The sequence below is a fragment of the Vitis vinifera genome, chromosome 11 (genome assembly GCF_030704535.1).
Source record: "Vitis vinifera cultivar Pinot Noir 40024 chromosome 11, ASM3070453v1".
NCBI lineage: Eukaryota > Viridiplantae > Streptophyta > Magnoliopsida > Vitales > Vitaceae > Vitis > Vitis vinifera.
The window spans coordinates 26200-155012 of record NC_081815.1 but is presented as its reverse complement, the minus strand read 5'-3'; the positions used below and the strand labels follow the sequence as shown (position 1 = coordinate 155012).

The 128813-nt window shown below is 36.4% G+C and overlaps 3 protein-coding genes across 21 annotated transcripts in view; 1 reads left to right on the top strand and 2 right to left on the bottom strand.

The window, feature by feature from the left end:
- Nucleotides 1–7378: 7378 nt before the first annotated feature.
- On the bottom strand, nucleotides 7379–91809 carry LOC100259293 (guanine nucleotide exchange factor SPIKE 1). Of its 5 annotated transcripts, XM_010657757.3 has the most exons (32): nucleotides 91673–91809; nucleotides 91408–91578; nucleotides 90937–91022; nucleotides 84401–84563; nucleotides 83851–83978; nucleotides 83558–83670; nucleotides 83415–83470; nucleotides 83187–83284; nucleotides 82863–83000; nucleotides 81393–81704; nucleotides 77833–78120; nucleotides 77042–77209; nucleotides 76763–76954; nucleotides 76560–76603; nucleotides 70635–70704; nucleotides 69821–69982; nucleotides 66798–66905; nucleotides 66573–66610; nucleotides 65522–65666; nucleotides 57423–57549; nucleotides 44919–45112; nucleotides 42459–42589; nucleotides 26315–26390; nucleotides 26024–26134; nucleotides 18810–18992; nucleotides 18074–18217; nucleotides 17674–17847; nucleotides 17134–17481; nucleotides 16711–17043; nucleotides 16424–16609; nucleotides 8067–9041; nucleotides 7379–7785 (listed from the first exon to the last, which is right to left on the bottom strand). In XM_010657757.3, exons 3-32 carry the CDS (start codon nucleotides 91018–91020, stop codon nucleotides 7531–7533), a joined length of 5544 nt encoding a protein of 1847 aa, XP_010656059.1. In that variant the 5' UTR covers nucleotides 91021–91022; nucleotides 91408–91578; nucleotides 91673–91809; the 3' UTR covers nucleotides 7379–7530. The 5 variants fall into 5 exon arrangements, with proteins under 5 accessions (XP_010656059.1, XP_010656060.1, XP_059596523.1 ...); XM_010657758.3 differs by having other exon boundaries at nucleotides 91366–91809; XM_059740540.1 differs by having other exon boundaries at nucleotides 91408–91809.
- Nucleotides 91810–107825: 16016 nt separating this feature from the next.
- Nucleotides 107826–119166, bottom strand: LOC100242180 (uncharacterized). Of its 4 annotated transcripts, none has more exons than XM_059740703.1 (12): nucleotides 119010–119166; nucleotides 118841–118942; nucleotides 118646–118769; nucleotides 118262–118395; nucleotides 118025–118169; nucleotides 117652–117830; nucleotides 116521–116761; nucleotides 114705–114803; nucleotides 114365–114510; nucleotides 113986–114093; nucleotides 112985–113073; nucleotides 107826–108458 (listed from the first exon to the last, which is right to left on the bottom strand). In XM_059740703.1, the coding sequence occupies exons 1-12, from the start codon at nucleotides 119076–119078 to the stop codon at nucleotides 108338–108340; spliced, it is 1557 nt and encodes a 518-aa protein (XP_059596686.1). In that variant the 5' UTR covers nucleotides 119079–119166; the 3' UTR covers nucleotides 107826–108337. The 4 variants fall into 4 exon arrangements, with proteins under 4 accessions (XP_059596686.1, XP_003633085.1, XP_010656055.1 ...); XM_003633037.4 differs by having other exon boundaries at nucleotides 107826–108535; nucleotides 119010–119165; XM_010657753.3 differs by lacking the exon at nucleotides 114705–114803 and having other exon boundaries at nucleotides 107826–108535; nucleotides 119010–119165.
- Nucleotides 119167–123492: 4326 nt separating this feature from the next.
- LOC100247315 (digalactosyldiacylglycerol synthase 2, chloroplastic) overlaps nucleotides 123493–128813 on the top strand; it is a 7055-nt gene continuing 1734 nt past the window's right edge. For 2 of the 12 annotated variants that reach the window (XM_059740601.1, XM_010657745.3), the window contains exons 1-4: nucleotides 124270–124486; nucleotides 125050–125249; nucleotides 127458–127788; nucleotides 128362–128628. In XM_059740601.1, coding sequence (XP_059596584.1) covers nucleotides 127507–127788; nucleotides 128362–128628 — 549 coding nt within the window. In that variant the 5' untranslated portion in view covers nucleotides 124270–124486; nucleotides 125050–125249; nucleotides 127458–127506. Of the gene's footprint in view, nucleotides 123600–124269; nucleotides 124487–125049; nucleotides 125250–126521; nucleotides 126767–126913; nucleotides 127352–127457; nucleotides 127789–128361; nucleotides 128629–128813 lie in introns of those variants that run through there. The other 10 variants (XM_059740603.1, XM_002277034.5, XM_010657749.3 and 7 more) reach the window with 9 other exon arrangements.

The following is a 128813-nucleotide window of genomic DNA, read 5'->3' as shown; positions in this document are numbered from 1 at the left end:
CTTTTTTAAAAGTAAGTCATTTTCCACCATCTACACAGAGGGAGAAAGAGAAAAAAAAGCTATAATCTCTATTTTCCTTTATTTCTCATCGGTTGTGTGCCAATATCAAAGAAAAGCCATCGGATTGAAGATTTTGGGTATTCAAGATCTTTAATGACTTTGTTCTTCCTCTTCACCACATGGATTGGATTTAAAAATGTCCAAATCCTAGGTGATGTTTTTTAATGCACATTCTGACACGAAATATGGGATGAAAAATAATAAGTTCTGCATTTTAGATTGACTACACATAGTTTATATAGAAGATTACAAGATAGGAAATATGAAACAAAAGACATAATAGAAAACTAACTTATTCCTAAACTAACTTATTCCTAAATCATAAAACTATTTATTTACAGAAATAAGAAACTAACATAATAGGAAAATAATTCTCTCATTCTATTTACAGTTCAACACTCCCCTTAAAGCTGAGGAATAGATGTCTTCCATTCCAGCTTGAATACAAAATTGTGAAACATTGAATTGTTCAGCACTTTTGTTAGGATATCAGCTAATTGATGTTCTGATGGAACATAGGACATGCACACTACTCATTCCTCCAATTTTTCTTTGATGAAATGCCTATCAATCTCAATATGTTTTGTCCTATTGTGTTGTATAGGGTTATGAGCAATATTGATAGCTGACTTGTTGTCACAATAGAGCTTCATAGGACCATCCCACTTGATTCTCAAATCACCTAGAATAATCTTCAGCCAAAGTAGTTCACACAATCTTATAGCAATGACCCTAAACTCTGATTATGCAAATGACCTTGCTACCACATTTTACTTATTACTTCTCCATGTTACCAGATTACCTCCAATAAAAGTACAATACCTTGTAGTTGATCTTCGATCCACTAGGGAACCTGCATAGTTAGCGTCAATGTATGCTTCTAGAGCAAGAGTATTGTTCTTCTTAAACAAAATTCATTTCTTGGGGTTGCCTTTCAAGTAATGCAGCACCCTGTAAGCAACTTGAAGATAAGATTATCTTGGATCATGCATGAATTGACTAATCATGTTCACCGAGTAGGCGATGTCTGGCTGAGTGTGAGCAAGGTATATGAGCCTACCAACTAGCCTCTAGTACATTTTTTTTATCCACCACCGGTTCTTCTTTAGCTTCTCCCAACTTTTGGTTTGGAACCATTGGGGTAGAGAATGGTTTACACCCAATCTTCCTTGTTTTTGCCAATAAATTAGTCACATACTTTTATTGAGAGATGAAGATCCCTTGTGTGAAATATGTCACCTCAATACCGAGGAAGTACTTCAGTTTCCCTAATTACTTTATCCCAAACTCTATTGCTAATCTCTGCTTCACTTCATATTTTTCTCTCTCATCATTTCCAATCACTATGATGTCGTCAACATATACTAGAAGAGCAGTTATTCCCCCTGCAGCCGAGTGCTTAATGAAGAGAGTGTAGTCACCTTGGCTTTGTTTGTACCCATACTCTTTCATGACTTTTGCAAATCTCCCAAGCCAAGCCCTAAGAGATTGTTTTAGCCCATAAAGGGCTTTTTTCAGCTTGCACATCTTGTTACCTGTGTTTCCCTCAAATCCCGGTGGGATGTTCATGTAAATCTCTTCATTTAAATCACCATGAAGAAATACATTCTTAACATCATATTGTAGGAGTTGCCAATTGTAGTGGGCAACCAATGACAACAGGATTCTTACAATATTCATTTTTGCAACTCCATAAGTTTGAGTGTACCCTTTGGCTAACAATCTTGTTTTATGTCTCTCAAGAGATCCATCGACCTTATATTTCAATGTGAAAATCCACTTGCAATCAATAATGTTTTTCTTTTTCAGTCTTTCAATAATCTCCCGTGTTTTATTCTTTTCTAATGCACCCATCTCCTCTCTCACAACATCCTTTCATTCCATTTTTTTCAATGTCTCAGAAATAATGTTAGAGATGATAGTGGTATTTAGACTCACAATAAAATTCTTATGGGCTGGTGATAGGTGTTTAAGAGACACATAGTGTGATAGTGGATAGAGTGGTCGGTTAGTGCATTTTATGATGCCTTTTCTGACAGCAATGGGAAGGTCTAGATCTAGATTGTCTGTTGAGTCAGTGGAAGTTTCACCAGGTTGTGTATGTAAAGGTGGGTCTGATCTTACCGTGATTTCATTCTCAGGGTCTGAGTTGGATTCTTGGACCTGCTTTTGTTCTGGAATGGCCTTTTCCCTTGAATACAACTTAGGAAACTGTGGAAAATTGCGAGTGACATTGGTTGGAATAGGGGATGACACGGGTTCTTCATCACCATGGGTTGAGACATGATGAAGGTCAAGAGGTTCAAATGATTCACAAGGACTATATTCCATCATTGAAATCTCCCCCTGAAGAGATGACTTGGGGAAAAAATGTTTATTTTCTGTGAAGGTGACATCTGTTGAGATGTAAAATTTTCTAGCTGAGGGATTGTAACACTTGTATCCTTTTTGAGTGGATGAGTAACCAAGGAAGACACATTTTATGGCTCAGGGGTTTAGCTTGTCTCTATGTTGGTTGTGGACATGAACAAACGTAGTGCACCCAAATACCTTAGGAGTGAGCCCATTTGAGATTCTGAAGTGTGGATAGAAACTCTTAAGTATCTCGACGGGGCTTTTGTTGTCTAACACTCGTGAGAGAATTTTATTTATCATGTATATGGCAGTAAGAACATTTCCCCCTCAATAGGACTTAAGAACATTCCCTTGAATGAGTAAGGCTCGGGTTGTGTTGAGTAAATGCCTACTTTTTTGTCTCGGCTACCCCATTTTGTTGGGGTGTGTTAACACATGATGAGTCATGGAGAATGCCTTGTGATTGAAAATAAGGTGACAAAATCTAGTTGAAGTAATCTCTAGCATTGTTTGTCCTAAAGCTTTTTATTTTAACCTCAAATTGGTTTTGAACCATTGAGTGGAAATTAGGTATAACAATGCTAACATCAGATTTTTGTTTAAGAAGAAAGATCCATGTAACCCGAGTGTAGTCATCACTTAAAGATACAAACCAACGAGCCCCAAAAACATTATGAATCAAATGAAAATGATGAGAACTTCTTTTATTGCAAATAGGAAAAAATACACGAGTATGTTTTGCCAATTCAAAGGTTTCGCAATGAAACTCAAAAATATCTAATCCTTGGAACAAATGAGGAAACATGATCTTTAAAACCCTAAAAGATATATGACCTATACATAGGTGATACAACCAAATGGAATCTTTATTTGAGGAACCGAGAAAAGACAACGATAAATTATTACTATTTTTCTAAGACGATTCAAGGTGGTAAAGACCGTTCATTTTCTTAGCAAGTCCAATCCTCCTTCCTGAGCCTTGTTCCTGAAAAACACAATAAGAAGGGAAAAAAGTAGCATAACATTTAAGATCATGGGTAAGCTTTTGAATGGAAATAAGGTTGGCCGACAATTTTGGTACATGAAGGACATTTTTAAGAATAAGAGTAGGTGTGATGTATATATCTCTGAAACCTGCAACGGTAGCTAAAGAGCCATTGGCCACTGCAATTTTCTTGTTACTTGGGCTTGGGGTATAGGTATGGAAAAGTTGAGATTTGGAGGTTATATGGTTAGTGGAACCGGAGTCTATTATCCAAAAGTCATCATAAACCCTGTGTGAGACATTTATGCAAAAAAAGAGTGAAGGTGTACTTGAAAGAGCCAAAGAACAAGTCCCATTAGGTTTATCAAGGGATCCCAACAAGCTTTTCAGCTTCTCCATTTCTTCACTATTGAACCCGCCTATTGCTGAATTTTCCTTAGTTTTGGGCTGCTCTGCCATGTGTGCTTGAGGTCTTTGTTGCCATCCACGGTTTCCCCATTCACAACTTGATGGCTTACTATTCAACTTCCAACACTTCTCTTTTGTGTGCCTTGGTTTCTTGCAATAGGTGCACCGGAGATTGTTTTTGTTCTCCTTCCACTGATTGTCTCTACCTAAGTGTTTAGGCAGATCATTCTTTCATCGCTCTAAATATTTTGTTTTTGCAACTAGGGCTGACTGATCCATCCAAGGTTTGTGGTTCAAGTATAACACTCCTTCGACTTTCCTCGCCTCGAATCAGTGCCACCACCTCATTAAAGCATGGAACCTCCTGCTTGCCAAGAATCTGGAATCTTACTTGATCAAATTATGGGTTAAGCCTAACAAGAAAATCATAGACTCTATCTTGTTAAATGAAATCCTTTAGAACATCGGCATCCTCAGGACATTTGTTTTTTATCAACCTATAATGATCAAGTTCTTGCCATAAAGATTTCAATTGATTGGCATATTCCGTAACTGTTTTACTTCCCTGTTTTGCAGCAATTGTCTTCACCTTAACCTCATATACTTGAGCCGCATCTCTAGTTTTTTAATACGTCTGTTGGATTGCGTCCCAAATATTCTTAGCCATAGCCAATAATATACATGTGTCGCTAATCTCAAGAGTCATAGAATTCCACAATCATGCCATAATCATAGAATCTTCTTTATCCCAATCTTCAAAACGGGGATCTCCTGGTTTCGGCCCTATACCCATAAGATGGTTGATTTTCCATTTTCCTTTTAGCATAGTGTGAACAAGTTAAGACCATTTAAGGTAATTTTTTCCATTCAGCCTATACGCAGCCTGAATGTTTTGCAATTCCCCGAGTTGTTGAGATCGAACAATCTCCTCCGATTGTGTTGTAGTAGTCATCTCTGCAACCTCCGACATTTTCCACAAAAAAACCTAATATCTTGGGAATTAAGGTAGATTGCGAAACAAAAAAAATAAAATAAAATAAAAACCAGCAGCAATGAAGGCTGGTAAAAGAACACGTGAAGAAAAAAAATCTAACTATGAAGGCCAAAAAAATAGCGATGAAGGCCAGAATGATGCCCAGGTCTTAAAAACCTACAACTCTAATACCATGACACGAAATATGGGATGAAAAATAATAAGTTCTGTATTTTAGATTGACCATACACACAGTTTATATAGGAGATTACAAGAGAATAAATAGGAAACAAGAGACATAATAGGAAACTAATTTATTCCTAAACTAACTTATTCCTAAATCATAAAACTATCTATTTACAAAAATAGGAAACTCACATAATAGGAAAATAATTCTCCTATTCTATTTACAGCTCGACACATTCTGAATGTTATTATTGTTTTTAAAAAAATGCAAATTTTCTATTGTGAATAGGTTTTAGAAAAGCCTAGAAAGTTCTTGCATGCACCTACCCTGATTTTAGGATAAGAAACGGAGAGATATAGGTTTCCATATGATTGGTATTAGAGTCAGGTTAGTAAAAATATGTTCGAATTTTTTTAGAGCGTGCTAACAATGGTTTTGCAAGGTATTTATTCATCTCACGGTTATAGAGATGAATGTATGTGCATTCTACATTGTGATATTTTAATATAATGATCATAATTGTGATTGATATTTGTTGGGTTTGCTTTTGTTATTTTCTAGAAGGGTTGTAAGTTCGATAAGGGGCATAGGATTTTGTTTTTGATATAAAAATATGTTTTTTCATAGATTGATATGTAAACTCCAAATCTTTGGAGTTGGGTTTTTGATGCAAACACCAAGTTTTTATAGTTTTATGTAACCCCTAGAAAGTTTGGAAGCAATCCAAATCATCACGAGATGTTTTTGTACATTACCCTATTGAAAAGTTGAGATATTTGGAGAAGAATGACCATCAAAGGTGTAGAAACTTGCTCTCGATTTTTGGAATTTTACAAGAGCACTTGAGCACTTTGATCGATCAAGTAGTGCTTCTAGCAATGGTAAGTTGTATCTAGCGTTCAAAGCCTTTCACGTATGCTAGAAGCTATTTCTAGCGTTTATGGCAACTCCTTTGATGGCTTAAGGGTTCCTAAGGGTATTTTAGTCATTTGTAAATATCACTAACCCTAATTTTTGTTGCAAATATAATTTGGTATTTTTTGGATTTTGAAAATCGAATCATTTGAGTTACCAAATTAGAAACATGATCCCTCAGGCTATGAGATTCAATTTTATTTTCTTATATTATTTCCTTTGTGCTTATATTTTATATGGCATGTGTTAGGAATTTTTTTAGAAAATATCTAAATTTGTTTTCTAAAGTTGGTAATTTTGAATTTTCTTAAAAGAATAAAATTTCTTCTATTCTAACTTAGAATAAAGTATTTGAATTAGAATTAAATCCATCTTTAAGCTGCAAGAGGATAAAACATAAATGTTTGAAACCAAAAAAAAGAAAATGGAAAATATTTCGATTGAAAGAGAATACGACAATATTTGAGTTAATTTTTCTAGTTCACTTTCTAAAATGGAATATACTTTGATTCCAAAACCTCATGGTGAGTAAATACTTTCAACAACTTTGGAAGTGGTTTTCAAATTGTACATTCTAATTAAAATATTGTTATTAATAATAATTGTTTATAAACACTTTTTAAAAAATCAATTTTATAATTGATTATAAACACAAATAAAATATTAAAATTATGTTTGATTTGAAAAAATTTTAAGAAAAAAAACAAAGATGAAAAAAAAAGACTTAATACAAATTATTTTTTATATGCTATTTTAAATTTCATTTTAATTGTTATAACTCTTCTATATAAAGATTAAATAATTTTAAAATTTATAAATTTCTAATTAATTTCAATTATATTTAATTTTCATTCTTATTCTCCATAATATTTTAACATAAAAGATCTCTTCATTAGAACACTTAAAATGCGTTTGATAATGATTCTATAAAGTATTTTTAACCTTTGTAACACTTAAAAATTCTTTTCTTTCAAATATAAAAAAAGACTTATAAAACACTTTCTAAAATAACTAACAAATATGTTTTGTATTTGATAATGATTCTAGAAAATGTTTTTAACCTTTGTAAAAGCATCCCTATAACCCTTTCCATGCATGCTTGTTGCACCTTTGTTTGTATTACCCCACTTACTCTATTCCTTAAAGGCATACAAACCTTTTACATAAAAATAAAAATAATAATTATGGGAATTGATACAAATTTGTTATAAGCAATTTTTTTTCCTTGGTATTTTCTTGAGCTAAACATAATGTGAATGATTATTAGAAATCACTTCAAATCATCATATAGATTTTTAAAAATAATTCTTATCATCCTATCAAATTTTAAAAACAATTCTATAATATTTGTAAAACACTTAATTTTTTTAAGAAAACAATTCTAACGCTCTGGAAAGTCACTGGCAAGCGGCCTCTCTAAAAATATGGATAAGAGTTACCGTGCATAACTTACAACTTACAAAAGCAGGCGAAGGTTGCATTATAGGCAACAATATAACATGAAAAACACTAGTCAAATAAATGGCCAAATGTGCACATTCCAAAAACAAAAGGAAAAAGAGAAAAAAGGAAGCCTAACAGACAAAGCACAAATGATATGAACACATTGCAGCAGCAATACAGGAACAAGCAAATGCTACAACATAATCAGAGTTCTGAGAGGATGGCAGGAATGTAGTGGGATAGCTCCGCAGTGAGAGACTGAAACCCATTCACAAGTTGTGTGTGGAAATCCTGGTCTTCCTCTCCAATCAACCTGAAGTGTACCCGGATGGCACGTTTGCATACAGCCATGAATTCAAGGAGGGCAGCAATGAGTTGCTGAAGCTCCTGGGAACGCAGCCTTGTTGCAGGCTCACCCGAAAGAAAGGCCGTGCACACACTCAGCACTCCACTGTTCACCTGCAAAAGTGCAGTTTGTCCTGATATTAATGCCATAGGAAGGAGGGATCAATTCAGATAGTCTTGCTAAACTAGATGAAGACAAATGAAAATATGGTCTAGTGACAGGAGAAAGAAAAACGAAAGCCCTGTAGAGGAAATTTAGGAAATTTGTGACCGAGGAAAACCAATTGAGTTAAAATCTTATGACATAAGCAAAATATTGGTTTGGATTGACAACAGTGGTTACAAGGAAAAAGGAAAAACAAAACGGGAAACAAAAAGGGGTCCATGCAACTCACTTGAACTGCAACACTGCCTTGGAGTATTCTCTGTAGGCTTTGGAGGCGTGGGAGTTGATCCCCTTCAGAGCTGCGAGGCTCTTCAAGCTCATTGCGTAATGCAGCTGTCCGAGTTTCAATCATTCCAATTGCATTCTCAACAGGGGAGAATTCTAGAGATTCAGATTTAATCACCAAGAGCCTATTCACTAGGGCTGGGAATGAGCCCTCAGTCTGAAGAACTGTTCGCCGTTTCCATTGGTCTTCCAAACCCCCTTGGGTCTTGCCATTTTTCGTAAATGGGGTATCAAACAAGAAACGATCAAATACACGTGCACGAATGGTTCCAGTGGAAAGAGAAAAAATTCTCTCCCTTCTGCTTCCCAGATCCTCATCTTCCATGACTGGATCAACAGCAGTTATTTGCAGATAGCAGACTCCAGCCTGCAAGTCATCTGCTTTGACTTGTCTAGAGTCAGGAATGATGTGGAGAGTGTGATTACCATCCATCCTAGACTCGTATATATGACTAAGTTTCTCCATAATGTCACCCAGCCGTACATCACGAGGCTCTCGGTATACATATTCCTTTTTATCCAGCTTCCCAAATTTTTCACCATAGAATCCCACCCTATAGTAGGTGGCATCAGTGAATGGTATTGGGCTTGATTCCTGCTCAAGGATTGATTCATAAATGTTAGTTAGCAAAGTGTGGCATTTGGCCAGCTGTCCATATGCCCTCCTGCTTTTATAAACTGGAATTACAAGTTCCAGAATGCTGGCACAGAAATGATGAAGCTCAGCTTGAGAGAAAAGCTTATTTGCAAGCTGTAGGTATTTCACGGCAGAGTCCACAGTGAGTTTTGAAGCACCATATCCCTCTACTTCTGCTGCAGATGCCTCAGAAGTAATCTCCCTGCTGACCATGGGGCAAATTTTACGTAAAGCAGTCACGTGATCTCTGCTCCAGACACCATCATTTCTACCCACAAGAGCCTACAATAGATCCAGCATACAATTGGGTAAATAACAGACTATCTAAGCATCAATATGCAGGTTACTGAGTTATCTTTCTAGGTGGCCACTTCAAGATGACCATTTTCCCATTAGTTTCTAAAGGACCTAAACCACATCAATTGGTAATAATTTTAGGTAATTCAGGCAGTCAGCCTTGCATTTTCCATAAATGATTTAAGAAATTTTTGGGGGAACTCACTACTTCCAAACCACAGAAACCCACTTCAGAATAAAACATTAGTTAACCACAATACATATAGAAGTAGAAGACCGAAAACATTGTGATTGAGGATAATCATTTTTTTACTTGTGCTGTGCCGTTTCATACTATTCAGGCTGTTACCAGCCTGGAAATCATTTTTGCTTTAAGAAACCAGAACAGAGACATGAAATTCTTTTCAGTGAGAAGTATGCTAATACTAAAAGTCATTGTTCAACAAACAACATGCAAATATAAGCTACCAATTTGTTAATGCAAGTACTTTATCAGTAAAAGCATTTGTCAAGCTACCAATTTGACCCAAAAACTTAAACTGTTCAGTAATGGCCAAAAAGGTATATTACACAACCTTGGGTTAAAGCCTACACAACTTGCCTCACAGGTAGCCTTAGGCTTGCACGTGGGTTCAATAAATAAGGAAAATAAACATCAATAAGGTTCAAACTCATGACCTGCCATAAACCAAAGCCCTGGTATGATGTTAAGATAACAATTTGATCCATAACCTAACAACATTAATTAAAATATAGTTTTATAGTTTATTAAAATCTTCAAGCACTTGAGCACCAGAATTGGCAGAAAGAAGGCCAATCATTTTGTATTCTAGTCAATAATTCACGTTCTCACTCAAATATAAGACCAATGAACCTAACAAATTTCCACATGCATCAAGTAGGCATATTTATAGCTAAAAGTACCTAGGTCATAAGGCTTGAGAAACCGAGAAATGAGTACCAAAAATGATGCATGTTTCAGCTAAATTTTAGCCAAGTAACAAACATGTACAAAAAACCATGTAATATTATGTATCACTATTGCACTTACTTGCTTAGGGAAAATTAAATGTGCATTTTAGAGGGATCTGTATGCAAGCAAATGATGAGGTTTAGTAGGAATAAAACAAGGGCGACAATGACATTGTCCTTGTAATACCCAGTAGTAATGAATTAAATAAGCAATAATAATTATCCTAGTACTTAACCTTAAACGTGTTTAATTAAAGGCTAAAACTAGTTTAATGCTAATATTGTTTAATTATGAATTAAACTTTGATTAAGGTTAAGTGTGATTAGTTAACCGCTTAAGCATGTGTATTAGCTTCTTGGGGGCTAATCAGAATTGAGAAAACTTAAGGGACTAATGGGCAGCTGCAAAACATAAAATATCACAAGTATAAGGACTAAGTTGCAATATGGGAAATTGGTGGTTAGTGGCAGCCTTAGACCCTGCCACCTCATGCATGCCTACTTAAGACTTGTTGAATATAATGTATTTATAGTGTACAATCTTTCTTTCCTTTCTTAATATAGGTCACATATATGGTAGTTAGTTCAACCTAACTTTGTATATATATTTAGTCTTGTATATATATTTCTCTATAGTAAGAAGTTAATTATATGAATGAGAATTAAGGTTTTCTCTCTCTCTCTTTCAACATGGTATCAGAGCCAAGCGAGAAAACTTTATTCTTTCTGGTTTACCCGTGTAATTAATTCCGAGAATCCGTCCAGTGACCATGTTTTATTCTGGTCACCTTTTCCATCTCCCAAAGCTTTCCGATCAGTCATATTGTGGTCAGAAAACCCTCATCACCGTCAACATTTTTCCGGCGATATTTTCCGAAGACTTTTCCTTCAATTTTTTTTTTTCCGATGATATTTTCTGACACCGACCACATGATCAGGAGAGCAAAGAGAAGATCTGCAACTTTTCTCAAAGCACCGGAGCCAAAAAGCCGATCCACGCGCCTCCCACGTGTTGTTTTTCTCTGGCAGCCTGAATCCCACACGCCGGCGCGCGAGGGCGCGTGGCCCACTTTCTGGTGCAGAGCTTCTACCAGCAGGCTCGTCCAGTACCATCATTGGATGATGTGTTCGCTCATCTCTTATGCCTCTCCTCTACTCAGACCTTGTCGACTGATGGTCCTTCAGATTCATCTGTGTTAGCCTCTCAGGTTAACTCTCGAGGAGGACGTAGTGGTAATCGAGGTCGAGGACAACGTCCTCAATGCACCTATTGTAATAAGCTTGGTCACACTCGAGATCGTTGCTATCAGTGACATGGACGGCCTCCTCACACTGCCTACATTGCTCAACCATCTAATCCTCTGCTATCTCCACCTGACTCCGCTGCGAGCTCCACATCTCAGAGTATCACCCTTACTGGTAGTGATTATGATGCCTATCTCCGATATCAGGCAGCTACATCAACTTTTGTTTCTTCTGTTGCTCAGACCGGTAATGTCTATGTTTGCTTTACTCAGTCTCCTTCTCTTAGCCCATGGATTCTAGATTCTGGAGCATCTGATTATATCTTTTGTAATAAGCACCTTTTCTCCTCTATTATTACTACCTCTGCCTTGCCTACTGTTACTTTAGCTAATGGTTCCCAAACTATGGCTAAAGGTATTGGTTGGCTCATCCTCTCCCTTCCCTTCCTCTCCATTCTGTCATTTATGCCCCTGAGTGTCCTTTTGATCTTATTTCCATCAGCAAAAGAACTCGCACTCTTAACTGTTCTATCACTTTTTCTGATAAATATGTGATCTTGCAGGACCGGAGTATGGGGAAGACGATTGGCATAGGGCGTGAGTCTCAAGGCCTCTATCACCTCACATCACCTTCATCTCCTGCAGCTTGCATTTCCACCGATGCTCCTCTTCTCATTCACAGTCGTCTGGGTCATCCTAGTCTATCCAAGTTCCAGGAGATGGTCCCTCGTTTTTCCACTTTGTCGTCGCTTGCGTGTGAGTCGTGTCAGCTTAGGAAACATACTCGTGTCTCGTTCCCAAAGCGTTTGAATAATCGGGCAAAGTCTCCTTTTGAACTTGTCTACACTGATGTTTGGGGTCCGTGTCGGACCGCATCTACTTTAGGATTTCAGTATTTTGTCACTTTCATTGATGACTATTCAAGATGTACTTGGCTATTTTTAATGAAAAATCGAGTTGAGTTATTCTCTATTTTCCAGAAATTTTATGCTGAAATCCAAACACAATTCAATGTTTCTATTCGAGTGTTACGCAGTGACAATGCTCGGGAATATTTTTCTACACCCTTTACTTCTTTTATGTCCCAACATGGGATCCTCCATCAGTCATCTTGTGCTCATACTCCTCAACAAAATGAGGTTACTAAAAGTAAAAACCGACATCTTGTTGAGACAGCTCGTACCCTCCTTCTCCATAGTCATGTTCCTTTTCGTTTTCGGGGGGATGCTGTTCTTACAGCCTGTTACTTGATTAATCGTATGCCCTCATCTATATTACATGACCAAATCCATCATTCCCTCATTTTTCCTACCCAATCTCTTTATTTCCTTCCTCCTTGTGTCTTTGGCTGTACTTGTTTTGTTCATACTCTCACACTTAGACAGGACAAGCTCTCCGCCAAGGCTACGAAATGCATCTTCTTGGGATACTCTCGACTTCAGAAGGGCTATCGTTGTTATTCCCTTGACACTCATCGTTATTTTCTCTCCGCTGATGTCACCTTCTTTGAGGACTCTCCATTCTTCTAATCCTCTGAATCTCTTCCCATTTCTGAAGTATTGCCACTTCCCTATATATCCCTCCCTTCACATGCGCTCTCTCGTCCTCTTCAGGTTTATCATCGTCGACATCGTGTTGTTGCTCCTCCTCTCTCTTCAGCTGAGGTACCTGATGACTCACCTCCTGTCCCACCAATTTCTCCTACCCCTGCCCTGTCATCTACTGACCATTTGCCTATTGCTCTTCGGAAAGGTAATCGATCTACTCGTAATCCTCATCCTATTTATAATTTTTTGAGCTACCATCGATTATCTTCATCCTATTCTGCCTTTGTCTCTACTTTATCCTCTGTTTCTCTTCCTAAGAGCACTAGTGAGACACTTTCTCATCCTGGGTGGCGACAGACAATGGTTGATGAAATGGCTGCTCTGCACTACAATGGCACATGGGATCTTGTTTCTTTACCTCTTGGTAAATCTACAGTTGGATGTCGTTGGGTCTACACTGTTAAAGTTGGTCCTGATGGTCAGGTTGATCGCCTTAAGGCCCGCTTGGTTGCTAAAGGTTATACTCAGATTTATGGTTGTGATTATGGTGACACCTTCTCTCCTGTTGCCAAGATTGCTTCTATTCGCTTATTTCTCTCCATGGCAGTTATGTGTCATTGGCCTTTTTATTAGTTGGATATTAAGAATGTTTTCCTTCATGGTGAACTTCTCGAGGAAGTGTATATGGAGCAACCACCTGGTTTTATTGCTTGGGGGAAGTCTGGTTTAGTGTGCAAGTTACGCCGCTCTCTATATGGCTTGAAACAGTCTCCTCGGGCATGGTTTGGGCGTTTTAGTTCAGTTGTTCAAGAGTTTGGAATGCTTCGGAGTGAAGCAGATCATTCAGTTTTCTATCATCATAACTCTTCGAGCCAGTGCATCTATTTGGTAGTTTATGTGGATGACATTGTCATTACAGGCAGTGATCAAGAGGGTATCCAAAGACTAAAGCAACACCTTTTCAACCACTTTCAAACCAAAGACTTGGGCAAACTCAAGTACTTTCTGGGACTTGAAATAGCTCAATCCAGTTCAGGTGTGGTTATGTCACAAAGGAAGTATGTCTTAAACATCTTGGAAGAAACAAATATGTTAGAATGTAAACCTGTTGACACTCCTATGGATCCAAATGTCAAACTTGTACCAGGACAGGGAGAGCCTCCAAGAGATCCTGGGAGATATCAATGACTTGTAGGCAAACTGAACTACCTCACCATCACTCGGCCAAACATCTCTTTTCCTGTGAGTGTGGTTAGTCAATTTCTACAGTCACCATGTGACAACCATTAGGATGCTGTGATCCGCATTCTTCAATATATAAAAGGAACACCAGGCCAAGATATGTTGTATGAAGACAGGGGGGGTCATACCCAAATTGTTGGTTACATAAATGCAGACTGGGTTGGTTCACCCTCAGATAGGCATTCCACCTCAAGGTATTGTGTTTTTATTGGAGGTAACTTCATATCCTGGAAGAGTAAGAAACAAAATGTAGTGGTCATATCAAGCGCCGAAGTTGAGTATCGAGCTATGGCTATGGCAACATGTGAACTCATATGATTGAGGCAACTCCTTCATGAATTGAGATTTGAAAAAGATGAATAGATAAAGCTAGTCTGTGACAATCAGGCCGCATTACATATTGCATCCAATCCAATCTTTCATGAAAGGACCAAGCATATTGAAGTTGATTGTCACTTCATTAGAGAGAAGATCGCATCAGGGTGTGTTGCTACAAGTTTTGTTAATTCAAATGATCAACTAGCAAACATCTTCACTAAATCTCTCAGAGGTCCTAGGATTAAATACATTTGTAACAAGCTTGGTGCATATGACATATATGCTCCAGCTTGAGGGGGAGTGTTGAATATAATGTATTTATAGTGTACAATCTTTCTTTCCTTTCTTAATATAGGTCACATATATGGTAGTTAGTTCAACCTAGCCTTGTATATATATTTAGTCTTGTATATATATATCTCTATTGTAAGAAGTTAATCATATGAATGAGAATTAAGGTTTTCTCTCTCTCTCTCTCTCTTTCAACAAGACTCTTTATAAGGGCTGCCAGCCCTCATTTTCTGCCATTCTCTGCAACAATCTGGTGGGTTTAGAGAGAGTAGAGAGAGAGTGAAGAAATCAAGGTGAGGAAGAAGATAAAGTTAGTGATTTTGGTAGATTTGGGTTCCAAATGATAATTTTGCAGCAAGCTAGAGGTAAAGTTTGTTTAAAAACTGAGTTTAATTAGTTATAAGCATGTTTTAATCATAAATCAAAGTTAATTAACGTTTTAATTTTTTTAATTTAAGTATCTTTTGATGGAAGAATCAGCATGCTTGTTTGTTTAGTTTACTTTAATTGAAAAATAGATTGATGAATCATGTGATTAATCAGGTTTATCTATACACCTGAAGCTTGCTAATGGATTAAGTTTAAGGAGAATCAGAATAATTAGTGTATGCTAATTAATCAAGGAATATCAGTATGCTTAGGAAAGATTAATCCACCTTAAAATTGATTTGAAAACTTCCAGGTATGTAGATTAGAGAATATGAAAATTAAAATTAGCAATAGTAAATTGTTAAAATTAGCAATAAGGGAAATGTCATAAGCCTTAATTATGTAACTTTTATGGTTGGGAAACCTAGATTATGTTGTTTCATTTCTAGTTGCTTTTATCCCTCCTTCGGCACTACCATTTACTAACATCACAAATGTTGCTAAAGACGAGCATCCCATCATCCTAAATCTCCAGCTAGTACCTAACTCCTTCCTTTTTAGTGCTTGATCTGAAAAGCCCCAGTCCACATGATCATGCCTCTTCAAAATCGATCTTAAAAACAACCCCTCTCCTAATCATCCCTTTTCATCCATTGTTTTGTTGGCTATCAATAATGCATCTAGAATTTGCCTCCTTAACAAAAACTCCTTAGGAGAAATGAATTGTATTGTGAAGGACTCCACAAATATGACTTGATAAGACATTGGCTACAATCTTGTACAAACTTGTGAGCAGGCTGATGGGTCTGAGTTTTGAAATTTTGTTAGTCTGTCTCCTTTTCTGCACAAGAGCTATGAAGGTAGCATTGGTACTTTAATTTATTACCCCACTATTGTAAAACTCCATGAACACTCTTAATAAATCTTCCTAGTTTTTATCATTCAGAAGGGTGATACTAGATCATACATATCATTGGAGTCAAACAGAAGAACAAAAATGCTGCCCTAGCATTACATCTAGCTAATCATAGTTTTCTGGATGCCAACAAATTCACAGCAAATGTTCCTACATATGTTTTGTAGAAAGGCTAATCACAGTCATCTAATGAGGGAAATAACCTGTTGCAATATTCTTGGTAGGCGGCCAGGTGTTTGTTCTAACTACATTGTTGAATACATACAGCAGAAGAAGAGAATAATTTATCGATCATTCCACCATTCTCAAGTATTATCAATAAAACTATAATATTTACTCCTTAATATCAACCCATGGGGATCTATTGGCATGGTCAGACCTTCAAGTCCTCAAGCATTGCATTCATTTTTAAACACCATATATGTCAGTCACATCAATTGCATTGCAAGCACCATAACAGTAGTTTACCTGCATCACAACACCAGCAACAGCAACTGCACACTGTGCAGCCTCAGCCCAAGATTGCATCTCTTGATGTGCATCACATAAATGCAGTAACCACATTATGTGAAGATCTGGGACAGGGGCAAATGCCAATGCAAGTTTGTGGAAGCTCTCTGCTGCTGAATATCTATCCATAGTCATGACAGAAGCCTGTGAGGAAAAAGAAAATGTAGGTGGAGGTATAAAGTTAGTTTAACAGCATGTGTCTATTCCTCGGATGCTAAAGCTGCCAATAGGATGTAAGAGTTTACCAACAGTGCATGTTCAAGGCTAGCATCAAGGGCCAAAAGAAGACTGTCAGAGAGGTATTTCACCTCAGACAAGGACCACTGGTTCTCTGACAATTTTTCTGGAATTACAACAAGAGCATTCTCAGGTAGCCCACACTCCCTTAATAGGTTGGGACTCCTAGCTTCATCTGCCATTTCTTCCAATGATTTTCGCAGACGCCGTGCTTCACCACTCTCTTCCAGTGTCCCATCAGATTTCATCTGAGTCACTTGCACATCAGACATCAACTCCGACAACGTAATTGTCAACATGACTCTTAACCTCGCTGTCTGCATAAAGTAATAGAAGGAGCTCTGCAAAAAGAGGGAAAAAAAGAAAAGGTAATTTAAGTCATAAAATAAGATCAACAAGAATGAAACTCCTATAACTATAAATAAATATACCCTGACGAGTATCAGGAGCCCAATAACAGCTCTTTTCCTGATGTTATCATTTCGAAAAACTGCAAGGCGAAGAAGATGGAAGGCGACTTGTTTTAAGAAACGATCATTCTCCCTTGACATCAGTGTTGCTCCATGAAGATTGAAGACACTGTTGAACACAGGAAATAAAGCTTTCCAAAAAACGAGAGGTTGATTACGCAAGAAGAAGCTCATAAATACGGATGTGATGCAATCAAGTTTTCCAAAGTCAGTCGCAATGCTGTGGGATGCTGCAGTTGTGGAAAATTTCTCAGTTATTTCCAAAACCTGAAGACTGACAGCAGCACTCAAGTTCTCTTCCCAAAGTTCCTGAAGGAATATGGCAGTTATCAGCTGACTAAAATAACCAAAAATCATCAACTGAACAAATCTAGAAAAAATGACAATTGGTTTTTGGAGAGAGTATGGATGCTTTAGAGATTAACAAAGAATAATGATAAACCACATATATGCAATTATTATCTTCTCCATTATACTAGTAATTTCCACAGAAAGTTATACCAGTTTTTGCCTTAACATTGGGTGCAAGGATTCTCTTAGCGCTTGGGTTGAAGCACCAATTCTAGAAGATTGTGCCTGTGCAAGAGCTTCTCTCAAAGAATATGGCTGGCTGGGAGAGCTTAAATGAGAATTGACTCTCTGCCACAAATAACCATTCTCAGGTGTTCCCTGAGGCTGCAATAGAGAAACTCAAGACATGAGTATATATTAAGAGGTGAAATTTCCTTTCTCTGGAATAGAAAATTCTTCCACAAGCTCAAGTTAAGAAGCTACTGAATGATGAAAGTAAAATTTAAGGAACAGAAAGATGACCTTAAGTATAACAAGAACTAATCATAGAGAGAACATATCAAAGCACTAAATTTTTGGAGTAACAAAAGCAAATGCAAAATGTAATTACTCTGACTTCTTGTCGTGATGCCTCAGATAGATAGTTGTTAATAGCAGGCGAGAGTCTATCTGAGTACTTTGGGGACACAGGTCCATCCCCAGAAGGGCTGCGAGAACTACAGCCAATAAGCATGCTATCTGCAGGTTTTCTGTGCTGTAAAATATATAATACAAAATTAGCACCTAGGAAATAAAGAGCTGAAGCAGCGATCTAGAAATACATTTGTATGAAATAAAAACATAATGTATATATATATATCTTTTTATTAGACACCAGTACCAAAGGAGGGGGAAAATCCTAGCTCTGAAGGAAAACCCTACATGGCCAAATCTCTCTTAAATGATGTAAAAAACCTTATAAAGGAAACGCACCCTTTAATCCTTCATGGAAGAATATTGTCATCAGAAAAACCTATTTCAATGCCCAAGTTTGACAGCTGCTTGGTTGTTCTTGAGTAGCTATACTACTTGACAGATCCACCTAAGTAATATTATCTTTCACATTCTTTCATGTACAATATTTTGTCAAACGCAACGCCACAGACAACATCTATTTTGCTGTATTCTCTATTAGAAACCTAGGATACAGGAAAAGGCCTAATTGTGGCAGGACCACACTACTAAATTAGAGAATACAACAACAATTCATGGTTAATCAATCTTAATGCCATAACGAGACAATTAGCATCCAGTAAACTCAAGTAACATGATAAAAATGGAAATCAAATTTTCAAATAAATAGGAACCTCAAAAAGAATTAGGCATTCCTCCAAGAGTTTGAAAAATAATCTTGTTCGAGCAATGCTTTGCTGCCAAGCCTTGACAAGTGATGCATCATCCAGATTGCGCACAATTTGCAGAATAACTATTACTACTTCACGCTTTTCAACAGCATTTAGGTTGTAAAAGACAGGCATCTCATCTAGAATCTGCAGATGCCATAAGTTAATAATCAGTTACAAAGGAGAAAAAAAGTACTTTCATTGTGCACTTTTCAACAGCATTTACGTTGTAAAAAACAGGCATTTCATTGTGGAGAGACAAACAGGCAGTCGATAAATAGATGGGTAAGGGACCCACACTTTGAGACATCTAGCTAACCATAGCTCTAACACTATGTTAAGCTACCAACTTTTCCTAAATATAAGTTAATATTTGAGCTCATAATGTATGTCATGCTCCAACAACAAGTAAATCATTTTTTTTTTCTTTCTTTTTAATAGGCAAAGGAACAATAATTAAAAATGTCAATCAAAAAGAAGGCAGACCCCAAGAACACACAAGGCCAAAGGGCAAAAGAGGAACGGTAAACATACTAGTGTAACCCCACCCAATCCACAAATTCTAGCATGGAAAAGCAACTCATTTTCATACAAAATTTGGACCAAAGAAAGGAGTTTGGATAAAAGAATCCATTGATGATTGAATCTAATGTTCCAAAAATTCTTCAATTTCTTTTCTTGATAAGCACACAGTAACAAAACTTATAAATAAGAAAAGACAAAATACAAAAAGGCTGAAACTAAGGCACGACAAAGTACACAGGGGGTATACTAGCGGCACTAAGCAAACAAAACAACAAAAGAAGGGCACAACACCTTCTCACACCTACTTAGCTCCTAAACAATGAATAAAATCCATCATATTCACAGAAGACCCTTCTATATGATGATTAACACAATTCGAAAAACCATGCATAAAAAGGGATTTGAGAGATTATTTTGAAGCTTCAACATTGTCAAAAGCTATTTGCTTTCTCTCTCACAAATGGTCCCTAAAACAAGGGGCAACTAACCAAGCTCTCTTCCGCCTGTTTCCTACATAGAACCTGTTCCAACTTAGCAACATCATTTCAAAAGAAGAATGCATCACCCACTTAACCCAAACATAGAATTCAGTTGCCACATGCTTCTTGCTATAACACAATGAAAAAGCAAGTGATCAATTGATTCTTCTTCCCTTTTACATAGATAACATCTATTCCCTAAAGACACTCTTCTTTTCAACCGATCCAATATCTATATTTTCCTCAAGTTGCTTTTCATACCAAAAAAAAAGGAAGAAAAAAACTCTAACTGAGAACTTTCCACTTCTTGAATATGACCAAATCATCCAGTCCTCAATATCTCATCTTGCTACTTGCTTTTGAAGATTTCGCAAGAATGCATCCACCACCTCGAACTCCCAATCATGGAACTATCCTTTGAGATGCAAGGGCTCTAATGTCCTCCCTCCCCATTTTGCTCCCACGAATATTTTGAGCTAGCTATGGCAAATAAGGCAAGGAAGGAGTCGTTTAGCAAAGTGCCGCCACACCACTTATTTGTCTAAAACTCTCTTACAATGAAGCAAACTTTGTTTTTAAAAACCTCCCATCTTTTTCTCATAGTCTTTTGTAAACCAACACCTTAACCTTCCCTTAGCACCTTAAAACACCAACCTCCCCTTTCCTCCCCAACAATCACTTGCTTCAACATTGACTCCCTTTTTGAGGCAAATCTCTAGCTACATTTGTCCAAAAGAGCAATATTGAAAATAGATGGATTCTTAATGCCAAACCCACCCCTCCCCACCCCTTTCTTTTCCTTTTTTCTATATTAGCCATGCACACTATATACCAATTGACTAGATGAGGTTTTTTTTCTTTAAAGTGTTGCCCCACAAGACATATCTTTAAATCATCTCAAGTCTTAAGCATACCCTTCTTGGAATTACTAACAAGCAATAGAGTGGCAAGCTACCATATACTTTTAATTAGAGTGAGTTTCCCCTCTTTTGACAAGTACTATCTCTTCCACAAGGCTAATCTTTTCCAGAATCTCTCCTCCACCATGTCCTATATTGCCGCCAATTTGAAAGGGGCTCCCAAAGGAAGGCTCAAATTTGTGGAATGAAGCCCTCCCACCAATCATCCTAACTCAAACGCTAGCTCGTCCAAATTATCAACCCTTCAAACTAAAATAATCTTACTATTTTCTATATTAACTTTCAACCCATAAATTGCCTCAAATCACATAAGAGCATGGTTCAAAGTTGTGAAATCGATCACTGACTCAGAGGATCCTAAGACACATCAATCTCGGTGTCTCGGTTTGGTATCGAGCGATACGCAAAATGAAATAGTTAAAAAATTCAAAAAATTATAAAAGTATTATGTAAATTATAAGAAAAATAAGTATAATTAAATAAGGTAAAAAATTCATAAAACAAATTGTCTCACAATTAATATTGTTTAAATAGTTATAAAAGCATTTGTTAATTTCCAAACGTAGGTAGGGTAGCATGGAGGAGTTGGTTTCTGAGATTAGTTGTAGGGTAGGGTAGCAACCAACTTCTTGCTTAGGGCTTCCTCTAGGGAAGTCTTACAATTCGGAGGCAATTTAGGATGGGGTTGAAGAAGTAATACATCTCTGAAGGGGGAATGATTACAGTGATTCGTAACACGTTATCCAATTTGCCAATTTACTTCATGTCTTTGTTTAGCATCCTGACCAACATCAGATTAAGGTTAGAGAAGATACAAAGGAGCTTCCTTTAGGGAGAAGGAACCCTTGAGAACAAACCGCACTTAGTGAAGTGGTCGACTGTTTGTAAGGCCAAGTCGAAAGATAGCCCAGGAGTTAGATCTCTCTCTTTTTGCTAAACAAAGCTTTTCTTTGCAAATGGAGTAGGCATAATTCTTGTGAAAGGGACATGCTCTAGAAGAAGGTCATAGGTGGAAAATATGGGAAGAGAGGAAAAAGGTGGTTGGTGTCCTTGTGAGGTAAGAGACACTTGTGGGGATGATTTATGGAAAGCTATAACAAAGGAATGGGATCTCTTCAACACGAGTCTTTTTTAAGTAGGTAGTAGAAGCAGAGTGTAATTTTGGAAGGATAGATGGAGTGAGGAGCCTTTATGTGTGTCATTTCCATCATTGTTTGCCATAATTGAGTCGAAAAAGCCATGGGTGGCAGGTTTATAAGAGCCAAAGGGGCAAGGAGAAGACTAGAATCCCTATTTTGCAAAGAATTTAAATGATTGAGATTGGATACCATGGAGTGCTTTTTGTCTAAACTCTAAGGAAAGTCAATGAATAGGGAGGAGGAGGATAGAGCCTTTTGGAATGGTGTTGGTCTAAGATTTAAACACTTATGCAGAATATATATTTTGGGTTGCTGGAACACACGTTTTATTGATGAAGAGTGCTGAATTTATACATGAGTTTGTAACTGAAATGACATTAGATTAGCAGAAAATCAAGCTACTAGATAATGAGAAACTACTTCCTATAAAATAGAAACCAAATAACCAAATCTTGACCAAATAAAAACAAGAAAATATTTGGATGTTGCAAACTTTGTTAAGGACTCCAGCTGCAATTTTTAACTTCAAAATTCAAATTCCAGCAGATACTAAGTCAAAATTCAACACTCCTCCTTGACTTAGTAGATGCAAACTCCAAGACTTCCACGTAGAAACTCAAACCAAACTTCGAAAGGGGTATGCTTCTTTAATGCTTTTGTTGGCAATTTGTTGAGCAAATATACAGTTGTACTTGCAGCTTTAGCACAAAAATTTTTAGGTAGATCTTTTTCATGCAGAAGGCATCTTATCATCTCCAAAATCGTTCTATTTTTCCTCTCCACAACTCCATTTTGTTGTGGATTATATGGTGCAGTGAGCTGGTGAACGATGCTCCCTTTCAAGGATGGCGTCTTTTGAGGTCCACCAACATTAGTATGCACCAGTTGCAATTTTTGGGTTGCTCTCCAGTATGTTTTTTTTTTGGAAAGGAAAGTTTAGTTTGCTTCCCATATTGACAAGTAGCACTTATAGGAAAATCTTTTTCTAAGTCAGGAAGTCCTTCAGCTATTTGATTTTTCTTCATGTAGAGCACAACATCATGATGAAAGTGCCCGAGCCTTCTGTGTCAAAGCATTGTTGTGCTATCTTGTTGTAAAATAGCAACATGCTCATCTTCTAATAAATTCAAGGCAAAACTCTTGCCCTTCATTTTTATGTTAAACACCTCTTTGCCTTTAGCATCCTTGATAATGCAATTCCTATCTTCAAAATAAACTTTAAATCCTTTCTCAACGAGCCGTCCAACATTGAGTAAGTTTTGGTCAATGTCAGGCACAAACAAAACATCATAAATGAGTTTCAAACCTGTTTGGCTTTCAATAGCAACCGTTCCTTTGCCCTTCACTAGAATATACTCACCATTTCCAATTCTGACTTTGGAAATAGTTGTTTTATCAAGTTCTCTAAAGAGATCTTGATTATTTGTCATGTGGTTTGTACAACCACTATCCACAAGCCAGCTTTCAGAGGTGCTTTTATTAGCAAAACACGTTGTTGCAAATAATTGCTCCTCCTAACAATAGTCAACTGCTTCACTAGTTTCTTTCTGCTGTTGATTTTTGCAAATCCTCTCCACATGTCCTTGTTTACCACACTTGTTGCATTTCACATCTGGTCTCCACCAACATTTTTGTGGAGAATGATTTGTCTTCTTACAATGAGGACAAGGTGGAAAAACTCCATTTTTTTTGTTGTTGTTACTTAGCTTGTTGTTGTTCATCTTGCCATTTTTATGGCATGCATTTTTCTGCATTCTTGCTTGAAATGCTCCTTCTACAGTATCTCCTTGTCTCATGAGTCTTCTTTGTTCCGCAGCCTCCAAGGAATGTAATAATTCTATCAAGCTAATAGTTGATAGATCCTTTGAATTCTCCAAAGAGGAAATTGTAGCTTCATATTTCTCAGGAAGTGTAACCAATATCTTTTGAACAATCTTCTTATTGGAAAATTCTTTTCCAAGCAACCTAACTTTGTCTGCTATTGAAAGAAGTTGTGCACCATAGTCTTTAACAGCATCAGACTCCTTCATTTTCTTCATTTCAAATTCTAGAATCAAGTTCATCACCTTCATGTTCTTGATTCTTTCATTTCCTTTGTATTCCTCCTTGAGATACTCCCAAATTTTTGCAGCTGAATCAATTTTCATGATTTTTATGAGAATTGATGGTGAAACTGCAGCAAGCAAGCAAGCCTTCGCTTTAGCCTTTCTTGTCTTTCTTTCTTTACACAACTTCATTTAAGCCACAATTGGATTGGCTCCCAAGGGAGGAACTTCATAATTTTCTTCCACTGCTTCCCAAACATCAAGTGCTTGTAGATGAACTGTCATTCTAACAGCCCAAGTTTCATAATTGTCTCCATCAAGAATTGATGGTGCAGCTGTGAGACTTGACACCTCCATTGCTAGATGATTTTAGAAGGTGTTTGGGTTCACTCGTGGTGTTTTGGGTTCACTCACCTCACGGGTTTTTAGGTGTTTAGGCACTCTCAAGGTATTCAGGCTTACTCAACTCACTGGCCCTCAAGATAACTTCAACTCTGATACCACAATGTTGGTCTAAGATTTAAACACTTATGCAGAATATATATTTTGAGTTGCTGGAACACACGTTTTATTGATGAAGAGTGTTGAATTTATACATGAGTTTGTAATTGAAATGACATTAGAATAACAGAAAATCAAGCTACTATATAATGAGCAACTACTTCCTATAAAATAGAAACCAAATAACCAAATCTTGACCAAATAAAAACAAGAAAATATTTGGATGTTGTAGATTTTGTTAAGGACTCCAGTTGCAACATTTAACTTCAAAATTCAAATTCCAGCAGATACTAAGTCAAAATTCAACAAATGGCGATAGCAAAGGGAGTTTTTATTGTAAAAGCCCTTTATTCTATTTTGGAGTCATATTGTGTCATCTCTTTTCCATTTAGGATAATTTAGAACTCTTAGCTTCTGTCTAAGGTAAGCATTTTTTATTAGGAGGCCTATTAGGGTAAGGTGTTGGCTTTGAACCAACTTCAAAGAAAAGATTGATTGTTAGTCAACAAGTGTGCTCTTTGTAATGAGGAGGTCAAATCCATTTATCACATTCTTTTACACTATGGCAAGGCTAGGGTTTTATGGCAATTGTTGCTCTCTTTATTTGGTATTCCTTGGGTTATTTTTGCCTTAATTAGGGAGACTCTTCGAAGGTGGCATGGCTCCTTTGTAGGTAGAAGGCGAAAAAAGGCTTAGAGAGTCGCTTACTTATGCATTTTCTGGATTATTTGGAAAGAAAGAAACCATAGATCATATGAAAATGAGGAGATGTCATATCAAAGACTCAAAAGCACTTTCTTTAACAATCTCTCTCTTTGGCTTAAGGTGTACATAGATGAAGGCTCTATGCCTCTAATTGATTTTGTAGATTGGTTCGGTTCCTATTAAGTAAAGGAGTAGTTTTTTGTTTTCCTTTTTTTTTTTTTTTTTTTTGCCTCTCGATGCCCATTGTATACATTCTGTGTACTCTTGTGCACTAGTTCTTTTGGTGCTTTTAAAATATTCTCTCTTATTTATCAAAAAGTAGGGAACAAAGCCATGGTTGGGGATCAAGGTGTGAGAAGCAGCAATTCTCAAGGATGAGCATTTTTATTCCTCTTGAAGATAAAATTATATGATGGAATGCCTTATGGCTCTTAAAGTTTAAATTTGACAAGTGTGTTGGAGGTAAAAAATAATAATTTGGCAAGTTCTATGATCAAAAGTTTAAATTCATTTTACCAGAATGATACTATGCCTGCATTTTCTCAACCATGAGAACTATTAAGCAGAAAGGTTGAAAATAAAAGTATGTTTGCATACAATGGGAATAATCAAACTATTAGACCTAATTTAGAAACATAAAGATTGTGGAAGGTACATTTCTGCAAGTAGCCATTCCAAAAAGTGGAAAAGAAAAAGAAAGAACTCACGCAGAGGGAGAGGGAGACAGAGAAAGAGAGAAAGAACTCACACAGTGGGAGAAGGGGAGAGAGAGAGAGAGAGAGAGAGAGAGAGGGAGAGAGAGAGAGAGAGGGAGAGAGAGAGATTCCAATAGATAGGAAACAAAACCATAACAATGCTAAGCACCTGGCCAATAAGTGGAAAATATAACTGGGCAATATATAATTTATCCTCATGCTTCTGGTATCGAGAATCAAACTCATGCTTGCACAGGAGGACTACCAAGATTCTAGCTGCCTACAGACAACACACAGCAAGTATTATTACAGGACATCATTATATTGTAAGATCCCAAATCAGATTAGTAATGAATATGCCAATTGAGAAGAGTGAACATATAAAGCATATGCTCAATCCACCAGCTGGACACAACCATTGGAAAAGAGGAATGGTTCAAATTATCCACAGTGAACTCACTTTTGCTCGCTGAGACAAATCATCATGATCCCATGTAAGGAAAAGCTCCTGTATCAAGACAGATGAAAGGTAGTTCCTACATCATGAAGGAGACTTGGTCAAACACATCTGTTTAATCCAAATCATTAGAGATCTATAAAACAAGAACAGTCTGCAGCATACAATTGACATTTTTCTTACATCTAACAAGAAAATAGTATGACAAACATATGAACAAGCCTCCAAAATAGACTATCACCATGAACATAGATACAGTGTTCAGGATAGTAACACTAGGTAAAAAAGACAGAAAATATAGGACATTCTGGCAAATAAAACCATAGATATGAAATATCATTCTGATCCAGCACAATTAACATTCAACTGATCCACTGCCAAAACAGAGGTGGAATCTGATCCATAATGAAGAAATGGTGGGGAGTCTCACCCGTAAACCGCTTGAAACAGTGTCATATTAGTGGGGGCATGGAACGTGGTATTATACCAATACTCCACCCACGGAAGCCATGTCGACCATAGTCTAGGCTTGTCATATGAAAAGCATCAAAGATTTGTCTCCACACAACAATTGACCATCTCTGTTTGTCCATCCATTTGGGGATGATAAGCAGTACTATGACAGAGAGAAGTACCTTGCAACAAGAATAGCTCCATCCAAAATCGACTAAGAAATACTTTGCCACGAACGGTAATAATGGAACGGGGAATTCCATGCAATCTAACAATATCACGAGCAAAAAAACAACCACTGTTTGAGCTGTGAAAGGATGCTTGAGCAGCAATAAGTGAGCGTATTTGCCCAATCGATCCATAACAACTAAGATGGAATCATAACCCTTGGACTTAGAGAGCCTCTCAATAAAGTCCATTGTCACATCATCCCATAATTTTTTTTTGGAATAGGCAGTGGTTGTAGTAACCCAACAAATGACAAAGGACTTTATTTTGTTGGCATACTAGACACATTTCCACAAACTCTTTGATGACATTCTTCATGCCAACCTAAAAAAAATCCCAACTGAGCCATTTGTAAATCCTCTAACCACACTAGCATGGCCCTCTTGAAGAAGTGTTGGAATAAGGGGTGAGACCTTGGGAAGAACTAGGCAGCCCTTGTAGAGGAGAAGGCCATGGTCCAAAGAATACCGAGGATAAGCATTTGGATCAGCCAACAGGCCCTGCCAAATCTTAGCAAGGTGTGGGTCAACTTCGACCTGTGAATTGACTAACAAAGTGTCTAAGTGACTGGGAACCATAAGGGGAGCTAACTCTGTGGAAATGGGGATGTGAGATAGGGCGTCAACTGCCTTATTCTCCAATCCAAGATGAAACTGAATTTCAAAATCGTACCCAAACAGCTTTGCGACCCACTTTTGGTACGACTCATTCACTACTCTTTGCTCTAGCAGAAACTTCAAACTACTTTGGTTTGTTTGCACAATAAAGTGGCAACCAAGTAAGTAGTGATGCCACTTTTGAACTGCAAAGACAATAGCCATTAACTACCTTTCATATATGGACTTTTGTTGCTCCCTTGCTAAGAGGACTTTGCTAAAACAAGCCAATGGTCTTTGACCTTTCATCAAAACAATGCCCAAACCAAACCTTGAGGCATCCGTCTCCACAATGAAGAGCTGAGTGAAATCGAGCAAGGCCAAAATAGGAATTGTTGTCATAGCTGTTTTTAACTTTTGGAAGGTAGTCTCAGCCTTTGGGTTCCAATTAAAAGCATCCTTTTTGAGTTAGCAAGTGAGGGGCCAAGAAATAACTCCATATCCCTTGAAAAATCGATGGTGGTACCCGATCAAACCAAAAATCCTTGCCATTCTTTAACGGATTTGGGTGTGGGCCACTCTACCATGGTCGAAATCTTGTTTTTTTAGGAGGGAGGGGAGCAGGGTTCAGCAACAACCCCCTTGATAGAAACCAAAAGACCTAAGTATTCTAGCTACAATTTAGCAAAGAGACACTTCTTCTCATTGACGTGCAATTGGTGGTTAGCTATAATGGACAACACACTTTGCAAATGATCACAGTGCTCCTTCAAGTCCTTGCTCTAAACCAATATGTCATCAAAAAATACAAGCATGAATTTTCGGAGGTCAGACTGAAATATACTGTTCATTAAAAATTGGAAGGTCATTGGTGCATTGGTTAGCCCAAAATGCATCACCAAGAACTCGTAGTGACCTTCATGGGTGCGAAACGCTGTTTTGTGGATATCTTGGTGTCAAACTCAAAGTTGGTGGTAACCAGATTTGAGGTCTAGCTTGGAAAAAATGGTCGCACCATGAAGTTCTTCAAGTAACTCATCGATCACCGAAATGGGAAACCAATCCAGAACTATAACTTTGTTGAGAGCACGGTAATCTACGCAAAACCTCTATCCTCCATTTTTTATTTTTTTTAACCAGCATCTCTTGCACCAATCTCTCAATTTCATTCTTTAGAATATGTGTATACCAATACGGATAGACATTAACTAGTGACGCTCCTAGAATCAATTGGATGGCATGGTCAATATCATGACTCGATGGTAACTCCGTCATCAGCCTAAAAACTTGTTGATGTTGAGTTAGCACTTCTTTAACTACTTTTGGGACCTCATGTACTCCTTTACTTGAACCCAAATCGGTGGAAATCTAAAAGAGTTCCACCCACACCCTTTGGCCACAATGCTACAATGCTTTCTAGCCATTGCTTAAGAGACAGCTCAGTCGGACTGAAACTCGAGTCTTCCTTTAACAATATCACTGCCTTCCCCATTTTGGTCTTTATTGTTAGCATATTCCAATTTACCTTCAGGTCTCCTAAAGTCCCTAACTAAGGCATTCCTAAAATTACATCGATGCTTCCTAATTCAAGTGGAAGAAAATCTTCCACTATAATGAGCCCCTGCATCAAAATACAAACTCCCCTACACATGCCCTTCCCTTTCACAGATATCACAATTCCCATCACCACCCTGTAATTGGTTGTTGTAGTCAATGGAAGTGCTAATCGTTGAACCAAATCAAGGGATAAAAAATTGTGGGTAACCTTAATGTCCACAAGGATGATTACCTCCTTCGACTCAATCGTCCCCTTGATCTTCATAGTCCTTGACATAGTTAAACCGACCACATAATTTAGAGATAATTCCACAACATCTTCAACTCAATGAGTCGAGGTTCCACGGTTGCTTTGCAGTTAAATTGATTATCCTCCTTCTCATATTTGTGCACCAACAAAACCCTTAATTCTTTTTTATAGTGATGGCCAGGTGAGAACTTCTCATCACACTTAAAACATAGCCCCTACTCTCTACAGGCTTGGAGCTCCAATTCCATCAGTCTCTTCATTAGAAGCTCCCATTGTTGGTTCGTTGTTTTCTTGCTAACAACCGTTGCCTTAGTTTGAAAATTTTCCCCAGTCTTCCAATCCCCCCGATTTGCAAACGACAATATTTTGGTGTTCTTTGGGTCCTTTGGTTCACGGCCGCCCATAGGGTTAAATTTTTGTCTTCAACCCGTTGGGCCATTTCCATCAAGTGGCTTAGCCCACATGGTTGTAGTAGACATATCTCAACCTGAATCTTAGGAAGCAGGCCATTCACAAACGTGCTCTCCATTACCTCCTCAAAAATCCCCCTCAAGGGAGCAGCTAGATCTCGAACTCCCATCGGTAAGCCACCACTGTCCCCTCCTGACGCACTACAAGAAATTGCTCATAAAGGCTTCCTTCTAGATAAAGTGATCTACACAACCCCACTAAAATGGCCCTCCCAGTCATCTAACGCAAGAAAAACGGTCCAACTTGGACATGGATTGACCATTCAAACCACCATTCCAAGTAAACAGTGTTGAATTGTATAGTTGTCATAGCCTAATTGTTAGGAAACAAATCAGTGTGTATATATTTAGTTAGGAAATTTATCCCTTCAGTCATCAAATTTATAATCCCTTCAATCATGAGATTTATTTTTTGATAGGAAACAACAAATAAATATATTGATAGAATAAAGAAGTACAAGAGAAGGATGAGGAATCCTCCTACCAAAGATAAAACTAAACAACAATAAAAAGAAAAAACCAGAAACTACACTATGAAAACTACGAACAAGCTCTTTTGGCTCGACCAACCCGTTTGAACTACACACTACTAGCCATTCTAGTTGTAACACATTAAGGGGAATGCCCTTAAAAACCACGGAACAAAAAGCCCAAACAGAAGCAAGGAAGTGAATGGAATCCCAAAGATTCTCCTCAAAAATCCTAACATTTATTTCCTGTCACACAACCCAAATTAAAGCAATGCTTGCATTTTGCTACAAAACTATCCCTCTCTTGGAAATGATAAAACCTTTATAATTGATGAACATCATGTCGGAAATACTTCTCGGGGGAACCCAATCCATCTTAGCTAGCTAAAATAATCTGTGCCACAACCCCATCGTCAAAGAACAATGTAGGAAAAGATGATCTGCTGATTCTCTATGCTTCATACACAACTTACAAATGTCAGGACTAAGAGCTTTGTAGGGTCTTTTGAATTGTAGTAAGTCATTAGTATTTACCTTTTTGTGTGTCACTAACCAAACAAAGGACTTGATTTTAAAAGGGACTTGAGAATTCCATACAAACTTAGTAGGGAAAAGTGGAGATAAATCAGGTACTTGGAACAAGGCTATAAAGAAATACTTGACTATAAACAATCATAAAGAACATAAAGACCAAGATCTCGCATCTAAAGCCGAAGTGGATAAATGCATACAATCAAGAGAACGCATAAGACATTCTAGATCTACTATCTCAAAATTGGAAAGATTATGATGGAAATTAAAGTTCCAAGAGAAAGGGCGAGCAGAACTGGTCCCCCCACCACAAATCTTCCCAAAAGCGAATTCTTTCCCCATATCCTACCACAAATAGAGTATACTTGGAAAAATCGTGAAAGACTTGTGCAATATCCTTCCAAGGACAACGATGTGACCATCTGACTACAGTGTTGACATCCTTACCATTGGAATGTAACCATAAATGCTTAGAATGACCTGATGCCATTGAGTTGTACTCTCCCTAGGATACCTCCACAACCACTTCCCTAAAAGAGCGAGATTCCTTAAAGAAATCTTCCCAAACTCCAAAACCCCTTTTACCCTAGGCTTACACACTACAACCCAACTAACAAGATGATCTCTTTTACCTTCCCCAACCCCTGACCAAAGGAAATCTCCTTGCAATCTCTCAATTTTTGCAACCACTGAAGCGGGAATCTTAAACAGGGAAAGAAAGTAGCTAGGAATGTGGGAAAGACATGAATGGATAAGAGTTATCCTACCACTGAAAGATAAGTAAGCCTTTTGTCACCCGTCTAATCTCCGTGAGATTCTCTCAATCATTGGATCCTAGAATCCACAAGCAATTGGATTCCCTCCCAAAGGAAGACCCAGGTAGAGTATAGGCGAATCAGAAGCCTTGCAGTCAAGCAATAGGAGACTTAAGATGAAACCTTTGATGATTATTTGCGTTTCCTCTCAAGGACGAAGTCCCTTCCCCGGAACACCCTTTTCAAAACCTTGACAAATGACTAAAAGTGATTGGGCTTCCACTGAACCTTCGTTCCAACTGTGTTCCCGCTTCGAACGCATCTTCCTTAGGAAAAACATTGCAATCTAACGATGATTTCTCAAGCGTTAGAGGCTCACTTCGACTTCGAATTCCTCGTCGACTTCCAGAACTTGGAGGAAACAGAGCATTCCACAGCTTCTTTGAACCGCACTTCAATGCGGAGCCCCTCAGCTGAGCTTCAGAAACCTCAGAGCCTACTTTCTCCTTACCCTTTGCAGAGAAGTCTTTTCTACGTAAAGAGCCCTTCATAGAAATGGGTTGCTTACCTCCCAAATCTTGGCCCAACTTTGAAAACGGGCCTTTTAGAATATCACCCCTCTTCCAGCCCAAGTCTACTTTAGCCAGTGGATTGGGTTTAAGAGAAGATTGGGCCCTTCTCACTTGCTTAGAGGCCCGATACCCTTCCTCAACAGTTGATTGAGCTTTGTCCCCTCAGGCCATACTTCGCCATCCTGCTTTGGCCTAGCAAACCCTCTTCTCTGAATATTTGAATTCAAATTGAAAGACGTGGAAGGTTGGGACCAGCGTTCCCCACTTTTGATCTTCTCTTGCCATGTGTCCCCTTAGGAGCAGTTTCAGCCTCTTGGCTAACTCCTCCCTCCTTCAATCTGCCAACCGCCCCATCAGAAGACCTACCTTCAACCGTTGAACTAGCCTTCTCAACCCTCCTTCTACCACCCGTCCACGAGTGGGGATCAAACTCCTACCAAGTTGACTCACCCATATCTCTACCTCGCTTAACGTCTTCCTCTCCAGCCACTGCAGCTAAAATTGTGAACTCCCATTCCTCATCTAACACCTCGATCAAAGCTAAGAGAATTGACCGTTCCTTCATTACAACTCTCACCCTTGCCTTGCAAAGATCATACAGTTTCAACGTTCGCCAATCGATCTCTGTCACCGTCCCCCACTGCTCCATTATTTTCTTCAGATGTACCTCAGACCATAAATGAAAGGGCAGTCCCCGTAATTCTATCCAACCTCCTCTGAATTTCCCCTCTACTTCTGAATTTTCCTTTGGCAACCATCTTCTCAACCAGACTGTAAGCCCACCCTTAACCCTGATAAACCTTAAACCGTGGAGTGAGAAAGCTTCCTCTATGGTTTCTACAAAAAATAATCATTTTCTGCCCGAGAAGGGAACGATAGACACCACACCTCTATGCCCTAATCTTTTCGCCAAAGCACGACCAACCTCAGCCCAATTAACAAAATCAGCATGACATTCGCACATCACAGCTCTCGCCCATCTCCCAATTGGAACAAGGCCTTCTCTCCTCGGTCCTTCTTCTCTGACTACATTCGCGAAAGACTGGTACAAAGGACCCACAAGTTTGTGAAAATTCATTTCTTCCCTACACTGTCTTTCCTTTCAACTATACTCGAGGAGGGGACCACCAGCATTGAAGATAACGCATTCTTTAGAAGCTCCCATCCCCTACCCTTATCTTCCTCAGGTATTACTAGGAAAGTTGACTTTCGATTGGGAGCAAACTCTAAGAGCCTTATAAACCTACCATGGCTGTTGAAGCAGACCTCCATTAAATGGACTCTGGATTTTCCTCTAAATTTTCTATTAAAACCCATGTAACTCTTCATCTCGATGCCCTTCGTCAAATGTTCAATCAACCAACCAACTTCTTCATTCTCAAAGCCTAAGGCAAAAACAGAGTCTCTACTATGCTTTGTAAGCGAGCACCATTTTCCACCGGACTCACCTTCAAACCTAACCAAGAAGGTCTTCCTCTCCACAGAGACCTTCAACGTCCTTACCATTCTCTCTCTACAACCCTGTTGCTTGGCCTCTCACTTTTTGAACTTCCTCAGCTAGCATCCCTATCAAAGTTCAATCATGGGATTTATAGGATTGACTTTTTAAAATTAGTTTTTTCCTATTTTTTTCTCTTTTAGAATAGTATATATATTGTTATGTACCAATTATTTTGTTTAATGAGAAATCACTCAAACATATGGAGTTGATAATCAAGAGACGTTTACTCCAATGGCAAAAATGAACATTGTGAGAATCTTTTTTTTTTTTTTTTTTTATCAGAAACGAAGAAAAATATATTAATAGAAGAAAAGATACAAGAGAAAGAAAAGATACAAAAGAAAGAGAAGAAACCAAGGGAAGGATGAGAGGTCCTTCCTACACAAACTGAATAAAAGAGAAAACTCTCAACAATAGAAATCTAAAAACAAAGAGAAACCTCAACATTCTCAAACTTTTGAAGCACAAACCCCAATCCAATTGAGTTGTAAAACACTTAGAGGAAATCCTATAACATCTCTTCCGTTCTCCCCTTATCCTCAAAGATCGTATTGTTTCTCTCTTGCCACACCATCCATACCAAAGTAAGGCAAGCGATTTGCCAAAGTGTTTTGCCTCTTAATGAGTTCCCCAAGCCTTTAAAAGCAATAACCAACATATCCTCAAAACTCCTTGGAGGGACTCAAACCAACCCTGCTAGATTGAACAACTTGTGTCATAGTCCAATGGTAACAGGACAATGAAGAAAAAGGTGGTCGATCGACTCTCCATTTCCTTTGCAAAGAATGCACCATTAAGGACAGAGGGATTTGTAGGGTTTTCTCAATTGCAACTTATCATTGGTGTTTACCTTCCCATGTGCTACTAACCAAGCGAGGGTCATAACCTTTGAAGGGGCTTTTGAACTCCACAAAAACATGGCTGGAAGGAAGAAGATAGGATTTGAGACTTTTGAAGAGGCCAAGAAAAAAGATTTCAATGAAAACAAGTCTGACGATGACAAAAACCACGCTCTTGAATCTGCCAAAGAAGAAGAGAAAATCACTGAACTAAGGGAGGAATTTAATCTTTGAAGGAGATCAATTTCTAAATTAGTAAGATTGCGGCGAAAATTAAAATTCCAAGATAGAGGAAAGGAATTGTCAAGGACATTTGAGACAGTGAGGGTTTTCACATAAATAACTCTATAATGATCAACAAATTGAGAGCACAAAGTTTGGTTACCCCACCAAAGATCTTCCCAAAAACGAATTCTCTCCCCATTGCCCGCCACCAGGCGGACAAAAGGGGAAAAAACTTGAGCAATAGCCTTCCAAGGACATCTGTGTGACCATCTAACCACCATGTTGGCATCCCATCCATTAGAATGTGTCCCATATATGGCAGCTCATTTTAATTGGCAACTTCAACAATATCATGTGAAGAATGCTTTCTTGCACAACAACCTAGAAGTAGAAATTTACATGAGCATTCCACCAGGATTTGAAGGAGAGGAAATAATTAATAAGGTGTGTAGATTGAAAAAGCCCTATATGGGCTGAAACAATTACCCAGAGCTTGGTTTAGGAGATTTGCTAGAGTGATGAAAGCAATAAGGTATAGACAGAGCCAAAGAGATCATACTCTTTTCATCAAACATTTGACCACAAGGGGAGTGACAACCTTCCTAGTATATGCTGGTGATATTATTGTTATAGGAAAACACAAGAAGGAGAAACAAGATCTGAAACAATGTTTAATCAAAGCATTTGAAATTAAGGAACTTGGAAGACTTAAGTATATCCTTGGAATTGAAGTCTCATACTCAAGATAGGGAATTTTTATCTCACAACAAAAGTATGTGATAGATTTCTTGAAAGAAATAGGAAAACTTGGTTGTAAACTAGCAACTATACCAATTGAGCCAAACCATAAATTAGGGAAAGCAAAGGAAGAATCAACTGTTGATAAAGAATTGTATCAGAGATTGGTAGCTAAACTCATTTATCTTGCTCATACACAACCAGATATAGCATACTTAGTAAGCATGATTAGTCAATTCATGCATGATCCGAGAGAGACACATCTTCAAGTTGCCTACCGTGTGTTACACTACCTAAAAGGTAGTCCAAGAAAGGGAGTTCTATTCAAAGGGAATAATGAACTCACACTAGAAGCATACACAGATGTAGATTATACCGGTTCATTAGTGGATACAAGATCAACATATGGTTATTGCACGTTTCTTGCTGAAAATAAGGGTAACGTGGAGAAGTAAAAAACAGAATGTGGTGGCAACGTCTAACGTTGAATCAAAGTTTAAGGCAATGGCCCAAGGACTGTGTGAATTACTGTGGCTAAAGATCATCCTAGATGATTTGAGAATCAAGTGGGAAGGTCCTATGAAACTGTACTGTGACAATAAATCAGCAATAAACATTACTCATAATCTAGTACAACACAAAAGGATGAAGCATATCAAGATTGATAAACACTTTATCAAGGAAAACTTTTAAGGAGGTCCGATCTGCATACCTTATGTGCCCTCAAGGAGTCAACTAGCAGATGTTCTAACCAAAGGACTCAATGTTGCTACTTCTCGTGGAATTATTTCCAAGATGGGAATGAAAGACATTTATTCTCCAACTTGAGGAGTGTTGAATTGTATAGTTTTCATAGCCTAATTGTTAGGAACCAAATCAATGTGTATATATTTAGTTAAGAAAATTATCCCTTTCAATCATGGGATTTATAGGTTTGATTTTTTAAAATTAGTTTTTTCCTATTTTTTTCTCTTTTAGAATAGTATATATATTGTAGTGTACCAATTATTTTGTTTAATGAAAAATCATCATTCTCTTATTTTTCTAGTCAAACGAGCCTCCCTGCAACGAGAGGTCTCTCAAGTCCAACTCATCAATCACCTCTGAGAACCTTCTCATGGCTAACGACACCCTTCCTCCTCTGCTCCGCTTGCTAGGAAATCTGATCATATTAAAATCCCCTCTAATGCACCAGGGATCATTCCACAACCCACAGATAACCCCTAGTTCCTCCTAAAAATTCTCTTAAACTCTTCAGGGTAGGATCATATACTCCTATGAAAATCCAAACAAAACCATCCTCACAATTTTTAAAGCGATTAGAGATTGAGAACTAACCAACCTCCATACCAACCACCAAACAACCCAAAACACCACCACCCCTCCTACTGCACCCCTAGCATTTACTACTCCCCACTTCTAAACTATGCACCACCTCTAAGGACGTTTCCTATATTTTAGTCTCTTGCAGACACACCAAATCAACCTTATAAGACTTGATTAAAGCCTTAATTACCTTCCTCTTAACATTGTCATTAGCCCCTCTTACATTCCAAGATTAAATCTTTATCTTCATCTAAGACTGGAAAATTTAAGCCCCATTTACCTTAGACATCCTGTTCTCCTTGCTCAAATTATTATAGTTTATAGAACACTCCAACTTTTAAAATTCTCTTTCAAGCCTAGTAGCGTTGTACGTGTCCTCCTATTGCTCTGATTTCTTCTCTTTTTCATCCTCTGAAGCAAATTCAAGATCTCCCCTTCAAAACCTTCTGTTGAGAACCCTAAAGCCATACTAAATTTTTCCAAACAACTATCATCCCAACAAGTACTGGATTACCCCCCTTCCTTCAAACACTCCCCTTCACAAGTCCTAATCCCAGAATCTCCTTCTCTCACTTCAGTTAAAACCTCCTTTTCCCATATTGCTACATCCCAAGGACTACCATTAGCCAAAATGATCTTCAACGGTTCCTACCTCACCTCTCCTTCCAAAGCTACCAACCCATCCAAGCCAAAGGACCCACCCTCCATCGAGGCCTAACTTAAAACAGAGGAAAAGGGAGTAGAAAAGAAATCTCAATACCTCGCAGAGGTAAAAGGAACAACTTCGTACTTGGATGCTTCAACCATCAGTGCCTTATCGATGATAAAAACCCTATCCTCCCCCATCCTAGTCATCGTCGTCCAAAAAACACTCCAGTCCCCTTTGGAAAGTCCTTTGGCACCCTTCCCTTCTCCATCGTTCCCAAATCAAGGCTCCACAAGTGCCCTAGCTCCAAATCCACCTCCAGAAGACAATGACTCTACAAAAAACCTCTCTTTTGCAAAGCCCACATCCACTAGGCCAAGATCTGCTTCAAACTTCTCCCATCGGCCCACTAAAGGGCCTAAACTAGCTTTGGAAATTGGCCTACCTCCCTCTAGGCTCAAATACTCTTTATGCCCATTTCTCTGACAGCATTGGGTGATGTAGGACAACCATAGGATGGTTGCCTACACTCAAGGATAGGTGGGCTAGGTTTTATTTTTAGGGTGTAATAAGAGGAACAAGGAATAAATTTTATGGTAAAAAAAATATAAGATAAGAAATAGAGAGAAAGAAAAAACAACAAAGAAAAGATTGAAAACCTTAAGAGTCTCACTAAGGCCTTTTAGGAGTCTCACCTAGAAGAAAATCAATGGAGTCTCACCATTAAGGGTTGCAACCTTGCAATGAAAAAAAAAACATAATATTATTAATATCAATCATTCATTTAATTCACATTGATTAGCCTACTTATAGGCTTCTCTAAGAAATCCAAAGTCTACTAGAACTCTAATAACATATTATGACTCTAATTCTAATTATAACATCCAAAGTCTACTAGGATTCTAATAGCCTATCATGATTCAAATCCTAATTATATTATAACTCAACTACTTAATCCTAATTAGACTCCAACAAATATTAATCCTAATTTAATTCCAAGTAATACTAATCCTACTTTAATTATAACTAATACTAATACTAATTCTCTTTCTTGATATATATCTTGGAGATTCATCCTCATCACTGGGCCTCCGCTTGGCCCAAAACAAAAGACTCACTTGACCCACTACCCAGCCCACTCCTAAAATCACCCTACCCCTCACAACTTGACACGATACCCCCCTACACCTTTGCCTTTACAAACTAGGCTCTCTGGCCCAGCACCCTGCACAAGACCTCCAACAAACATCGGTGCAGAAAAAGTGGCTGCCAAGGTTGTAGCTTCGTTTGGTCTTCTTCCACCACACTCCGACAAGTGGTGTACTCCACTCTGACCCACAATCTACAAACCCTTTCCACTAGAAGCAGAGTTTGGGCAACCCCCACCTCCTTCCCCTAACCTCTGAACCATCCTTCACCAAACTCACTCCCGCCAGCACCACCTGAACAAACCACGGTGGAATTTCCCACCACAACTGGATGGCGAAGCTCACTGACCCTACCACAATCTGAATTGTACTGGGAAAATCCCTCCTAACCAGTTTCACTAAGATTCTAGCCCACTGCAACTCAGACAAAGAATTCATATCTTCATCCACGACAATAAATCCTTCACAACCATTTCCAATTTTTCTAAACACCTCACGACTCCACAAGTGAAGTGGTAGACCTACCACCCTCACCCATGCCTCCTTGGTGTGATCTCCCTTGCTGAAACACCCCAAGTTTGGACTCCAATTTTCCAAAAACAATAAATTCTCCTTGAACCTCCTTTTGCCTTTAGCAAGGACCCTTTCAGCCTATAATCTAGATTCAAACTCAAACAGCAACAAGCCTCTACCCAAAACAGCGATACTCAAACTCCCCTTCAAAAACCAATGGTGAAGCGCCCACTTCCTCGAGAAATCCAGCTTTGGAAAAGGACCAAAGGATCACCCCACCAGCCCACCAAATAACGTTCCAGCTGTTCTAACCTTCCCTGCAGCTCCCCCTTCCTCAATTCCAACCAGACTGAGTCTCCTATATTGTCCAGCTTCAGCTTCGTAACCTCTGTAAACGTCCTTGAATCCGGCCCCTTCTCTCTCAAAGAAGCTTCTAGAGAAATGGAGCCCTTTATCCCAACTAAAGAAGTCACTCCAAGACCTCACAACTTATCCGCCAGAGAGTTCCAACCTCCAATCAGCCCCTTCCCTTCTGGGAAAATAATACAGTATCTTTTTCCCTCCAAATCACGCACAGAGCAGAGAAGAAACCTGCCTGCCTTGTTTGAGCAATGCTCCAACCTGTACTTCCTTCCCCCCTCCTCCCAATCAATGATCCACCTTTTGTTTCCATCCTCCCTGCAGCAGGTCTCAACTCCATCCAGCAAGCAGCATAAGCTTGCTTCCCCAAACCTGACCCAGGAGGAAACACCTCTACTTCTCTTCCAAATGCATCCTTTCAACTTCCCTCCCACATCCTCAACTAGGATCTCAAAGGATTTAGCCTCCACCGCAAACCAACTTCTTCCACCTTTTGAAGCTTCACTCATCTGTTCTCCTTTTTGTTGTAGACATGATAAGGTAATGAAGAGGAAGAAGTGTTAGCTAGGCAGTAGCGGAAATTCTCTGCTTATGCTCTAATACCAACTTGATAAATTGCTGAATTACCTTTTCACATATCTCAAGGGTATTTATACAAGATACACAAGGCTATTTTAGGATGGTCAACTATACAAAATAATAGACAACTGTATAAATCATATAGAATAATAGACAGCTATATAAATCACAGTTGTATACTTAGTTAACTGATCTCCCATATTCACTAACTTATCATACTCAGGTAAATAAAAAAAGAAGGCAGGAAATAGCTTAGGAAAAAGAAAACATCTGGAGAGATCTTAACAATAACCAAAGCAAGCATCATTGCAACCTCAAATCAATATGGAAATGAAGTGATTTATGCTCCGAATTCCCTGAACATGTCTCAGATCCTTCCCATTCAATGATTGAACCGTCAAGGACCTTTAATTTCCAACAAGAAGCACAAGATGACAATCAAAGAGCCCCCTTCCGCAATGATATTCTTAATTTCTGTATCTCATACCACTTTCAGGCCTTCAAAAAGAGTTTGCAATTGCCATTCCATTTCCTGCCACTTTAGAGAAGAGATATAACATATCTTTCTTATGATCCCAATTGATTCCTCTAATCCCATCTTGATTGGATTTTCCAATGAGCATCCATCATTCAATAGAAATTTCCTTAAGTAGAAAGAATCCACTAGCAAATGACTTCCTTTTCCCTTTGAATTCTCAAGAAAGCAGCCATCGAGTCAACAGAAAATGAGATGTGAAATGCCAGCAAACAAAAACATAGAGCAGCCAAAGATGAATAAGGCACCTAAGGCACTCTACACACCCTCCAACCAAACCCATGTAAGGAAATAACCATTTTGGAAATCTCAGAAGCTAGGGCAATGGAAATTAGAAGGATGGTGGTGCAAAATAATTGATATATCAAGGGAGTTAGAATGCTCTTTACTTGAACCTTGAACCATGAAAAAATTTAGATTTTTTAACCTTTGATCTCCAAATATCACCCTTAGAAGGAACTAGAAGACAGATTTAGAAAAGACGTCGCTCCTCTCCAAAAATCAACCTCTCTCACTTAGCACATAATCAGACAAGTAAACCTTATGCAAGATCTGGAGGGAGAAGGAAATAATCAATATTTTTTATTTTTTTTCATCAAAAATGAAGAAATTTATATTAAAAGAAGAAAAGATACAAGAGAAAAAGAAGAAAACAAGAGAAGGATGAGAGGTCCTTCCCACAAAAACAAAAACTGAACAAAAGAGAAAACACCCAACTTTAGAAAACTAAAAAACAAAGAAAAACCCCAACAGTCTCAAACTTTTGAAGCACAAACCACAGTCCAATTGAGTTGTAAAACACTAATAGGAACTCTGCTAAAAGCTGCAGTACAAGAGGCCCAAAGAGAGGAATAGAAAAGAAGCAAGTCCCATAACATCTCTTCCGTTCTCCCCTTATCCTCAAAAATCCTATTGTTTCTCTCTTGTCACACCATCCATAACAAAGTAAGGCAAGTGATTTGCCAAAGTGTCTTGCCTCTTAATGAATTCCCCAAACCTTTAAAAGCAATAACCATCATGTCCACAATATTCCTTGGAGGGACCCAAGCCAACCCTACTAGATTGAACAGCTTGTGCCAGAGTCCAATGGTAACAGGACAATGAAGAAAAAGGTGGTCGATCGATTCTCCATTTCCTTGCAAAGAATGCACCATTGAGGACAGAGGGATTTGTAGGGTCTTCTCAATTGGAACTTGTCATTGGTGTTTACCTTCTCATTTACTACTAACCAATCAAGGGCCTTAACCTTTGAGGGGGCTTTTGAACTCCACAAAAACTTGGCCGAAAGAAACAAGATAGGATTTGAGACTTTTGACAATGCCAAGAAAAAAGATTTCACTGAAAACAAGCCTGATGATGACAAAGGTCAAGCTCTTGAATCTACCAAAGAAGGAGAGAAAAGCACTGAACTAAGGGAGGACATTAATCTTTGAAGGAGATCAATTTTTGCATCAGTAAGATTGCGACGAAAATAATCAATATCACAATGATTTTTTTGAAATTCAAAATCCCAAGTCAGAGAGCTCTTTCCATTTTCATAATTTAAACAGAGGAAAGAAACTTTGAAGATTTATTCCCCCATCTAATATTAAAGATGGAAACTTCTCTCCATATCCAACAAAAAAGAGAAGTTATGTTAATCCTAACAGATGGCTTTTAAAGAACATTGACGTGAATGTATCACCACTGCATTGGTATCCATCTCTAGACCATGTTTCCTGTCTGAGATTCATATGAAGGTGGCTTTCCACAAAGTATGTCCATCCAAAAGACTTGAATTCATCTAAATTTCCAAAATATAGGCCTGAACATGATAAAGTAGACAAATTGAAAAAGAATAATGATTCATAAGTACCTATCTGAAGGATCTCTGCCCGGCATTTCCACAAAAAGATCATGGTCACATATGATCTGCAAAAATGTAAGCTTGCAGTCATGCAGAACTGACTGACATACCCCAGAAAACTTGTCCAAGTACAAAGAGACCTGCAACATAGAAGACACCTTGGTGAAATTAATACAAACAACACGCACACATGCAGACATAAAAGAAGAGAAAGCAGAAGAAAGAAAAAAGGAAAATTGACAAAAACAGACCCGCAACATTTGGATTGAACATTGAAAAACATAATATCCTGATAAATTTGAATTATCATCACGACATCCTAGCAATTGGGCACTTGGACCACATGTATCATAGTTAAATCAACTCCCCCCATTGTCCTCAATCACCAAGAAAAGGGATGAGTCCAGACATAGAAATGCAATTCTTCAAGTTCTATTAAACCTCTTCAGGATGCAAGGTGTCAGAGTTCACTAAAGGAGGACCTGCTAAGCCATGCCTCTCTCCTTTCTAGTTTCCAATCAAACCCACACTGATCATGTTAGAAACCTTCTCTGACAACTCCAAAAAAAATGCCCTTCAGCTGATAAGAAGTTCTATTGAAACCAAACCCTTGAAACCCATAACACCACTGAATCTCTCTACTGAGGCTAATTCTTTTAGGGGTAGCCCTTCCATATCATGATTCCCAACCTATGGGCCAAAGATGTTACCACCATTGTAGAATGTGTACAATCTTGAGGCTCCAAGAATTTCACCCTAACACCTTCAACCCCTTCCACAATATACATTCTTTACTGGTATCCAGTGTCTCTGAAACCCATGGCCACAAAATTCCTAGTTCACAATAGAAGACAGATTTACTCACCCACTACAGCTCAATCCTCATATGAAGATATTTTTTTTCAATAAACAAATAAAATTTGCTGAGGGGTGCCTAAAAAATGGTTGCAACCCATGCAAAGTATACAAACAATCCCTATGAGAAGATAACAGATCTGACTTTCTAATAAAATAAATATAATAAAAAAAAAAAAGATAACAGATCTGACTTTACCATCTCCAAACATTCCTATTTATCTGAAACAGCCCTTCAAGTTGTTGGCCACTTCCAGAAACAGGTTCTATATCTTCCTCATAATCACTGCACAGTCTGCCTCTTGGTCATATTGCAAGCCTTCTCCATTTCATTTAGTAGCCACCACAGCCCACCCTTCTAAAACTTATGTAGCTGGAACCTTCTCCCAGTAATCCTTAGGCAAACACCCCCACTCCCATGCAGAATTTTTGGCTCTGATAGAATTAATATCTGATATCTACCTCTTCATCCTTCCACAAATATCTAACCCCTTACAAACATCTATCCCCTAATAACTATGAAAATCTCTCTGATAAAAAATAAGAAAATAAAAAAAAAAACAGTGACAATCTCTTCCAAGTTTATCTATACCCCATTCCTAGGTTGCCCTTTTACCAATGTACCAAAATTTCTATCCTGTATTTTCAATTCCCTAAACTCTTTCCAGGCCAAATTTTTTCTTACAAATATGCCACATTAATTCTTCTCATCATTGAGTCCACTAACTCCATGTCTTTTCCTAAGAGCAATTTGTAGAAGAAGAGGGATAGAAGGAATAAGTGGTATAAAATTCTATTCCTTAATTTTTAGCATGTACAGAGACTCACATATATACAAAAATGCCTAGCACCTAAATTAAGAACTTTCCTAACTCCATTACAACAAATCCCTTTGATCACAGGATTGCCTAATTCTCTTTACAAAATGACGATTTTCCTAATTTCATTCTTCCACACAACCATGTTTCCAAGTTGTAAAAGTAACAAAATTTTCCTGAAAAACATTTTTAACCACACCCATCCATTGGGAATCCTTTGCTTCTCTCACAGAATCTGGTGGAGATACAAGAAGCTGCTTTCATGGAACAACCTAGCCCACTCTTGCCTACTTCTCATTAAACCAGATGCAGACGCAGCATATTGCTAGTACAAGCCCAACAAGACTTTGACAAGGGCCCCTAGAAAAAGTTTTCTCTGTCAATCAACTACTCATATGGAGCCTTTTTTTTTTTTCCCAATAGGAAACTCATGAGGAGTTTATAAGTGAATAAATAACATAATTCTTATCAAGCTTCTGCTCTGCATATATCATACAATATGTAAGATGTAAAAGTATGTAATTAAACTATACTATATATATTGTGTCCTCCCTATCAAAAAAATAAAAAATAAAAAATAAATAAATATATATTGTCCTACTGTATTGTACTGATGTTGTGATGTGCCCTGATCCCAATCCTGTGAACTGTCCGAATGTGTCTCCATACCCATGTCATATTAATCTTTTGTTCCAAACAAATCCAACATAAATATCATATTGGATATAGAAAGATCTAGCAGAGCACAAAAATTAAAAATAGAGATTTAAAACGTTCTAAATAGCAAGAGGCATACCAATTCAAAAACTTGGCGAGGCTCAATAATAGATAACAGATCATAACAAAAGAAGGCCAAACTGCTGTTCAAACGTTTGGCCAAGCTTAAGCCCTTTTTGCATCTCTCATGAACTTCAGTTAGAAGGCAATCATATAACTGCAATATACATCTGAATACACCCTCTTTCAATTGCATTGGTGGAACATCTTCACCTATAGTACAATGGAAATTAAACAATAAAAACCAGATTGATAGCTAATTCCAATTGTTTAAATGGAAGTTCACTTATTAATACATTAATATGGAAGAAACTAATCAACAAATAAATAAACCTGACATAGAGGGAGAAGGGAGAAAACAGAAACTTTCCAAGAGAACAAATCATAGTAGCAGCAAGGAGATTTTAGTCTGTATTTACTAGTCTAACATGAAGGAGTGCAGTATCTGGAATGGTGCCCCAATGGATGTTTAAATCCAGTAAGCATGGTTTGGACTGTCAGGTTTAGATCAAATGTAATTTTTTCAAATTCATACCTAAATGAAGGTTTTCTTAGGCGTGTTTGGACAGCTAGGCAAATTTTCAAATCTGAGGGATTTGACAAGTAGGCAGCGTAAAGGTTAGTGCTAGCACAATGTTCCAAGTATATACGTGGATGACACGAAATATGGGATGAAAAATAATAAGTTCTCTCTCTATTAGATTGACTATACACACGGTTTAAATAGGAGATTACAAGAGAAGAAATAGGAAACAAGAGATATAATAGGAAACTATCTATTTACAGAAATAGGAAACTAATAAACCTATCTATTTACAAAAATAGGAAACTAAAATAATAGGAAAAAAAAAATTTCTCCTATTCTATTTATAGCTCAACACTCCCCCTCAAGCTGAGGAATAGATGTCTTCCATTCCCAGTTTGAATACAAGATCATGAAACATTGAATTGTTCAGCCCTTTTGTTAGAATATCAGCTAATTGATATTCTGATGGAACATAGGACATACACACTACTCCTTCCTCCAATTTTTCTTTGATGAAATATCTATCAATCTCAATATGTTTTGTCATATCGTGTTGTATAGGGTTATGAGCAATATTGATAGCTGACTTGTTGTCACAATAGAGCTTCATAGGACCATCCCACTTGATTCTCAAATCATCTAGAAAAATCTTCAGCCAAAGTAGTTCACACAACCCTTGAGCAATGACCCTAAACTCTGATTCTACAGACGACCTTTTACTTCTCCATGTTACCAGATTTCCTCCAAGAAAAGTACAATACCCTGTAATTGATCTTTGATCCACTAGGGAACCTACATAGTCAGCATCGGTGTATGCTTCTAGAGCAAGAGTATTGTTCTTCTTGAACAAAATTCCTTTCCCGGGGTTGCCTTTCAAGTAATGTAGCACCCTGTAAGCAGGTTGAAGATGAGTTTCTCTTGGATCATGCATGAATTGACTAATCACACTCACCGAGTAGACGATGTCAGGCCGAGTGTGAGCAAGGTATATGAGTCTACTAACCAGCCTCTGGTACATTCTTTTATCCACCATTGGTTCCTCTTTAGCTTCTCCCAACTTGTGGTTTGGATCCATTGGGGTAGACACTGGTTTACACCCAATCTTCCATGTTTCTGCCAATAAATCAGTCACATACTTTTGTTGAGAGATGAAGATCCCTTGTGTGGAATATGTCACCTCAATACCGAGGAAAACTTCAGTTTCCCTAGTTCCTTTATCTCAAACTCTGTTGCTAATCTTTGCTTCACTTCATCCTTTTCTCTCTCATCATTTCCTACTTTTCTCTCTCATCATTTCCAGTCACTATGATGTCGTCAACATAGACTAGAAGAGCAGTCACTCCCCCTGTAGCCGAGTGCTTAATGAAGAGAGTGTGGTCACCTTGGCTTTGTTTGTACCCAAACTCTTTCATGACTTTTGCAAATCTCCCAAACCAAGCCCTGGAAGATTGTTTTAGCCCATACAGGGCCTTCTTTAGCTTGCACACCTTCTTACCTATGTTTTCCTCAAATCCTGGTGGGATATTCATGTAAATCTCTTCATCTAAATCACCATGAAGAAATGCATTCTTAACATCATACTGTAGGAGTTGCTAATTGTAGTGGGCAGCCAGTGACAATAGGATTCTTACAATATTCATTTTTGCAACCGGAGCAAAAGTCTTATGATAATCAACTCCATAAGTTTGAGTGTACCCTTTGACTACCAATCTTGCTTTATGTCTCTCTAGAGATCCATCAGCCTTATATTTTAGTGTGAAAATTCACTTGCAATCAACAATGTTTTTCCCTTTCGGTCGTTTAACAATCTCCCATGTTTTATTCTTTTCTAATGCACTCATCTCATCTCTCATAGCATCCTTCCATTCCCTTTTCGTCAATGCCTCAGAAACAGTGTTAGGAATGATAGTGGTGTTTAGACTCACAATAAAATTCTTGTGGGTTGGTGATAGGTGCTTAAGAGACACATAGTGTGATAATGGATAAAGTGGTCGGTTAGTGCATTCTCTGGTGCCTTTTCTGACAGCAATGGGAAGGTCTAGGTCTAGGTTGTCTGTTGAGTCAGTGGAAGTTTCACCAAGTTGTGTATGTAAAGGTGGGTCTGATCTTACCATGATTTCATTCCCAAGGTCTGAGTTGGATTCTTGGACCTGCTTTTGTTCTGGAATGGCCTTTTCCCTTGAATACACCTTAGGAAACTGTGGAAAATTGTGAATGACACTGGTTGGAATAGAGGATGACACAGGTTCTTCATCACCATGGGTTGAGACACGAGGAAGATCAAGAGGTTCAAAGGACTCATAAGGAGTATCTTCCATCATTGAAATCTCCCCCTGAAGAGAGGACTTGTGGAAAAAAGGTTTATTTTCTGTGAAGGTGACATCTGCAGAGATGTAAAATTTTCTAGTTGAGGGATTGTAACACTTGTATCCTTTTTGAGTGGATGAGTAACCAAGGAAGACACATTTTATGGCTCGGGGGTCTAGCTTGTCTCTATGTTAGCTGTGGACATGAACAAATGTAGTGCACCCAAATACCCTAGGAGTGAGCCTATTTGAGGTTCTGAAGTGTGGATAGAAACTCTTAAGTATCTCGACGGGGCTTTTGTTGTCTAATACTCGTGAGGGAATTCTATTTATCATGTATGTGGCAGTAAGAACAGCTTCCCCCCAATAGGACTTAGGAACATTCCCTTGAAAGAGTAAGGCTCGGGTTGTGTTGAGTAAATGCCCATTTTTCCTCTCGGCTACCCCATTTTGTTGGGGTGTGTTAACACATGATGAGTCATGGAGAATGCCCTGTGATTGAAAATAGGGTGACAAAATCTGGTTGAAGTAATCTCTAGCATTGTCTGTCCTAAAGCTTTTTATTTTAACCTCAAATTGGTTTTGAACCATTGAGTGGAAATTAGGTATAACAATGGTAACATCATATTTTTGTTTAAGAAGAAAGATCCATGTAACCTGAGTGCAATCATCAATTAAGGATACAAACCAACGAGCCTCAGAAACATTAGGTATAGTCGAAGGACCCCATATGTCACTATGAATCAAATGAAAAGGATGAGAACTTCTTTTATTACTAATAGGAAAAGATACACGAGTATGTTTTACCAATTCACAAGTTTCGCAATGAAACTCAGAAATATCTAATCCTTGGAACAAATGAGGAAACATGACCTTTAAAACTCTAAAAGATTGATGACCTAGACGTAGGTGATACAACCAAATGGTATCTTTATTTGAGGAACTGAGAAAAGACAACGACAAATTATTACTAGTTTTCTGAGATGATTCAAGGTAGTAGAGACCGCTCATTTCCTTATCAAGTCCAATCCTCCTCCCCGAGCCTTGTTCTTGAAGAACACAAGAAGAAGGGAAAAAAATAGCATAACATTTAAGATCATGGGTAAGCTTTTAAATGGAAACAAGGTTGGCCGACAATTTTAGTACATGGAGGACATTTTTAAGAATAAGGGTAGGTGTGATGTATATGTCTCCGAAACCTGCAACGGTAACTAAAGAGTCATTGGCCACTACAATTTTCTTGTTACTTGGGCTTGGGGTATAGGTATTGAAAAGTTGAGATTTGGAGGTCATATGGTCTGTGGCATCGGAGTCTATTATCCAAGAGTCATCATAAACTCTATGTGAGGCATTTATGTAAAAAGAGAATGAAGGTGTACCTGAATTTTCCAACATCTTCCACGAAAAAACCAGATCTCTTGGCATTAAGGCAGATCACGAAACAAAAAAATCAACAGCAATGAAGGCTGGTAAAAGAACACGTGAATAAAAAAAAATCCAGCTATGAAGGCCAGAAAAATGGCGATAAAGGCCAAAATGATGCCCAGGTTTTAAAAACCTACAGCTCTGATACCATGACACGAAATATGGGATGAAAAATAATAAGTTCTCTCTCTATTAGATTGACTATACACACGGTTTATATAGGAGATTACAAGAGAAGAAATAGGAAACAAGAGATATAATAGGAAACTAACTTATTCCTAAACTAACTTATTTCTAAATCATAAAACTATCTATTTACAAAAATAGGAAACTAATAAACCTATCTATTTATAGAAATAGGAAACTAACATAATAGGAAAAAAAAAATTCTCCTATTCTATTTATAGCTCAACAGTGGAAGCTTACTTTCCCACTATACATTAGGCAAGACTTAAATAAGTAATTAGTTAAAACAGCTAAATCCACAAACTAAACTTATTAATTTGAAAAAGAACTATACAAGTGAGCAACAATAATGACCAAAATTGTTCCTTGACCACATGTTTGCTTTTGAATAACTCAATAGTTGGGTCGGATGAGAGTAAACTCTTACATAGAGAAATCAAACATTGGTAAGAAGTATTATTGTTTTAAGGCTTCTGTGTTTTTTTTTTTTTTTTTGATAAGTAAGCACAGAATATATTGATAAGAGGCCAAAAAGCCACACGTATACAGGGAGTATACAATCTAGCTAAAGCCTCAACCAAAGAGAAAAACAAAAAAACCCACCAGCCCTTATGTGGAGGCTATCCACTCCAGGGATCCTATAAGAGACAACGACCTCTCTCCACTATAAGGCTTCTGTGTTATCATCATAACAAATCAAATTTAGGTGTATAATCTTGTTGCTGGTTATTTATAATAATAATAATAAACAACAACAACAACAACAACCATATGTTTAGGTATGAATAACTCGTTAGTTTGGCAGAATGAGGGTAAGATATGAAATATTATTGTTTAACAATTTTAGGTGTCAAATCTTGTTGCTTGTTTTTTATAATAACAACAACAACAACCACATGCTCATTTTTGAATAACTCATTAGTTTGGCAGAATGAGGGTAAGGTATGAAATATTATTGTTTAATAATAATGATGACGATGACAATGACTCTCTTCGTGGATTAGGTTTGGGGAGCTAAGTTTGTGCAGCCTATTAGATAGTGTGAAAGCCTATTGTAGGGATGAAGATGGAAAGCAATGCAACAAAGTGTGGTATGAAAATGGTAGAGTTTAAGTTGGAGCATTAGTCTAATAGAGCAAGGAGGTATACTTTTTGCTTGGTTAGTTCTATGGAGGCGAAGAGTTTTCTTTTCTGAAAGGGGTGGGGAGGTGGGCTATCTTGGCCAAGAACCTTCGTCGTCTTAGCCTTTTTTTCTTATTGAGAGGCAAGGATGTCTCGAGCCTTGACTTTCTCAAAGCATTTGGAGCTAAGGTGCAATTCTTTGGAGGAGGTTAAAGGGTTGTAAGTAAATTCTATAAGAAAAGAATAAGGTAGGATGGGTAAAACCATCTAGATTCAAGGTGAGATTGAGGAGGTTCAGAGTAGAAAGGAACAACTAAGGCAATGTCTAGTTGGGAGATGGGGTGAGAGAGCTAATTCAAGTCCAGAGTTAGAGGTGTTAAACACTTGGGTGGCACATAAATGGCTTCTAGGAAGAGAGTGGAGATCTCTATGTTAGAAGAGGTCTCATTCTGTTTGATTTTCAAGAAAGTTCTAATGTTGAGAGGATGCTTTCAAGGGGCTTAAAAAGGTTTAAGGAAAAGGTATTGCATCTGGATAGTATAGCCCTAGAGATAGGATGCTTCCGGAAAGGTTTTCATGCACGTAAAGGAAATGTCTAGAGTGTTGGGACTCCTTTTGCACCTCTGGTGTCAGGAAATTTTTAAAAAGATTGGAGATAGTTGTGGAGGCTTTATTGTAATGGATTTTGGCATTGCTTGTCTTTCTCACTTGTAATGGGCTAGAGTGTTGGTATGCATATGAAAGCACAACGCTTAGTTCGTTACAGGTGGTGGAGGGTCTTCATGTTGATTGTCAAAGAAGGACATTAAGTAGAGGGGAGGCTGCAATTTCTAAGAAGGTTCTTACAAAGGGATCAGGGAGTGAGTTTGACAATGGGAGAACAACGGTCAGTGATGGGGTCTACTTGGACGCAATGTCTTTCAAAGGCTTGCAATGTGAGGTGGCATTAGGAACCTTTGGACTCAACCTTAGAGGAATGAAAGAAGCTTATCCTCTAAAAGGGACTTTTTGTAAAGAGGCCCGTTTTCACACAGGTCCAGTAGAGAAAGAGGCTATTTCTTCAACCTTTGGGCCTTCTAGTTTGGCCCTAGCCACCTTAGGAGAAGAAGACTGTGTTGGTGAGGTTTCTTTGGGCCTTTTAAAGAGGCAGAGGGCTTCTTTAGAGTTAGAGGTTGTGGGTTTGTCCTCTAATGATGGCAAGGTTTACTTCTCCCTCTAAGACGTGTCAAGCATGGTTGGCAATTCACTACTTGCTTACCGATGAAGCACTTCTGGAGGAAACGACTGGACATCTCAATTCTATTCTTCTCCCTGTTGTTTCTGTTGAGGTAAGGGTTGCTTCTTCTCATTTCTTGGAGATTGGGCGAGAGTTAGGGCTCAGTGAGAACAACTTGCAAAATCATAGCCTGTTGGAGAGGAGGACTGGAGAGGACTCTCTTATTGTTGATTCAAACCTATTGAGGATGATTTTTGTCAATGGGAGTGCAGTGGTGTTCTCAACCAATAAAGGGAAAGAGATAGTAGTGGAGAAAATGGGTAACGGTAGAGGGAAAGGAGGGGGGAGGGACGCTGAGGTTTGTGCTGAAAATGAAGAGGGTCAGCCAAAAACTTGGTCCTTTGGCAAGTTGGTTGAGTTCAACAATTTCTTAGGTCTACCAACAAAGGATTTGAGGACAAGATCTTAATGTTGCTTAACAAAATCAAGGTAAGAAAGGGGGAAAATAAAATGTGTGTACTGTAGGAGAAAATGTAAATTTGGGTCTTCTCGCTTCGGAAGAGAGTTCAAGAAGCTAGAGTGATCGATGAACTACAATGAAGTTGGTTTAGAGGGAGGATAGGGCAAAGAAGGTTAGAATATGGTTATAAAGTCTTTAATTAAAGCAGAGAGGGTAGACTTGATCTACCTTCAGGAAACTAAAGTCCAATTTATGTCAACTAGTCTGGTGTGCAACTTAGGAGCAAACAAATTTTTAGAGTGGGATGCGGTGATTTCGAGGCAAGTTTTAAGTGGAGTGTTGGTCCTTTAGGATAATAGCATATTAGAATTGGTGGGAATGGAGGTAAGTGAGCACACAATCTCTTCTCGCTTCAAAAATTGTGAGGAAGGTTTTGTTTAGATTTTATAGGGGTTTATGGCCCCTTTATTGCAAGTGATAGAGCAAGAATGTGGGTAGAGTTGGGGGCCATTAAGGGGCTTTGGAATGATCTGTGGTGCATCGAAGGTGATTTTAGCATTGTTAGAATTCTAGGGGAACATAGCGGTGGCAGTAGGTTGTCTATGGCAATGAGAAGTTTTCTAAAGTCGTTAAGGACCTTCAACTAAGAGATCTTTTGCTGATTAGGGGGTCCTTTACTTGGAATGGAGGCTTAAATAACCACTCTCAATCAAGATTCGATCGTTTTCTGGTCTCAGAAGGGTGGGAAGGCCATTTCAGGGGAGTAGTCTAGTGCATCCTTCCTCAACCTGTGTCAAATCATTCACCCATCTTGTTGGATGGGGGTAGCTTGTGGAGAGGCACTACTCCTTTTAGATTCAAAAATCTGTGGTTGAAAGAGGAAGGTTTAAAGATTTGCTAAAGAGCTAGTGGAGGGTTTCGTTTTAAGGGTTCTCATAGCTTCATTTTGGCCGAAAATTGAAAAGCCTGAAGGTTAATTTCAAAAGGTGGAACAAAGAGAGTGCTTGGAGATGTAGAGGATATGATGGTTTGGACCGAAACAAAGAGCGACAAATTTTTGGCAAAGCCTCTCTACCTTGCTCTAGAAGCGGACTGCCCTGTTTTGTTTCCTTCTAGCTGTATTTGGAATGTGTGGGTACAACCCAAAATCAGTTTATTTGCGTGGGAGGCTGCATGGGGTAAAACTTTAACCCTAGATCTTGTTCAGAAAAGAGGATGGTCCTTGGCAAATAAATGTTTTATGTGTCTTGAGAATGAGGAGATCATAGATCATTTGCTTCTTCACTGTTAAAAAACAAGGGCCTTATGGGAGTTACTCTTTACCTTGGTTGGGGTGTCTTGGGTGTTGCCCTCTTCAGTTAGAGAGACTCTTCTTAGCTGGCATGGTTCATTTGTGAGCAAAAAGCGCAAGAAGGTGTGGAGAGTTGCTCCTCTTCATATATTTTGGACGGTGTGGAAGACAAGAAATAGATTGGCATTCAAGGATGATGAGTTGTCAATCCAAAGATTGAAATATTCATTTCTTCTCTCTCTTTGGTCTGAGGCTAAGTTGTTTATAGTTGAATGCCCTCTAACTATGGTTAATTTTATTGATTGGTTGGGATCCTTTTAAGGCTGTTTTTTGGGCTAGGTGTCTTTTTGGGTCTCTTTCTTTTTCTTTAGCCTTTTTGGTGGTGGGTGTTTAGGTTTGTATACCTTGCATAGTTCTGTATACCTTGAGTCGCTTTTTTGGCGTCTCTTTTTAATGAAATTATCTATACCTATCAAAAAAAAAAAAAAAAAGGTGGAACAAAGAGGTGTTTGGTAATATGGTAGTCATAAAGTTTTTTTTTTTTTTTAATAGGTAAATAGGAGAATAGAAGAACATTAGTAAAAGGTGCAACTAAGTACACTTGGAGTATACAAAAAGGCCTAAAGGCTAGCAAGAGAAAGAAGGGGTAAAGAAAATACAAACCACCCACACAACAAACAAACCTAATCCCCTAATCATGACAATCAGTCACCCGAAAGCCCTTCTGAAACCACAAACCAACAATGAAAACAAGACCGCAACCTTAAAGTGAGAAAACTGAACCCCCGTTGCTCCCCTTCTCCACCTGATTGCAAGAAGAGTGCCATTGTAATTCACCGAACATTCAAGCTTTTGGATTTCCCTTTCCAAACGAGAAAACAAAGATTTCCTACTTCCCCTTAAGACCTTAACCCCATGTCCTTTTATTAACTCCATTTTCTTCAAAAGAGCAATGATTTCTTTTTCAAAACCTACCATTGGTAGCCCCAAAAAACCACCAAACTTGGCAAACTTGCTAGGAATCATCGTAGAGCAAAACTCCTCCCCTTTGACCAACCGCCTACCTCCAATGTCATTTTGACCTCCATCCCATCAACCTACCCATCACATGCTTACCCGAAGAACCCTTCTCTTCATTCCTTGTGAGATCCAGCAACCTTCGATCTTAGAGCATCATTCACAGCGGCCAAGATCCCAAAGAAAGAGACCCCAATAGATACTCCGCCCTAGCCAGTCCAGCCACCCCATTGCCTAGAGTAGAAGGCTCAATCCTAGAAGAAGAGAGCACAGAGGAGGATTTACCTTGACAGCCAATCACTTCATTTAAAGGGCTTCATTCGCCCTCGAAATCCACCCTACCAAACCTTGAACCTCCGTCATTAAGAGGGGGTTATCAAAAAGCTCCAAAGAAGAACCAGCAGCCCAAGAGTTCCTCTACCTCCTTTCCTATGCACTTAAACACAAGGGTTCCAAAGACAAGGGTTGGGACACAAACTGCCCAAACTTAAGAAGCCTAACCTAGGATGCTAAACAAAGGTTTGGAGTTTTATCTCAAGAGAAAGCAAAAGTGGAGTTTCGTAAATGAGCTCTTATGGAAGAGACTAGTTAGAGACAAAAATCAATGTAACTTTGGTTAAAGGAATGGAACAAAAATACCAGTTTCTTCCACAAAATGGCAAATGCAGATAAAAAAAAGGAACATTGAGGCTAATTTAAAGATTAATGAGGTTTGTTTAACGAAAGAGGTCGCGATTAAGAAGGACATTGTTTAAGCCTTCCATAACCTCCTTTCAAAGTAAGGGAAGTGACACCCCCGCATCCGGAATATGATTTTTAATACCTTAGACGTTCAAGAGCTACAAAGTTGGAGTCGTTTTTAGAGGATGAGGTGCTTAATGCCCTTTCAACATAAATAGGGACAAAGCCCTAGGGTCGGATGGTTTCACAACGGGCTTTTGGCAATTTAGTTGGGACTTTGTTAAAGAAAAAGTGATGGCTTTTTTCAATTGTTTTCATGTGCAGGGCAGATTTGTAAGAAACCTCAATGTAACCTTCCTGCTGTTGGTTCCAAAGAAAGAGGGGACGAAGATCTTAATGATTTTAGGCTTACTAATTTGGTGGGTGGTCTTTATAAGTTATTAACTAAAGTGTTGGTTAGTAGGCTTAAAAAAAAGTGATGAGTAAAGTGGTCTCCAAGTTCTAGAATGCCATTGTGGAGGGAAGGCGAATCCTAGATGTCGTGTTTATAGCCAATGACTTTATGTTAAGTGTTGAAGAAAGTTAGGAAGTTAGTTAGGATTTTTATGTTTTCCTTCAACAAGATCCAGTAATAAACTTGGAGTAGACAGGACCATTCCTATTTTTTCTCTTCAGTTACCAATTTTTCTCTTTACTTAAGTTAGGATTCTAGGCTGCTAAGAGTCCTATTAATTTCCTGCTGTATTTCCAGAAGTAATTAATAAAAAAAGAAAGAATTTGGATTTTCTTCCAAACAGCTTTTATTAAGATGCAACAATTGTGAGGTGTTGTGTGAGCTTGACATCAAGAAGGCCCTTGATCATGTAAATTAAGAGTTCTTGGTTTCGATTTTGGAGAAAATGGGGTTTAGGCAGAAGTGGATCAATTGGATTAAATATTGCATCTCAACAGCAAATTTCTCGGTTTTGGTTAATGGCACATCTAGTTTTTTTAAAGCACTAGGGGGTTGAGGCAAAGAGACCCACTTTCGCTACATTTGTTTGTGCTAACCATGGAAGCACTCAGTTGCCTCAGGAAAGATAGGGAGGGTGGTTATCTGTCCGACTTCAAGGTGAACAGCAAAGTTGATGAGAGTTTTAAGGTTTCTCATTTTTTGTTTGTTGATGCTACTTTGGTTTTTTGTGAGGCCACCCACACTCAATTGAGCTATTTAAGTTGGTTACTTATGTGGTTTGAGGTCACTTCAAGCTTGAAAATAAATCTTAGCAAGAGCAAGTTCTTTCTAGTTGGAAAGGTGGAAAACCTGAATGAGCTGACTTTTGTACTAGGTTGCAAGGTGGATTTCTTCCAACCACTTATGTGGCTCTTCCTCTTGGTGTCCCTTCAAATTTTTGGGCGGTTTGGGATGGGGTGAAAGATAAGTTTCAAAAAAGACTGACAAAATGGAGAAGACAGTATATTTCCAAAGGGGGCACGCTTACATTGATTCGAAGCATTTAATCTAACATGCCTATCTACTTTATATCACTTTTCTAGATGCCAAGGAAAGTGAAGATGAGGTTGGAACAGACTCAAAGGGATTTCCTTTGGGGTGGAACGAATTTAAAGAGAAAGCCTCATTTAGTGAAGTGGGCTATTGTTTGCTCGGATAAGAAAAATGGGGAGTTGGGAGTTAGGTGTTTTGCTTCGTTCAACAAGGCGCTTCTTAGCAAGTGGATTTGGCGGTATGCAACGGAAAGGTAGGCTTTTTGGAAGCAAATTATAAGGGGCAAATATGGGAAAGTTGAAGAGGGGTGGTGTTCTAAGGAAGTGAGGGATAGGTACAAGGTTGGGCTACAGAAATCCATAAGGAATATGTGGGTGATTGTTAACAATAAAGTCTCCTTTAGTGTGTGCAATGTGATGGAAATTGAAAAGCTATTATACCTACCATCCAAGTAGACAACAACCAAGTTACTCCAAACACCGTTGGAGCCAAGATTTCTAAAGAAAAAATCTAGGAAAACCATTTGCATAAGCTGAATATATACAAAAAAGGCAATTTTAACTCAAACCCCTCAAACATATACAAAAAAGGCAATTTTAAATTCCTTAAATTGAGTCACCATATACTTAAATTAAAAATCCACATTAACCAAAGTATTTTCTGGAACTACCGCATCACAGTTACTACAAGAGAAGAAAAGGGAAAATGCTGAATATGAAAAGATTCCAAGACCATAAAGTAGAAATCAGAAAACCAAAATCAAGTAAACGAGCATCTAGGAATAAACCCCATTGCATTTGCAATTACCTAAGGGAAGGCTATGATAGAAAAGACGAGTCTGCTCCAATGCCATTGACTTGACAATTAGCTCGAGGAAAAACCAAGCCATTGCCAAGACATCATCATACACTGGCCCTACACGGTAGCCTTTAGCCTGCAGAAGTCATGGATGAAAACATTGAATGAAACAAGTCAGATGCATATAAAAAATGCCCATGCAGTGTCTGAAGTAATTAATTTAAACACAGCAACCACACAGAACTGAAGAACTATAACATAGAAGCCAAATGATAATATCTAGACAATATGGTTAATATATTGACACAAGCAAAGTTTTCAAAATCAGGATGTGCATCCCAAAACAAAAGGTATCAATATATCAAATGAATGGAGAAATCAAAAGAGTAAAGTATTTTCAGAAATGAAACCATGAAGGAAAGGCTACAAGACAACCAGTTAAAGCAGGTCTGTTCAAGATTTCAACACATGCTTCAAATCATAGAGACTATTCGGAAGTACAAAGAGCAAAATAAGTTGAGTTGGCTGTTTGGTATGGTAAAGACATCAAATTTTACAAACAAGTCCAAATATGATGTGAAGAGTTGGAACTCATAAAACTGGACCCAACCAATTGGTGGATAGATAAATCTAAACAGGGATCATGATGATGAAATCAGTTTTTACGGCTTTTCAGGGAGTGATTTTGGGAAGGTCCAGCGGAAAACATGGCTTGCTGACCTCACCAGCAGTGTGAAATAAGATGATTGATGGAAATTGATAAAAGTGAATTGAGTGCTCTAACACCGTGTAAAGAAAAGGGGGACTGAAAGACACCTGCTCTTTATCTCAAATACTGGCATTTCGAGGAGTGGGGGCAGAGCATGCCTCTGAGTTAACATCCTTTTAATTCTCGTCCTCCACTGAGGTAACAATTATTGTTACATTGAAAGAGTAAATAAAAAGAAGGATGACAAATCTTTCCAGTAAGTACAAAATCCTTTATACAAAGTCTGATAAAAAGGAAAATAGGAATATACAAGTTCAAAAAGGTAAAAATTTATATGCACAGGTCAAACTGCTTAGAATAATGCTCACTGTTGAGAGAGAGAAAGAAGAAAAACCTTAATTCTCATTAATGTGTTTACTTACAATTGAGCAATATATATATATAAGAGGCTAGGAGTCCTAACTACCATACATGTGACCTATATTAACAAGGAAAGATTATATACTATAAATACATTATATTCAACACTCCCCCTCAAGCTGGAGCATATACGTCATATGCACCAAGCTTGTTACAAATATATTTAATCCTAGGCCCTCTGAGAGATTTAGTGAAGATGTCTGCTAGTTGATCATTTGAATTAACAAAACTTGTAGCAACACATCCTGATGCGATCTTCTCTCTAATGAAATGACAGTCAACTTCAATATGCTTGGTCCTTTCATGAAAGACTGGATTGGATGCAATATGTAATGCGGCCTGGTTATCACAGATGAGTTTCATCTGTTCATCCTTTCCAAATCTCAACTCTCGAAGAAGATGTCTCAACCATATGAGTTCACATGTTGCCAAAACCATAACTCGATACTCGGCTTCAGCGCTAGATCTGGCCACTACATCTTGTTTCTTACTCTTCCAAGATATTAGATTACCTCCAATAAAAACACAGTACCCTGAAGTGGAACGTCTATCTGTGGGTGAGCCAGCCCAATCTGCATATGTGTAACCAACAACCTGAGTATGACCTCTGTTCTCACACAACACACCTTGGCCTGGTGTACTTTTGATATATCGAAGAATGCGGATTAATGCATCCCAATGGCTATCACATGGTGACTGTAGGAATTGACTAACAACAGTCACAGGAAAAGAAATGTCTGGACGAGTAATGGTGAGATAGTTCAATATACATACGAGCCGTCGATATCTCCCGGGGTCTCCTAAAGGCTCCCCCTGTCCTGGTACAAGTTTGACATTCGGATCCATAGGTGTGTCTACCGGTTTACAGTCTAACATACCGGTTTCTTCCAGGATGTCTAAAGCATACTTCCTTTGGGAAAGGACCACACCAGAACTGGATTGAGCTATCTCAATTCCCAAGAAATACTTGAGTTTCCCCAAGTCATTGGTCTGAAAGTGGGTAAAAAGATGTTGCTTTAGTTTCTGAATACCATCCTGATCACTACCTGTAATGACGATGTCGTCCACATAAACAACCAGATAAATACACTGCTCCAAGGAGTTATGATGATAGAAAACTGAATGGTCTGACGTACTGCGAAGCATGCCAAACTCTTGAACAATAGAACTAAAACGGCCAAACCATGCTCGAGGAGATTGTTTCAAGCCATATAGAGAACGGCGTAACCTGCACACTAAACCAGACTCCCCTTAAGCAACAAAACCAGGAGGTTGCTCCATATAAACTTCCTCGGCAAGATCACCATGAAGGAAGGCATTTTTAATATCCAACTGATAAAGAGGCCAAGAACACATAGCAGCCATGGAGAGAAGCAGACGGACAGAAACAATCTTGGCAACAGGGGAGAATGTGTCACCATAATCAAAACCATAAACCTGAGTATAGCCTTTAGCAACTAAGCGGGCCTTAAGGCAATCAACCTGACCATCAAGACCAACCTTAACTGCGTAGACCCAACGACAGCCAACGGTAGATTTACCAGAGGGTAAAACAACAAGATCCCAAGTGCCATTAGAGTGCAGAGCAGCCATTTCATCCACCATTGCCTGTCGCCAGCCTGGATGGGAAAGAGCTTCATGGGTGCTCTTTGGAAGAGAAACAGAGGATATAGCATAAACAAAAACAGAATAGGGTGAAGATAATCGATGATAACTCAAAAAATTGTAAATAGGATGAGGATTATGAGTAGAGCGAGTACCTTTCCGAACAGCAATGGGTAAGTCATTAGGAAAAGGCAAAGTCGGGGCAGGTGAAGCCGAAGGGATAGGAAGTGAGTCAGCATGTGCCTCAGCAAAAGGGAGAGGAGCAACGACACGAGGACGACGATGATAAACCTGAAGTGGTCGAGGAGGCATAGCATCAGGTGGAGAGATAATGGGAATGGGCAAGACTTCAGAAACAGGAAGAGACTCAGAAGTGGTGGAAAAGAATGGTGAGTCCTCAAAGAAGGTGACATCAGCGGAGATAAAGTATCGATGAGTCTCAAGGGAATAACAACGATAACCCTTTTGAAGTCTAGAATATCCCAAGAAAAGGCACTTCATGGCTTTGGCGGAAAGCTTGTCCTGTCCAGGAGTGAGAATATGAACAAAGCAAGTACAACCAAAGACACGAGAAGGAAGGAAATAAAGTGGTTGGTTAGGGAAGAGAAGGGAGTGAGGAATCTGATCATGTAAGACAGAGGAGGGCATACGATTAATCAAATAACAAGCAATAAGAACAGCGTCCCCCCAAAAACAAAAAGGAACATTACTATGGAGGAGGATAGTACGAGCTGTCTCAACAAGATGTCGATTCTTACGTTCAGCTACCCCATTTTGTTGAGGAGTATGAGCACAAGAAGACTGATGAAGAATCCCATGATGAGACATAAACGAAGTAAATGGGGCTGAAAAATATTCTCTGGCATTGTCACTGCGTAACACACGAATAGAAATATTGAACTGGGTTTGGATTTCAGCATAAAATTACTGGAAAATAGAGAATAACTCAGCTCGATTTTTCATTAAAAATAACCAAGTACATCGAGAATAGTCATCAATGAAAGTGACAAAATACTGAAATCCTAAAGTAGACGCAGTCCGACAAGGACCCCAAACATCAGTGTGGACAAGCTCAAAAGGAGATTTTGCCCGATTATTCAAACGCTTTGGGAACGAGACACGAGTATGTTTCCCAAGCTGACATGACTCACACAGAAGCGACGACAAAGTGGAAAAACGAGGGACCATCTTCTGGAACTTGGAGAGACTAGGGTGGCCCAGACGATTGTGAGTGAGGAGAAGAGCATCAATGGAAATGCAAACTGCAGGAGATGAATCCGAGGTGAGGTGATAGAGGCCTTGAGACTCACGTCCTATGCCAATCGTCTTCCCCGTACTCCGGTCCTGCAAGGTCACAAATTTATCAGAAAAGGTAATAGAGCAATTAAGAGTACGAGTGATTTTGCTGATGGAAATAAGATTAAAAGGACATTCAAGAGTATAAAGGACAGAAGTGAGAGGTAGAGAAGGCAGAGGAAGGGTCAAACCAATACCTTTAGCCACAGTTTGAGAACCATTAGCTAAGGTAACATTAGGTAAAGCAGAGGTAGTAGTAATAGAGGAGAAAAGATCCTTATTACCAGATAGGTGATCAGAAGCTCCAGAATCTAGAATCCAAGGTCCAAGAGAAGATGTGTGGGTAAGGCAAGCAGAGGCATTACCAGGTTGGGTAACAGAGGCAACAGAAGCCTGAGATGCGGAAGAGCTTGGAGGCTGAGGCAGCGGAGAATCAGAGGACTGGGCCACATGGGCAGTGCGAGGAGGCCGTCCATGTAACTGATAGCAACGATCGCGAGTGTGGCCAAGTTTATTGCAATAGGTGCAATGAGGACGTTGACCCCTACCTCGGGTACCACTGCGGCCTCCTCGAGAGCTAGTTTGAGAAACTAACACAGAAGAATCTGAAGTGCTATCAAATGGCAAAGTCTAAGTGGAGAAGATACGGAGGAGGTGGGCAAACACATCATCCAAGGACGGAACTGATGAACTACCAAGAATCTGATCGCAGACAGGCTCAAGATCCGGACGGAGGCCAATAAGAGTAAGAACCATGAAGAACCTGTCAAGCTGTGTTTGTTGAGCCCCAACATCAAGAGTAAGAGGCATCACAGTCAAGAACTCCTCCTTAAGAGAGGCAATCTGACCAATATAAGTAGATAGATCCAAGTCCTGTTGGCTGATATGGACAATAGCAGAAGCCACCTTATAAAGACGCTGGATATCATTCGTGTATAATCCTTTGGCCTGAGTCCAAAATTTAAAACAAGTTTTGTAGGCCCGAAGATGAAGAAGAATCGTGGGATCAACCGATTGCCATAATACACTACATAATTGTGCATCTATCTTCCTCCACTGTACGCGGTCAACCTCAGGGCTATCTGCCTCTTGGGTAACCAAGTGATCCTCATATCCTTGACCCATAAACCAAAGTTCAACAGAGGCAGACCAGGAAAGATAATTTTCACTGCCAACCAATTTCTCCGAAGTAATCATAGGAGATCCAGATATGACAGAGGAAAAAATGGAAGCTTTAGTAGTCATATCCACTTATCTGGAGAATGAAGGATGTTTGGATCGAAGAGAGCCCTAATACGGCTTCAGATTGCGGCGTGGCACCACCGAAAAAGGGAGACGGCCTCAAATCGCGGCGTGGTAACACCAGAAAGGTAGAAGAACACTTCCCAAGGCACGTGCAGGGATTGGGGTGAAGAAAAAGTAGTCGGACCTTCGTCGGAAAGACTGTTTGGAGGGCTGACGGAGACAAAAATCCCCAAAAGAGGTACGTGCAGGGCTCGGATGGGAGAACCAGGGAGGTAGGGATGCTGGTCGGCGTCAGGCGAGGCTGGAGGAGGAGGCGCGTCGCCGGAAAAGTCCTCACGCGCCCTCACGCGCCGGCGCGTGAGATGCAGTCGCCGGCGCGTGAGATGCAGTTGCCGGCCGGAAAATTGCGCGTGGCTGGCGCGTGGATGGTCGTTTGATTCTGGTGCCTTCACAAAAGTTGGAGATCTCCTCCAGGCGCTCCTTCTGGTATGGTCGGTGTCGGAAAAAGACGTCGCCGGAAAAGTTCGCCGGCGGTGAGTGTTTTCTGACGACGATCCGATTGACCGGAAAGTATTGGGAGATGGAGAAGGTGACCGGAATGAAACACGGTCATCGGAAGGTTTCCCGGAGTTGATGACATGGGAAACAGGAAAGAATTAGGTTTTCTCCCTTGGCTCTGATACCATGTTGAGAGAGAGAAAGAAGAAAAACCTTAATTCTCATTAATGTGTTTACTTACAATTGAGCAATATATATATATACAAGGCTAGGAGTCCTAACTACCATACATGTGACCTATATTAACAAGGAAAGATTATATACTATAAATACATTATATTCAACACTCACTATACTTAAGAGAGGTAATAAATTACCTATAAACTAAAGGATCTACTGCGTGATTGCCTAATCAAGGAGAACCTAATAGGAGGAATATCTCAACTTTGAAGAAATATTAATAATTTGGCACAATCACCCATCAAACTACCATAATCCTCTTTCTTAATTGTCCATCATATGATAATAGCAATATCTCCTACTAAGAGACTGAAGAAACTCAAAGTCTTCACTTGCAACAAACCCCTCAAAAGGGTTCGAATCTTTGCCTCAACATTGTTTAGAAATGTTCTTTGCACCATACCAAAGTTGCTTCTAAGCAATCTTCCAATCCCTAACTGCTCTAGATTACCAAGAAAACAACCATCAAAATTTACTTTTAACAAAACCCATTAACAGGGACAAGAAGTGTCTCCTTGATCAAACTCGTGTTTCTGGGCACTAGGTTCTAATGAAGCAAAATGACGCTCGAAGGGATGCCTGCAAAAGCCTCGCTTATAGAAGCCCAAAGGGGAGAAGTAAACAAGTCTCAAGTTGCTTCCAACGTCCTCCACCTATCCTTGAAAATATTTGCATTGCTTTCCTGCTAGACAATCCAAATTAGAGTGAGGCCAGCAATGAGTTGAAGAGTTCAACCTCAAAAAAGTCCCTCAAAACCCATAAAGAATATGGTCAACATCTCCTCACCCTTATGGGTGGATCTTAGTCAATAGGTATTAGTCTAAACAGCTTACACTATAATGACAAGGATACGAGGCAATGTAAAAATACATGATCAACAAATTCCCCATTAGATTTGCACATCATGTGCTACCCCACACTAAAAGCTTTGTAAGGTAAGTCCTCACTTAGAGCAATCATTGATATTGACTTTTATATTATTGGATTTCCAAATGAAGTTTGCAAGAATAAAAGAAGCCAAGTTGGTGGATGAAGATATGGTATTAAAGAAGGAACTAACTGAGAACAACCATGAGGATGTCAAGGACTGAACTCTCACATTAGAAAAAGTGAGTGACAGATACACATGAATTGAGGTGGTCATAAGAAGAACTAGTTCCTCAAGTTCATGCTCTTGGAGGTTGCAATGGCAATTGAAATTCCAAGATGGAAACAAAGAGAAGGAAACTAGCACTGAAATAATAGTGTCTCTCAACCTCACTACCTTATAGAGGTTTGGGAACCACTCACTGAGAGGTTTATCACTGCACCAATTATTCCTCACCAAAGACTAGTTCCTTTTCTTCAGTCTCCACCTTATATGGCAGAAAGTAGGTCTCTTTATATTATTAACTGAATACAGCAACAGGAAACCTAGGGGGACTCTCGGTAACATATGCGTCAAGACTAAAGTCCTTTATCTTTTGCTCTCAGTTCATGTCGGCTCCAGGTTAGGCCAGTATGGTGTGCAGGAAAGATATTATCAGAAATGAAGGGAATCAATTTGTAAAGAGAAAAATATTAGTTTAAAAGATTTAGAAAATTTAGTTGATGAAGGAAATGTTCAACAAAGAATCAGTTGCCTCCAGTTCTCTCACATTTGCCCAACTAAACCTTATTTTACCACATTTTTCATATAGGCAGAACAATATAAAGAGTGTTCAAAAGTCCTATCTTACCAAATTGCTACACTAAAACAAGCCATGTTTCAAGCAATTGACATTGCCCTGGAGACCCATCCATGAAGATATCTTATGGTGAACCATAATATTAGAAGAAACATCCCTCAGAATGCTATGGGAATTAAAAGCAGATTCATAGAGCAATACAATAGTACAAACAAGAAACAAAAGCCTTTGAGTAGGAATGGTGAACTGAAATGAATTTCCTCCCTAATTGATGGATATGTAATATAAAAGAAACCAAGAATATTGGCACAAAACAGAATATTATAACTGAGAGACAGCAAAGTGCACACAGTTAAATATAATATTTGTGACAAGCATAGGACACCAGCAATCTTGACAAACAATGATGAACCATGGAACAGGCTAACCTTACTGCGAGCTAAGCTTCCCCACACAGTGGACAAACCAGGATAAACCGGTGGCTGACGACCCCCAAAGTCATCAAAAGCATAATCAACATAGTTAACCAGAAAACGATTTCTTTCAGCATCATCAACAGACTCATGTTGCACCCTACAAGCCAAAGAGCCATAGATGAGAGAAGTGAACAACTAATAATTGTGAATTTCTGCTTACCAAACCAATCAGAAAACATGAGTGCTTTGCCTAAGAATTTGATTGTTGCTACTATTATGAGATTTATAAGTCAATTAGAATTAACTGATACAAATTAATAAAGAAACTTTAAGCCACATTTGGGCCAAATGTAGTTTGCCATGAATAAACGAACTCATTAAAAAAAATTTGAACATCTCATGAGAATAAAACAACAATATAATGATTAACAGTGCATTTGAAATGGTTTGATTTCAGGGTTCCAAAATAGGTACCATCAGTGGCATCAGGGATCAATTTAAAGATTCAAAAAAATCATGTCCTAAATCTTTTGTATGAGGAAATGACACATTCTGACAAATGACGTGCTCCTATATAGCAGAATGGCAAAAGTCAACCCCAAGTAGTCCGGGATCTAAAGACTATATGAGGTTGAGTTGCATGCTGTGGTTACAGTTCCTCTTTAAACAACTCCATCATGGTAGATGGATCTTTTATGTTAAACATTACCAACAAAAGAAAACAAATATGCACTTGGAAGTTGTGTTTCTTATTAGAAAAGAACCACCAAAAAGCATAGACGGAAACAAAGGCGACACTAACAAAATGAAACAATATGACTAAAAATCTACCTAAGGAGACCAAAAAAAACAAACAAACAAAACAAAACAATCAATTGAAGCATCAGATTTTTACATCAATATAATTTTCTTTCGTTACAGCAAATTAGAGGGGAAAAAGGTCTCCATCATTTCTATATATATAAACCATTTTTTTGTTACTCATTTCTCTAGCTTTGGATGGACTTAGATAATTTACATAATTAATCCAATGTATCATCAAACCCATAATCAAGAAGCATACCGGGTTAAAATATTAACCATGGCTCTGAAGGCAGCAACCTGAAAATGAAAGTGTAAGTAAAGGGACAGTACATACCGATGAAGATGGACTTCAAGATCTATAAGTAAAATGATGGCAGCAAACAGGTAAAAGAGAAGGGAAAAAGATATAGAACATAGTGAAGTATGATTTCAGTAAAAGCGAAAGCTTTATAAAGGAAAGTGCTGGAAGGATTTATTGGAAAACCTGGAGGGTTTCACCACCATTGCCTATAAGATGGAGAAGCATATTCAAAATTGGATGAAGAAACTGAAGCAAAGCAGTGGAATCAACATTCTTCAAACTATTAATGGCCTGAACACAAAAATCAGAATAGACACGTTAAGAACAAAATTTTGTAAGACTTATAAAAATTCTTCCGACAGAAATAGTTAATTTCCACATGAATCACATAGACAAAACATGTGAATATACAACCATCATCAGATAATAAGGTAGCCATTTTTATTCGACCAAATCGAAACTTCTTAAAACAACATGCAACTTGAATTTTCTTGTCACTACTTGTTCCAAATAATTTTTCAATTTAAAATTGTAGGGCTGGGGGTGGCTGAGGGTGATAAGAACACTACCTTTTTTCATAAGATGGTCAATGCCCACAAAAGAAGAAACTATATGACTAGAATTAGAGTGAATGGGATCAGGCTTTCTAAGGATCTAGAGATTAAGAGGGGGATCGTGAACGCCTTTCATAGTTTACTATCAGAGGCAAGGGATTGTAGGCCTAGCTTTAGCAAGATAGTTTTCGCTTGTTTCAAGGACATATACTCAAAGCCCCTCGGAGGCTCCTTTCTCAAAGGGGGAAGTGTTATTGGCCTGGTCTTGCTTAAGCAGGGACAAAGCTCTTAGACCAAATGGGTTCACCATGACTTTTTGATAACACTGCTAGGACTTTGTTAAGCCTGAGGCATTGGACTTCTTCAGACAGTTTTTTGAAAAGGGCGCCTTTTTAAGAAGCTTGAATGCTATATTCTTAGTTTTGATTCCAAAGAAAGGGGGAGCCAAAGACTTGAAAAACTTCAGATTCATCAGCTTGGTGCGATGGTTATATAAGCTACTAGACAAAGTGTTGGGTGATAGGCTGAAGAGGATCGTGGGTATAGTTGTTCCCAATTTTCAGCATGCATCTGTGGAAGGAAGACAAAGTTTGGATGCAACCGTTATTGTGAATGAGGCCATTGATTCAAGATTTAAGCATAGCATTCCTGCATCCATTTGTAAACTTGACATAGAGACGGCTTATCATCATGCTAATTGAAACTTCCTTCTAGAAGTTATGGAGACAATAGGCTATGGACAAAAGTGGGTCAGATGGATGAAGTGGTGTATGTCATTGACCACTTTTTTAATCTTAGTGAACAGGACTCTCACTGTTTTCGTCCAGAGTTCCAAGGGTCTAATGCAAGGGGATTCCCTGTCCCCTTATTATAAATCTGGCTACAGAGGCTTTCAGTTGCCTTGTAAAAGAAGCCAAGAGAAGGGGGTTTACTTTCTGGTTTCAAGGTGAGGTGTAGTTGTAGAGGGGGAGTTAAGGTGATGCAGTTTTTATATGTTGATGATACTATTATTTTTTGTGAGGCAATCCAAATGCAACTGATGCATCTGAACCGTACTCCCATGTGGTTTAATGTGATTTCTGGTTTGAAAGCAAAAATGGATAAGAGTGAGCTTATTCTGGTTAAGAGGGTAGATAATTTCGACATGTTGGCATGCAAATTGGAATGTTGGGTGGGGAGACTTCCTTCCACGTATCTGGGCCTTTATTTGGACAATTCCTTTACACGGTCTCCTTGTTCTTCTAATAACATAGCCAGTCTCTTAGCAAAGCCAAGCATTGGGTTCCTTTTGTAGGGAATTTTTATCCCGTGAGGAGTGTAGAGATGTTCTACCTTATGCAAGCTCATGTGGATTTTGATCAAGTTCTATAGGTTAGGTTGTGAAATGATTTCTCATCATTTATTTATACTTAGAAATTTATATCAATGAATTAGTTTTGTTTCAGATTAAAAACATATTATTCTGTATGGGACAAGGCTAATCAAAGTTTTTATTTGGAGATATCCTAGAGAGAGCACTACTGCAGTCACCAGGGTTTCAGGAGACCCTCTCAATTCACAGTAGAAAACGATTGCATGCCAACATTGATGCCAGAGTTCACACCATACCACATACCCATTAAAGCATACAACTTTCATAGGTGCTCATGCAAAATCTAGCTAGCAATTGGATAAATCATTATAGATCATGGAGGGAATGTATGTGCTTTCCAAAACTGATTACCAATAGCTTGGCAATCAGGGTCAAGATCCAAGCATTATCAGAAGGGGTTAATCAATTAAAGCAGTTAATGCATTGGAGGCTACCAATGTCATTCTCAAACGGGAATTAGCAAAGTTTTGGGCTGCCTCAGGGAGTAGAGAACCTGACTATATGATGAGAGTGACCCACTCAAAAAACACAACTCTACAGGATGATAGAGGCATCACCTTCAAAAGATTTATAATTTCTTCTATTTCTACAGACTCCAAGCCTCTGCAAAAGGGATTAGCTTCCAAATCATCTTTCCTCAAGGACCAAAAGCTTTGGTGTGCCAACCCAAGAGGTTGACCACAAGAATGAAACAACTAGAAGAAACTCAAAACAGAGCATCATCAATCTCTCTCAAAGGTGAGAAGAGGAAGAATCACAATACAACTCACCAAACCAACTTCACACCATCCTAATAAGATAGTAACTTTTTTTGTTAAATCCTCTATTCATCCCAAAATACCTGTGTCGTTTCCTATTTCAAAACAACTAAAACATTGCCAAGTCATCCAGCAGTCCATCCAGATGATAGAAGGATAAAATCCAGTAAATAAGAGAGGAAATATAATGAGATAAAATCATGTCCTTCCATCCCTGGTGGAACATTATATTTGCAGATTAGAGCCACTAGCACAACAGCAGAACACAGAAATCAAATAGAAGAAATATCTAACCAACAAATAGGTTCGAGTGATTAACATTAAGTCGAAGAGCCACACGCTTCAAGTGACCATTAAGTTAAAAAAATGATGATGAAAAAAGAAACTTATAGCCTTCACTTATTTCTTTCTTAAATGCTTAGTTCCACACAAGATTTCAACTACTTTTTACAGCATCGTGCAAGTTCAAGGATCCAGATAATGGAAAGTGGCTATGGAGAAAGGAAGATATACAAGAATTACCTCAAGTAGTTCAGAACCCCAGGGAGGGCTTGTTCGAAGAGTATGCCTATCATATTCAAGAAAAAAATCTCTAATGCGCTCATTAATAGGGTATAAGGATGAACATAGTCTTAACCGCAATCTAAAAATATTTTTCCCGTCTTCCAAATAATCCAGCCTCTCCTACACCAGCAATTCAAAAGATAACATGGCAATGTTAGTTCATGAACCAAAACATATAATTGCAAGTTAAAACAAAATCCTCAAATGCAAATAATAACAACAAAGATTATGCCACATAAAATTATATGGGCTTCCCAACAGCCCTATGAGCTAAAATATTACACATGCACTGCAATTATTGCAAAAAATAAATTATTAATCCAAAATTTTAGGGTTCAATTACACATATGGAAGAAGAGTATGAGAAGGATAAAAACTCAGAACTTGAAAAGCAAGACTATCCAACCAAAGAAAAAACAAATAAAGAAAGAAACAATAAGCTTTGTAAAATTGCAGTTCCAAAGTTAGCTGTCCCCATTGTAATTAAGAACACATTTAATCAAGGGGAGGGGGGTGTGGGAAGCAACAATAAGCTTGGTAAAATTGCAGTTCAAAAGTTAGCTGTCCCCATCGTGACCAAAAAAAGCAAGTTTAATCATACTTAAACCAAAATCATGAAAACCATTTCAAATAAACAGATAAAAAATACAAATACAATCAGGAAAGGTGAAAAATTCTCCAACTGCATTATTAAAAGGTTAACATAGATAATATCTAGCCACCCCCCACAAACAAAAAAATAAAAACAGGAAGAAAACCCAACTGAACATACCTTGCCAGAGTCTTGAAGATAATGCGGAACCAGCTCTCTCATAATTGGTAAAGAAATTTCAGATCGCAACCTGAATCGAACCACAAGGATTACAGCTTTCAGATACCCATTCATAGTTCCTCAAGAACAAAGTAGAAATTCTTAGCAGTATACATATATAATACAGAATGGTAACTTTCTGACATCAAAACAAAAACCCTGAACAAAAAGGGTGCTTGTGCCTTGGAGGCTTTTTTGGGAGACCATATTTATCCCCTTAGTAAATGTTGTTCATTTAGTTGCTCTATCTTTTTCATATGCATATAGAAATTTTAATAGAAAACACTAAAAAAGAGAACAAACTTGGTAAGCAGGAAGCATACAAGGAATAATAAAATGAAAAATAAAGACAACAAATGCTAAACTAAGGGATAAACTCCAATCTATCCATAAAGTCTACAAGAGATAAACTCCCTACCCCTAACAATTCATTTGACAGAACAAACAGGGATTTAAGGAAAAAGTCTTCCAAATTCAGCTGTGACAGCTCCAAGTCTCTAAAAATACTTCATTTCTGCTCCTTCCAACATCCATGCAGACAAGAAAAAGCCTTCTTCAATGACTCTGGCATAACCAAAGAGACAAAACCAAAGATTAAAAAGCAATGTTTTAGACACAAGCTTCCCCACAATGAATAAAGAGGTGATTAACTGAATCCCCATGTTGTTTGCACCTGCAGCATCAATTTACTAGGATCTTTCCTCTTCACATCAGCAGGTTAATGATCAGGACTCTCTCCTGCTGAAACAGCACTGAACACTAGACAGTGCGATTAAAAGACTTAACTGAAAAGTATTCCTTTTGGATATCTGGATAACTTATCATTCTCATCCACCCTGACTGCAATAACTGAAATCATTAACATGAAAGATTCTATCAATTCTATCTCCCAATCCTGGAAAGTTCTTAGAAATGCTACCTCCTTCAAGCATGAATATGGCTACCATGCCACCTCTGTTTATGACAATGTTGAACAAGTCCACATCACCAGCTTAAGTGGAATCTCCCACACTAAGCATCGGTTCAGAACTTGGATTTGAACTCACTTCCACAAAGATAAAGGTAAGTGGATGAAAGTCTTCTGCTCTTACATGATATCTTTCCCCAAGTCCACTCCTACACCCCCTAAACCACCATAAAATATCCTCACCAAATTTATTTGTCACAACCTTCATCTGTTTTTAATAGGCAAAGATAGAAAATATTAAAAGCACCTAACAAAAGAGCACATAAAAGTATACACGTTGAATACAAAGGCACCAAAGTGCCAAACAAAGCTAAAGGATAAACAAAAAAAACTCCGCCACCTCACTTAGAGCTCAACCAATCGATGAAGTTCAACATGGACAAAGAGCTATCACCCATACCCAAAAAATATACATGAAAGAATGTTTGATAGCATGGTCCCCTTTCTCAATATTTCCAAATGCTCTCCTATTTCTTCCTTTCCAAATGATCCAAAGTAAGCACAAGGGGACAACTTTCCAAGCTTTCTTCCTCTTCTTCCCAACAAAAGATCCATGCCAGCTTAAAAGGGCCTCTCTTACTGTCACCCATTTGAGGAAAAGCATGTTGCCATAGCATATGACTACTTTCAAACAATGAAAGAGGATATGATCAACTGTTTCTTCATCTCCTTTGCACAAATAGCATCTCTTCAAGAATCTCCATCTCCTCCTTTTAAGCTAGTCCAACGTCAATATCCTTCCCCATGCAAAAAAGCCCACCCTCATCAGGACCCAAGGATTTCAAACCATGCTTGAAAAGAACCCTTCTTAACTTTCAATGGCAAAGGAGAATAAAGAGACTTAACTAAGAAATTGCTACATCTAGTGTTCTGTCAAACCATCTTATAGAGAACAACGTGGGGAAGCCTCACCAATGGATTCTTCCCCACACCACGTATCCATCCAAAACTTCTTACTCTCCCCATTTTCCACCCCAAAGATTGTTCTACAATTAAAGTCTTCCTACCCACTTATGATAACCTTCCACACTCCCACTCCATCCCCTACCCTCACTCCTCTAAAGCACTCTACCACAACCTTCATTTATAAACCATCTAGCACCATTTTCCTTTTTCATAGGAAACAAGAAACTTTATTAAAAAGCAAAAGTAAAGTATAAAGAAGGATAAGATGTAGCCTAGCATGAAGAGTTTATGTAGCATTAGGAGCCTTTCTCTAATTTGAACTATTTTCCCATATTTTAGGACCCTTCCTAATTATTAGGATTCCTATTCTAGCATGAAGAGTTTATAGCATTAGGGATCCTAGTACAATCCTTCCACATCATCTAGAATTCTTATGAATGAATACACTATTCTCCAAATTTGTCTTTGATATAGGAACAACTTTAAAGCACAAGAGGATACATCTAAGGTATAGAAGATTCTCAATGTGAGCCTCACAAAATAAAAGTAAACCATTAGTAGGCAATAGATATGAAATTTTCAACCACTAATCTTCCCTCCTCCCTATCCTAAAGCCCTGGATGAATCCTTTTTCTATCATTCTAGAAATAAAGCAACTCAAAGTTTCCATCACCTAGACAAAGTAGGGAACAATAGGACCCCTTGCCCAAAAACTCTAGAACTTCAATAGCGTACCTTCACTCCTTGGTTTTGTATGTTTCTCATTTTAGTGCTATTCACTTTGTGGCCATGGCACGAAGATCTCATGAAAACATTTTTTTACTAACTTTATTTCTATTCCCATCATTTCTTGAAATTTCCATTGGAGAATAATAATAATAATAATAGCAATAATGTATACATTTAGTGAGAAAATCTTGTAAGGCCATCTCTTTAAAACTATCCTTTGTATCAAGCGCTTTTGAGGTTCATTTAGACTAAGCAGTTTAAAGTGTGGGAATAGGGGTCATTAGCAAGATAGTGTCAAAGGATTCAAAAGAATTTCCTAGGCAAAGAAATCTTTCTTTGGGGGGGAGGTGAGCTCCAGAATAGGGCCTCATTTGGTGAATTGGTTCGTTTGCATGGAGAAAAAAGACAGGAGCTTGGGCATCAGAAATCTTTCCTTGTTGAATAAGGCTCTTCTCGGAAAATGGTGTTGGAGGTATGCTTCTAAGAACGAGCCTTTTTGGAAACAGGTGATTGTAGGGAAATATGGAGAGGAAGAGGGAGGTTGGTGTTCTGGTGCTTCAAGGGAAGGTCATGGTGTAGGTCTTTGGAAGGCCATCAGGAATGGGTGGATGGAGTTTAGCAAAAGGGTGTCTTTTAAGGTGGGGAATGGTAGAAGAGTGCGGTTCTGAAAGGATAGGTGGTGTGGAGAGAATTCCTTGAAAGAGAATTGTCCAAGCTTGTACTCATTAGACTTCTCTAGAGAAGCTTGGGCTGCCCAATTGTGGGATGGGATAGGGGAAGTGGGTCATTGGAACCCAGTTTTCACAACGATTAGGAAATGAGAGAGGTGGAAGCTCTGTTTAGAAGATTAAACGGACAAATGCTTAGAAGGGATGATGAGGATGTCATGAATTGGTGGATATCAAAGAAAGGCCTCTTCACTGTCAAGTCCTTTTACTCCTCCCTAGCTCCTTGCAATGCTAGAGAGTTCCCTTCAAGCATTGTTTGGAATCCTTAGGTACTGGAGAAGGTTAGCTTTTTTTCTTGGGAAGCTTTTTGGGGGAGAATTATAACTATGGATCAACTAAAATGAAGGGGTTGGTCTTTACCAAGTAGGTGGTTTCTGTGTAAAGCTAAAAAGGAATCAGCAAACCATTTACTTCTTCATTGTCCCAAGGCAACCATGATTTGGCAGCTCATCTTTGCTCTTTTTGGTGTTCAGTGGGTCATGTCCTTTTCTATCAAGGACTCTTTACTTAGTTGGCACAGCTCTTTTGTTGGGAAGAAAAGGAAAAAAATGTGGAATGCAGCCCCATTGTGTTTATTTTGGACCTTATGGAATGAGAGAAATAGAAAAGCCTTTGAAGACACCGAACTAACGGACTAAGCTATTTTACGGTCCTTTTTGTACATCTTTTTGGATTGGGTCAAGGTTAATGTAGGCTCTACCTCATGGTCTTTACTTGATTTCATTGATTGGTTGGGGTGAAAGTAAGGTGGTGGTTTTTGTGTTTTCCTTCTTTTTTTGGCCTTCAAGCCTTGTATACATCGTGTATACTTTCAGGTGTACTTCTTTTAACTTTCTTAATACAAATTGCTTTTGACTTATCAAAAAAAAAGAGTTTCCTATCCAAAGAAAAGAAAAAAAAAGTACCCTTGAGAGGTTCAAGAAAGATGCAAGCTCTAAGTTTTTTTTGACAGGTAAAATAAAGTGCATTAAAAAAAGAAAAGCGTACATAGTGTATACAAAGAGACCCAATAATCAAAAAAGCTTGAAGGCCCAAAAAGTTGCAATAGTGCTTTACATAGATCCTAGCCAATCTACAAAGTCTATCACCATGGATCTAGCCCCACTATACAATCTAACCCACACCCAAAGTAAGTAAGCTCTAAGTTGAAGACATTAATGTCACATGAAAAGGGTCGAAAGCCCAAAACTAATTAAGTGAAAACCAAAAAGATTGGTGTTCTCTTTTGTTAAGGCCTTCTAGTCTAAGTCATTCCTTCTTGTTTAGATTGAAGAATGAAGAAAGTCGAATAGATATCAATTGTATAAGCAAACTTAATTATAATAGAGAAATTCATTTGCAGGAACAAGTGAAACCAGTATACTTTAATTCACTTTATTTCCCTTCTCATGGTATATGTCACACAACCATCCCTATTGCAATGCTTAGAAAAACCCCTAATCCAATCTATATGTATTTTTTATAGCTATTCAATGCACTTACATGGTCTAGTATAATATTTATTCTGAATGCTAAGTAAACATAAACCAGATGAGGGAATTGGAAAATCAAGCAAATAGGGGAATCTGGTTGAAACTGTTATTCAATTACTTCTAATTTTGTAAGATGTGAAGTGCTTAGATCATAATAGACTTATATAAGGCAAGAATTGGTTTCTTTATTAGCAAACACTTGAAACAAAATGTTAACTTTGGATCGCATCCAGAGAGAGGGTGGGCTATGGCAAATAGATGTTTCCTCTGTTGCAAAGAGGAGGAATCGGTTGATCACATTCTCATCCATTGTGACAAGACAAGAGCTGTTTGGCACCTCCTTTTTTCGCTCTTCCGCATGTCTTGGGTCCTTCCCTCTTCTGTTAGAGAGACGCTTACAAGTTGGCAAAGGTTTGTTGTGGGTAGAAAAAGGAGAAAAGTGTGGAGAGCTGCCCCTTTGTGTCTTTTTTGGACAAACTGGAAGGTAAGAAATAGTAGGGCGTTTGAAAACATCAAGCATTCTGTTCATAGGATTAAATTTAACTTTTTGTGTAATCTTTGGGCGTGAACCAATTTGTTTATAGCTCTTGGCCCTTCTTCGCTTGTAGATTTTATGAATTAGATAGGGTCTTGTTGAGGGGTGCTGTTCTTGGTGTTTTTCTTTGTTTTTTGGAGCTGCTTTAGGCACCCGATGTATACTCCTTGTATACTTTGAAGTGCTTTTCTGGAACTTTTTAATACACTCTATTTACTTATCAAAAAAAAAAAACATCCAAAGCAAATCACTTCATCCAGTTTAGATGCATAACCCTACAGCTTTGAGCAGCCAAGACACCAATTTTACACGAACGCAATTGGCACCATCATATTAGTGAACATTTTCAGCACTAAGGCTGCAGCACAATTATTTTAACATTTTCAGAACTGAGGCAGAAGCACACCTATTTAAAGCAATGTAAATTAAAATGATAAATAAAAGCATAGAAGCAACAACAGCCAATGGTGCACATGAAAATGAAGTTAAACCTCTTCTAGACCAAAGAAGAAACAAGGAACAAGGATCTGGATTAAGATAACTACATACTGAGCATGTGTAGATAGTGGAAGTGAAGCATATCCTACAACCACCTGCGGAAGTGAATGAACAGAATAAAAATTCCCAACTGATGCAGGCATTAAAAAAAATGAAACAAGCAAACAACATTAGTTGTATAATATTAACAAAAGATTAAAATTCAAAACCGAAAATGAAAAACTAAGGCTTCTTAATCACAGTTAAAATTTTACTGGCTTCGGAGCTTCAAGTTTTGTTTGCAGGTCAACATGAAAGAAAGTGAATAAAAGGTGATGCATTGGTGTCCAAATAGCAGGAAGGAAAAGTTTGATCTCATCATGGTAGCAGGCCACCCTAGCCCCAACAGCAACTTGTGTGTGAGCCCATTTCTGAAGTGAGACACCTGGCTCCCTCATACACATTGCCTAGTCAGAAGCACAACACACATGAAACTAATGAGCAAAAGTCTATAAATTAAATTGCTGTTAATATACAATAGCATACACATCTACCTCTAAAGGCTGCCTGCGAGCATCTGCATCATCCTTTCTGAGTTCAATCCGTATGAACAAATTCCTTTTCCGACTTAAACTAACAGTCAAAGGATATACATAAAGACAATGAAAAAGCTGCAAGAAAGGTTCATTTCTTGTTGTACTGCGGAAGTCAAAAGCTTGGAACTGCAAATCAATTTACTTATACTTAGCATAAATGAAATCTGTAAAAAGAAACATTTAATGAAAACATTTTTTTGAATATGTCAACTTATTAGTAATATCTAAAAGGGTAAAACTAATAGAAATTATGGCTCTAAGTGGACAGGTGAAGCAGGATCCAGGCACCAACCTAAAACAGTAGGGAATCAAGAATAAGGACAATAACAAAGACAATTTTTCAGACGCATAACTTTATGCAGCCTATCAATTATTCACAACTGTCATGTTGTTTAACATTTTATGCAAAATCCTGGAGTATGTGTTTAACTTCTTGGCCAGGCACTTTTTCATCATCCCAATCCTATTATTTATCCTATTCCTAGATATGCATTCCAAATATGACATCCATGACCAAAACACTTGATAGAAAATCTTACACAATAATTCAATTAAGGCTTGTAAGTAGTTCCTAAGTCAATAAAAGGTTCAAGAAAAATATTTAAAAAGATTTACAGAACTTATAAAACCAGCAGCATTACAGATACATATTCTCACAAAAGTTATGAATGAAGGAGATAACTGTACTCACTTGGTAAGTAATAGCTAAAACAAAAAAAAAATTAGTCCAATAAGTGTTTGGTACTTACATCATCAGCATTAAAATCTGAATATCCAAATGCATTTGATCCATTTCTTGGAATTTCTTTTCCATCAAAGAAATTCCACTTGGAATTGCTATTCTGAGGCCCATCAGAACCATTGCTGGGGCATTTTGTGAAAGTGGAATCAGCAATTCGGTCCCCAGGGTCAATGGAATCATTGGTCACACTCCCACTTTCTGAAATATTTTCCAAATCAGCATGGCCAGCCTGGAGCTTTTCAATTTCCAACCTTAAAACGCCTTTCACAGGTTTATGAACCTTGCGCTTAGGATCCTAAACATTGGAGAAAACCACCCAACACAGCAACACACCCAAAAAAACCCCAAGGAAAAAAAACACAAAAGAAAAAGGAAACTCAGATATAGTAACATGAATGATAAACATGGCGACAGAAAAAGAATAAACAAGATCAAGTTAATCAATGTTTGGATTATTGATGGCCTTTGATCAATTTTAAGAAAAACACAGACACATGCCCATATAATGAAAATCAAGAACTCATTTCTGTTTTTTTTGCAGTTTGCTAGTCCATTCCTTGCTATTACTTTCCCCTCCTTCACTTCAACTTCAAATTTATTTATATACAATATTGGCAGGCAGTCTCACTAGAAGGACTTTCAGGAAGCTCTCTTATTTCTCATAAGTGTAAACAGAAGCTCCCTAAAACAGCGCTATGCCATGGGCACTACTGCTACATGAAACAATACAAAAGAGATAATAAAGCAGGATATATTAAAGGCACAACAAAGTACACACAGAGTATACAATTAAGGCCAATAGGCAAGCAGAAAGAGAGAAAATAAAAACCCAAAACCCACCACCCTAACAACAAACAACCACCAAAGGAATTAGGGTGCTAAGGAATGCATCCCAAACTTGAAACTCCTACTGGACACAAAAGCTTCCTGAGCCCAACTCCAACCCCTTCCTTAAATCCCCTCCCCTTTCCCCTGACAGTGGACAGAGAGCTATTGTAGTTGATAGAACACTCTAACTTTCGGATCTTCCTCTCAAAACAGGACGAAAGCAAAATTTTCTTCTTTCCTCCTAACCCATTTACCCCACTCTCTTTTCTTGATTGCAATTTCTTAAGTAGAGAACTGATTTCCTTCTCAAAGCCCACGATTGGCACCCCCAAACCACTACTGAACTTGACAAAGCTACTCGGCAAGCTAACAACTTCCTCAACCTCGGCAGCACATTCAAAGCCCAAATCACAAGGAGGATTCCTCTCCTCATCCCTGACCACCAACTCCTTCATTGATTTCACATGGAAAATAGTGTTATAACTTCTCATCTGAACAGTATTTTAAGAGACAAGAGACATGATATGTACAAAAATAGTACATTTTCACTGGACGTACACCACTGTTGGATAAATAACAGGACTTCCACAGAAACACATTATGGTAACTACATCGGCCAAATCAAGCTTGAACAGCTTAAAAGCCCCATCAAACTCAAAAACACCTTAAAAGGATGTAATCGATCATAATATCACATCTTATAGCAGTATAACAGCCAAAGAAATGCGAAATTAGCAGTACCACAAAACATGACTACCAAAAACAAGAAAATATGAGGCCACTAACAGAAACCAGAGATCGAAACACCGTCAAGGTGATTCATTGTGTAATGAACCATAGCAACAGAAAACTCATAAAATTGAAACAACTTGACACTGCCCATAGAAAATAGAAGTCCACCTTAAGGAAAAAGTACATAGCACATATTAAACAAACCTAACAACAAAAAAAAAAAAAAAAGAAAAAAAAAATCTTAAGTAAGGAACTCAGTAGACAATCAATAACCTAGAAGAAATTCCAAACACCTGCAAAATCCCAACTGTTTTCTGAATTAGCTAAATTAAAATTACTTGTCTTAAGGAATTACAAGTTTGGAGAGGACAACAAAAGAGAACAAATAGGATCAGTCATAAGATATCATGCTGTCACAACACAGTGGGAAAATGGAAGCTGAAATAAGAAGAAAAGGAAATGTATAGATCAAAAAAACAAATGTATCCTTTTAATTAACCTCCAGCATGAAATTCACACCAATCTACAAACAATTTCATCAAGTGTGTCAGGCCTCAATTGTAGACAAGAACATCAATTCTTGAAGCAGACATGGTAATCAAAAGGGAATGAGATTGCCCAAGGCTTAAACTGCAAAGTGTCATCTGGCTTTAAGAAATTCCAAAGTTTATATGAACCTGCAAAAAATTTCTAGTATCTTGTAGAAATTCTAAGAAACCTTACACTTTATGACCTATGTTTCTACATAAATTTTGAACTCAAAGACATAAACAAAGACTTAAGATTAAAACATAGTCATATACTACGAAGTTCATCTAATTTGTTAATTATAATATGATCTGATTGAAAACAAATATGATGATATCTATGAAAGAAAAAAAAAATGATGTTGGATATCCAAATCTTAAATAATATATTGAGTATGAATGACAAGAAAAAACTTATAATTACCAGTGCACGTGGTAAGAAAGAGCGCGAAAGAACATGGAAGAAATAAAAAACTACAACAAAGCAGATAAGCAAATGTGGCAGTACCCTCAATTTAGAGGCAATGAGTAGCAGGGTATTTACCAATAAACAACAGTAATATTAGAGGGCATTTGGTAAAACTTAAGACTTAATACTTGATGAATTAAAGTGAGTTTAAGTTAAATTATGTTTAAGTTATTAGGTCATAGTAAATCATTAAGTTAAATTAATGAAGTCATTTTTAACTTTAAGTTATAAAATTAAATTACTTTATCCTATGCTACTGCTTTTAAAGGCATTCCTCTCAATGTCATTCAGCTTGATTGATACTCCATGCATGGAACAAAAGGGGTTGGATAGCAAGGAGAGGAGCATCGATTAGGTTTCTTTTGGAAGGAGATGAGTTGACTCTTATGGAGCAATGAGATGCATTATTTGTATATTCTCATGCGGTACCATACCGATGTATAGGTCTCCTCAGTATAGTGGAGGAGTTTAATCATATACATTTTAATCAGTTTTTGTATTTGTGGGAGGATCCCTCATCCTTCTCATGTACTCTTTATTCACATTTAATACATATTTTGTTTCTTGGACACACACAGATATATATATATATATAAAGTTACTTAACCAAACATATTTAATATGTTTAATAACTTAAATTAAGTCATTAAGTCGTATTAAGTTAATAAGTTGATTTATCAAACTCCCTCACATACTTTTTATTCATATTTTGTATCTTATTATATATATATACACACACACACACACTGAAATTAAGTTATTAAGTCATATTAAGTTAATAAGTTGATTTATCAAACACCCTCTAAGTCTCACGATCAGAATGAGAAACAAACGCCTGAAGTAAGCTACATATTATAAATACAAGGAAAATTCAAGTTAAATGGTTGCAATCAACACAAGCTAGAATACTCAGAACCAAGATGGTAGCAAGGAAATGTAGAAAGCCTAAAAAATACTGACTATATCTAATCAACAATAATAATATAATAAGTATGACTATATGTTCCACACCTGAAGTGAGTCCTCAGTGTAGCTTTCTTTAACTTTATTTAAGTTTGAAATTTCAACTATGACAGAACTTCTGCTTGAATAACCCAGTTTCCCATCCAATGTGATCTTTGCAGTGGGCTCTGAAACACCCTCATGGGAACTTGACCCCGATACACTAGGAGCAAGAGGACTACTGGGGGAAGTAGACCCACCAGAAGCAGCACTCATGCTGTTATCAAATAATGGAACGATTGCCCAAGCAAAGGACTCCCTGTAAGGCATGATTCGAGACCACACCTGAAGTTTCTGCCTTTCTCTCTCAGTCAGATGCACCTGTTATGGTAGAGGGAGAGAATCACTAAACAGAATAAACATAATTCAATAGTTTGTTTGGGATATTAAAAATAAGTACATGCATCTGGAAAAATATGCGCCCACCAACCAAAGCAAAAGCATTTTTTTTTATCAAAAACAAACGTATTCATTAAAATGGATTAAAAGTACAAGCAACAAGTAATCCTTCCCAAATTTACAAAATTTGATCAAAATCAGAGGTAGAGAAACCTTCTCCAATATACATCTAAAGGGTACCACAAGAGACAAAACAAGGAAAAGCAACTCAACATTCCTTAGGGATTCATACAACTCCTACAAAAAGATCCTGAAGCAAAAACAAAATATACGTGCTATCGAAAAGGAACCACAAGAGACAAAACAAAGAAAAGCGACTCAACATTCCTAAAGGATTCATACAACTCCTACAAAAAGATCCTGAAGCAAAAACAAATATACATGCTAGACAATCAAGATTGGGAGAATATTGTTTTCAGTTCGCTTTGTAGGTCATTGGGGAGACATGCATATTGGACTAGCGGTGGACAAACTTATATAGGACCACATATTAGGACCAATCATCAAAACACCAGGACCAAACTCTCTTCTTTTAGTGTAAAAGTGCAAGAAAATCAGAGAAAATCAGAGGAGTAGGACAAAGAAAAAGAAAGATGAGGATATAATCATATATTTAGAAATACACACACACACACACATATATATATGACTGTATGCTATACTGACTAAATGAACATATTTATTTATTGTCATGCAACTAGCAGGAACTCAACCCAACATAAATATCCACCTCTAGTTCTTCTCCATGTTGCTCAAGTATATATATCTCTAGCAAGTTTGTGCATTTTGATCTCAAGAAACAAAGCATAAAGAAGAAAGAAGAAGAAATGGAATAAGAACAGCGAGAAAGAGGTCAACAGTAGATCAGAAATAACTTCAACAGAGGACAGAGAAAATGGCATTTCCATCCAAATTATAAGTACACATTTAATCTTCCTGAAAAATGACCAACATTATACAAAATTTTAGTTAACCAATAAAAGGATAAAAATATCTAGAAAGAAAAAGTTATAACCCCATCAAAATAATAATAATAATAAAAATCAAGAAAGAAATAGTTATCAATGTGCTTGGACTTACTGGTTCTTTACGCGAATAAACTGAAGAAGTAACCCCGCCTTCTTCTGTGGCAGGCTTCTCTAACTGGATCAGCAGACAAACTGATGCTGAGGGCACATCTAAATAGAAGATGCCACGAGGTTCATAAGTAATGCAAGCCTGGAAATGGTAAAAGGGAAACTGTAAGCATTTTATTGCTTGATAAACACCAAATCAACACTTCCTAAATAAATCCTAAAGAACACAAAATAAAATAAAAGGCTAAGGAAACCAAGGTATATAGTGCATTAAACCATTTTCTGTGAACATGAGAGAGACTGTTTTCATAATATAATTATAGCTTACATCCTGCATTTCAGTTGGCAATATGCGAAAAAAGAAATCCTCTGACAATTTATCTCTTCTTTCCCGATTATACAAGCAAATCGTGCCATAAAATGGCTCTGCACAAAAATGGACTTATTTAGATCTTGAAATAGCAAAAAGTTTATGAATAAAACAGGAACACAACATAGAGAGAAAAAAAAAAAAGGCATGATCAAATGATATAAAAGCAAGAAGTGAAAAATTCACCAACTAGCCCCGCTTGAAACGACAAGGATAGGACTTTCACAGAGATCTTCAATCCACTACAACCACACAAGAAAGAGAAAATAAAGCAAAAGCAAATGCAAAGGGATGATACAGCAATTCTATACTGCAATAAGTTGTTAAACCTGCCATACTGTGTTGTTGGAGTTTCTGGAGTCCTTTGACCAAATATCATTGACCTTTCATTTTCCCAGTCAAAAGCTGGTTCATAAGCAGGAAGAGGAGATTGACCAAAATGCTGCAAATAAATCATTGATTTAGAAAAGTCATGCCCAGGTGAATTTCCAAATACATAAAAGTAGATACGCAAACATATTTGATCAAAGTGACAAATATAGGAAATAAAAGAATCAGAAAAATGAATTAAGATTTTATGCAGTGACTAAACTCAAGAGGAACACGACTCCATCCTCACAACCTTTAAAACTTTTGAGTGTGATGAATCAGAGAAAGTAGCATCTGAAAATTGCCTTCCTGAGGTGCTGGGAATATCATCATCAGTAGTATCTTCAGCCTTGATTTGCCTTGCACTGGCAAGCTGCATTTCTGCAGATGAGACAAACATTATTCAACAGTGCACACGTAACAAAAGTAGATAGAATAACCTCCTGTATACATCAAAAATACAATGTCCTGGCAATTAAGCAATGGACAGTTCCCATCAAATCATAGCTGGATCCAGAAGATTTTAAAAACAGTACCAAACTGGAGTACCAAGGCAATATTTTCTTGGATAGAACTTTTCCAGGGAAATGAATATGTTGCACAGACACAATAAGACATGGCCACACTCTTTAAAACTAAAAAATACAATAAGAAGCAAGAACTACATGAACCCATACATAAGATTTTCCCACTGAATTTGGACATCAGGAAATAAGGTTTATTTACATACAAGACTTTGCAATACACATAGCACTAAAGCATAACCCTTCAAGTGGGTCTCATTACCACTGTATGTAACTTACCTGTTTCAATATCAGTATCAGGCCCTTCAAATATCTGATTTTGAAACAAAACTGGACTGATGCTTTCATAATGACCATATTTGTTTTCATCCTTTACCCAATCAGTTCTGTAGCATTGAACAAGTTCATTCAGATGCGGCCACTGCTCCAAATTTTCATCAAGCTGAAAAAAGAATATTGAGAATTCTATCAGTAAAACCTGGCACATTTGGGCTCAAGCATTTACCTGCATCACATTGAAGAAAATATCTCAATCTAAACCATCAAGATGATTTTTTCTTTTTTTGATAGGCAAAAGAGAACATATATTAAATATGCCTAAGAGGAGGCGTAGAACTGTATACACAAAGAATACAAAAAACGCTCAATATAGGCAAAAAAATTAAAAAAAACAAAAAACCCCTCCTTTTGCTTTAAACTCGACCAATCTATAAAATATAACATACACATTGTGCGGTCCACCATATACACCCTAGTCTAATTCACAAAAGTATATATAAAATCAGATTTGATTGCTTAGTCGGACTGCTCAACATCATTAAAAAATTTCTCAATCCTTTCCTTCCAAATAGTCCACAACAAGCACAAGGGAGCAAGCCTCCACGCTTTTTTCCAATATGCCAACTCAACAAGTTCCTTCTAACTGAAGAATGCATCACCCAAACCACTCCAAAAGGGGAATAAATCAGATGTCACACCATTCTTCCTTTGGGACAATGCAAGCAAGTGGTCTCTCATTTCCTCCTCACCTTAGCACATGTAAGATCCATTCGGGAGAGTCCAACCCCTCCTTTCGAGTTGTTCAAGAGTTACAATTCTACCCCAAGACGCTTCCCAAGCAAAGAAATTGACCTTCACCGGTGCCCAAGTACTCCACACTACACTAGTTGGGAAATGCTCTCTATAACCCCTAAAGGAACTATCTCTTTGTATACACCTTGTATACCTATTTCCTTTAATACACTTTTATATTTACCTATCAAAAAAAAAAAATCCCCTAGAAAAGGAAGAATAAAGAGATTTAACAAAAAAAATTCCACTCTTAGATTCATTGTAACTCAATTTGTCCTCTGTTTCCCTTTTAATTGACAATGATAGTAATTTTTGAAAGAAAATCTCCACTTCATCAATCTCTCAATCACTAAACTGCCTTGAAAAACGAGGGTTCCAACCACCCCCTTCTCCAACCTACTCCCATACCTCTACCACCCATCCATCTTTGTCAGAAGCAAAAGAGAATAAGCTTAGGAAGGCTAATTCCAATGTTAAATCCTTGCACCACAAGTCGTTCCAAAATTTAACCTTTTTCCCACTCCCAATTGAAATGAGAGATCTGCTTCTTATACTCTCCCATTCGTTTTTATATCCATCTCTCACCCCTCTTGAACACCACCCCCTTTCCTCCTCTTCGAACTTCTCTATTATGATTTGTTTCCATAAGAATTTCCTTTTTTGTAGCAAATCCCCAATTCAACTAACCAAGCAATGCCTTGTTCAAGACAAAAATGTTGCAAATTCTGAGACCCCCACCCTTCTTTCGTAAGTGAACCATGGTCTAATTAACCAAATGAGGTCTTTTCTCTAACGTATCACCTCCTCACAAAAAGTACCTTTGGATCTTTTCAAGTCTTGAACTGACCTTTCTCGGGATGACGAGCAAGGACATGAAATAAATTGAAAGACTTGATAAAGTGCTTTTAATTAGAGTAAGTCTCCCCCCCGTAGAAAGATATTGCCTCTTCCACATCGCTAATCTTTTCCTAAATCTCTCCTCCACTACATCCCACACCCTAGAAAATTTATAAGAGGCTCCCAAAGAGAAACCAAAATAGAAAGTGGGTAACTTCCCTATTCTATAACCTAACATCAAGGCTAATTCTTCCATATTAGCTACCCCCAATAGGAATAACCTTACATTTACCCAAATTAATTTTTAGGCCAAAAATCATCTCAAATCACATAAACACCCAACTCAAATATCTCAACTAATCACAATTGGCCCTGCAAAAAATCATAGTATCATTGGCAAACAAAAGACGAGACACTTCCATCCCCTTCCCACTTTAAAACGTGAAATGAAGCCTCCACTCTTAGCTCTAGTCAACATTTGATGGAGAGCTTCCATAGCCAAGATGAACAAATAAGGGGACAAGGGGTAACCCTATCTCGAACCCTTAGAACTTGTAAAGAAACCAAACAAAGTTCCATTAATGAGAATAAAAAAACTTGTCGTTGAAATACACCAATTTATCCATCTAACCCACCTTTGGGCAACACTCAAGTTTATTTACTAACACTTTAGCTAGCAACTTGTACAATCCCCCTATAAGACTAATGGGTTTGAAGTTTTTCAGATTTTCTACTCCACTTTTTTTTTGGGATCAACACTAAGAAAGTGGTGTTTAAGCTTCTCTGGAAAGTGCCTTAAGTCAAAAACTCTCTAAACAACTCATGATGTAAGACTTGACGATGTCCCAACACAATTGACAAAAAACTATAGTAAAACCACCTATTATCCCCACTAAAACTAGAAAGAGCATCGAAAACTTACTCCTCCAAAAAAGGTTCCTCTAAGCTCCTCAAAGCATCACTCCCCAACACTCTAAAACACAAGCCCTTATGTTGGGTCTCCAATCTCGAGTCTCAAAAGGAAAAGCATGAAAAGCTCTGCACGCCCCATCCTTAATCTCACCATCCTTCGTCAAAGCAGTACCATTAACTCTCACTTTGGTTAGCAAGTTTCTTCTACTACATGCATTAGTCATTAGAGTCCCAAAAACTAATATGAGAAAGAGTCTTTGCCTTGTTAAATAAACCATTTCCAAAGACTTCTTTATTCCACATCTTAATATTCTTTTTAAGAACCTTTAGCTTCACTGAAAGGCAATGACTGCTAGATCCGCTAACTCCATAACAAGCCCATTGACTTCTAATGAGGTCTTTGAACCCATCAGCCTTAAACCACATATTCTCAAATTTGACAGGTGTTTTGCTCTTTTAAATCCCTCCACCTTCAAGAAGAATAGGACAATGGTCAAATTAGGCTTAGGAAGCATAGGCTAAGATAGGCCCGAAAAATGGTCCTCCCACTCTTCTAAAACTAAGAAATGGTTCAACCTCGAGGACAACTAAGAGTTCAAGCCTCCGCAACCCGTAAACGCACCTCCAATAAGAGGAAGGTTCCTCGATCTCAACTCCTCTATAATATCTAAAAAGCGCCTCACTCTGCAGAGAGTCTTGAGCAATTCCTGCTTTCCCTTGGAAATTTGACTTAATTAAAGTCCCCACCTAAACTATCAAGATTATTATGCTTGGACATTGTAAAGCTCAAATTATAAAATAAAAATCAAGTAAGCTAAGGTTATCAAAGTAGACAAACTACTAAATTTAAGGTAAATCGTCCTACTTATCTTTAACTATCATCTCTAAGGGGCTAAATCCGAACAAAAGTCCATATGGCATGTGATGGTGGACAGATTAGAAAGAAAACTAACTCGAAGAAGAGATTACCTCCTAGATGGAGGTTGAATCAATCATGGCATGCTAGTAAAACTTCTTTATACTTATTCCCTTTTAGTATCAATCTTCTCCATTCCAAGCATCTAGAGAAGGCCTTTTTAGACTTTAGTTGAAAGGTTTTTAAGCACTCATGCATCCATTTGTTATATTGTAGAGTAGTGAATGTGCAAATCCTAGAAGCAAACAATTAAAAAGTTATCCATATCACAGCACAGCACTTCCAAGCAAGCAGTTGCCTCAATTTGCCTACAACCCAACTCATCTAAACAAAGTTGTTGAGACACAAAGACAACAAGCATCATCATACTAATAAGAGTCTTTTATCCCATCCACCTTTTTTGTAGAAAACTGTATTTTATTGACAGAACGAGGCAATTCAACGATGGATGCAATATCCAATTCCTAAACCTCTATAGAATGGTAAGGTTGCGAGATTCTTTTCACTCTTTTCTTTTTTGTCTTGGAATTTCAGGTTCCAATGCAACCTTTTTACCACAAAATTGAGAAAGCTTACTTTCCTTATGTTGACTTTAATCCATGTATATGTATCATCCACTTTTCCATTTGTACCAATTTGAGATCCTCTCCCGATGCATACTTATATGGAAATCTAAAGCCTCACCTAAAGTCTAAGACCTTTGCATGTGTAGTGGCAAATATGAAGATTGCTAGCAATCGCATGTTGCAAAAGAATAAGTCTCAAAAAGCCCTTAATCCAAAATGTTTATAATGTATAAGAACAAGAATGGGGAATTAGCAAATCATCTTTCTTTCAAGAGCACAGCAACACTAACATTATGGCATAGGTTGTTTGGACTTGTTGGGATTGGCGAGGTTACCTAGAAGCATGGTAGAGATGTCAGACTATTGCTTATCAAGGTTTTGGAGGTCTTCCTATAGGGAAGTCGGTTTGGTGTATTGCTAATCTCACATCAATTTAGACTCTATAGTGGGAAAGGAATGCAAGAATCTTTTGGAGGCAATATGAGATTTAATCTATTTTTGTTCTCTCTAGGAGTCGGATAGTGCAACATCCGTGGGCATCCCTTTAAACATCATACTACTAGAAACCTAGAATGCAGATCTACTAGTTGGTCGAGGAGACACTCTCTACATGGATACCCCCTCCAGTGGGCAGCATCAAGTTGAATTTTGATGGGGAGTCAGTGGGTAACCCAAACAACTAGGAATTGGAGGAATGCTCATGGATCATCATGGAACATTAGTGCGAGCATTCTTTAAAAATGTTGGAGTGAGTCTAGCCAATTGGGGGGAGACCTTAGCCTTGTTGGAAGGCCTCAACTGAGCTAAAGCTAAAATCTATCCAATCTTCCAATACAAAGGCATTCTACAGTGGTCCTATCTTAGGTAAATAAGAAAGAAGCTTGTGGAGGTTTGATTGATGGCTGTGCAAAATCTTTTAATACTGCTTTAGAGTTGGGATGTTCCTTCTGCTAAAGTCCTTAGATAGTGAACCATGTGGAAGATATGTTAACAAACAGGGAATCAATTAGTTGGATCTCTTTTGTAGGGGATTTTTACCCCCAAAGTTTTGACTTCGTTGTCATAACCACTTGTAGTTGTGCATTTTCATTGATATCAAGAATAGATTGTGAGAAAACGTTTGATCAAGAAATGAAGTACTCATTTATTGCATGGTGATGAAATGTTTGAAGGACAGATCTCTCATCCTTCTTTGTATTTATTTATTGCATGGTGATAAAATGTTTGTTTCTAATCAATATATAAATAAAAGAGAATAAAAACCACAAGAGAAGGCCTCTAATGCCTAACACCCAGCTAGACAAACACTTAAGACAAACCAACCTTGAAAGGCTCACAAATGAAGAAAATTCCCAACATGCTACAAAAGAGAGCAGTCGATGAGGCTTTATGTTCTATGTTATTATTCCTAGGGTGGCTAAGGTGAGGCTTGAAAAGATTCAGCATGATTTTGGCAGCTGGGAAGAGGAGGATGCTTGGTCAGGTGGTTAACTATTTGTTTTAAACATACCAAAGTTGGGTTGGGCATTAGAACCATGGGTGGGTGCTTAGTAAACTCAGCTTGTGCAGCTGTTGTGGAGGAATATTGTTGACAAGTTTGGGAAAGAGGACCGTAAGTATCCTACAAAGAGAAGGGAGGGCATTGGGAAGGATCTTTAGAAAGTTATCAGGAGAGGATGCCTTCCAAACTAGTACTCGTATTTCTATGGGAGCAAAGGCTAAAGAAGTAAGCTCTGCTGTGATTCTTGGTAAGGGAGACTGCTCTGAAAATTGCTTCTTAGACTTGTACAACATTCCTATAAACAAAACTGCATGGATGGCAGACCTGTGGCATGAGGAGAGTGTCCAGGGTCATTGGAACTCAAGATTTATCTGGTGGGAGGGCCCTTCAATGTATAGAAGGTGACCCTCCACCTCTTTGTTGTCCAGTGCATCTCATCATTTAACAGATTTGTCTTTTTGGAAGAAACACAAAAGAAAGTAGTGAATATCTTTATCAAAGTGGATATAGAACTAGGGTCCTGGGTTGCCAGTCAGGCACAGGTTCAAGGCCATCTTATGATACACCCTATACATACCCCTTCCTACTGTCGACATCTGTATCCATTCACCATGGAGTTGGGCAACCATACATCTGATTCTCTGTTCCATGCTCTAGACAATATGCATATTACAACTGTTCAAAATTATCCGAATTTTACCCTGCCATTTGATAGAAGTCATCTGTGTAAAACCTTAGTCCTACAATTTTGCTACTCACAGAAAAACCATTAGTTTTACAGAGTGAATTATCCTCAGAGAGATGAATAACCAGATAAAAGTAGTTTATTATTATTAAAACTCCCAAAAGCAATATAATTATAAAATTTTTGGATACAAGTAAAGAACTATTCAACTTCAGTGTACTAATAGAAGCTTCAAAGCCAAAACCACAAATCCATATAAGCAATTGATTCAATATAGCATGATCAATGACGTTTAATCATGTAACAAAGATGGTATCGCAAACTCACCAGTGGGTCCAACTTCAGATTAGCAGCAATGGACTGACGAGGTATTCTTCGAAACCGATGCCCACTAGGTGACAAATTTTCCATAGCTGATAAAAGGTTCGACAAAGAATCAGCAAGTACAAATCATGAAATGGCGATATACTACTCCAGTTAGCCTCATGAAGGATGAGACACGACCTCCATATTTCAATAAGATCTGAGGGACTTTCCCTCTAATGATAAACCCTTAAGCACGCTCTACGGCTAAAAGCATCTATAATGCGGATCCAGCCTCCATTTTTGTCACATCAACCATACATTACCAGGACTTGACTTTGAAAATTACTAAGGAAAAAGAAGGCAAAAATATGTATTATACAAAAATAAAGCACAATAACCCTAGAGTGTTGCTAACAAGACCACATTATATAAATGAAACAAAAATCTCACACTAAGCTGCACTTGAAGAGGTGGATAGAGGTGTGTACTCGCCTTTGGGCCAGCAAGCTAAGCAACTGAACTCAATGCCCTGGTTGGGGGACTAGGGCGAAAGCACAGCCAGATCTACTGAAACCCCACAACGGAAACCCTAAACAGACACAATCCTGAGACTATAAATGGATTGCGATTGCTTTAGCTTTTACTCTGTTGTTGCTGCTGCGTCTGCGGTTGCTTGGAAGAGTAGTGTAGATGAAGGGAAGAAAAGATAAGAGAAAAATAAAATAAGAACAAGTGAAAGAGGAAATGTAGCTTGAACCTTTTTCCTCTATCGCTCTCTGGGCTCTGTAGTGGGAGTGATCGCTTGTGGAAGCAGCAAAAATCATACCAAAACAGCACAACCCAACATTTCGAGACGGGTTCGGGAATCTTTTGTCTATCTCATCCCCTTTCCCCTATGTTTTATTTTAGGAATATATTTATATATAATACATACTTACAAGGGGACTAATCACAATAAGTGAATATATAAATATATATATATATATTTATAAATATACATACTTATTTGAAAGCTTTAAATTTTCCTATATACTAAAGATCAGATGATATTCTGAATTTTTTTTTTTTTTTTTCGGTCACGTTATTTTATCGAATGACTAAAATATATTGAAACATGGTGGTTCTAGTGTAATGGGTGTCCTAACCAATAGTTGTTCAAAATATGCTAGTAGCCCAATGATTCTTCTAAATACGTTTTAATAATAACAGAATATGATTAAGTGAACTAACATGTTTAAATTAAGTAGAGTTTCAGGTTTTAACGAAAAAATCAAAACAAAATTCAAATTCACTTAAAAGGGATTCAAATAACTCAAAGACTTAAATGTTTAAAGACTTATCGAGCTTATGATAAATCTGTAAGATGAGTTCTTTGGATACACTTAGGATTAAATTGTTTTTCATGCATTCGTTTATATTCGATTTTCATAAAAACGAACTTGAACATTTTAAAATTCAATGAATACTCTTTATACTTCAAAAACCTTAAGTTCACTTCAAAATGACATATAAAGTTTTATAAATGTGTTGTCTCGGCATCGAGAACAACTAAACTAAAAAAATGAAGTTTTTGGGCTGTATTTGGCCCAACCAATTAAGGTCCTCCCAAAATCAGTTCAACCAATTGGGAATTAGTTGGCTTTTCTTAGTTGAAGACCGATCAAGACACCGAAATGGTCTCTTTATCTCTCTCTCTCTCTCTTCCAAAACTTTTGTGTTTATGGTAAAAGCATCACCTTTCCCAATTGAGCACAAGTCAAGGGTTGGTCAAACTCGTAAAGGACCAATGGTCACCTATAATACATTTAATGTTTAGCAGTTACTTAATTGGTCTAGCAAAATGCTAATTGGTCAAGGCTTATATTTGCACAAAAAAAATATACCCCAAAGTTAATTTCCTATAAATTGAGAGCTTTTAACATTTATTGTTACAAAAACATTTGCATTAACTTGACTATCTAAGTATTTTTTTCTTTCAAAACTCTCAAACTCAAGAGCATGAATTTTTTTACTTACAAATCATTTAGTGCATTTATTTGCTTTCATATGAACTTCTATTACATTGAGCATTTATTAAGTTAGATTGAATGTTGCCATACTTCACTCATTCGTGAAAGGTCAAGTGTTTGGAGTTTGAAGTTCATATTGAACTTGAAGAGACTTGTAGAGCCTACGTTGGAGCCATTGAATCCAATAGTACGAGTGGAAGGTTTAGCTTGAAACTTTAGTCAATGAAACTCTCACTTGAAAATGTTATTGAGAATAGTGGACATAAACAAAATTTATTGAACCACTATAAAAATAAGTTTGCACTTCTATTTTTCTCTCCATTTATGTTGCTTAATTTAAGTAGTTTTTGAAAAAAAAATTAATCACCTAATTCACCCCCTCTTCCTTAATCAATTTAGCCCTGTTTCACATATACAAATGTGTAATGCGATTGGAAGAGAATAATAAAATATAAACTAAAGCCAAATTAAAAAATGGAAAAAGGATGTTTAAAGTTGGTAGATATAATGTAAAACTTAAAATAAAAATAATATCCAAATCGCTAACAGTTGGTTCGGGAGTAGTGTTTTAGATGAATAAAACCAATTTTATTGTTTTGTAAACAAAAATCATGTGTTTGATGGTTTTTGAAAATGAGTTTTAGAAATATACAAAATCACTTCAAGACTTAAAGCAAAGCAATTCGTGGACAATCATGTGATTTTTCCAAAATCATTTTTTATCATATAATCACATTATTAAATATAAATCAAACCACTGATTTTATGTACCACGTTTGGTTGTTAGGATATATTAAAAATAAAATAAAACAAGATAAAAATGATTTCTTAAATAGGAGGACGGGTGAATTATATTAAAAAAAAAGAGAAGAAAATGTAATGCAATCTATTATTCCGTAAATAATATGAATGTGTTGGGTCGAGCACATTGTTGATAATTTAATTAATTTTCCATCAAAATTTCTTGAATTTTCAAATAGGATGAATCTTTCATAAATTATTTTTTATTTTTTATTTCTTTTGATAATATCAAACTAAGTAAGTATTTGGTAAACCAATTTTATAACTTAAAAGTGAGTTAATAATTTAATTTAAATCATTAAGTAAATTAAATATGTTTAATAAAATAACTTAATGATACGATTTAAAGTAAAAAAAACAATTTTAACTAATAAGTAAAAAAAAATAATTTATTTTTAAATTCATATTTTTATTTTACTTTTTTACCCATGTTTATTCTAATTACTTCCACTATCTCATTTGCAACTTTACGGATCTTTGTTATTACTGAAACTCATTTGTGATAGTTATAACTTATTATAATGAATATGTCAATTTAATAATTTGAAACAAATTTGAAGTTAATTTTATCAAATAATTTTAATATTTAAATTAAAAATCAAGTAATGAGTTTTAAGTTAATAATTTAAGTATAATTTAACTTAAAGTCAATTTAAAGTATTAAGTTTTATAAAACACCCCCTAAAATAAATATATAATAAAATAATCAATGTAAGTAAATAGTAAGTAAATAGAATGTAAAACTACTCAATTTGATGGTTGATTATTTTCTCTTCATTTAAATAAATGACATGAAAATATGGTACAAAGGAATTGGTATAAACTTTTATAATTTCTTTTGGCTGTAAAATAAATTTGAGCAAATTAGTATCCACCAATACACAAAATATACTAATTAAAAACTAAAAATTATTGCATTGATAAAAAAACACAATTAGATGAAATTAAGAATTAATAAAACAATCTTCTTTCATTTAATATTTAGTTACATTAGCATATAAATTTAAACCATTAAATATAATTAATAACTATTAAATATTTAATATACTAAACATATTTTAAAATACTATTATTAAGTTGGATGGTATTCAATTATGTTTTTATTTTTATATTTATATAATTAATTTTATAAATTTATAATTAATGATTAACATTTATGTCTATTTTAAAATTATTTTATATTCATATTTAATACTTGTAACAATTATCATATTATATTTTGTTATGTTTTTAATTCCTTATTAATATCCTATATAATTATTTTTTATAAGTGAATTGCCATATACTAGGGCTATAACCATTAAAGAATATTAGGAATACATAATCATTTAATGCATTTAACTAATCTTGTAAACGGAATGTGTTAAAGTTTCCTAAACCCATCCCAATTGCTATTTTTCAAAATCCTAAATTCCAAACAAAAAACAAAGCTCATGGTGAGGAATTATCCGAACATTACATTACCCATTGTCCCATCCATAAGATTATTAATGAGACTTTACAATTTTAAAACATGTTAAGAGAAATCTATTATAATGTTAGAAACTTATTCTTGGTATGATTGGAGCCCACCAAAACTTTAATGTGTGCATATATAAAAGATTTAACAAAGAAAAACTTATACAATTAAAATTAATTTTATGTATTGATAATGAAAATTAATAGATGTTCAACTCAAATCATAATCCAATCCAACATACTCCAATTGAGTCCAATTCATTCTCATTTTTTAAAGGTTGGATCGATCGACTTAGATGAGTTGTTCATGTTGATTGATCAAATTTGGATTGGTTTTGATTAAATCCACCACAAATGAATGTTTTACCTTTTATACATTTATACTAAAATTTAAATAATAAATAACATATCATTTTAACATAATAACAATAAAAAATGTTTATCTTTCTAGAAAAATTAAATACTATATGATATAACGAAATTTGATATGTTTTTTCTTTTACAATTATTTGAAAGGATATCAAACAACAATTGGTGTATATAATAATAAAATATTAAATCAAGTTTGGACTATACTTGCAACTCAAGTTCAACCCAAATATTAAAAATAATTTCAAAACCCTTTCAAATATTGGGTTGAGTTAGACAAACCAGATCAACATCAACCCCTAATCAAAATTATGAAGTTTGTAAAATTGAGGGAAAAAGAAGAAGAAGACGGAGTTAAGAAAGCGTACAAGTTGTGTTGATTCTCAAAGTGATAAATCAAAATAAATTAATAATAATATGATAAAATGACAAGATATCCATAAAAGATTACCCGAAATCATTAAAATATTCAATGTGATGTGCACAAACCTTTCCGATGTCAATGCCCGTATATAGCCCATGTTACAACCTCATGGGCCAAACATATGGGTCTCCAACCACTTCCTCATGTCCAAAAAGTAAACTCATGCCCAAGCCCAAAATTCAGACCCAAAGCCTACAACCCAGCTGACTTGGAAGAACTTGAAAGAAAGTAGTTGAAGGCTGAAGCAAAGGCAAAAAATTCCCTTATTCTCTCATTTTTCTCTTCTATATTTCCACACTCCATTTCAATTCCAACTCTCCCATCATAAACATAAGAAGTGCATATTCGGAAATACCTTGAATTTGATAAGCTCAAATTACCTTTTTTGGTCTTATGAACTTAGAACCAATGAGATGGAAAATTTCACCTACTTAGAGTTGGAATTTGATCAAAACAATACCAATATTTGCATGACATGCTCAAATTATGTGAGATGAGACCTATAAATGGTTATGGAATGAACATTTGGTGTCACTTCTAGTTGTGATTTTAAGTTGAAAATGAACTCAATCTCAACAAAGAGTTCTTACCACTTGGTACTGAATTTTCAATGTTAAGATAATGAGATATCTTAGATTGTGTGGATGTGGGGAGACATGATATAAAGGCTTAGGATCAACTTATAATTATTTTTGAATATATGTCTATATACTATATATATATATATATATATATATATATATATATATTTATTGTGTTTTATTAATCGATTTTAAGATTATGATCACATAATTATTTTGCAACAAATAATGACCTATGTTATGCATGGTACCTATGATGCGTTTGTGAATTATTTTACTTAGATTTACCAATTCAACACTTGACCTTTTTTATAAAAAAAAATTATTTATTTATTTTTTATTTTTTTATATCCCATCATATTTATTTTTTATTGAAGAGATTATTTTAAAATTTTAATCTATTGGCTTTAGTTAAGGGGTAGGTTGCTTAAGCTTCTAAAATTGCAATTTTTTTAATTGTTTTTTTTTTAAAACTGCAATTTTAACTTTAAGTTAAACAAGACTTAATGCATTGAATTTGTTAACAAATCTATTAAATTTTAAAAATAATTTAAAATTTAAATAATAAACTCATTAATACCATAAATGTATTAATATAATAAAATATATTTTTTCTAACATATAATAAAATAGTATATTTTATACTAAAAATATAATTTATGATTTTATTATAATATTACTATTTATGTTTTTGTAAAAACTATACATATTTTTAATTTATTTGTAATTACAAAATTATTTTCATTTTCAATAAGACTTCAATTAAATTTAATGTTGGGCTTCCTCGTATGTGAGGAAGTGGGCCCCATATTCTTGGGGCCCAAGTCAGTTACAATAAAAATAAATAAATAAACAAAAACAAAAAGGGATTCGGGAAAGGAAAAACAGAGAAAAGATAAGAGGGAAAAGAAAAACACATCTCATTGCCTAGATTTCATCAAAGAGTCGATCCTGCTTCATCTGTGGTCCGATCGAGTTGAAATTTGGAGGAGATGTTCAAAACTCGAGTAGCTACAATCTGAATGGTGGAGGTTAGATTTTGTGCTTGGGATCTGGTGTTACTACCCATGAACAGTAACAATGAGTTTTTAGGTATTTTTTCTATAATTTTCTTTGTTTTTGCCACAAAAGATTATATAATCCAATGCTACATGTGCTCTTAATGTATTTGACAGCCTCTAGAAATTATTCTAGAGAAGACATGTATAACCCATTATTGTTGATAGTGGAAGTTTAAACTGGACTAGGTCCCGTGGTTTTTCTCTTCGCATTGGGGGGTTTTTCACGTAAAAATTCTAGTATCTGATTTATTTTTCCATTGCATGAGTTTATTTATTTATTGTTGCTAGTTGCTATTACCTATTTAATTTTACACAAAGAAATGGTAGAAAAATCCCGGTGTTTGTTGGAATATTGTGAATTCACCCTAACAAGTGGTATCAAAGCCAAGTTGATTAGTAATTGGATCTCTTATGTGAATTAAATGGAGAAGGCTGACAGTGGAATGATTAAACTTAAAACTTCCAACTATTCAATTTGGAAGACTAGGATGAAGAATGTTCTGTATTGCAAAGAGTTGTTTGAGTCCATTGAATGCATGATTTATAAGTCAGTTACTACAACTGAGGATGAGTGGAATAAATTAAATAGGAAAACCATTGGACAGATTAGGCAGTGGGTTGATCAGAGTGTCTTCCATCATGTAGCCAAGGAAGTTGATGCATATAGCCTTTGATAGAAATTAGAGAGTCTTTATGAGAGAAAGACTACACATATCAAAGCCTTTATAATAAGGATGTTTGCAAATTTAAAGTATAAGGATGGTAATAGTGTCGCAAAACATCTCAGTAATTTTCAGGGACTATTGAATGAGTTGTCTACCATGAAACTTGAGATAGATGATAAGGTACAGACTTTACTTCTGTTGAGTTCCTTACCAGATAGTTGGGAAACTTTGGTGGTATTTTTGAGTAATTCAACCCAAAATGGTGTGATAACTATCAACATGGTAAAAAACAACATGTTTAATGATGAGGCAAGAAGAAAAGAGTTAGGTATTTCCTATAATATAGAAGCACTTGTTATAGAGAGGCAGATGAGAAGTAAAAGTAGAAAACCTTCAAGTAATTATAACCATGACAAGTCAAGGGGAAAGTCAAAGTCCTGAAAAGAGATAAAGTGTTTTTATTGTGACAAGCCAAGACACATTAAGAGAGAGTGCGGAAAATTCAGAAGAGAATAGTTTAAAGGAAAATGCGAAGAACAGAAAAATGATAAAGACATTGCAGCAGTTGCATTTAATGGTGATACGATCATTGTTTGTGATGATGCGTGTGTAAACATTGCATGCCAAGATTCCACTTGGGTAGTTGATACAACAACATTGTTTCATATCACTGCACGTAGAGATTTCTTCTCTTCCTGCACCAGTGACAATTTTGGTTGGGTTAGGATAAGCAATGAAGCAAAATGTGAAATTGTTGACATGAGAGTTGTAAAGCTAGAAACTAGTATTGGGTGCAAATTGGTTTTGATAGATGTTAGACATGTTCCTGAAATGCGCTTTAGTTTCATCTTTGTTGGGAAGCTCCATGATGAGGGCTACCATAATCACCTTGGAGAGGGTAAGTGGAAGCTTACTCAGAGTTCTCTTGTTTTAACTAGGGAGAAGAAAAACAATACCATCTATAAGACAGAAGCGAGACTAGTCAAGGAAGATGTGAACATTGTTGAGAATGAAGCCTCTACTGAGCTATGACATAAGCGGTTTGGTCACATGAGTGAAAATGGACTTTAGGTTCTCGCCAGAAAGAAGCATTTACCAGTTATAGGTACGTTATTATTACCTTGTACACATTGTCTGTTTGGAAAGCAAAGTAGAGTTGCATTTTGTAGATTTCCCTCACGTAGAAAACCAGATATTCTTGATTTAGTTCACAATGATGTTTTATACTATGCAAAGTAATACTCTTGGTGGTGCACTTTATTATGTGACTTTGATTAATGATCATTCAAGAAAGGTGTGGGCATATGCTTTGAAATTCAAAGACCAGGTACTTGATGTATTCAAAGATTTTCATGTGAAGGTTGAGAGGCAAACTGACAAGTAGTTAAAATCTATTAGAGCAGACAATGGTGATGAATATAGGGGGTCATTTGAGCAATATTGTAGAAGTCATGGCATCAGGCTTGAGAAGACGGTTCATAAGACCCCATAACAAAATGGTGTAGTCGAGAGAATGAATAGAACCATCTGTGATATAATAAAGTGTATGCTCTCTCATGCAAAATTGTCTAAGTCTTTTTGGGTTGAGGCCATGAGGACAACCGTTGATTTCATTAATCTGTCTCCATCATACCCTTTAGAGGGTGATATTCCAGAGAAAGTTTGGATAGGAAAATTTGTTTCATTTGAGCACTTTAAAGTGTGTGGTTGCAGGACATTTGTTCATGTTCCTAGAGACGAGCGGTCCAAGTTTGACAGCAAGACTAGACAGTGTATCTTCTTATGTTATTCAAATGAAGAGTTCGAGTACAGGTTATGGGATTCAACTACCAAAAATATTATAAGAAGCAAATATGTTATTTTATTTGAAAGTCAAACCATTGAAGACTTGGATCAGGTTAAGAAGTCAAAGTCTTTTAGTAAAGAACATGTTGATTTGGGTCCAATTTTTTCCTAACTCTGTAGGACATAATGAACATAGGGAAGTTGTGCAAGAAGAACAGGTTGATACAGTTGACAGAAATGATGAGTCTGCAATTGATGATGTTGAAGAAAATCCTACAGTGGAGAATGATAGCCTAGAATAGTAGCAAAAACAAGCTACTTTAGAGTTGCCTACTAAAACACAGTTAAGAAGATCTACTAGAGAGTGTCAACCTTCCAAAAAGTATAAAAGTGATGAGTATTTGTTGCTTTTTGATGGGGGAGAGCCAGAAAATTATCAAGAGGTTCTGCTGCATGATGAGAAAAAAATAGTGGTTGAGAGCCATGCATGAAGAGATGAAATCCTTACATAAGAACAACACTTATGAATTGATAGAGTTGCCTAAGGGTAAGAGAGCATTAAAGAATAAATGGGTACTGAAAAGGAATCATGAACCAAACATATCACAACCAAGGTACAAGACAAGATTGGCTGTGAATTGGCTGTGAAGGGTTTTAGTCAGAATAAAGACATTGACTTTGAAGAGATTTTCTCACCCGTGGTTAAGATGTCTTCAATCCGAGTTGTGTTAGGTTTGGTTGCCAGTATAAATCTACAGATTGAACAGTTTGATGTGAAAACTGTTTTCCTCCATGGTAACTTAGAAGAGGAAATATATATGGAGCAACCAGAAAAGTTTACAATCAAAGGCAAGGAACACTAATTGTGTCGACTGAAGAATAACTTGTATGGTGTCAAGCAGGCACAGAGACAATGGTACAAGAAGTTTGATTCCTTCATGGTTGAGCATGGGTATGATAGAGCTGCTCTTGACCATTATGTATTTGTGAAGAAATTATATGATGGAGAGTTTATTATTTTCTTGCTATATGTGGATGACATGCTAATTGTTGGTCGTGATACTGGTAAAATTGATAAATTGAAAAAGGAGTTGAGCAAGTCCTTTGAAATGAAGGACTTAGGGCTTGCAAGTCAGATTCTTGGTATGAAGATTTCTCAAGATAGGACGAATGGAAAATTGTAACTATCTCAAGAAAGCTATATTGAGAAGGTTTTAGACAAGTTCAACATAGGCAAGGCAAAACCAGTGAGTTCTCTACTTGGAAGTCATATAAAGCTAAGTTCCAAACAAAGTCCTTCAAGTGAGAAAGAAAAAGAAGAAATGCGAAAGGTGCCTTATGCATTAGCCGTGGGTAGCTTGATGTATGCCATGGTATGCACGAGGCCTGATATTGCTCAGGCTATTGGAGTTGTTAGTAGGTTCCTTTCTAATCTTGGCAAAGAACACTAGGCTGCAGTGAAATGGATTCTCAAGTATCTTAGGGGTACTTCTAAGTCATGTTTATATTTTGGGACTAACAAACCTGTGCTTATAGGATGCACAGATGCAGATATGACTGGGGATGTTGATTTTAGAAAGTCTACTTTTGGTTATTTGATCACTTTTTCAGGGAGAGCAGTGTCATGACAATCAAAGTTGCAGAAATGTGTTGCTTTGTCGACCACAGAGGTTGAGTATATTGCTATCATTGAAGCTAGCAAGGAGTTACTATGGATGAGGAAGTTCCTACAAGAATTGGGTCTACAACAAGAAAGGTATTCACTCTACTGTGATAGTCAGAGTGTTATTCATCTGAGTAAGAATCCAAATTTTTACTATAGATCCAAGCATATTGATGTGTGATATCATTGGATTCGTAATGCACTAGAGATGAAATTGTTTTGCCTTGAGAAAATCCATATTGATGAGAATGGATAAGATATGATGACAAAACCAATACCTATAGAGAAGCTACAATTATGTAGAAAGCAAGCGGGCTTGGTAGAGCCCCTCACATATTCGAGAGGGGGAGATTTGTTGGGCCCCATCTTATGTGAGGGAGTGGGCCCCATATTCTTGGGGGCCAAGTCAGTTACAATAAAAATAAATAAATAAACAAAAACATAAAGGGATTGAGGAAAGGAAAAACAGAGAGGAGAAGAGAAAAAAGAAAAACACATATCATTGTCCATATTTCATCAAAGAGTCGATTCTGCTTCATCTGTGGTCCGATCAAGTTGAAATTTGGAGGAGAGGTTAGAAACTCGAGTAGGTACAATCTGAACGGTGAATATCAAATTTTGTGCTCAAGAACTGGTGTTACTGCTCGTGAACAGTAACAACGTGTTTTTGAGTATTATTTCATAAATTTTATTTGTTTTTGCCAAGAGAAATTATATAATCCAAGGCTTATGTGCTCTTGATGTATTTGACAGCCTTTAGAGATTATTCTAGAGAAGACAAGTGTAACCCATTGGAGGTTTAAACTGGACTAAGTCTTGTGATTTTTCCTTTCGCATTGGAGGGTTTTCCACATAAAAATTTAAGTGTTTGATTTATTTTTCCGTGCATGAGTTTATTTATTTATTAATGTTAGTTGCTATTACCTATTTAATTTTACACAAAGAAAGGGTAGAAAAATCCTGGTATTTGTTGAAATATTGTGAATTCATCATAGCATTTAATTAATTAAATATTATATAAATTGAATTTAAAATGTTTTTACAAAATCAAAATAATAAAAAAAACAATTTATTTGAACAAGTCTTTTTATTTTATTTTTTAAAATTTTTTTTATAATAATAACTTACCAAATATCCTTAGTTTTATAAAACATTAAAAAACTTTTTTTGTTGATTCTTTAACTTTAAAAATGTTTCTAAAAAAAAGCATAAGAGTTCATGATCAAATAAATATTAATTAAAGTACTTAATTGACATGTATTAAAAATAAATATTAAAATTATTTTTATCTTATAGAAATTTTTGTTTCACTATAATAAAAAAAATGTTTCATAATTTAAAAAAAAAAATATTTATCTTTAACTCAAATGTAATTATGGATTTTATTTTTATGTTTTAATAAGACTTAACTTGAATTTGTTTCATATTATTATAAATTTTTTATAAAATAAAAATAATATATTATTTTTGAAAACAATAAAAATTATTTCATTCAAACAATCTTCTTGTTTTTTATTTTTAAAAACTATTTTTTAAAACATCTTGCCAAATACTCTAGTTTTTAAAAAAATTTAAAAAACTGTTTTTTTTGTTGTCTATTTTGAAAACAAATTTTAAAAAACACCCCAAAACGGGCCCTTATATTCTTTCATGCATGTATCTTTGAAAAAAATCATCATCCACGTATTTTAAAATTGAATATATTTTAGTAAAATTGGATAATTTTATATATTTTCAGTAAATCTATATTAAATTCTTTAAAAAAACAATTAAAAGATTTATATGTTGTTTTTTAAGCTTTCTCATGGAATCTTAACCTTTCGGAATATGTATTTTTACATAAACTGATATTGATTAGGACGAACCATTTTATTTTTATAGTTAATTTGCTTATCTACAATCACTTTGTGCACATTTGCTTTAGAGAATTGGTTCATAAGCACTACCTTTATAATTTCATGATATAGCTATGGATAGACTAATTTTCATTGAAAATGATGTAATTTCTTTAATTGTTGAATAAAAGTTCAACTTACAACTAGTTTAACTTTTAGATCATCATATGATTAAATAATACCCTTTGTTTATATATTTTTTTTGTTTGAGGTTTCATTTATTTATATTCAAATTTCATTTATTTATACTTCTATTCTATTTCTTTGTACCCTATGTCATTTCTTGGTAACAGGTGATGAAAGTAGAAAATCAATTTAAGGGGATGGTAAGATTTTTAAATTTATTTCAAAAGGGCAAAAACATACGGATCTCCTTAAGTCTAGCCTAATGATTAGCATTCAAACCCTTTAAAATGAGTTGGGAATGGATTGAAATCCTTACCCAAGTAAAATATTTGAGGGGCGCTTGCCCCATGCTCCGTTGCCATTTGTAACATTATTCAATGCTCCCCCAAGGAATCATATTGAAAATTTGATGGCCCCATTTTGATACCTTAGGCAAATTATTTTTTCCGAAAGTGAGATAAGAGGTGGAAAAGAAAAAGTAAAAATGCCTCAACTTTATTTATAAAAGGCTAAAGCTAACAAGGATAAAAGAAATAAATATTTGATTTCTTTTTCTCTACTCCTGTCGTAGTGGAATTCTCAATTTTCTTTTTTAGTCATTCATAATACAAGACAATGCCGTCAGATAAGCAGATCGTCCCCAAAGAGATATAGAAGTCGCTCCACGGCCCAACTGGGTTGGGAACCCAGCCTGGTGGAGGTGAGTAGAGGAGCCCTGCAGAGTGGGCACGTCTTATTATACCCATGATCAATCCATGTGTCGATGCATAGCCTATGAAACACATGGCAACAGTTCCCAAGCTCCCTCACCTGGTCTCGCTTCCTTAGTTGGTTCAAGCACACAGCACATGTATCGCAACTTTTAGATAGCCTTTGCCTGAGATCTCCAGAAGGAGTTTGCTGGACCATGGAATCGGAAGGAGAAGAAGAAAAGGAATTGGTAGATGGTCTGAGAGTCCAGGACAAGACCCACCTCATGACTGCAAAAACGATGGCAGCCGCCTTGTGTATCAGATTACCCGGATTCTCCATCACTGATTAAGCAACAAGCTAAATGAATGAAGGAATCAGAGAATGAAAAGGAGGGGAGGGGAGGGGAGGGGACGTTTCCAGGAGCCTGTGGGCAGTTTATATATAAAATGCAAGAGAAAAAGATGATGATGGGTGGAGTGGGGTGGGCAAAGGCCCCAAGATATGCTTTTGCTTTTGGCTGCCCCACATGTTTCTGGCTGGACAAGTGGGCACCGAGTCACTGGCTATCTCATTTAGACAAAAAAAACACCACTGACAGTACGTCTTCTTATTTTCATTTTAAAAATATATCTTCAATTTCAGAAATAAAAATAATGAATGTAGGTTTTTTGAATTCTCTTCATGTCTTGTGAACTTTGACACATTTTCAGAAACAAAATTTTAAAGGTGATACTAGCCATAACTCTTCCTACTTTCTAGCATCCTAAGAACAGTGGAGCACGGAAAAGGAAATATCAATCCCCACATTAAAAGCAAAGAGCAAGGCGTACAAGACGCGGACCATTCCCACTAAAATCCACGATTTATTTGATCTTCATCCATATCGATATATCCTGTGGCCAAGACATCACTATATCCTGCAAATAGGATATCCTTATCGTGTTTATGGGACTGGATTAATAGTCAGAACAACCACTCATTCTAAACTCTCAATTTTAAATAAAATAAAACATATCTAAACGTCTGAAATTTATCTTCTCAATCAGCCTGGGATGTCACAAATACTGTTGTGAGTCTCGTCACTGTGCACTTCCATAAAGTTGCTCACTGTTAATTGGCTGCTTGGATTACATCTCCTCCGCCAAAAATTATCGCACTTATAAAGGTGAGTATGATATGGGTTGCGTCAGATTCTTTACTTCATCTTTCATCGTATTCCTCCCTACTAACTACAAGTACAAGCCACCCCAAACTTTTCAAAAAAGTATTTCCAACATCTCCCATAGCTAGAACCCGATCAACATGTTTTTAAAGAAAGAATTTTGCACGCATAGCTTAAGATACAAGAGAAACACCTACATAGCAGACGACATGGGTTACCCCTACTGGTGACTTTTCTCACCTTGTAACATATATATATTCTTTCGCGTCCTGAATCGATACAGCAACAGCTCAATCCAGTGCTGTTCCTCCTGGAGGCTATTGGTTGAAATCCGAAAGAATAACCATGGGAGATGGGACTAGCAACAGCCTCCAAATCCGCTGACCAGCAGCCCTCTGGACTATCCCAAGAAGGAATGAACAACAGTGTGGGGCCCATTTTTTGGAACTGAACTTCAAACAGTTTTTTAATTTAAAAGATTTAAAAATAGGTTTCTCAAAACATGTAAAAATTCCTCAAGTCTTAAAACAACATATAAAAAATAAAACAAATAAATTCTTAAAATTATCTCAACTTATTAAGCATGAGGATTAAACTTAATCAAACACCTAAAAAAAAATCAACAAATTTGTCTTGAAAAAAAGTAACAAAGCTAAGAAATAACGACAGAGTTAAGTTTAAAACTTTTAAGTTTGAAAAAGAAAAAGTAAAAACAAACAAGGATACAGCTTAGTTTAAGTCCGTATACAGAAGCAAGGCTGTAGTTCAGCCACGACTTCTGACTGCCACGCTTAAAATTAGCCCATAACTCCACTCATTCTTAGGAGATTGATCAAAATCGGATAGAGGCCAAGAAGTTTAACAGACAATTTAGCACTTGGAGAACAGAGAATCCAACAGTAGATATACCATATTGGAAAACTTGGCTTTTGCCTTGGAATAAGACGTTAATTTGTTCGCATCAGGTGCATGATAAAAGGTCGTATTTTGGCGGTCAACACAAAGCTTATTTAATATAGACAGGAAAAAGGGTAAACGGAAAAAAGAGAGAAACTTCCAACACAGTTTCACAACAAACACAAATCAGTGAGAAAAACAAAAGGTGTCCATGGACACCTTTAGTGGGTTTATATTGTTTTTCCACATTCTTAACCTAATAGGCTTGTGGAAAGGTTTTTGGGAATTTTGCATCCCTAAGAGATTCAAGCCCATTCCAATGGAATTTCGAATAGCTCGAATTGAACAACCTTAATGCATGTTGTGTCTGTACGTATCCTCAGTCTCCCATCAAGAAATTGTCTAGAGACGCTTCCACTACTACCATCTTCCTCTCTGCTCACCCTCTCCTCAGTCTCCCATCAGATTATTTCCAGAGGCCTGCTAAAAATGTCCATGCAGTCCATCATGCATTTGACATTGCTATTCAACTTATGTCATAGAATGTTTTTTGGTGAGTATATTTCATAGTCCAAATGAAATTAGGAAATTGGAAGTAGCAAGTCAACGAAAGGGAAAAGATGTGTATGAGAATATACCTATGAAAGTTATTGCATTCTCTTCTTTAACTCTCTCCCAGAACAAAGGAATTCCGGTTATCCTGATACCAGAGAGAACCTAAGCTAAACTAGAATTTTTTGCTCAAACAGCTTGGATAAAGGAATTGATAGGCAGTAACGCACAGGAAAGTCCTTGGAATAATAACTCACTCCATTGTGATTTTTTTAATCAGAAACACAATAGATATTTTCTATTAAATAAAAAGATTTCTTCCATAATATACAAACCTGATCAAAACAAGAGGAGAAATTCCTTAATAAGGAGCCATGCAAGCTGAACATCTCAAAAAAGGTTACAAAAATCTAAGAGAAGAATCTTAATCCTGCATTAAGATGCATTGGTGTTCAATTTGTATATATGTTACAGATTGTAGTGTTTGAGTAATCGTTTCATAGTTCAAATGAAATTAGGAAGTAGAAAGTAGGAAGCTCACAAAGAGGCATTTGTACATGTATGAAAATATATCTGACATATAAAAGCTATTTCAGTCTGTTTTCTCTCCCTCTCGGAACACAGGAAATTTGGCTTTATCAGTAACAGATGACAGAAACAAGTTAAACTAAACCAGAACTTTTCACTCTAACAACCCGGATCATGGAATTGGTAGGGCAGTAACTCACAGGAAATGTTTCAGGTTAAGAACTCACTTCAGAACTGAGTCTATCATGGAATATTTTGTTGCTTTTCATTCATTTTCACCCTCAATGATGTAAACATTTTGTTAGAGCACCTTCTCATTCATGGGTTGAGAATATAGCATGTTTGCAGAAATAGTAAAAACAAACAAATAGAAAGCAAAGAGCCACTAACCTCATGGACCTTTTCCACAAGAATACCTTCAGGAACTAAATGTGAGCACCCTTCTTTTATCCATGTTTCCTCTGAAAGTTGGGTTTCATTGGTTTGCTTGCAATGGAGGCTCGGCCTGCTGCTGTTACATGAATAGGCTGGAATGGAATTAGAGGCTTCTTCATCAGTGCACATCCATCAGCCATGATGCTGTTTGTGATAATGGGTGAAAGTGCCCTCTTCTTCAACTGTCTTGGGATCTCCAGCCTCTCTAAGATCCTGGAAGTTTTTACATCTAACTGTCTAGTACTATCTGATGGTAATAGAACTGATTGCTCCAACTTGGGTTTGCAAATACAACTGGGGGAGTATATATTTGGGACTTCATTGACAATCAGCTGCTCCCACTCTTCTGCAATCGTAGCAGTAGCTTTGTCTTCTCCAGCTTTCACATCCAACTGTGGGGTCCCTTCTGCATTTGCAACATCTATTGCTGAATTTGATTCTGCAATCACTTCCAAAGAATCTGGTTCGGTTAAGTTCAGTTCAGAGTTAACCTCTTCCAATTTAGGAGGTATTGACCTGGGATATTCATTTTACACAGAAAAAATCAGGAAAATTTTTAACTGATCAGCTAATATATTGATTTGGGTAGAATAATCATGCTAAGTCCAATTAAACCTGATTTGGGTGTACTAGGAACCAGAGAATCAGCAGATTTTATTTAAATGAAGCCAAAATTATAAAAATTATTAGTTACTAGAAATAATTTTAATAAGGGCTAGTTTAGTCTTTTTTTAATGTTTTAAAGACAAAATGTGTGTGTATGCATACATGGATCATGAAACTCCAGTCACACAAAATCCTAACCACTTGTTACTGTTACAGGATTGTGCTACAGTACCTCTACAGGACCACCACAATACCCACAAGTCAAAGCCAAATGATACAGGTGTTAAGTCACTCCTTGTGTGATGTTAGTACTACCAAGTTTTAAGTCACGGTTTGTGCTTGTGTAATGTAAATACTATCTTACAGTTGTAGTACAACAATCCTTCTTTGTGATTGATGGTGTGGGAGATGTGTTCTTAGATGTATCATTGGTTGTGCCACATTATGCAAGTTAGCAAGTTTGTATCAGTTTTGAAGCTACATAACATCTCTTTGGTTTAGAGATTAGTGCAGTAGTTCCTATTTTCTGCCTTCAATAGTTAAAGATCATGGCGTTTAGCTGTAATCACAAATCTAGAGATAGGTTGGTATTCAGATTACATTAGTGAAACTAAAGGGATCTAGTTATTTATTAAGCCCTAAAGTTATGAATGTGTCTTGGGGCAAAGGGAAATTAAACAACATGATGACTTAATGATAATAACATGAATGCAAGAGTTTTGATGAATAACAACATGATGACTTAATGATAATAACTTGGTTGGGTAATAATATGGAGTCTTATATTAGTGCCAATTTCGTGTCTCTAAAAATTGCAAGGGAGATATTGGATTCAGTTAGGCATACTTGTAAGAAATCATATTTCCAGAATCTATCAGCTATATCAGGATATTTTTGGGGTGAAGCAGAGTGTGAAATCTTTGCACAAACAGCAAGCAATGCTCAGAGGGATATGGGAGTAACTGACTGTGTGTCAACCTTGTCTGCTGATATTGAGATTAAAGAACAACCAAGGGATGACTTAGTAATGTCTACGCCAATCTTGATCTACAGTATGCATCATTTGGGAGATGGATTGATTTTGTTTGAGTTTGAAGGTCCAAAGGAGGCAGAGGGTGCTGTAGGAAAGAGAGCAGATTTATAAGCAAAAGTTCTTGTTTTTGGAGAGATGGGCCCCGATAATAGGCAGTTTCAGAGAAAGAGTACAAGCTAAGTCTGCTTGGGTGAGGATAATGGGCCTTCCGCTTTATTTTTGGCATAGGGAGTTCTTCAAACAAGTGGCGATGCTTATGGAGGCTATTTGGGGGTTGACGAGGAGACTGAGGGGAAAAAATTTGCAATGGGCACTAGTGTTAGTCCGAGCGAATGGGAGAGAGGTGTCGGGGAAGTTGCAAGTGGTGATAGAAGACCTTTGTTTTATTGTTTACTTGTGGTGGGAGCTCCTGCCTTGGGTGGCTATGGTAATGCTAAATCTTCATTCAAATCGTGATGGCTTAGAGTCTGAAATCTAAGGACGAGAAGAGGAATTGTAGTTAGCTTTGGTCAAGAACAATATCCCAATGGAGTTGAAGAAGGACCTTGCCTGCTCTCAAGGCAGCTTCAAGAAACTACTGGCTTTTAGCAAATTTTTAGGGTTTCTGGTGGATGGCTACGAAGAGGAAATTCTGGATCTTTTTAGGAATTTGGAATTCCAAGCAAATAGGAAGCCTTTGGGGTAAGTGGTGAAAAAGGCTAGCTTCGATGGGTCCAAACTTGAGAGAAAGCTAAGGAAATTAGAATGCTCAATTTCTTATAAGACAAATTTATCTAGGAGGAGAACAAAAAGGAATTCTTCCAAGGAATTAGTTGAGGTGGGTCCATGAAGCTAAGAATTTTATCTTGGAACATGCGAAGGATCAACGAGGGGGATAAGCGGAAGATCATTAAATCTATGATTTATTCCCACTCAGTTGACCTTGTCTATCTTCAAGAAATGAAGGTTCAACAAATGACAACTTGCCTGGTGAGGAGCTTGGGTGTGGGGAGGTGTCTGGATTAGGGGACGATGGATGCTAAGGGTCAATCAAGGGGTATTTTAATTTTTTGGGACAATCGAGCATTGGAGCTTTTGGATATGGAGTTTGAAGCTTTTTTAGTATCTTGTCGTTTAAGAAATTGTGACGATAATTTTATTTGGATGTTCATAAGGGTGTACGACTTGTTTTTGGCTGAGAAGAGGGATGATTTTTGGAATTAATTGGGTGCTATTAGAGGTCTTTAGTATGATCCCTAGCGCGTGGGAAGGGATTTCAATGTAGTAAGATTCACGAAGAAAAAGAGGAAATATCAAAGATTATTGGCTTCTATGAGGTGCTTTTCTCAATTTATTGAGGAGATGTGCCTTAAAGATCTTCCCCTTTCTGGTGGTCTGTTTACTTGGTGTGGTGGGTCTAATAATGGGTCAGCCTCTAGGTTGGATCGTTTTCTTGTTTTGATGATTGGGAGAATCATTTTAGTGGGCAGAAGCTTCCAATTTGGCAGTTGTAGAAGTTTCTAAAGGCTCATTTAGTGATTGACAAGTGTCCTATTGTAAACTCTACTACAAAATAGAGGTTTTCACCTTTGATTTGAAACTTTTGAATTTTTAGGATTGGAGACTCCAAGATATTTTCTCTTTTTTGTAGTTGAACTTCGATAAAATTTTCATATTCTCTTTTCATTTTCTTTCATTTTCCCACTAGCCAAACATCAAGTGTAAGATGATTTCTCTCTTCATGAGTGGCTAGGCTCTCTATTCTTAGAATAGATTCAATAAGGTTGTGTAGATTCACTATAGGCAATATGAGAAGATAATTTGAGATGAAAAATTATCATTAACTTCTTAAATTGACAATTGGAAGGGTGAGTTCATCATTGAGAGTAGACCATAACCTAAAGTTAAATTTAATATTGACCCAAAGAGATTTTGAGCTTCTCATTTAACTTGATGGTCAATAAGTTGAATTAGAGATCAATCTCTACCATAATGCTCAATTGCTATATTAGATTTGAATCCAAGAAAATTTTCAATTGTTTGTTTCCTTTTAAGCCTTCAAAAATTATTTAATAGAAATTCACTTTTAAAAATTCTCCTTGATTTTGATCTCTACTCACAATCTACCCAGTAGCCTTTTTACCAATCCTATTCTCTCCACATCTTTGCCTCCAATTACCATATATGAATCAATCCCTAGGGACGATGCTTAGACCACTATATTACGATAGCCTACTTATTATCATGATCAAGGCAAGAGTGTGATCTATTATTTTTGCAAGAAGAAGCACAACAAATGTGACGCCGACCATTTTTACAGGAGCTTCGATTTTCTCTTGAAATGCCCATGAATGTGTATTATGATGATCAGGCTGCTATTCACATTGTTAGTAACTTTATTAGAGTAAGTTTTCACCAGCAAGAAAGTCATAACTTCGTATATCAAATTTAAAGCTTAATTGAGAGATGTTTTTGTAAAGCTTTAGGAAGGATCTTTTTCTTGTTCTATGTTCCAAGCTGGGTCTTAGGAATAAATATACCCCAATTTGAGGAGAACCATTTAAGGGCGGTTAATAACAGTTTTATTCAGTAAGGATTAACTGCCTTTTTTGATATTTCAAAGATTGTATACATATATATTTTTTATTATTTTGTTAGTGAATAAGACAACTTTTTCTCTCAAATAACAAAAATGGTTGTGAGAGTAGTCTAGAGAAGAATTAAACAGGGTTTTTAACATCCATGAACATGATTGTGCCATTGTGGTATCCTGAGCTTCATAGCCAAATAGTCATCCTCTAGAAGGAAAAACTGAAGAAAATGGAGCCACATATACTAAAATGACAACAAAATACTGAAACATTGTATAGAATCCTTGACAAGATCCTCTACCAATGCAATGAAATAAACATAAACCTAATGAGGTAAATAATGCTACTTTTCAAGAAAACAGAAAAAAAAATATATATTGTTCATACTATCATCAAAACTCCAGAAAACCCAACCCATAGTAGATCTTAACCTCTCTACAGCCTCATCCACTTTCAACCAGATATGAATGTATACTAGGAATATAATTAACTCAGAACTAAAAGGAACGTTCCTTGATTTCCCTCATCAACTATTTTCATATAGATATGAATGTATGCTAGGAATATAATTGCTTAGAAATAAAAAAGTGTACCTTAATATTTTTACAAAATCAACCAAAGTTTCTGACAGGTATATTATTTATACAAGTACAATATATATGCCTGTGCTTACATTAAACATATGCATGTTGGTATTCTTTTTAATGTACGTGCTACATGTTAGGAAGGCCCAAGGTGGATGGAGATGACAATTACCTAAATTGTAAACTCTCTTTGACAAGAAAGTTCAATTTTTGATGGAAGCCTCTCTCATGCAGGACTGGGTTGTAGTCTCTTAGTTCCATCTGAAAAGGTATCAAATCAGAAAGCAGAAACTATCACCCAGAAGAAAGCATGAACTCCAGAGGTTGTCTACAATTATGCAATTGCAGCAGGAAAGTCAGTCTCTAGATGTTTTCAGAATACACAAAGTTGTAACATATCTCTTTTATGGATTTAACATATATCTAAAACAATTTCCCCCCACAGTTACCCTCCATTCTCTGAGCTATAAGTAAATTATTCCTAGAGTAGGTGAGAGTTCGGAATTGAACCCGCGCATGGTGGATTCACAATCCACTGCCTTGATCCACTTGGCTACATCCGCCCCTCTACTATTCACATTACAGGAAATAACAAATTGAAAAAGATTAAATTTCCACCATTCATCATGTTTTTTTATTATCTTACTTTAAGATTAAGGTATTAAACAACAAAACCAAAGTATGATACTCAATCATAAACCAACCTATGAGAATACTTACACACAGGAACTGACACATAAACTTGCACAACCCTATTATTAGATCCAAGGAGAAACCTGAACAATCTTGTCCAAGAGTTTTTCATCTTCCCATTATATAATTCCACAATAGATTGCTGTAGCATAATGGAACATAAATCTGAATGGGAATGGTTTAGAGTCCTGTTGGAGATGAAAAATTGAACATTTAACTTGACTGTTTTTTGGTGGGGAGATTTGTGTTCCTGTTTTTTTTTTGTGGTTCTTGTATACCCTCTGTGTGCATAGGGTGCACCCTCTTTTTGCTAGGTTTATTTTATCAAAGTTTTTCTTTGCCTGTGAAATAAATAAGTCCATGTTTCTTTCTTTTTACAGCCATGGAAGAGGTCAGTTGGTTCAAATAACTGCAAATTGAGTACAAGGGAGATCCACGATGAGAAATCAACCATAGAAAATGTTCAAGGAAAAATCTAACCTTCAATAAAGAGGATTCGATGGAGTTTTCAATCTCCTTTGTTAATGAAGAATCAATCACTCGACTAACATCAGGAATGGGTGAAACTTCCTCTGATCCTGCAAGCCGCTGCATGTTTACCAATTGTTGGTAAACATAAAAACAGGAACAGATGAAAATAGAGCAAAAAGAATAAACAAGAACATGATTTTTATTTTTTTTTGATAGGTAAGAATAAACAGAACGTGATATGGCTGCAACCCCACAAGAACAGGGGAGTAGGATAAGTACAACACATTGGCTACAAGATTGTTATCAGAAACAAAAAAAAAAAAAACCTAAATAATAATTATTATAATATCAACAAATATTTCTGTCAGTAAAAGGGAGCAGAGTTGACCCTTAGAAGCATTGGACCACCATCTGAAGGATAAAGAATATAATAGCAGTGGAAGGCAGCTTCCCTCATCGTTTCCAAGTTACAAATTGAAGAACAGACCAAACCCTGGTCCAATGACCGTAGTGTACTGCAAAGCCCTTGAAAAACTGCCAAATCACAGCCTGACTCAGGAATTTTAAGAAACACACAGACAAACAAAAATAAAACCATAAAAATACATGCAAAGGAATTTGGGATATTGAATCACATTAGACACAAGATAAATCAGAGAATTATGGAAACTCTCTCACTAAACATTCAAATTGCACACCAGGAATTTGACAGGAGGTGATCAACTCACGTTGAGCATTCAACTCTGTTTTATCACCTTCATCTGAAGCAGCTTCTACATCATGACAAACTGATGGAGTTACAAAATAGGAATTCCCAATTATAAGGCCTGTTCAAAAATTCCAAAAAAGGAACGTTTTTACCATACACATGGTGAAGCCATTTTTGGGAGGAAAGTTGAAAGAATGAAAAGAACATACTGCTCTTCTTCAACTCATGGTTCAACTAATGAATTCATGAGACCATAACAATGAAGGTAGTGATTGTATTAGAACTTTTAGTACTTAAAAATAAAGCAGCAAATTTCATCTCAAAATTAGATAATGAAGGGTAAACATGAAAACCATGACTGATGCCAGGTTGAAAAACTTGTTCAGGATCTAAGCATAATTGACAATGTATGAAACCCAACTTTCCCAAGCAATTTTAGTATGCAAGTGACTTGGAGACCTGAGAAGCACTTATGATTAACTTAGCTTAAACACATGGGTCTTAATTAGTTTGAAAATGGATTTTTAGTTGAAGCAGAAATGGTTTTTTTCCTCAAGAACTTTTGCTTAGAAAATTTAGCTTTCAAATGATTGAGTAATATGTACAATTGATGTTCCTCCTATATGGCCTTCAACTGAAACTTCAAACACTCTCAACCAAACCATCCAATAGAAAAGGATTCTCCTAAATTACTGGAAAAATAAAATCACAGGCTATATGCTGCAAAACCCTTGAACTTTGCGAAAGGAAATATACAGGAACTGGAGAGTTTCTAAACATAGTGAAAAAAGAAATGGAGGGTTACGGCATTTTAAGGGAAAAATAAAAGGTAGAAAGTTGATATTACTCTAAGTTGTATCTAGTACTCTTTTTGGTTCATGAGGATGTGCACAAGCTAAAACACAGTGCTATCACAACATAAGAGTGCAATTCATTTGTATATGGTAATTTTATTAGGAATTTTGGAACTTAAAAAATAAGGGAGCGAATTCCATATTAAAATTAGATAATGAAGAGTGTTATTACAAATTGCTTTTCTTATGCTAATTTTGATGGTATGGTGGGAAAGAAATGCAAGGATCTTTGAGGACAAGTGGAAGACTTAAAAGATGATATGAGACACTATATTTCTATTCCTCTTTTTGGGCCTCTACTATTGCAATTTTCAAGGGCATGCCTCTTAATGTTATTTAACTTGATTGAAATTTGAAAAGTAGATCAAAAGGGCTAAAATAGCAAAGGGAGGAACAATGCTTTGGACATTTTTGTAGGAGTTGTATGAATCCCTAAGGAATGTTGAGTCACTTTTCTTAGTTGTGTCTCTTGTGGCAACTTTCAATGTATATTACAAAAGATTTTTCTACCTCTGATTTTGATCAGATGTTGTAAATTTGGGAAAGATCTCTCATCCCTCGCTTGCACTTTTAATCCATTTTAATGGAGACATTTGTTTCTGATCAAAAAATTTCCCGAGCAGTCTTAGGTATGTAAGTGACTTCGAGGCCTGAGGAATACTTATTGTATATCTATGAGAATACACCCATAAGAATATGAACTTATAGAGGTATTCTTATTTGTATATCATACTTTTAGCAGTTTAGGGATGAATCTCAAGGATTAACCTCTTACTGGTCCTCCTCGGTAAGCATCAAGGTATAAACATCACAGACTGTTTAAACTGTCTATAGCACACTAATAAAAATTCCTTCCCTTCCTATAAGGATCTGCCAATGCATGGCAATTGAAAAAAACAACAATAACACTAGGCCTATAAAAAAATGCATTAAGCTCAATATTCAATCATTGTCAAACAATAGGTTGTGCTTGAGATTTACCTTCACTTAGAGATCCCAAGTTAGTCCTCTCAATAATATTGAAGTCAATGGGTGAAGAAACTTGCTGGAGCTTCATAAAGCTCTTGAAAGAGGGTAAAAACAGCATTGTTTGTTCTCCAATCTTCACAAAATTTTCAATCAAATCATATGTTCCCAGCTTAACGCCTGTGACCCAACAAGAAGGCACCTTGATCTTATTTCCAATTACATCATCTAATGGAATGCCATGGCACCTGCATGTCTATAGGCAGTACCCCAAATAGTTATAATGTTGCATTTTGATATGAGGTGTGCAAGATCACGGAGGAAGGGATACATATTATTAATTTGGCAAATAATAATAGACAGAAGTACTTTTCCTTTCATGACAAATTCCTGGACCAGCACCACTATGAAAAAAATGCAACACTGGAGGAGCTAACAATAATAATTTGACAGTTTAGACGAGTGGACACTGCTCAATAGTGATTATTCCAAATTTATTCTCTCTCTCTCTCTCTCTCTCTCTCTCTCTCTCTCTCTCTCTCTCTCTCTCTCTCTCTCTCTCTATATATATATATATATATATATATATATATATATATATATGAGAATTGACTCCCGATAACATGAACTAGTATGGTGCATGTCTGGAAACAAAAAAACATATTTAAATACCTGAAACTTGTTGACAATTTATTTTGCTAACTTTTTTATAGTGGAAATACATTTACTTGGCTGCAATTGTAGGATGGCTTGAAATATACATGATACATAATTAAGATGATCTACACAATTTTGGTTTCTTTCAACATGATATAATTATTTTTGCTGCCTAGAATGCAATATAGGGCTCAGGCCTCGTTTGGGTTGACTTCCTGTTTTGGCTTTAGCCGGAAGTAGAAGCAAAAGCCAAAGTCATAATTTTTGTAGGACAATATTGGTATTGTAAAAGTTTTATTAAATAAGAAAGAATTACACAAGCCAAAATAAAGCTTGAACAACATTTTCCGACTTCCGTATTAAACTTTTTTTAAGTCATTAGCTCTTTGAACAAAATTAGCCAAACAGTCATAGAAGCTTTTATTAAACAGGGCTTAATCAACATGAAGCAGTTAGCATGTAAACAAAAATAGTGCTCATTTTTAATACCTGACAAGGGCTGAAGCCATCAGTTATGTGATTGAAAGATATGGAGAAGTTGCAGGATATCTGGTTGACAGAGCCTACAAGGTTTGTCTTGAAGATAAAACAAGCTTGCAATGGTTCTTCTATATCATCCTTCAAATCCTGTAACCATCGTTTTACCAGTCCATGCAATACACACACATCTGCAATATTTTTGTTCACCATTGGTACTTAATCTAACTATTAAAGAAGTCAATTTCTATTTAGGCCGGTGTTCCTATTGGCCTACTCTGTAAATGTAAGCCTATACAGTTAGCACAATAATACCTAATAGTTATCATAAACGTTTGCTTGATTGATTAAATTAGTTTCTCCTAGATATGAGGTAGTGATTAACCTGGAGGATAGGTTTGTAGCGAGCAATTGTCAAGATCATGGATTTGCTTAGCAAAATTGTCAATATTATCTGGGATATCACTGAGATGGCTCGATTTCTGCTCAAATAAAACAAACTCCACCAAAACACACTTATCTGCTGCTTCCTAGATACAAAGAGAGAGTCGATGCAGGTTAATCATCACAGTGTCTTTTACTTGGAAAAATCAGGGTTGAGGGATGGCTACTAGGGCCTCACCATGAGTGTGTTTTGAAGGGTAGAGTCTATGTTTTGAACAAAGCAGGAGCTAAGGAGAATTATTTTTCTCACAATGTCTTTGCCTCCCCAGGAGTATAATACTTCATCGCTCAGGATGGTTGAAAGGTGGAGGTCTGTTAGTGATCACCAGAACAAATAAATGATTTAAAATAAAAAATAAAAATAAATAAAATAAAAAGGGAAAAGAAAAAGGAAGAATAATAAGAAAAGGAAAATAATTTTTTTTATATTTGATTTTAATATAAAAAAATTATTATTATTACTTTTCTTCTTTTTTTTCACTTCATCTCTCTCCTGTTTTCTTTCTTCAATTTTTTAAACCAAACGTATCCATAATAATATGAAAGAGGGAAAGAGAGAGACCGGCAGAAGAGATTGGTCCTGAGTGGCCGGTTTGGGGGAAAAAGACATCGGTAGGCAAGCTGTTAACAGCATGGTGGAAATCGCGAAGACCAAAGTTTTCTCTTGGACTGTATGCGATCTTCAGCTGTTTCCAGAGCACATTGAGGGAATGGCCATGTTGAATTGAACAAAACTAAAATGAATTCGGATCCTAACCTCATTTGAAGAAGAAATGCGATTATAGAGGAGGTAGCACAGTCCGATCCTATCATGACGCCAAGGTGAGATTGCGTAGAAATTGGCAAGCTGCAACAGTGCCTGGAACAACAGCATTCAATCGTGAAATATCAAATTTAATCGATTATGAATGATATTTTCCTCTTACCTGCTTTAAATCTCTGAGCAACGGAGGCGAGATGCTCAACAGATCCAGCAGGAAACACAGAACTGCCATTTTGCCCCCGCTTCTCTTCTCTCCCTCCCTTTCGTTTCCGACTAGGTTGGCGCGAATTTGGGGAATGTTTCGTATTTTTTATTAGTTTATTTATGTATAACGAATATTTGCGGGATTTGCAAAATCAGAAATTACAGAGGGTTATTTATTAACCCGCCTCTTTTTCACTTTAAAAAATAACTACTTCGGATAACAATGCCTCCACTCTTTCCTTAGTGAAATAACATTTTCTTTTCAAATACGTAAGTAATTTAAATATAAGGTGTTTACGTTAAAAATTTATTACTTTATGGATTAAAGAATGAGAGAGATTAATTTTACAAGTTTAAAATTTTTTTATCCCGTTTAATCGCTAACCAAATAACACTTTATAAATTGCATTATAAGAGGATTGATCAAAACATGAAAAAAAACATGCTAAAGTAACATGAACGCCCACCGGAACAATGAGAGAATAAAACAAAAAAAGAGAGGAGAGGGATAGCTTGTTGGAGGGCTCATACACCTCCTTAATCACTTCACGAAACAAAATTTTCTTTATTTTTTATTTCCATTTCTCATTTCATCTTATGATTCAAGGTTTGGAGTTCATGATTTAGGGTTTGGGGTTTAATGATTTTAGGGTTTAAGGTTTGGGGTTTAAGGTTTAAGATTTTATCATTGAAGTTGAATTTTAAAAATTTATGGTAAATTAATTTGAAATTTAATTTTGTTGAAAATCAAAAGAATTGTGAGAGAAAAATGAAAGTTGTATTATAATTTTGGCTTATTTTATTAATTTTGTGAGTTTATTCTAAATCAATTTCTTATTCAAATTAAGTGACTTTTATATTGTTGGTTTCATTTTGGAGTAATAATTTATATAAAAAATTGATCGAAATTTTCTTAAGAAACAAAACAAAAAACATACCAATCAAATTTTCTATGGTAATAATTTTTTAGCAAAGTCAAATTATGTATATTTCTTTTATAATTAGTAGATTTTATCTAAAGTTGAAGCACTTGTGGTTTTTGTATATTTAGAGATCAAGACAACCTTGATAAAATATTTTTCACCCATATCCCTTAGCTTTTATGGAATACCTAACAATTTATCTTAAATGAATTTCTATATTTGTAAGGTTGATAAAAGGAAATAAATTAATTAAATTAATCAACCTAAAATAATTCAATATGGGATATCAAATTTTTTTTATATATAAATTTGTGGACCACCTATTCACCATTTTATAGGTAAGTTAACTTGTAAATAGTATCAAAGCATGAAGAAATTTAGAAAACTAAAATTTTATGATTTTTAGAGAGTCTGTGATAAAACTTATACTTATTACTTAATGACCTTCAGTGCATTTTTGAGGTGATCCACTAAGAAAAACAATACCGTTGTGCTATTAACATTTAGAAGATATGTAGTTGTTGGTTAATATAAGTTTTGTATGGTAATAACTTTTGAGTCAAGTAAAATGATTTGTTTTATAATTAGTATATTTTATATACAATTAATATACCCATGGTTTTTGTATATTTGGAGACCAAGACAAATTTGATAACTGATTTTCACCTATATCCCCTATCTCTGTGTTATAGAATATCTATTCATTTATTTTAAATGAATTTTTATATTTGTAGGTGTGGACCCCGTATTTCGGTTCATGCATTTTCCACTCGACGGCGAGCTCGATTTTTATTTTAAAGTGATTTTATTTATAAAAAAATGACTTAGAATCGTCACCTATTTTTGTTTTATTTTTAAAATGGTAAACAAAATAAGAAATAAAACCCTAAGTGTGACTCCTTATTTTGGAAAAGGTGGTTGGTGAAGAATCGGAACAGGCTCGGGGGTCAGGTTACTTATCGGGAAGGTATGGTAAAGACCGTAGCACCCTTTTAAGTCCCTTAAGTCGGGTCTCTACTAATAAAATGAATATGAAATGACAATCAATAAGAAAATCAATGGATACTCAAATCGATCATGCGCGTATGGGAATCAAAACATGCATAAAGAATGACCAGAATGAGAGTGGATGCCACGAACGAGCAATGCGCTATCATAAAAATAGGATCAATGTACAATAAATAACACAAAACATATCACATGCATCACAAAACATAAATTAAACTTGTTTGATAGAATACTGGATTTTTGAAATTTATTTGAAAATTAGAGTCTTAGAGATTATATGAAAATTGAAGTTTTAGAGATTACTTGAAAATTAGATTTTTAGGAATTAAATGTAAGAATGAGAATTTCATAAATTAATTTGAAAATTTGAAAATTATTTGAGAGTTTGGGATTTAAAAAATAAATAAATTACGGAAATTGGGACTTTGGAAATTAAATTTTGAAAGGAATCATAATTGAAAATTATTTAAGAAGTAGAAATTATGAAAATTGGAAATCTTGGAAATCATTCGAAGGCGGAATTTTTAGAAATAAATGAATGAAATAATAATAATAATAATAATGACAATAATAAATAAGTAACTGAATAAATGCGATAATTGAAATATTGGAAACTAAAAATTAAGTTCGGAGATAAGAAAATTGGAATTTTAGAGAACTAAGTTTGGAAATCGGAATTTTGAAGAATTATTTAAAGATGAGATTTTAAATAAATGAATAAATGAATAAATAAACGAATGAAGTAATAATAATGGCGAAATAATAATGATTTGATAAATAATTGCGAAATTTAGGATTTTGGAAATTGGAAATTGAACTTAGGGATTGGAAATTTAAAGAATTATTTACAGATGAAATTTTAAATAAACAAACAAATGAATAAATAAATGAATAGAATAACAAAAATAATAACGATTTGATAAGTAATTGCAAAGGTTAGAATTTTAAAAATTGGAAGTTGAATTTAGAGATTGGAAATTCGAAGGATTATTTATAGACGAGATTTTAAATATATGAATAAGTGATTAAGTAAATGAATGGAATAGTAATAATAACGAAAATAATTATTAAACAAATAAATGTGAATAATGGAATTTTGATATTGGAAATTAGATTTGGAAGTCTGATCTTTGAAGAATTGAACTTTAGTGGTTGAAATTTTTAAAAGAAATAATTAAATAAATATGGAATAATAATAATAATAACGAAAATAATATTTAAACGAATGAACATGAATAGTGGAATTTTTGATATTGAAAATTAAATTTAGAAGTTAGATTTTTGAAGAATTGAATTTTAATGATTGAAATATTTAAAAGAAAGAAAGAAATAAATAAATGGAATTATAATAATAATAACAAAAATAATATTTAAACAAATGAAAGTGAATAGTGGAAATTTTTTTTATTGAAAATTAAATTTGGAAGTCATTGAACTTTAATTATTGGAAATTTTTAAATAAATAAATAAATATGGAATAATAATAATAATAATGAAAATAATATTTAAACGAATGAACGTAAATAGTGAAATTTTTTATATTGAAAATTAAATTTGGAAGTCAGATTTATGAAAAATTGAACTTTAATGATTGGAATTTTTAAAATAAATAAATGAATAAATATGGAATAATAATAATAAAAATAATAACAAAAATAATATTTAAACGAATGAACGTGAATAGTGGAATTATTGAGGTCGAAAATTAAATTTGGAATTCAGATTTTTGAAGAATTGAACTTTAATGGTTGAAATTTTTAAAAGAAATAAAGAAATAAATATATGGAATTATATTAATAATAACGAAAATAATATTTAAACGAATGAAAGTGAATAGTGGAATTTTTAAGATTGAAAATTAAATTTGAAAGGGGAAATTTTAAAAAAAAATGTTTAAAGATTATAATTTTTAAAATAAATAAATAAATTAAAGAATAATAATAAACAAAAAATAATAATGATTGAATAAATAAATGTGAAAATTTGAATTTTTAGAAAATTATTAAAAAATGGAAAATTTGAAATTATCTGAGAATTGAAACTATGAAATACTTATTCTAAAATAGAATTTTTGATATTATTTGATAAGTAGAATCATGAAATGAAAGGCGTTTGAAAGGAATAGAAAAGTTATTAAATTATCAACAAACAAAAAACGTCGAATGTTCATTGAAAAACGTGTGCCAAATAACCACACTTAGTGGTGGGCTCGAGGTGGAAAAAGGCTCTCAAGTAAAATTCATGGGCTTGAACATCAAGGAAGTTATCAAAATTTAAGGATTTTGCAGGGCCTTCAAATACTGAGTCACTGACGAAGAAGCACTTTCTGGAGTACAACTGGCTTTGACAAAAGATCTTTCACAAAATATCCAATTTTTCCAATCCATTGACGCATTATCATCTTGAATCATTTCAAGCACATAAATAGGACCAAAAGTAATGCTTTTATCATTTTTCTCAACAGAGCACCCCTTGTTCTTTGGGTTAGTTGTCCCATTGCATCTCATACCCACTTTCCATGACGAGAAAATCTAATGTAATTGCCTCCCTGTGAACATTCTTGAATTTTCCTCAATTGTCATTTTTCCGTGCGGTGAGTTTTTTATTGTGGTCCTCAGGTAACGAAACCTTCATCTTCCTTCGTACTTCATTCTCGTTTGCTTCAATAACTTACTGCTCAATGACTTCATATCTCCTAGTGATAGGAGGCACAAGGCTACCTTTAGTCATGCAAGCATACGAACATGGGACATGGGACTGTAGGCCTTAAGGCTTAGGATGTTGCCCTCCTGGTACCATCTAAGCTTCATCTTCTTCGTATAATACAAATTTTAAATTTTCTCTCTCAAAAAGTTTTAAACTTGATCTTGAAATTTGATTAATTAAAATACATTTTACATATTTTGTAATTTGATAGTTGAAATTATTTATTTTTCATATTAAATTACTATCCTTTTTTTTATATATGAATAATGAGAGTATAAGAGTAGCCGGTAAGATTTTCTTTTTTAGATAAAGTTAGGTAATTAATTAAATAATAAATTATATTTGATATTTAATAATAAATTATAAAAAAATTGTAATATTTAAATATGTATGAAATGCATGTGATTATTTTTCACTAATAAATTATCTTTATCGATTTGATACGTTTTTATAAATTTTTTGAATGATATGTAGTCATTTTATTATTGGCTAAAATGTGGGCAGTTACCTACCAAAAAATAACCCTAACTTTTAAGGTGAAATTTAGGGTTTTGAGTTATCTCTCAGTTGATTACACGTGGTAGACACCACGGGTTGACACGAGGTAAAGACGACGAGTTGAGCAAGGGTTTTGAAAGGGTTCGATTGAGATCGGAGTGACTCCCAAGAATGGAGAGTTCCAGGAAGTGGCTATTGGAATTCCTCATTGTGAGAGACTGAGTGGTTTCTCTGAATCGCATGGAAGGAGGATCTCGTTCTCCTGAGACGAGATTGACGAAGAGATCTTTGTGTTGTCCAGGTATTTGAACCATACCTCTGGTTTATTTGGATTTATTTCTTTATTTTTCTTCAGAATCTGTTTGGCTCCTTGGAAAATTAAGGAAAGAGAAAAAAACAAAAGAAAAAAAAGAAAGGATAGGAGGGAAACTTGGAATTTTTTTTTCTTTTCTAAACGGTAAATCGTAAGTCAGCGTATATCTCAATCTCGAATTTGATTCCGTAGATTTTGATGTTCTTCAGACATTTTCTTTAATTTGTACTATTTGTTTAAAAGAACATTGAACTCAGTATTTTTTCTCTTTGTTTCCTTAACGGTTCTTGCACTTGAATGCAATGTTATGCATATGAATGTAGAATTAGATTATCTGGTTACTAGTTTATGAACTTTAATGTTCTTTAAACGGTTATTTTAGGTTGTACTTTTTCTTTAAAAGGAAATAGAACTTGTTATCTCCATTCTGTTTCTGATTGTTAGCTCCCTTTTCTTCTTTCTTTTCATCTCTCTTACACTTGAACCACTTGAACCATGCACTGCATCTATTATCACCCTGTTTTCGATGATGTTCTCACCATTGACCTTAGATGTTTTTAAGAAGTTGATATTGCAAACATGGGTTTGAAACTCTTGGCACCCCGGATGATGAAGGAAGGGATGAACCTTACAAAGAGCAATGAAGAGAGGTCAAGCAGGAGTAGTCTAAAATAGGGAGCAGCTCAGCACCTGTAGGATATTCAGATGACAAAAGATCAACCACTGACAAAAATGAAGAGAAAATTTACAGGCATGTGAAATAAATTACATCTTGTATTTCTTTCCTTGTGGAGGTACACATACTTTCAATTTCCCAACATAAAATTTGAAAAAAATTCCACAATTCTCCTTGAGTATAAACTGTAAGGTGCCAAGGCTTTGAGGGTTTAGGTTATTTTCAATCTATATTGCAGTTAACAGAATGCATTGGTATGCTTTTGAATCTTGAATTTGGTTGCCTTGTTCTTACGTTATGAAATTTGAAGTTTTGGAGACATTTTTTATATTTGTAATTTTGTAAAAGAAAAACAAACTTCGTTTTTAATTTTTATTGTTTCCGACATTTTTTTTCCTTTCTTTCTGTGTTTTTTTTTTTTTTTTTGAAAAAGTGAAAAAAAAAGTGTTACTATATTTTATTTGTCTTTGTTGTTGAGTACAGGTCTGAGCTGAAATTTCGTTTTTCCTGATATTAGTTTCTGAAAATCTAAGTTATTTAGTTGTTCCTTTTTTCTTTATACCATTTGTTTATGATTGTGTTTACAGTATTGTTTGGGGAGTAACTTAGATTGAAGATGCTGGATAGCCTTTTTAATAACAGTAATTGGATTCAATATTTTGATATAATTCTCATATCTCTTTGTAATCTATTTAATTTTTGAAAAATGATGGAGAAGAATGGAAAAAATAACTTAGAATCTTATTTTCCTATTTTCTTTCGATGCTTTATGGAATTTGTATTATTTCTTTAGGACTGTGTCTCAATTCTTTCAGATTTGATATATATTATTGGAGTGATTTCTCACCGGTCTTTTTGTTTTCTCGAATTCTTTATTGGTTTATGATTTATCTGTTGGTAATAGTAGTTGTTGCACAATGCAGATTTAGAGAGGGTAGAAGATGTTCTTACACAAAAGAGGTTTAGGGTTTAGGGTTGAGGGTTGAGAAAGTCGCCTCTAACTTTCAAAGTCTACAAGAATATGTGATTGATCCTCAGCTTCAGAATGAAAGACATTTTGTCCCTCGAGTGGTTGAAAAATTGACTCATTGGATTCCTCCGATTAGTGCAAATTTCAAGTTAAACTTTGATGGTTCAAGAGTAGAAAATAGAAGTGCATGAGGAGGGGTTATTAGAGATTCTAATGGTATAATAAAAATAGCTACAAGTAGGCATATGGGCAATGCATCAATAATTATTGTAGCATGTATGACTTTTAGAGATAGTGTGCTAGCTGCTATAATTTAGAGTCTTTCATATGGAGGTCAGATTTTCCTAAAGATATTATAAAGTTTGATTTTGAAGATTATTGTGGGTTTTCATTAACTCGAATGTGTAGATGTTGTATTTTGTAATTTCTTTTCTTCATAAAAAAAAAAAAAAAACCGCCACCCTCCCCTTTTCTTTTCTTCCTTCCCAAAGCAGCCACCCGAAAGCTACTCTCTCACCATAGGAAGCTTCCACTCTCGAGTTTTTGCCCCAATCTCCCACCTTCTTTCATAGTTCTATTTCTTATATTCTCCGTGCATCCGTTATCAACCACAATTGTAAGGGTACTATTCATCACTTTTTTTCTATAATTCACCGTATGATCACCTGATTTTCCGTTTACTTAATTCCTTTTGTATCAACTATCAAATTTATGTTTTTATAATTCAATAAGTTTCTGCATTACGAGGTTTGATTTTTAAATTTGAAATGATGGGGATCTTTTTAATCTAGTTCGTTGTTTAATCTTCTGATTTTTTTCTGGGGTTCATTTTGTAGTTCATTTATTTGTTTTCCGACTGAGATTATGCTTTCATGATTATCTAAATTGTTGTGTTATATTGTTGGATTTCGAATTATAGGAAATTTTGTGGGGTAGATGTTTGATTATTGTCCTGCTATTTAAGTGCTTGAACCACCAGAGCTGTGTCGATTTTTCATCAAAGCGTCATGATTTTGAGTTCATGAATTTATCCCAAATTTTCACAGGAAGAAATGAACCTGAAGGGATTTTGACAATACATGAATTATTCAGGAATATGTCAAATATTATTATTTTTTAATTATTTGGGAACTTTGAATCATTTTGAATGCTAATATCAGAGTTGTGGCTGATTTGATGTTTGGGTTGCTTGGATTGTAATTTTTAGGTATGAATCATGTGCGCATTAGACTGTTTGGCTTAGAATTCATCTTTTTCATATGATAATGCAGTTGAAAAGATAATTTTTTTTTTTTTTTCTTCTGTTTGAGAAGGCCAGGATAACCTGAATTGCGATAGGGTGGAGTTGAACCTAATGAATGAATGGATAGCAAACAACATATTGCGATATTTACTACTGCAAGTCTTCCATGGATGACTGGAACCGCTGTCAACCCTCTCTTCCGTGTGGCCTATCTTACAAAGGGCAGGGAGTTCAAGGTTACCTTGGTGATTCCCTGGCTGTCCCCGAAAGATCAAGAATTAGTATATCCCAACAAGATTATACTCAAGTCACCTTCAGAGCAGGAGGCATATGTCCGTCAGTGGCTCGGGGAGAGGACTGGGTTTGTATGTGATTTCAGTATAAAATTTTATCCTGGAAAGGTAAACACTGATGCTATTTATCTTTCTTGGAACTTTAATTAAGCGTGAATATGGTTTCTTTTGGACACCATGGTGGTCTGCTTCTGAAAGTTCATGTATTGGTTAAAAACATATTTTAAATGATGAAAAGTTGTAGTACAACTTTGAAATAGATAGATAATTGATTTATTTCAGTTTAATCTGATTTTGGGAACTGAATATATGTATGATCTGGTACCCAACGGGTTTTACAGTTAGGCATGCATTTTGTGTAATATATTTTTTATTGCTTTTGTATCTATAGTTCACAAGAGTTCATATTAGAAACCTTAAAATTTTTCCTTTCCATTTTCTTTTTGTTTATTTTGTTTGATTTAACAGTAGTGTTATTTCCTAGCTTTTCTTCCTTTCATTTTATGAAGAAAATTAATGCCATTCAATTGACCTGACAATCCTCAAAGATTTGGGGCTGAAACTATATAACCTGGTGTTGTAGTCATCTTGGTCAAAGACATGATTGTGTTAGTGACTCTTTGCTTTCTTTCTATTCGTGTGTTTGTATGATACTAACTCCTGGTATCACTTGAACTGCAGTTTTCCAGAGATAAAAGGAGCATTCTTGTGGTTGGGGATATTACAGAAATCATCCCTGATGAAGAGGCTGATATTGCAGTCCTCGAGGAGCCTGAGCATCTTACATGGTATCATCATGGAAATAGATGGAAAACTAAATTCCGTTTGGTTGTAGGAATTGTTCATACCAATTATTTGGAATATGTTAGAAGAGAAAAGAATGGACGGTTGCAGGCATTTCTTCTGAAATACATAAATAATTGGGTTATTGATATCTATTGCCACAAGGTATGTTTCTTTTAGAATTGTTAGTTTTCATGAAAAATCTGTACTTTCTACTGACAAAGGTTAAAATTATTTCAGTTTCTGTAATTTAATTTGAATTAGCATTTGTAGCCCTTCTTTTAAACATTTAGGTTAACAATACACTTGCAATTTTATTACTTTAACATGGTGATTCCCCCCTTCCTCTT

Excerpts from the sequence above, each read along its gene's own strand:
- LOC100259293 (XM_010657758.3), bottom strand. The coding sequence starts at position 91,020 with ATGGAAAATTTGTCACCTAGTGGGCATCGGTTTCGAAGAATACCTCGT. Across the intron at positions 70,705-76,559 it reads CCACTATCTACACATGCTCA|GTTGCGATCTGAAATTTCTT; the intron begins GTATGTAGTTAT and ends GGTTCGATTCAG. Across the intron at positions 69,983-70,634 it reads ATCTTCAAGACTCTGGCAAG|GAGAGGCTGGATTATTTGGA; the intron begins GTATGTTCAGTT and ends TTGCTGGTGTAG.
- LOC100242180 (XM_003633037.4), bottom strand. The coding sequence starts at position 119,078 with ATGGCAGTTCTGTGTTTCCTGCTGGATCTGTTGAGCATCTCGCCTCCG. Across the intron at positions 118,943-119,009 it reads TGCTCAGAGATTTAAAGCAG|GCACTGTTGCAGCTTGCCAA; the intron begins GTAAGAGGAAAA and ends CTGTTGTTCCAG. Across the intron at positions 114,804-116,520 it reads CTTGGGATCTCTAAGTGAAG|GCCTTATAATTGGGAATTCC; the intron begins GTAAATCTCAAG and ends ATTTTTGAACAG.